The following is a 144179-nucleotide window of genomic DNA, read 5'->3' as shown; positions in this document are numbered from 1 at the left end:
GTATCTGACATACGGTAGCACCTGCTTTTGACAGGCACATTGTCACCAGTGTCAATTTAGTGCCTACACCACGGTGTAGGGCCTGGTGTCAGTGAAAACAGAGAGGCATACTGCCGGAGCAAAGCCATGCAGGCCTTCTGCTGCTCTATCGTCAGATCGGGAGAGATGTACTCCCTCCACTGAGCCATCCTGAGAGTTGCTATGCAGCAAGTCAGGAAGGGTCTCACCCTCATCCTCTTCTTGCTCTGAAGCTAGCAAGAGACATAAGACTTCTGCACGCCTGTGTAAAGGCTTGAGCCTGTTAACATGGAATACCTGAGGGACTACCCCAGGGGCTCCCATGTCAACCAAATAATTGACTGGAGATGATCCTGAAGGGTCCAGTCCATTTATCTGCCAAAGCTCGAGGCTTGGTAGGCTCCATCACGAGGACCTCCTGTCCCGGAGTCCAATCCACTTGCGATGCTTTAAGGTCATGCCAGTACTTATTCAATTCCTGGCTGGCCTTGAGATTCGCTGTTGCCTGACCCATCATCTGTGTCATCCTCTGTCTGAGGCCTAACACATAGGCCCCCACTTGCTTGGCGGGACCTGCAGGGGTGGCTTCCAAACCTTCTCTGATGAAGGTAAGGGCCCCCTCACGGGATGTCCAAAGAGTAACACAAAGGGGCTGAAACCAATACCCTCTTGAGGTACCTCTCTGTAAGCAAACAGCAGGCATGGCAGGAGGAGATCCCATTTCCTCCTTAGCGGGTCTTCCAAAGCGCCTAGCATGCCCTTGAGAGTTTTATTAAAACTCTCAACCAGACCATTGGTCTGGGGATGGTAAGAGGTGGAGAACTTGTAGGTTACCCCGCACTCTTCCACATTTTTTTCATGTAACTAGACATGAAGGTGGATCCTCTGTCAGAGACAACCTCCTTAGGGAATCCAACACGGGTGAAAATGCCCAGGAGAGCCCTGGCAACCACTTTGGCAGTAACAGTCCGAAGGGGTATAGCCTCAGGGTACCTGGTGGCATGATCAACTAAGACCAGGATGAACCGATGTACACCTGAAGTGGGAGGGTCAAGGGGACCGACAATGTCAATGCCCACCCTCTCAAAGGGTGTGCCAACCACTGGCAATGGTTGCAGTGGGGCAATGGCACTGCCTCCAGTCTTGCCAGACAACTGACAAGTTGGGCAGGTCCTGCAGTGGGACTCCACTTCTACTCCCATCCGAGGCCAGTAGAAATGGGCAGAGAGCCTCTGCTTAGTCTTCTTGGTACCAAGATGACCAGCTAAGGGCACCTCATGCGCCAACTGCAGCAGGAAGGGCCTGTAAACCTGGGGTACCACCAACCTCTTGAGGGCCCCAGGTTCAGGCTTAGTGGGGTCACTAACAAGGAGCTCACCCTCCCAATAGATTCGGAATGTCCTAGGCACTTCTCCTTGTGCCTGGTACAGGGCCTGTTTCCTCAGACCCTCGAGAGAGTGGCACTCTCTCTGTCCCTTACAGAAGTCTGCCCGGGAGGGTCCCCCTTCAGCTAACAAGCATTGAAGGTTGGGGTGGTCCTCCGGGTTGAGTACCTCTCCCACAGGAACGTTTTCTGGCTCTTCTCCCACAGGAGTTGAGACGGGTTTCCCACTGGATCCAGCCCGTCCAGAGCCTGGATCCCAATTGGTGCTTTCGGAACAGCAGGAAGAGCAGGGGCTCCCTCTACAGAGGTGGCCTTCTTACTCTTCCGTTTCCTTCATGCCTGGGGTTTCCCCATCTGCGAGGGTACCGGGCTAGCAGCCGGACCCTGTGTGACCTGCGATCGGGTGACCGCCACAGCAGCCATGGGTAGACCATCCGTGATCATCCCCAACTCGACCAAATCGTTTACCAACAAAATGTTCGCAGGCACGTTGTCCTGAACCAGGACCGGATGCTTCGCTGTCTTGTCTCCAATCGTAATGTTGACTAAGGCTACAAGCGATCATTTGGGAGGCCCACCAGCTAACCTGGTGGTTCTCAGAGGAGCACCTACATAGTCCTCTGGCTTGAGCAGGGTCCTGTCCACCACTGTCATGCTTGCCCCAGTGTCTCTCAAACCAGTAGAAGGCTGGCCATTCAAGAGGACACTTCTCAAAAACCTACGAGCGTTCTGTGGGATAGTCGCCTTTACTTCTGCGTACTGGTCCCAGGCCCCAAGGGACACTAAGGAAATCTCTACGGGAGCACCGAAGGTGATTCCAGTAGAGTAGGGGAGGACAGTGGCCTCCACCTCAGGTACGGAGTAGGGAAAGGTCAGGCTGACAGCCTGGACTCCAAGTGCCTTACCCTTAAACTTGGGGTCACCCCTTCGGTGATCCAGAGCCCCAGAATCCCAACAAGTGCCTGGAGTGCGGGCTACAGTACTGGAACCACTGGGACCCTGCTTTGCAGCAGTTGGACCACTACTCTTACTCGCATCCACAACAGATTTATCCCCACTAGGTTTTTGGACCTTAGGAGAGGAAGGTTTTGGTTTACCCGACTGTGATTGCTTCTGGGACTCCTCGGCTTTCTGAGAGGTCCCCCTGCGATCGGGTGACCGCCACAGCAGCCATGGGTAGACCATCCGTGATCATCCCCAACTCGACCAAATCGTTTACCAACAAAATGTTCGCAGGCACGTTGTCCTGAACCAGGACCGGATGCTTCGCTGTCTTGTCTCCAATCGTAATGTTGACTAAGGCTACAAGCGATAATTTGGGAGGCCCACCAGCTAACCTGGTGGTTCTCAGAGAAGCACCTACATAGTCCTCTGGCTTGAGCAGGGTCCTGTCCACCACTGTCATGCTTGCCCCAGTGTCTCTAAAACCAGTAGAAGGCTGGCCATTCAAGAGGACACTTCTCAAAAACCTACGAGCGTTCTGTGGGATAGTCGCCTTTACTTCTGCGTACTGGTCCCAGGCCCCAAGGGACACTAAGGAAATCTCTACGGGAGAACCGAAGGTGATTCCAGTAGAGTAGGGGAGGACAGTGGCCTCCACCTCAGGTACGGAGTAGGGAAAGGTCAGGCTGACAGCCTGGACTCCAAGTGCCTTACCCTTAAACTTGGGGTCACGCCTTCGGTGATCCAGAGCCCCACAATCCCAACAAGTGGTGGGAGTGCGGGCTACAGTACTGGAACCACTGGGACCCTGCTTTGCAGCAGTTGGACCACTACTCTTACTCCCATCTACAACAGATTTATCCCCACTAGGTTTTTGGACCTTAGGAGAGGAAGGTTTTGGTTTACCCGACTGTGATTGCTTCTGGGACTCCTCGGCTTTCTGAGAGGTCCCCTTTTCTTTGTCCTGGTCCTTCCCACTGGAGTCCTTAGGGGACACCTGGTGAGAGCCAACCTAGACACTTTAAAGGGGTCCAAATTTTCTGGTCAGCAACATAATGACGCAGCTCTGGTGAACAGGCTTCCAAAAAATGCTCAAAAAACAAAAGGTGGGACAATTCAACAAACGTTTTCACTTTGTAACCATCAATCCACCCCATCATGTTCATGTGCGCAGCACTCACCCAGTCAATCCAAGACACATTCTCTCGTTTCTTAAAATCCCTGAACCGTTTAAGGTATTGGGTTGGTGTCTTGCCAAATTTGGCAATTAAAGCAGACTTCATGCACTCTTACTGACCCCTTTCTTCCACACCCAGTTTCAGAATACAGTAATATCCAGTTTGAGGCACTCTGCTTAACAAACACTTAGCCCAATCTCTCTTATCAACATCATGAATTGCACAAGCCATTTCAAACGCTTCAATCCATTGGAGGATATCAGAACCCTCTGCATACACACCAACCAAATCTTTCATAAGCTTGGTTGCTGGGGACCCGACACTCTCAACTGGTTTAGCTGAAGTCTCCACTCAAGCTTTCTCTAACTGGATTCGCTGACATTCTGTGTCATTGTCTTTGAGTTCAAGATCCCTATTTTTGAGTTCCACTTGCTGTGCCAAATCCTCTTTCTTAAGCTCAGCATCGATTTCCAACCTGCGATATTCAAAGGCCAAAGTCATCCTTAAAAACTCAAGTTCCAAGGAATTGCTGGGGTTTGGAACAGAGGCAGCAAAAATAGAATCAGATTCAGCGACAACCCTCGGGGTAAAGTCCTCATTGGTTGCATCCCCCCCTTCAAGAGTTTCACAATCAGTCTGGTAGTTCACCAGGGCAGCTATCAGCTCAGCCCTAGACTTATCCACAAAGTCTAACTCCCTGGCTTCACAAGCACTCTGGAGAGCCTCTAGGCTCATCCGAGTCAATTTACCATTCGCAATAAATTCCATTGCTTGTAATGCAGTTATCTTGTACACAACTAAACCACAATTTAACAAAGTGCAGATATCCTTGTAAGTGGCACTGGTTCTTAAAACCATAAGCATCCCACCAGTGTAAAGGACCGGAGGGGGGTGTCTGTACTTCTGCTCTCTATATGGCAGAGGAGAGGCACAGAGGACCCCAGCCAAGATTCTATATTATTGGTAACGTAGTCGAGCAATCAAGGCCTAACTTCTCAGGAGGTGATGCGGACTGGTTCTTAAATATAGTGTAGTCCCAAAGCACCCACAAAGGAATGTCCACACACTGTATCGGTTAAAACACAGTCTTTATATAATTAATATTCAAGGTTACGTACAATATCACGATAACTCACTTTGTACTCAGTTATCTATAGTGGCAAATATACAGTTCTACGTGGTACCACAATTACCATTAGATCTCTTTAAAGTGCATCAACTGGATGGGTAAATGGCACACAAATCAGTTTGTAACGGAAACCAACAGTAGCGGTAAGAGGAAAGCAGTTGGTGAGCAATTGGCAGAATACTGGCCCCGTACCCTAGACACAGTTCTGTGTGGAGATCCCCCCACCTGGGCAACCTGTAGAATAAAGATATATCACAAGCCCAGTCCATATATTGTTCACAAGAGACTTCCCAATAGTTCTGCAACCCCAAAGTACCTGGTGTTGTAGCGTTCGTCGACGGGAAATAGACGGCCCTTCTTGAGTGCCCTTCCTTTAAGGCAGGAGTCAGGGGTCGTCGAACGTCCGACAGAGAACAGGGTGAACTACGGCGGTGAAGCAGCAGCTTCGTTCCTAGCGGTGCTCGTCGACGACGGGGCATTTGTGTCGTGCAAGGAAGAGGCATGCGGGGCACCTCAGTGACAATAGTTCTGGACCGCAAAGAGTTTGAAGAACTGTGGCCCAGCAAGGGCATCAAGTCATCGGCATCTCTGTGGTCTTTGGGTGGCGGGAAACCCACCGGCGGCTACTCCTTGGCGCGTCGACCGTTAGGCCTTCTCCAGCGGGATAAGACGGGCGACGATGCAGACGAGAGCGTCCTTGTATCAAATGAAGTTCCTAGGCAAACGGGAGTTCTGCGGCTCCGGTCGGCGACGGCGATCGACGACAGTGGCGGACAACAGTCCGGGCGCTTCTCCTTGGGATTCCGTGGCAGTCCCCGTCTCGGGTCGACAGCCTGGTCTGTCTACCAGGGAGCTTTGGCAAAGATCAGCTGGTGCACGATGGTCCCTCGGGAAGAGGGCGCCTTACCAGGTCCTCTATGGGTCAGTTCTTGGAGACACAGCAGCAACAGCAATTCTTCTCTTCCGAGGTAGACCAGCTTTCCCTATTGTTAGGTGAACTACGGGCCCAGGTGCATGCAGCCCGCTCTGAGACAAATGTCTTAAGGCGAGAACTGGTAGTCAACAGGGACAAAACAGACGACTTGGCAAGACAGCTCCTCTTACAGACCCAAGCTGGTCTAGCACCCCTAGCAGGTGGAGTTCCTCAGGGGCAGCCTACCGTGGCACCTGTAGCCACATCCATTCAGGTATTGCTTCCAGGCAACATCCCTTTAGCACCCCCAGAACGCTTCTCTGGGGATTCCAAGAAATATGGAGCGTTCATGAATTAGGCGATTGGTCTACCCACGTGCGAGCTGTACTCCGCAAACTGCGTGAAAACCAACTGTATGCAAAGCTAGAAAAATGCTCCTTCCACGTCACTGAAATGGAGTTTCTGGGATATGTACTGACACCGCAGGGGATCAAGATGGACAATAGAAAAGTAGAGGCAATCCTCACTTGGTCCTCACCCACGTCTGTAAAGGGAGTACAGAGTTTCCTAGGGTTTGCAAACTTTTATCGACGCTTCATACCAGGATTCTCACATATTGTACATCCAATTACGTCCTTGCTGCGCAAACACCGAAAGTTCGAATGGACACCAGCGGCGAAAGAAGCACTTCCGAGCCCTCAAAGAAAAAGTCACCTCAGCCCCAATACTGCAACACCCTCAGCCCGATTTACCATACATCGTGGAAACGGATTCTTCAAGCATTGCCATGTGGGCTGTACTGTCTCAACAAAATCCCGAAACCGGATGCCTACCTCCCGTAGCCTTTTGGTCAAGGAAATTCTCCCCAGCAGAATTAAACTATGCGATTTCTGAAAAAGAACTCCTAGCAATCAAAAGCGCACTGTGTAAATGGCAACATTATTTGGTAAGAGCAAAACACTCCATCACAATAATAACAGATCATCGGAACTTGCAATACTTACGCTCAGCAAAAGTTCAGTCTTCTAGGCAGCTCCGTGAGGCCCTATCCTTGATGGAATACGACTTTGTGATCACCTACCGCCCTGGAGTTAAGAACGGGAAAGTGGATGTGTTATCCCGCATTGGCACAGGAGAGGAAGGGCCTCATTACACGGAAGGCGGTGAACCTATTAGCGCCATGGTTCATGCCGGTAAAATACCGGCACCGCCTTGGTGGAAAGGGGAATTACCGGCCCATTCCAAGGTTGGCGGGGCGGTAATTCCCCCTTCCACCATTGCCCTTCCCCATTCCCATTTTTGCCCCATAGGGCTCTATGGGAATGGGGAAGGCGCTAATTACGGTACCGCAAATTGCGGTACCGTAATTAGCTCCACTGGTCCCTTTGCGGGTTGGTTTTAACGCCTGCAAAATGCTCGTAGTAAGGCGGTAAGGATTTACCGGTACCGGTAAAATACTGGTACTGGTAAACCCTTACCGCCTACCGTGTAATGAGGCCCGAAGTCTACAATGCCCTTGACCCGGTGGAGATCATACCCAGCCATAAAAGTCTCGGCTTCTGCACCGGCCCATCTCTGTTAAACACACTGCAGGAAGCCATTAAAGAAAATATGTCTGAATAAGACCTACTGGCTTGGAACACGAAAGGAGATCAGTTCACCATTCAAGACAAACTACCATACTACCAAAAACGCCTCTACGTTTCAACTAAGGACCTGCAACAAGCAATTATATCAGACTACCACGACTCGCTGTTAGAAGCCCATCCGGGTATAGCCAAAACCATGAAGAAAGTAAGCAAATCTTATTGGTGGCCAACTTGGTGAGAGGTTATTGCCACCTACATAGGCACCTGTGGGGTGTGTGCACAATACAAAACATCCAGGCAAAAATCAGCCGGCCTCCTTCAGCAAATCACCATTCCGCCAGCGCCCTGGCACACAGTATCAATAGACTTTGTCACAGACTTACCTCCTAGCTCAGGTTATAATACCATCCTCGTAGTAGTGGACCTTTTCTCCAAAATGGCCCATTTCATAGCTCTAAAAGGTATTCCCTCTGCTCAGACTATGGCGCAGGTTTTTCTAGACCGAATCGTCAAGTTACACGGATTCCCTACCATAATCATTTCTGACAGAGGCAGCCAATTTGTATCTCGTTTTTGGAAAAAATGTTGTGCCCTGGCAAGAGTAGAAGTCCGTCTGTCTTCTAGTCACCATCCTCAAACGGACGGCCAAAATGAGCGCACGAACCAGACCATGGAACAGTATTTGCGATTTGCGCTGTCTATTACACCAAAAAAGCCAAAGCTGGACAGAAATACTATGGATGGCAGAGTATGCCTACAACAACTCAACACATTCATCAGCCCAAGCAACACCCTTCTTTACGATATATGGTCGAAACCCCAGAACGTCGGTCTACGATCCGCCAGAAAACATTGAGATGCCCGAAGTAAAGAATCTGCATGCCAGCATCATAAAAGCAGCCAGAGAGGCCAGCGCGAACCTACAGCAAGCCAAAGAAACACAGAAAAGAAACGCTGATCGCCATCGACGAAAAGTCCCAGATTATCAAGTGGGAGACTCGGTCTGGCAACTAGACACATTGCTTTAAAGGGTCCCAGAAAATGTCAGCCTAGATACATCAGCCCGTATACAATTGAAACAGTCATTAATCTAGCAGCCATGAGACTGGCGTTACCTCAACATATGCGTATACATCCCGTATTTCACGTGTCACTATTAAAACCAGCTCACCCAGGAACCCGAACTTCCACACCTCCCGCACCCATACAAGTGGGTGAAGAAGCACCAGAATATGAGGTAAAGAACATATTAGATTCCAAACTAGTACGAAAGACCCTGTATTACTTGATTGACTGGAAGGGGTACGGACCCCAGGAAAGATCATGGGAACCCAGCACACACGTGCATGCCCCCCAATTGGTGCGAAAATTCCATCTGGACCATCCTGAGAAACCAAAGCCCACACACACACACCATTGGGAGGGGTCTTGAGGGGGAAGATTGTCATGGGTACCAGGCAGGTAGTTGGGGAAAGCTGGGTGGAGGATGGCAGGCCTGGCATAGGCACACAAAAGACCCATAGCAGATACCTCTGTTTAATTCCTTCCTAGTGTTTGTAGGAACTTCCTGGTTATCACTTCATGTTGCCAAACAGGAAGTGCATGACAATTCATGAGCTCTCTAGTGTTTGGGTGTGGCTGGCTATATAAGCCACACCCACGATTCTTCCTGTGCTTCATGTTGCTTCCTGTGAGTTGCATCAGCAACACACTTGCCGTGCTCTGGATCAGCCAGCTACTGCTTACCTGCTCCGGATCATCCTGCTTCTGCTTACCTGCTCCGGATCATCTTACTTCTGCTTACCTGCTCCAGATCCTCCTGCTTCTGCTTACCTGCTCTGGATCCTCCTGCACTGCTTACCTGCACTGGAGGACCTCCGTGCTTTCTCCACGCCACAGCTATCTCACCGGCACCTGTAAGAACAAAGAACTGCATTAGCACGCACACTTCAGTAACGCTGCACATACTCACCGAATCTTCCGGTGACGCTGGATCCAGGTCAGTTGTACAAGCGCAAAAACCCCTCCAAAAGACAGAAGAGACATTATTCATTGCACTCGCCCAAATAACGCAGAGACTTATTTCACTGCGCTCTCTCTCATAACGTGGCGCATACTTACCAAAGCCTCTGAGCATACTTACCAGACCACCAAGTCTCCAGTAGTGCTGAACCCGGACTCGAGGCGCTAATACCACATAATCCACTCCGCAAGGGAAAGGGAGAGACATTACCAGGCGCGCTTGAATTTAAGACGCTGCACATTCCTACCAGCAGCTGACTTCTACACGCAGCACTACACACCCACAAAATACCTTGGCAAACAAAGACAATACGGATAATTCAGGACACTCAACATCATCCGCGCAATGTTCACTTGTGGAAAGGACTTTCTAGCCAAAGAAACTGGCGCCTTGAACACTCGGCCTCGCTGTGAAGGCATATAACGGCGTGTGGCATCTGAACTCAGGCAACAGACATTGGCATCATTCATATGAGTGAATCGTGCCCCTGCGAATGCAGGATGGAGTGCACACCCTACTAAAAATCAAGGGAAGCCCTTAGGGGACTTCACAGTACACAGTAAAGAGAAGGGGAGGGCCCAGGGGAATCAGGTGAATTCAGGTCTGAGTGTACATCTTGTATTTAACAGGTATCCCTCTGGGTGATACAGGGGAAGTGAGAACTCAGGGTCAAGGGAGGCTCATCCAATGCTCCTGCAGAGACACAGGTGAGTGTGACAACATACAACCAGAGATAATCTTGCTGCCATGATTGCAGAAGACTGGTTCTCACCAGATTTGTTGGAACACAATGCTCAGTTCATTGTGAACTGCATTGTTTGCCAGAAGTTCACAGCAGGGCATACCTTGCGACAGTTAGAGGAGCAATAACTAGACCCAATGGTCCTTATCAGCACCTATATATATAGATTATGTGGATATGTTGCAAACATGCAATGGCTACAAATACATGTTAGTGGTAGTATGTCCCTTTTCCAGATGGATTGAGTCAGGTCCATGTACATACCCCGATGCCACATGTGCTGCCAGGTTTCTTGGTCGTGAGTTGTTTCCTAAATGGGGTGTCTGTGAAGTCCTGCGGTCTGATAATCGGCTGCATTTTTTGTAAATGAATTGTTCGAACAGATCGCTCTTCTATTAGGTATAAAACACACGTTTTCGTCTGCTTATCACCCACAGGTTAATGGTATCTCCGAGAGGTTAAAGGGGCTCCTTAAAGACAGGATAGCTAATATCAAAATAACTTTGAAGAAGGGATGCTACATTGTCTACCCATTACTGTTTTCCCTGAGAAACCAGCCTGGCTCAGATCACCACCTAACTCCTCATGACTTGTTGACCAGAGTACCCTTTGCTCCTTCCACTCGAATAAAAACTGATGCCCATAGTGTAGAGAAATCACCAGGGAATGAGATACATGATTATTTGACAAATATGACTGCTAATGTTTCTTTTATTTCTCAACAGATTAAAAACATCGGAGGGAAGGATCGAAAAAGATTGATGAAGACAGCCAAACAGTTCATCCTATAGACTTGCTGAAGCAACCTAGATTATATCCTGGAGACCAGGTGCTTGTAAAACATGTTGTCCGCTCTTGGAATAAGCCCTGCTTTGAGGAACCTTAGCGAGTAGAGGGGGGGTCACTCCTCCTGCTGTAAAACTCTAAGGAACACGAGCTTGGGTGAACTTGAATGAGGTAAAGCTTTACAAAGGAGAGACCCTCACCCCTCCTGCCACCGCTGACAGTAGAGCAAGAGAAGCAGTTCCATGCATGTACATGAAATTGGCTACCAAGAGCCAAAACAAAGAACAGGAAATAAAAACAATTTGAACTAAAGACTATTCCCAAGTTTAAAGGGAAATAACCAAACCTTGTAGAGTTTGCAAAATTACATAAAGACTGCACATGACACTTTATGTTGCCTGAAACATTGCACACATCTCTGCATGCTGTTTTCGTTTACATACTTCGATCTTATCCAAACTTAGTTAGGCGGCACATTGACATTGTCACATTTTTCAAAAATCCTAAAAACAGTCCTATCATTTGCAGGATCATTATTGCAATAATATAACAATTTCTGTTATAAAAGTGTGGTTTATAAAAATAACAGAAACTGAACAATTGAATTAAACAGAATGGGAATCTTCCATTATATAAGATACACATTGCTAGCAAGAAGGCTGCCTATTGTACAGGATATCATTCGACACACAGATTTTCTTGCAATACTTCTTGTAGTTACATTTTGAACAATGTGTTCTCTTTACTTTCTCATACTTATAAACATTTCACCAAATTATATTTTATAATACAGATGGAGTATTTAGCAATGAGACATCTGTTTCAATTTCTATTCACTAACAAAAGCACAAGTGATTTTCCCTGATATTTCCAAACAAGTTATCAGATTTAAGAGAGATGCTGGGGAAGATCATGAGGCTATAAATGCATATCTTTATAATTTGGCCCATTTAAAGAATAACATGTGGTACCAGTATATGAAGGAAGTGGGGAGAACGTCAGCCGAGAGCTGATATGTGTGTTCTCTCATCCCTTATGCCATGAGTGCAGCTAGAACATTCATTTTAAGAGAAATACATATACATGATGCGAAGTGTCTCAGCCATCTAGCAGCATGCAAAACAAGAGGACAATTTGAAGGAAGATGGGCAACCCAATGATGGATGTTGAAAATAATGTTTCCATATGAAGATAGTTACATAGAAATGCAGAACATGGAAAAAGACCTAGATGCGAAAGTCGAATGATCCTATATTCATTCAGTGGTATGACTGGAGAACAGATAAAGACTGTTAAACAAAAGTGACTGAATTGTGCAGACACATGGGAAATATCAGGATTCCCAGGATGCTGGGAGAGAGGCCTCAGCTGTGGGTATAGTGGCGAGTTGCCACCAGTAAAGGATTGGAAGATGCAATATTAGCATGCAGTGCACATTTATTGATTACAGCACCAGTAGAAATAGTGAATGATGAATACCTTTAGGAATGAAGTATTTGAAATTGTTAACATGGGTTGAAAATGAAGCAGGGCCTGTGTCCATACTGCCAATGAAAAACGCAACACTGTGTTTCAGAAACAGGGGACTAACCACAGTTGGAGAAAATAAAGGATGCAAGCAAATAATGGATGTGCCAGGAATGACAGGAGAACTGCCGTCCTGATGGATCACTATTGGGCCTGTGGATCCAAAGCTTATAATGCAGCTACCTAAACATTGGGGAGGAATATGTTCTATAGTGATTATACATGTTCCTGCATTGGTGATTCCCCAAAGTGATCTACACATAGACAGCTTTCCAATAATGGATGCACACCAGAGGAAGAAGAGGTCGCTCAACCTCACCCGACAAAAGAGAGAGAACTATATTTTGGCAAAATCAATAGAAGCTTACCATGACATTCCAGATAAGCACACATTTTTCAGCAGAAAAGCAGTGATATTGACAACCACATTCATGGCAGGAATTAAAATTGCAGTGAACACCAAATGGTTACACATAACCAGATGGGAGCTGCTACAATCAATCAACACAACAATAAAAGGATTTAATGAGATTAGAGAAGAATTGATGGTCATCAGGCTTATGACCCTCCAGAACAGATATGTCCTGGACTTCATTACAGCAATGGAAGGAGGCGTGTGCGCCAAGAAAGGGCCTCCTTGTCGTACTTGCATACCTGCCCACAATAGAGAAAATGGAAGTGTGACAGAAGCAATCTTTGCTGTCGACCCCGCATATGAAAATGGTGGAAGAAGTAGATGAGACCGAAGATGAAGATTGGTTTTCATTTCTATTCTCTTGGGTTCCAACCTGGATGGCAAATGCCTTCAAACTAGTAGGAGCAATCCTAGTGTTGGTATTGCCAGGATTCTTTCTTATGAGAATAATCATAGGACAGTGCATGAAGACGGCGAAAAAAGCTATTGGGATGAAGATGATCGATGTGAATGCTGACAGACTGAAATCACCATTGTAAGTAAGGCATGGTATTAGCAGTAAGACAGACACAAGTGACCACAGTTCAAGGGTGTTTATTGAATTTCAAAAACGGTCTGAAAAACACCTATCTAATCCTAAATCTACAGATGGGAGCAAGCTACAACCATCAAATAATATTAACACTGTCTTAGTGGTGTCTTGTCAAAATAAAAGGGCCTCTACTAATACATGTATTGCCAATCCTTACCTCTAAATACAAATAGTGTGGACAAGGTGGTTCACTCGATCGCAGCACAGTCTCTGGCTTCTTTAGAACGAGGATAAAGTTCAATCATTAGCATCGGGCCCATCTGTGTCCAAGTCTCTTTGCTTATCAAAGTCTCTTCATTCAGAGGGTCTGATGCAACAAAATAAACAATACATTCTTTTCCTCTTTCAGATTTTCACAAGTACTCAATTTAAGGGATCCCCTCAGCTGGGCTCAGATCACTTTTACGCAATTTTTGTCGTCTTGGATACCCCTCATCCGGGTTCAGATCCTCTTACGGCAATGTTCGTAGGATATTCTTTCTCGGGTGACTTACAATTCACCCGGGATCCCCCTTAGCCGGGCTCAGATCCCTTTTAGAACAATTAGTCTCCCACGGCCAGGCTCAGACCAATTTCTGTTAGCATCAACTATTGAAGACCTTCGAATCTGCACAGGGTTTGGCTTGACCCGTTGCAGGACCACTTTGATTTAAAAATTCCCTTACTTTTAACATTTGCCACCTTTCAGTTGGATACCTAACAGAGGGTTTCGAATGAGCACCCACATGGTACCGGTCCACTCTGTTACAGTATTGTATCTTGTCCTCAAAGTTCAGTCATAAACCAAACAAAATGGCCATAGTTAATGGGCACTCCCGTCCCCTGCACACCTATAGGTACTGAAAGAAAGCTTTAAGTCAGGATTTAACAAATATTTTCAGTCTTATAATAAAATGATTTGTATAAATTCACACAATCAATTATACAAATTATTTAACTCATCTTCTACAATTCAAAGTGATTTATTTACAAAAATGTAAGTGTTGCATGTTTCCATCGTACACATCATGACAAATCAACAAATAACAATGTGTTTCACTATTCTAATGTGATGTTTGTTTTCTAAATGTAAATTTGGATTCATTCACATGAAAATCCAAGGTGAATTGATTAAGTCAAAATAAATCAACATAAATTAAGAAATCAAGCTCCGCTCAATGCGTTTCGAGAGGAATCTCTCTTCTTCAGGAGCAAAAAGTAATTCCCAATCTTTGATTAGTATTATATGACTATATAGCAAATACGTGATTGCAGACTGATAACACAAATTTGTTATGTATTATAGGTGAAATTTCCCTTTGTGCCGTCACACCACCTATCAACCTAAGGATAAGTACCCATTATTCCACATCGGTATCAGTAACTGAGAAATCAGACACAGTGAATGTATTAGAATTATGTACCATATTGTATCAAAGATTGGAAATTACTTTTTGCTCCTGAAGAAGAGAGATTCCTCTCGAAACGCGTAGAGGTGAGCTTGATTTCTTAATTTATGTTGATTTATTTTTACTTAATCAATTCACCTTGGATTTTCATGTGAATGAATACAAATTTACATTTAGAAAACAAACATCACATTAGACTAGTGAAACACAATGTTATTTGTTGATTTGTCATGATGTGTACGATGGAAACATGCAACACTTACATTTTTGTAAATAAATCACTTTGAATTGTAGAAGATGAGTTAAATAATTAATATAATTGATTGTGTGAATTTATACAAATCATTTTATGATAAGACTGAAAATATTTGTTAAATCCTGACTGAAAGCTTTCTTTCAGTATCTATAGGTGTGCAGGGGACGGGAGTACCCATTAACTATGGGCATTTTGTTTGGTTTATGCATATATCACTAACTTCTGGTACCACAGTCAGTTTATTCTCCCGGCACTCTTTACACTCTTAATTCAAAATAGAGCCATTGGAGCGCTGAAGGATTGAATAATACAGTACAATTCCCTAAAAACGGTGTGCTTGATCTCTTTGCTATTTTGGATTCAAAGTTCAGTCACTCATGCACCCCCCTCATCCGGGCCCAGATGCCTTTTTAACACAATATTTGCGTTACTTGCCACATATGCTTCACACACTGTTCTCTTCAGTTTTCTCTATACAAAGTTGCTGTTTGCTGCTGCCTGTCCATTAGGGCACCCCATCCTCGCTTTTTTGTTTGTTTCACGAGACAACCCAGGTTGTTCTGTTGGGTTAAGGACACATTTTTTAGGGCATGAGGTAAGGTATACATTAGCTAACTGTATGCTCGTTTTACAAATAATTAGTATTTTTGGCAATTCCCATTCTTTCGGAATTTTTTTTAATTGCTCTTTTTTCCGGCCCTTATTGCTGGGCCGCCTGGTGAATGACTAACTGTGGACAGTGACTGAAAGCGTGACCTTGAGCTATACAAAGGAACAAATCATAGAAATTACCTGAGGACCATCTGTCTTTGACCCTACGGGGCCAAATCAATCCACTCTTTCAACTAACACAAAATAATAATTTATGTTTTACGAATTCACGTATGTGGTCTGTGTGTATGTGTTTTTTGGCATATAACTACTTCACTTTGATTTATTCTTGTTCATCATCTAAACTATTGTTTGGTACTACAAGGTTTTGAAAAAATGTATTACCCCGGTATCAACATGTGGCAGCAGTTTCTCCTCTTTTGATGCACGCCGCTTGCATCCTTGACTTCAACACAGACCAGTATGCTATCAGTCTCCCCAACTCACCCGCTGTGTTGACAACCACTGGTGCTGCTTTGTTGTAGGAGCCAAGGAAAGTACCACAGCGGCACACGATTCACCCCGCCTTGACTATCAACGCGAGAGAGCCCTGGCTACCTCCAACACACAATTCACGATTCTTCAGCCTTGATTGCTGGTCTTAGTTTGCTTACTCTTGAAAGTTCATGAAAGTAACATTCTTTCATTGAAAAGGTCAACGGTACTTCTAGCCTTGTAATCCTCTTTGGTCTTGTCGTGTTTTGCCTTCTACTAAACTGCCCTCTTAGAACTGCTGCTTCCTCGTGTGCTTTGCCTTGCTCAGAGTGTGATTTCATGCTCCGCCTTTTATCCGTGTGGGGAAGTATGATGGAAGCCAGGTGTGTGCAATGCTCAGTAATTGTCTGACCCTTCCTGACCATTGTATTGGGAGACGTCAGGTATACGGCTTGGGTGTTAGTCAGTTTTCTCTCACTGTGTGCTGTCAGTGAGAAAGTGTTTGTGTTGGAAAAGGGTGGGAGGTTCAGTTCCTAAGTATCCTACCTGGTAGGATAGGGTAAAGGTGTTACAGGGAAGAGGATACCGCATCTCGTCATCCGGTGTCCCGCTTCCACTCCCCGAAGACACCTCACTCAGGTGATCCTCCTGCACTGGTCCACCCTCAGAAACTGGATCCAAAAGCGATGGCCGTGTCCTGGCCACCTGGATGACAGATCCCTGCAGACTAGCGGGTAAGATCTCACACCACCCGTGAACACCTGAAAGCAAGTCCCCCCGGCAACCCCAGGAATTAAGTTTTATTATCCCAAGGATCAGAAGAACTATGAGGGACGTTGCTTATTCTGGCAATCAACTGGGGAATGTTGCCACATGACCTGGAGTGTGGATGAACACAAAGAATACAGGTGGCCTGAGGTGGGTGACAAAGATATGGATTATGAAGAAACAACAGTGTTGAGGACTCGACCATAGGAGGGAATGTAGAGAAGCAGATGTTCACATCACTCATGGAGCCCACCCCCTCACCTCCGTCATATTGGAAGAACAGTAAGAAAGCACTGTGCATGACACCTGGTATAGTCCCAATACTGCATTAAAGATACGAAAGACGTTATGCGCTCAGATAAACGTACTGAAGTGGTAGAAGGAAGTCTGCAGCCACCACGGGACATAGAAGAAATATAAGTAAAGTCTGACAGATGTAAAGTGACGTTATGAAGAGAAGACACAATGGTGTACTTAAACTGTACACAAACACTTAAAGAATGAAGATGTGACTGAAGTAACAAAATAAACGAACATATGGATACTAAGAAATCATATATACTGAGAAGATAAGTGAGAAGAGATGCAGTAGATGTTTATATGCAGAAACACAAGGTAGATGAGAAATATAGAAGCTTGCTGCAGTTGAAAATATAACACTGGTAAAGCATCCATGATGAGAAAATGGACGTCAGTTTCATATAATAGTAAGCTAAAATCCTCAAGGAGAGAGACGAAGGCTGCAGAGCGGACAGGCACTGGAATACAAATTCGGGCAAGAACAAAGAATATTTATTTGGTGCTGGGTCAAGGATGGCGCAGCAAGAAGCAGCTGCAGGGTACAAAAGGAGTCGGAGAGGATAAGCTATGTACGAAAGACCTATTTCTCTTAGATTAAGTAAAGGAGTAAAGATGTGCGACTGCCAAGTATTGGACAGTTAAAAATTCAGAAAGCATATACAAGGCAGAGCAACCAAGTCTCCAGAGGCCAAGCAGAGTAATAGCACCCAGTGTAATTGAATCAAATAGCACTAAATAAGAGGAGAAAATTGACAAATCATGGTCTTCCCACACGTGGTGCAAGACCAGAAAACAAGGCTATTCATAATGCTCCAGGTGAAGATAGCAATGTACCTTCACTCCAAAAGTTCCAGAGAAGAGAACAGTCAACAATGTCAACTTCAAAGAAGAGGCATTGACTTAGGGCCAAATTGATTAGAGATGGTAGGCTAATTGGCCAAGTGGGCAGTTGTCGGACGTTGTTCCACGCACCTCGGTTTCGTTTTGCTTACATGCTGCTAATAAGCTGAATATCCAAGGTTGGAAGAGGCTGCCAATCAATCAGGATGGCCTATGTGATGATTGACTATACTTTGGTGCATAAGCCAATCCGCTGCTGTTATTCTACTTGTAACTGTATTATACATAGTTGGAGGTTGTTCCAGGCATGCCTACTAGATAAGGGCAGCCAATAATGTTACTAACAGATAAATAAGATATAGGTGTATATGTTGCCTTATCATATCCCTCTGACCAATAGGTTTTTATTATTTGCCACATAGGATGACATCATAGATGACGTATATTGAAGTATAAAGCCTTTTGTGTAACTTAAATGTATTTGAGAGTGTGAGAGCTGCGATTAGTTATGCTTGCCAGATCTCCTGTTACAACCTGCTATACACGTTGGTCTTTGTGGCATCGCGGCAGGACGTGCCGTTCCGCATTTGTGAATCCCCCCAGCATGGTGGCGTATCTTTCTTGCTATTCTTTGAGTGCCAGTCTAGTTGTTTCACGCACTTCTCAGACGTCGCCAGCGGGTCATGTGACTGGATATAAGGAACCGATTGCTTTGCCTCCGCGCGTCGCTACTCCTTTAGCCCAGACGCTTCGTAAGTGATCGCCTTCTAGGGATCTTTACTCTCAGACTTGTGTTTGATTGCTAACTCTTTCCCTCTTGTGTACTTTAGCATTGAATCTTCCAGAATTCAGGGATTCTTTGATTCCAACCGCCGAGACCCCTCTGCAGTGTATCTCCAGACCTCTATCCGAATTCAGTCCAAGTGCTTTCATTCTATGGTACTTACTTTAAGGTCCTTTCCTCTCCTCTCTTCCTAGCCCCGCCATTCTGCTACTATTCTACTAACCATCCTCCTCTTCCGTACCTTCCAGGAGTTTTCCTTGCATGCCTTCCAAGTTCCTGGAGTGCAATTTGTCTGCATTATAACATCCAAGGCAGATATAGGTAGGCGCAGGGTTCTGGGGGACTCTCCTCTTCCGACCTTTACCTCTCTCATCAGCTCTTTCTCATTTCTACAGAACTCTTCCCATTCAAACTCGTGCTTCAGCATCACAGTTCCCGCAAGATTCCACGACATTGAATCCAGCCCAGAACCAGTGTCTTCAGTGCCGCGCAGGGTTTTATTCCCATAGAGGGTTTCCCTGGGGGCACAGTCCTCCCTTCTCCTGGTTGTTCAATCCGGGTGGGGAGTGATTGGGCTTATAGGGAAGCCTTTCACAGTCATCAGCACCTTTGCCCTTCCTGGTTACTGCTGGATGTGCAGGTTAGTGCGATCTTCTTTATATCTCTGAGTTATTCGCTATTTAGATAACATCTCCCTACTTTATTGAACTGATAATAAAGTGGCACTTTGCCATATTCTTTGAGTCTGTCCAGTTATTTGGGCCTGAAATCTATTGTGGTAATCCTGTCCAGCACGTGATATGCACCAGATGCTACTGCACACTGTGTAGCCTGTAACTCTTGTGTAGCCACTCCTTCACCGATCGTCCTATGGTAAATGTCAAGGATTTCTTCTGAAATAACTTTGCTTCCTCAAGCTTTCTTTTCTCAGCCTGTTAATTATCCTTCTTTTGTAACAGTCGACAATGATGTACTATAGTCAACTGTATTTCTGGCCATGGCTTCGCTTCCATCCTTACCTGTTTTTTCATCTCCTTCTGCACTGGCTCGGCCAGTCCCAGACAAGATATATGATAAAATAATGCTACTGTTTTATCCCACGATTCTCTCATCTTGAGACGCGAATGCTCTTGAATCTCCTGAATATAAGCAACAGGATCTTCGTTCTCTCCCATTTTCCTCGTCATGATTGCTCCCATGTCCAACATATCAGGATATTGTACTCTAAGTGCCCTCCATACATCTGCTCTTCAATTATTAATGGCGCTCCATCATGTGTCTTGTTTGGTGCTGTCACACTCGCATATCCCGCTCGTGTCCAAATGTCGTCAGCTCTCTCCTCTCGGAATAGCTTCTAGTAGGCCTTTTACGTCACCCACTGCGAACGTCATTCCCGTTGTCATTCTTTCTGACTCCTAAATCGATTTACCCGCTCCTGCAGTCTAACTAGGTAACTTATATTTCAAATTATCTTTATCCATCTGTGGCCATGGTATACATTGTGGTCGTCCTCCCCCTTTCTCTAATAAAGGGAATTGTGTGAATCCTGTTCTTAAATCATATCCGCCTATGCTTCTAGTCTCCCAGGTTGGGTTAGTTTTGCTGGTTCATCTAAAGACCTTAATCTACTCAAAAAAGGCGGGGACGTTTCCCCTATGCTATGTGACTGTTCTTGTGGTCGTTCAGGATACGATACAGGTTCTGGTGTTCTTACTCCTGATTCTTCTAAATCTGACCACCTTACCCCTTTTCTCATATTTGGGTCTGTGGAAGAGCCACATGCGCTCTCTCTCGTTTTCTTCCCTTTCTTCATCTGACATCATTATACTCCAATACTCCAACTGGTATGGCTGGTATCCCTTTTCTTGTCATCAAGATCTAGTCTGCTTAGGGACAGCGCTCTATGCTTGTTCATCATTATGTCATCCGATCTACCTTGTTCCTCTCGGTGGAGATCCTTCAATACTTTCTTTAGTCTCAAAGCCATCTTTTTTCCTTACCTGCCTATATAATTCCCCAATTCCTTTCCCTATACCTTCTGCCTCATCAGCCCATTTCTGTGCTCTAGGTATCTCATGCAACTCCCTGCGGGGCTGTTGTGACCTTCTCTCTTCTTCCCATCTTTCTCGTTCTTCAATACACATCTATTAACGATGTGATCTATTTCGTCATCCCTTTGTCCCCTACTTCTCATTTCCTTCTCCTCTTGCTCTTACCGTCTTCTCATCTTCCTCTTCTCATCTTCCACTCGCTTTCTTTGCAACCTTCTTTCTTTCAATCTGTGGTTCTATTTCCTCATATCTTCTTTTTTCTCATCTTTTCCGTCTCTCTCCTTTACCTGCACTTCATACCTTCTTTGTTCTTCCTTTGATTCCTTCTCTTGTCTATGCTTTCTTGTTCTTTATCCTTTCTTTCCCTAACATCATTGATGTCTAATTTGAGTAATGTCTGGCCTCCCATCCACTCATTCTGCAAAATTACTACTTTGCAGTATCTTTCTCGTTTTGTCTCTTGGTCTCTTCTTCTATCTCTGTTAGTTTGTCCCATCTTTCACAACGCTCATCATGTTTACTGCATCCAGACATATATTTGAGTTCTTTAATCTTGCTTTCTTCTGTACTATCTTCACTAATATATGCTGGGGTGGGGGGGTTGTGAAGGCATCATGAAGCACGACACACACAACAGACTTAACATTCAAATGAAAGGTATTTATTAACTTAAATGTCACGCTGGCTGAAGTCCTAACTTTCCCTATGATAAAGTGGGGTTTCCCTACCTGAACTAAACTATGGAAAGTCTGAGTCAAAGAGTTCTAGTTAAAAGACTGTTCATGTTCAAACCCTATCCTTGCCCTCACAATCTACAATAAACCAATGTGTAGGGATATCACAGTTAAAGAAAATGGTGTTCAACTTAACGTTCTGAGCTTCTTCCAACTCACAGCTTACTTTGAGCTCCCCTTCCCCAAGTACAAGAAAGTTCCATGAAAAAGCCTCAATGCTTACCTTCTCCCAATTCAGGGCGGCACAATTCCGAACCAAAACTTGGGGTATCCTTCCCCAAGATTCAAGCAACATAATCCAAAAGAAAACAGGGGTCTGGACACTTTGCTTTCAAGACTACACAGGTGGTTCTTGTATGCCTCAGGGTTCCCTCCCCCAAGACTTCAATTTTGCCACCTACACTTTTTATAATCTTTCCAAAGGAAAATGTCTTAACAAAACACCAGGTCAAGCTAATCTTCTTTCTGGCCCACTTTGCCAGCTTGGATGTAGTGGTTTCCTTTGGCTGTTGTTCAGAGTTCCTATGGTTTACCATGCAGGGTTCTCTGGTCTAGGCACAGTTGTTAGACCACACTGTCTACACATTGCAACTCACGCAACCAGGGCCCCAGGGTTCCTTGGAAAACACTGGTTTACTTGGCACGTGTTCCTGTGCACCAGGTCACCTTCACTTGGCTCCTTTTTGTTGGCCTCTTGCCTTTGGGGTTATTTTGCGCTTCCTTGGCTTCTCCGTATCCATATGTCCCCCCCCCCTCCTGCTAAGCTGTGGCCTTGTTCTGTTTGTTGGCCTCTTGGCTTTGGGGAATAATATTACACTTTCTTGGCTTCTCCTTATTGGCCTCGTGGTCCTGCCAACACGTGTTCCTCACCCCCTTCCAAGCTGTGGCCTTGTGTCACTGCATTCACTCACAAAAGGTTAACTGTCTTCAAAGGTGAACTTTTATTGTTCATGTTTCAGTTCAGGATTCAAGGTGCACCCTTTTTATTTCAAAGTTTAATTGTCCCTTTTCTTCGGGAATCAATGAAACTTTAGTTGTTCAGAGTAAAGGTTTTCTTTAGCTCGATATTCAATGAGCATTTAATGTATCAAGGTAAAGTTTTTCTTTACTCAAAGTAACGTTCCTTGTTAGCACAGTATTCAAGAAACCACATTGTTGTTTCTATACCGTAGACCAGAGTTCCTTCGCGGTTTTGTTGGAGCGCCACAGAGCCTCTCTGCCCTCCTGACACTCACCGGTCTTCTGTACATTACTGGCGCAGGACCCGCTCAGGGTCTTTTGCGCCCCGCCGCACACCAGTGGTTTCAGTACCTCGGTCGAAATGCAGGCAGCATCCTCTCTGCTCCGACTTAACAGCAGCTCCTGCTGCGGTCTCAGGGATCTGGATGCTCCCAGGCTTGGGGAAGTCACACGGCCCACTTGCTTCGGGTTCCCCAAGACTTCTGGGTGTCTTGCCGGCGTCCTGGTTTGCACTGCTCCAGTCCTGCCATGTTTCTCCCTGTCTCACACTCCTTCTCCCTTCTTCCGACTGCTTGATTTCCATTTATACAGCCCCGTGGCAGGCTGCAGGTGTTAATGTTAAAGGACATTTGTACCGCGCACTATCACCACCGGAGTGGTCCCCTGGTGCTCTGGCGGCTCTGAAAAAGGGGAGGAGAGGGGGTGGGTTAGTGGGAATAAGCTGGAAAAGTGCAAGAGAGCAGTGATGTGCTGTTGGCAGCCTCAGCCCGGTGGGTCCGTTGGCTGGGCTTGGGGTGTTTTATGGTCCGTAGTCGTGTGCTGTTGTGCGAGTCTATGTGTGGTTTGTTTTGTTGTTGTATTGTTGTGAAGTTTGTGCGGATTGCTGCGTTTAAGGCTTGTGGTTGTGTTTGGTTATAGTTTGAGAGGTGTATGCAGAGGGATGGAATTGTTGGTTGGTTAGTTGGCATTGCTGTCCTTGCAATTGTGGGATTCCATCTAGGTCCTGTAAAAGCTAACAGTCACATTTCTATCTAGATGCCACGCAAGCTAGGTTCATAATTCTAAGTGTGGTGCATGCTAAGAATCACATATGCTAACAATCACATTTCTGAGATTCCATCCAGGTGTGGCACTCGCCAACAACCACATTTCCATCAAGATGCAACGCGGGCCAAGCCCGAGAATCCGGTCCAAGTGAGGCACATGCCAACAATCGCACCTCTGCCCAGAATCGGCGCAAACTATGCTTGAGAATTCCATCTAAGTGTGGCACATGCTAACAACCACATTTCTGTCTAGATTTGGCGCAGACTAAGCTTGAGAATTCCATCTAAGTGTGGCATATGCTAACAATCACATTTCTGAAAATTTCATCTAAGTGTGGTATATGCTAACATTCACATTTCTGAAATTCCATCTAAGTGTGGTATATGCTTACAATCACATTTCGGTCTGGATTTGGCGCAGACTAAGCTTGAGAATTCCATCTAAGTGTGGCTGACTCATTAGTCCTGCTTGACCATAATCAGATGGACATTCTTGACCCTCCCAATTCTTAGTAGGCATCTTCCTCGTCCCAGTACCAAGTGGTGAAAAGAGGTAATCTTCATTGCTCTTGGTGATCTCTTCTTTGTCCCAGTACTATCAAGTGTTACATGTGGAATATTGAGGGTAACCGCTTAAAATAGCCTATAAAGGTTGGGGGAGGGTAAAGTTGATTGTCATTAGGAAAAGGGGGATACCATGTCTCACCCAAGGGCAACCCACTCCCAATCCTCAAGGAAACCTCCACCCAGTTGATTCTGCCTCGCTTCTCCACCCCCAGAGTCAGGATCCAAAAGCAATGGCCTTTCCCTGGCCACCTGCATAGAGGATCCAAGGGAGAGGGAGTGAGAATACCCTCAGGTTTTTCACAGTGTGCATATATCGGATTAAAATACGCCACTGCTTTAATGGATAGCATCCCTGTTTCTTATTGGTAGTGCTATTGTCTTCAGAAGGAGCAAGAGGAACCGAGGGTGCTGTGCCCTCCCCTTCATGCTGATTAAGCATCCACACCCCTTCTCGGGTGGGTCTTCTCTCTCTCTTCCTGGTACATTTTCGATAACTCTAAAATAGCTAACCTTTTTTGTAACTTCTTCCATCTGTACCCAGTATGTAATTATGTGGTCATGTGTTGCAGTGCTGTCCTTGATAGGGAACCCTCTTAAGGCCAAGGCATGAACATTTTGTCAGCCAAGTCTTACCTCAGTAGTGTTTTTCACAGGTGTAGAAGAGGAGTGCCCTCCATGATGACAAGTTGATTTTGACTGTCAATACTTATCGGACCTTTTGGTCTGTTATACTTTAATCAATTATCACAACAATCAATTTGAGCAAGCACCATCAATTATACCCATTTCCGAAAAACAATTCTCCAAACAATTTTCAAGCCTACAAAATAATATTAGTTTTATTTCTTTGTTTGTAATTATAATTGATTCTCACTGGTCTGCTGTTTTATTATTGACAATCTAAACATCTTATTTTGCTATATTTTTTTCTGAACTGTTGCCCTCCTAACATTTGTTCCCCCTTTTATTCTGTTTCACTTTAATCAATTATATCACAACAATCAATTTGGGCAAGCAACTGTTGCCCTCCTAAGATTTGCCCCAATCACTTGTTTTTAGGCTCTGATAAGCAGTAAAACTATTATTATTGTTCTATAATTTCAGCCTACAACCTAATTAAGCACAACTAAAAGAAAACACGAATCAAATCCTTACACTAACATATATGTAATCCCAAACAAAATGTGCAAAACAAATTCTACAATCCGCTTTCTTTAGTTACTCTAGTAAAAGTATCTCATGTCCATTTACCCCATCTTGGAGTGTAAAACACATCCTTCATATTGGCCTTGCCTCAGGAATTCCCTTAAAAACACTCCACTTGGCGTGTGTTGCTTTTTCTTCCATCTCTTGTGAGAATAGAAATCGAGATATCTCTCCCCTTAAATCAATCCAGTTACGTGTCCATACTATGTTATGTATATCTACACATGCAATACAACCTCTCCCTTATTTGCCACTTTCGATGTTCTGCTTACATCTGTTGGTCTGCTCGAGCCCTTTGGTATCGACTCTTCCTCAGTCGACCAGTTCGCTGTCTGTCCGCGGGGCACCCGTGGGGTACGGACAGGAATTTCTCCAAAGAGGCACCTGCGGACCATCTCGTCTTACACGTGTGTTTTCTCTGCTCTCCACAGGAAATGCCACGATATTCTGGCTAATGGTGGAAGATGTCAAGAATCTGAGAGTCTGGACCTGAAACCATCTGCACCGCTACCAATATGTGCAGTAGCACCTGCAACATTCCAAGTGCCCAAATTGGATTACTACTATAAATAATCTTGTGCCCAAATAACTGGACAGACTCAAAGAATATGGCATAATACCACTTTATTATCAGCTTAATAAAGTAGGAAAATCTGACGAGCAAACAAATTGAAGCTCACACATACTGAACGCATTTCAATTCTGCAAAAGGCTTTATAGCTCGATGTAGGTCAGCTATGACATCACCCTACATGGCAAATAGTTAAAACCTATCGGTTGGAGGGATTGGTTAGGGGAACATACATACCTATAGTGTAAAAAGATGTTAGCATCATCATTGGCTGCCCCTTATTTAGTTGGCACGCCTTGAACAACCTCCAACTATGTAAAATACTGAAAATAGCATAACAGCAGCAGCGGATAGGCTTCCACAACAATGTATGATCCAGTGCTACATAGAGCCTCATGATTGGTTGGCACTCACCAACCTTGGACAGTCGGCTCATTAGCAGCACATAAGCAATGCAACCCAGGTGCAGGGGAACATCAGACAACTGCCTTCCTTAGCTAACTAGCCTACCATCTCCCATCAGTTAGGTAGGTCCTAAGCCAAGGCATCTCTTCTGTAGTTGACCTTGCTGACTGTTCTCTTCCTCAGAACTGTAAAAAGGGAGTGAGGGTACATTACTATCTTCGTCTGGAGCTTTATGAATAGGCCTGGTCTTCTGGTCCTGCACCACGTGTGAGGAGACCATGATTTTGTCCATTCTATCCTTTTATTTAGTTCTATTTGATTCAATTATATTGCGTGCTATTACTTTCCTCGGCTTCTGGAGACTTGGTTGCTCTGTCTTTCATGTCTTTTCTGCATCTTCGATTGTACAATACTTGGCTCTCGCAAATGTTCACTCCTTGACTTAATCTAAGAGAAATATGTCCTACGTACATGGTTAATCCTAATTGACTCCTTGTGTACCTTGCAGTTGCTTCTCACTGCAGCATCCTTGATTCTGAGCCAAGCAAATATCCCTTGTTCTGCACAAATCTGTATTCCACCACCTGTCTGCTCCGCAGCCTTGGTTTTTCTCCTGTCAAGGCTTCTCACTTACTATTATAAGATGCTGACATCCATTTTGTCAACATGGCCGCTTTACCCGCATTATATTTCCTACTGTAGCAAGTTTCTACATCATCTCATCTACCTTGCGTTTCTGCATATAGACATCTAATACATCATCTTATTTTCTCAGTGTATATGGTTTTCTTCATATTCGCATATGCTTACTTTGTTACTTCAGTCACATCATCATTCTTTGGATATCCATACATCAGGTTTAGTGCGCCCACGTACCTTCTCTTCTTTATGACGTCACTTCACACCGGTCAGGCTTCACTTATAGTTCTTCTATGCCCAGCGGTGTCTAACGCTTCAGTTCTGGGGTACATTCGGGAGTTATCTCAGTGCATAATGCGGAATTGGGATGATACCAGGTGTCATGCACAATGTTCTCTTGTTGTTCTTCCAGTATGACAGAGGTGAGGGGGAGGACTCTACAAATGACGTGTACATCTGCTTCTCTACAGTTATATTCTGCATCCTAACCCTCTAGTGTAGATCTGTTATTACTACTTAATATACGGGCAATTCCATCAATTAGATTAGATTCCTACATGTAGATAACCATTCTTACGCCAACATGCAATGGAAGGAATACAAATACAGACATCTACCAACAGAAATCTATCTTCTAGCATAGAATTTTCCTAATGGTTAAAAATAAGCTAAAACGAAAGGAAGGTAAAATAAAAAAAAGCAGCCTGGTCACTAGAGATTCCAAGATCCCATGTGCGATTATTCATTTACCTGCACTGCAAAAAGCGGGCCATAAAATAAACTGAATTGTGATCCCCTGCTAATCGCTTCCCTGTCTTGAACACCACTGCTGTGACAACTGCACGCCCCCATGTATTGCTCTCCTCTGAAAAGTGCACAGAAGTACCATAAATCACCAATGCAATTATAGAGCAAATACTTCAACCCAAAAACAGACAGGCACAATAACTCACAGCCACCCTCCCTTTAGAAGATAATCAGCTCTTTACGGCTATTCATTCAAAGATTACAGGTACATAGAAACAACTCATAAAACTAACGTGGACATAAATTGCAGAAGAAGTAAAGAAGTCAAAGAAAGAATACATCACCGTGAGCGTATTATCATTCCTCATCTCGTCCAGAATCGGCTGGAAGACCCCGGGGACAGCCAGGACGAGAGTGCCACAGCTCACAGGAAGGCCAGACAGAGCGTCCTTCTCTGGCTGAAGTCTCACCTGACCCCTCCAGGTTTCCGCCTATATAGGCACTCCAAAAAAAGGAGTTAATTCTCGAACCTTCTGGAATTGCACCTGCGCAGTTGAGGAACAGCCGTCGGTTGCCAGCTGGGTCAATCGAGAGCTCCCCCCAAGGAATGCAGGGCCTCCCTGCTCTAAAAACATGCTGCACGAAGAACAGTAGCAAATCATAACAACGTTAGCTTTTCCCAGCAGAAATGGCCTTGACTGCATACCAAGTTTGAAAAAGCATGTTTGTCTCAGCACTGTGAATCTAACACTTCAGCAAAATGTGTGCAGCCTTTCACTGCGGAGTGAAGTAAATATCCAACATGGCTCCGAGCACTCCCAGAATGCATTGCGCCCGCACCATTTTGAACCAAGCATAAATTGAGCAGAACACCCCATCCGAACCCGGCCTTTGGGTAAGAACACCATTACTCAGGCATGTAAGCATTGCTTAACAAATCAGTTTGGCGCCGTACTCGTTCTGTCTCACACATACATAGTAGTGTCACGCCTCAGGGAACCTGGCGGCTTTGGAAGAAGTGGAAGCTGCGCCCGCCATAGCGGGTTCCATCACGTGTTTTTTTTGCGTGCTGTGCAGGTCTAGTTGTCGTCGCGGCGTTCCTGACACCGGTATTTAATCCTTTCACTTCCGGGGTCAGGTGCGTTGCAACGTACAGTGTTTTCGTCCTGTTCCTGCGCCGCTGTATTTTTTCGTGTAGTTTCCCTTTTTCCCTCCGTGATCCTTCTTTTCTTTTCCTCCTCCCGCTCTTTTGCTCCGTGCCTTTATCTCGTTTATTCTCCTCGTCTTCTTATCCCTCCTCCCTTGTCTGTTCCGTTCCCATCTAGTATCCTTCCTCCCTTCCGTCTTGAGCTTTTCTCTCTATTCTGTTTTTTCCGTCTATTCTTGTCTTCTTCCTGTAAGGAATCACCACTCTTGGACCTCCTCTTTGCCCTCCTCTGTTCTATCTGTGATATCCCTGTGTACCGACCTCAGCCTGCCTTGTGGATTGCCTCGTCCAGCCTTTAGCTGCTTATCCAGTATCGGAATTACTTCCTGTTGATATCCCTTGTACCGACCTCAGCTTGCCAAGTGGATTGCCTCGCCTAGCCCTCTACGGTCTAATGTTTCGGGAACTTACATTGATCTGGTATCATACCCGATTCTTCTCACCCGTGTTCATCAGATTCCTCTCCTTCTACTGCTGCCTCCGGAGTGTGTAACTACTACCTCACTACGTTTGAAGATCCTAATCTACCGGGTTTTTTTGTGCCATTGGCTTTTTCCTCATTGAACAGCGACCGAGGAGGGTTGCCACAGATCACCCAAAGGGTGTCACTGTGGCGTCCTACCTTGGTCGTCCCTATCTACAAAAAAAAGGAGTGAAGGCTCGAACAAAGGACAATCCTACGCTAACTCAACGCCGGAGACTTCAAGGTGAGGAGGAAGGGGAGGAAGGGGAGTCTGGGGTGTCACAGGAAGAAGAGGAGATTACCGACCTTCCTGACAGTTTGCAACGCCCAATTCGACATGGCCACTCCGCAGCAGGTTCAGGAACTAGTAGCAGCCGTCCAAAACTTGAGCCTGGAAGTCCAGAATCTAAAGGGCGCGAATGCAATGCTACAACAGAGGATAGCAGAGCGGGAACTACCGACTACAGATTTGCCTCCTCTACCGTTAGTTTCTGGGAAGTATGATGGGACGCCCAAAAGGCTAAAGGAGTTCTTGGATGCTTGTCACTTACATTTCTCATTTCGTCCACAGGCCTTTACTACTGGTCATGCCTAGGTTGGGTTTATGATAACCCACATGTCAGGCAATGCCTTGGCTTGGGCCACCCCTTTAGTCAATAGAACTGATCCAGTGCTTCAGGATTATGAGGCCTTCAAGACCTTGATGAAGCAAACCTTCCTTCGAACCGAGAGCACCTTTCTGGCCTCCGAGGATCTGCTGGACATCAGACAAGGAAATTCAGACTTAATGTCCTATATCACCTCATTTAAACAGATCGCCGCGGAAGCCGGTTGGCAAGAACAAGCTCAGTATGCCATCTTTCAGAGGGGTCTGCGAGAAGAGTTAAAAGATGAACTTGCACGTATCGAACGCCCCTTAACCTTTGCTGATCTAATCACTGCAACACTTCGGATTGATTTCCGGCTGTCTGAACGGCGAGCTGAGCGACGTAAGATTAAGAGTGGTCTTCCGATGCCCCCAGTTCCTTCTCCTTCTGCACCACCTCCCTCTACTCGTCTCTCGCGTGAAGAGCCTATGCAGATCGGCATCACCCGTTCCCCTCTCTCGGCTGAAGAACGCAGGAGAAGGCGAGAAGGGAACCTATGCATGTACTGTGGATCTTCAACTCACCTACTTCGAGATTGTCCTGGTGTGCCTCCTAGACGCTCGGGAAACGAGCACCCTCGGTAAAATTAGGGAAATATTACCGAGGGAAGGATTCCAGTCCCTTTGTTACCCTCTCAGTCACCACTTTGGAGTGTTCGGACGATGATCGACTTATGGTGATGACAGTCACTCTTCTGAGCGGCCAGACCTCCATCCAGACTCAGGCCCTTCTGGATTGTGGAGCCGCAGGAAATTTCATTGATACCCACTGGGCAGAGAGTCAAGGACTGACTCGGATAGCTAAGACCGAGGACCAAACGGTGGAGGGAGTAGATGGCGAACCTTTGAGCTCAGGCCTTATTACCCATTCTACTGAAGTCCTCACCATGCGTATCATGCAGCATACTGAACGCCTTTCCTTTGATATTATCAGAGCTGCTCACTTCCCTTTGATTCTAGGCATTGGATGGTTGCGTCGGCATAACCCTACCATTGACTGGTCCAGAAACCTGTTAAGTTTTCAGTCAACCTTCTGCAAAGCAGGCTGTTTGCCGAAACCAACCTTTTCCATGATGCAAACTTCCTGTGGGATAGAATCTAAGTCCATACATTGCTTACCATCCCATTTGACTGGTTACACTGAAGTTGTGACGGAGAAGATCCCGTTAGAGCTCCCTCCTCACAGACCCGAAGATTGCTGCACTGAATTGCACCCAGATGACTTAGTCCCATTTGGTCGTATGTATCCCTTGACTATGCAAGAAAGGCATTATTTGAGAGACTACCTAGACAAGAACTTAGCCAATGAGTTGATCAGACCCTCCAAATCTCCTGCTGGTGCCTCTTTATTCTTCATTCCCAAGAAAGACACGCAAGAGCTACGCCCCTGTATTGATTACAGAGGATTAAACAAGGTAACCATCAAAGACAGATATCCTATGCCTCTCATCTCTGAAATCATTCATGCTGTGCAGTCGGCCACTGTGTTTACAAAACTAGACCTACGCAACGCTTACCATTTGCTTAGGATCCAAACCGGAGATGAGTGGAAGACTGCCTTTAGGACCCCTTTTGGTTTGTATGAGTATCAGGTGATGCCCTTTGGCCTTGTAAATGCTCCATCGATATTCCAACGTTTCATGGACAGACTTTTTTCGGATCTTCTGGGACACTCTGTTATCATTTATCTTGATGACATATTGGTCTTCTCCCACACACAAGTTGAGCATAACACTCATGTCAAGGAGGTATTTCACAGACTCAAAGACAATCATCTCTCTGTCAAATTGGAAAAGTGTGTGTTTTCGGCAACTTCCATATCATATTTGGGATACATTCTTTCCTCTGAGGGAATTGCCATGGACCCTCAGAAGGTCAATGCTATTCTAGATTGGCCGTCTCCCAAGTCTGTTAAAGACATCCAAAGATTCCTTGGTTTATCTAATTTCTACCGGAAATTTATACCCAACTTCTCTCAACAGGTACTCCCGATGACCTCACTCCTTAAGAAATCTTCCTCTCCTTTCCAATGGTCTTCTCAAGCCGAAGAGAGTTTCCAACAACTCAAACAAGCCTTCTGTTCAGCTCCCATATTAAGGCAACCTGACCAGCTCCGTCCCTTTATAGTGGAAGCTGACGCATCTTCTGCTGCTATCGGGGCAGTGTTACTGCAAGATAATGAGGGGAAGGAACATCCAGTGTCCTATTATTCCAAAACACTGAACTCCAGCCAACGTAACTACTCTGTGATAGAGAGGGAATTGCTGGCTATGAAATTAGCCTGCACAGAGTGGCGACACCTCCTCCAAGGTGGAGAACACCCTTTTACCCTCCGAACAGATCATAAAAATTTGCAGGTATTGCGTCAATTTGAATGTTACAACACAAGACAGGCAAGGTGGGCACATTTTTTCGCCCAATTTGATTTTAATATTACTTACATTCCGGGTGAACAAAACTTAGTGGCTGATGCCCTGTCTCGACGTAGTGACTACCTGTCTGAACAAGAAACAACTACAGAACTGATGTTTGCAAGATCTCAGAGGATAGGAGTGGTGTCCTCGTTCCTGCAACAGGTCAAGGATGATTCTGGAGGGAGATTTGAAGCAGAAAGACATAGTGACAAGACCGAATATGTAATCAAGGATGGATTATATATGGTTAAGGACAAGTTATATCTGCCAACTCCTTTGTTAAGGAAAACAGCATTATCCTGGTGCCATGATACCAAGATTGCGGGCCATCGTGGTATTCGGAATACTCAAGAACTCTTATTGAGATTTTTTTTTGGCCTAGGATGAAGGAAGAGACCAGACAATACGTTCAGTCTTGTGTTACCTGTCTTCGTAACAAGTATTCCACACAAAAACCTCTGGGATTGTTGGAATCCGGTGCCATTCCCACAGGTCCATCGACCACTATCTCGACCGACTTCATCGTAGAGTTGCCACAGTCTCAGGGTTGTACCTGTATAATGGTGGTCATCGATTCATTCACTAAAATGGCACATTTTTCACCTCTACCTGGGGTACCTTCTGCATCTCGCATGGCTGCAGTCTTCTTGAGAGACATATTTAAGCTGCATGGTATGCCTACTAAGATCGTCTCAGACTGTGGCAGCCAGTACACCTCTCATTTTCTGGTCTGCCTTATGCAAGAGATTAGGCATTGAAAGGGCCTTGACCTCGGGATTCCATCCACAATCAAATGGACAGACTGAACGTCTTAATGGTACATTGGAGCAGTATCTCCGGTGTTTTGTCAACCAACAACAAGATGATTGGGTCCAGTTACTTCCGACGGCCGAATTCTCATATAACAACACTTGCCACTCAGCCTTAGGTTCCAGCCCTTTTTTTGTACACACGGTTATCATCCCCGTACCTTTCTTCCCTTGGCCAACATTGAGGCCTCGGTGCCTTCTGTGGAAGCTTCGTTAGCAACTATTCGAGAAGCCCAAAACAAGGCAAGACTGGGACTCATAGAGGCTCAAGAAAAGAATAGATCCCAAGCTAATAAACACAGGAGACCAGTGCCCAATTGGGGAGTTGGATCCAAGGTACTTCTGTCCACTAAATATTTACCACGTTGGGTACACCCATCTAAGCTGTCCCCTAGATATATTGGACCATACAAGATAACACATGTAATCAACCCAGTAGCCTTTCGCTTACAGTTACCTGCTCGATTAAGTCGTGTGCATCCGGTGTTTCACACCTCTCAATTGAAGACCTTCATGGAAGATAAGTGGTCCCGAAAAAGAAAAAACACTCCGGTCCCACCAGACCCCACTGAAAACGTCTATGAGGTATCCCAAGTTTGTGACTCTCGATACCATAAGGGACGTTTAGAGTACTTAGTCCACTGGAAAGGATACCCAAGGTCTGAAGACACATGGGAACCCAGAGCACATTTAAATACACCTCTCCTGTTGCGTAGGTTCCATTTCAGACACCCCAATAAACCTGGTGGGGTGGACCTTAGGAGGGGGCATACTGTCACGCCTCAGGGAACCTGGCGGCTTTGGAAGAAGTGGAAGCTGCGCCCGCCATAGCGGGTTCCATCACGTGTTTTTTTTTGCTTGCTGTGCAGGTCTAGTTGTCGTTGCGGCGTTCCTGACACCGGTATTTAATCCTTTCACTTCCGGGGTCAGGTGCGTTGCAACGTACAGTGTTTTCGTCCTGTTCCTGCGCCGCTGTATTTTTTCGTGTAGTTTCCCTTTTTCCCTCCGTGATCCTTCTTTTCTTTTCCTCCTCCCGTTCTTTTGCTCCGTGCCTTTATCTCGTTTATTCTCCTCGTCTTCTTATCCCTCCTCCCTTGTCTGTTCCGTTCCCATCTAGTATCCTTCCTCCCTTCCGTCTTGAGCTTTTCTCTCTATTCTGTTTTTTCCGTCTATTCTTGTCTTCTTCCTGTAAGGAATCACCACTCTTGGACCTCCTCTTTGCCCTCCTCTGTTCTATCTGTGATATCCCTGTGTACCGACCTCAGCCTGCCTTGTGGATTGCCTCGTCCAGCCCTTACCTGCTTATCCAGTATCGGAATTACTTCCTGTTGATATCCCTTGTACCGACCTCAGCTTGCCAAGTGGATTGCCTCGCCTAGCCCTCTACGGTCTAATGTTTCGGGAACTTACATTGATCTGGTATCATACCCGATTCTTCCTGGAGTTTCCTCTATAGCCGGACCGTGTTCATCAGATTCCTCTCCTTCTACTGCTGCCTCCGGAGTGTGTAACTACTACCTCACTACGTTTGAAGATCCTAATCTTCCGGGGTTTTTTGTGCCATTGGCTTTTTCCCCATTGAAGAGCGACCGAGGAGGGTTGCCACAGATCACCCAAAGGGTGTCACTGTGGCGTCCTACCTTGGTCGTCCCTATCTACAAAAAAAAGGAGTGAAGGCTCGAACAAAGGACAATCCTACGCTAACTCAACGCCGGAGACTTCAAGGTGAGGAGGAAGGGGAGGAAGGGGAGTCTGGGGTGTCACAGGAAGAAGAGATTACCGACCTTCCTGACAAGTAGGTTCTTTTGCAGTTCCATACGCCATCTCTCTCTTCTTATGAAAGAGCAAGACAGCTTAAAATTAACAATATTTTTCCCTAGTACCATTTTGCCCCCTTTTAAATCTTATTCACCTCACAACGTAAAACATTAAAAAAAGATATTTTGTTTAGATGCAACATATTTACAATACACAATAATAATCATGAAATCATCCAATCACTACATAACATCACTAATAATGACCAAATAAACAGATATTAGTTATATATGACATAGCACATCAAGATTATGAATTAAACACTCTTTATCTTGCCTAGCAATTTCATGGATTTGTCGTGGTCGGCGAAAGTATGCGTTTCTCCATCAATCATCAGCTTCAAGGAGGCAGAATATAGCATATAATATTGAATATTTAACTGTAAGAAAGGCACAGTATCAAGTAGCAGACACAGACACAATGGATACAAGTTTCGAAAACCTTTATTTAGAATTTTGGTTGGGTTGGTAAAATTCCTAACTGGCCCCAACTCTAGAATGGGAGTAGTCTCGACCATTAAATAAATAACAAACAAGTCCAAGTAGGTCTAGTCAAAATAAAAGGCCTATACTAAAAGAAAACTAACTTTGCCCTCTTTCTCAAAATGACAAATGTGTTAAGGGAATACAAGAGGAAAATAGTGTCTCCAAAGAAATGTCAGAATGGCGTTCAGTTCCAAGTTCAACACCACAGGCTCTAGAGTTTCCTAAAATGTATAGGTGGATGGCACAGTTCTATCAGTCGTGTACACTTTGGCTTACTGGTACAAGTCAAAAGTTCAGGCTTGGGCTTTAAGCTCTGGTAGTTCAATTACTTCCTTAGGCTTTGTCCACCTTGTCATAAATACACAGTTCTACTTTTGGCCTTCGCTTTTCTACAATTCAACACAGGCTTCCCTCCACCGTGCTCAAGCCTGCCTTTCTTTTCACATACACTTTATCAGTTTCTCACAGTTGTGCACAGGCTTCCCTCTGCCGGGCTCGAGCCTGTCTGTTCACTTCATCACACAGTTCTACACAGGCTTCCATCTTCTGGGCTCGAGCCTGTCTTTCACTTGTGGGGGGTTCCCCTCCCCGCACTTTGCCTCAGGTGCCTTTTCGCTGTCAAAGACTTTTGAAACTGCAAGGATTTTACATAGATCTCTGCATGACCACTTCGCCCTCAGTGGGCTAACATTCTACAATCCACAATCTTTCTCATGTTGTAGCACCAATGCCTCTTGGTACTTGTAGTTTCTTATTCCCTTTATGTTGCCCTCTTGGCATCGTTCAAAGTTTATATGCAACACCAATACTTCTATATCTTTCTCTTCACTTTGCCCTCTTGGCTTCTTAGTGTTTCTTTCTCTTAGCTTTGGCCTCTTTCAATTCATATACTTTGCCCTCTTGGCATATTCAGAGTTCACATACTTTGCTTTTCATTCATTCAACTTTCTTTCGGGATCGCAGTTACTTTCTTGCCTTTGATTCCTGTTCAACTCAGAACATTTCACAGAGATTTTTGAATGTGCGATTTTCCTCCCAGGACCACTCTGTTACTTTGTATACATTCCTTTTACATTTGAGCAATTGTCCTTTCCATTCCGCGTTTTATCTGCACACGTGCAACCTTCAACTTTGAAGTTAGTTACTTTTGCTTTAAACACAAACCGGCCTTTTGTTGTCTTCGATAACTCACTGGTCATGTTAAGTTCTCTTTCATCAACGCTCTTCATGTAGCTGTCATGGCAGTTACCAACACCTCCTCTGCTCCTGCCCAACTCTGTTGTTCACCCGTGAGGGTAGCAGGCAACTGTCAAATACCATGAACATTCCTTTCTTACGCTCACTCTGTTTCAGACTTGCAATGCTTAAGTCTTCCCAAAGTGTGGAATTCTCACCTGGCTTTCTCTCAATCTTTGCACTGCTGGTCAGCCTCTGCACCTTCCAACTTCTATTGCCTTGTTCGCACCAACCCTGAAAGAGCTATTCCTTCTCGTACCCAGCCTCGCTCACAGTGTGCCTGTGAACGCCACCTTTTATTTGCCTGACGGAGAGTTTTAACAAGTGGCAGATGTGTATAGTTAGGACTAGGTGCCTGACTCTGCCGGGCCTCATTACAGGGACAGAGCCATTGCAAATTAGTAGAGGTAATCTTTCTGGCCTCATTTCTCATCTTCCTCTGCTCAGAGGTGTTTGAAATGTAACATGGGGAGGTATTATGGGAGCTGTAGTTTCCCATAATATAAGTAGGGATAGGGGCTAGATGGGTTGTGGAAAAATGGGGCTACCATGTCTCACCAAAGGGTGCTTCTTCCCCTCTCCATGAGGACCCCCAACCCAGGTGATCCTCCCTCGCATGTCCACCCCCAGGGTCAGGATCCAAAAACGATGGCCTTTCCCTGGCCAACTCAGTACGGGATCCGGAGGGAGTACGTTGTGAATCACCCTCTGGTTTTTCACAAATCTCTGGACTTTTGTTTAACCTCATTGAATAGTTTTCTATTTTCCACCACAGCCTTTCCCTAGTCAGTAAAAAAATACTCCTACTGTATTTTCCCCACATGATTGTATGTAATTCTCAAGCTCTTTTGGTGATCATTTCTCTACCTGGGAATAATAACAATTAAACTATAAGAGCTCTTGGAGGTTGACCTGGGGCTGGTTCAATGTCTAAAAGACGTGCTAGTGCTTTTTGAAGTTATTCCAATGCTGCATCTTCTAGCATAGTTTTCCTGCTCAGGAATCTTAGCGTTTCCCAATTGTAAAGTTAATGAGGCAACTTTTTCTTCTAATAAAGTTAACTTATCTGTGTTTTGACACCCCGTCGGAAAAAAATGGCTGGTTTTTGTTTCACCAAACTGTAATTTATTTTGTATTTCCTCACTGTTCGTCTAATTTTCACAATCGAGAATACTACTCCATCAATTCACACCATGAAGTAATCTTCATTAGATTGCCCTTAACCTTGGGTCCCATTACTGCATTCTCTGCCTTATCCCTGACTTTTTTTGCTTGGGTATATCTCACCATTTGAAGAGTCTGTTGGTTCCTCTGGTTCTTACTCTGGGTCCCTCTTCTAGTTGAAACAGGATCTCCCATCTCCATGGACGCAGCCACAATCAGTTACTGATAAGGATATTCAAGAGGTGGCTGGAGCAGGGCTCCTAAGCTGCTGTTCTCTAGGTTGCCAGTTCTAGAATCTATTTTGGATCGCTCAGCAGCATTCAACAGTCAATCAGGAGATCCTGACTAACATCTCTGCACAGATGGGTGCAACTGGTCCTCCCCTCAAATGGTTATCTTCATTTGGGCACAACAGTTAGGAGTCTCTGCAGGTAGGCATTGCCCGGTCGGATCTCCTCACCATAAAATGTCCGGTAACTCAAGGTTCGATTGTCACACCTGTTACCCTACATCTTTATAGAATATGAGGGTCACAAAATACAAAAACCATATATCCAAAACCCCCAAAGACCCATCCCACCTTCCACAGCCTCTCTGGATAATACATCCCTGTATTATTGTAATACCCTGACTGTAAACAAGAGGTTGTGCACTGACACGAAGAAGATTGACCAAAACATGAAGATTACCAATCAGTAAGTACTGGTACGAGGTGGCTCACAGGAGTTACGAAGAGTGCTCTGTCATCCTCCCTAATAGGTATCAACGTTATGAGGAGATGGGATCAGCACTAGATAGAAAAAACTGAAGGACTCGATATCTTCCAGCTTGGAACCCAGAAGTTCCAAATCCTGTCAAGCAAAGAAGCAGACAGTGCAGCGGACGACGGCAGGTTGCTGAAGGAAACCGACAGGAGTTTCAAAGGAGCAGATTGCCATGCCGCACCAAAGGAGAAGAGTGGTGGCGTGCCCCTGGCCAGGTGGACCGTACTGACTGTAAACAGCGCTGATGCTTCGAAGGAAGGAAGGCCACAGAACAGAAGTTTTGTGAAGCCAACAGAGTGAAGTGGAAGAGTCGTGAAGCGGCCGAGCAGCGACCCCATTCTAGGAAGAATCAGAGCAGTGCCTAATCACAAAAAAAGGTTAAGGGAGGCACAAGAGGCCCGGTAGGAACATGAGGGGGGCGGCTAAAGGCCAAAGAAGGGTCAGAGAACCTACAAGAAATTAAGAGTGCATCCAAGGACAGTTTGCTCGTCTCAGTGGCGGCAACACCCCCACTGACCACCCTTGAAGTGTCTAGGACCCTACAGAGATCAGAGTGCATCCAAGGAGGACTTCCTCGTCTCAGTGGTAGCAGCAAAACCATTGACCACTGTGAGAATCCGGAAGGTGTCTCCATAGCCAGTCCCCGGGGTTCTGTCATCCAGGTGGTCAAGACACAGCCATCGCTATTGGATCCAGTTCCTGGGGGTGGACCAGTGAAGGAGGATCACCTGGATGGGGGGTCCTTGGGGAGTAGGAATGGGACACAGACAGGTGAGACACAGTATCCCCCTTCTTTCAAACACTTTTTCCCCATTCTACAACGTAGGATATTCCAAAACACTGGCCCCCCTTTTCCAACACGAAATACAACAGACAAACAACAGAGCCATCTACCTGACATGTCCCAATACAAGGGTCAGGCAAAGTCAGGCAATTGACCAGAATCACACACACCTGAAGGCCCTTTCCCTTCCCCCATAGGGATAAAAGGTGGAGCACAAGAGCACAGGACAAGCAAGGCAGAATGCACAACCTGAGAGCTAACTCAGCACGGCAGTTCAAAAGGAGGCAAAAGACGGTTCATACAGAGGGGGTGACAAGGAGAGAAGCGACCTTGCCCTTTCCAATGAAGGCCCGTGAAATCTCTGTAGATGGAAACCTAAGACTGAGAACAATAGCCAGTGTGTATTGCAACAGATGTCTACAGTACATGAGACCCTCCTCAGATGATAACCAAGCCAGGGAGAGACGCTGATCTCCGTGGTACCAACCTTGACTCGAAGGAAAAGAAAGCCAAGTAGTTCATCACAGCCGGTGAGTCGATGGGAGAGCAACAAGAAACCAAACTGTGTTGAACGAAAAGTAGCAAGCAGTTCAATTTGAACTTTGAAAGATTGAAAGGAAATATTGAGAAAAGGGGGGAAACCCGCAACAGGAGTGTCTGGCACCACGTCGTTGCTCACCCGATGATAAGAGACTACCATAACCAGAAGGCCTTGGGAAGAGGCAAAGATATGTCAAAGTGGTCATACAGGGGTCTTGTAAAATCCTCTCTACCATCGAAAGTCTTTAACTAACAGATGATTGTGGAGGAAAGGTAAATGAATCCTGCTTGAACAGAGTGTTGTGTAAAATTGGCGACAGTGAACCCGGCCGAGGGAAGCCAACAATCAGGGGCAAAGCCTTTAGAACTGTTAAAAAGACATTAATACCCGTGAAAGTAAGAAGAATCAGAAGACCAGGGGAAGTGAATGGTCCTCCTTGTCAAGTGGGTCTGAGCCCGGTCGAAGGAGATCCAGGGGTGAAAAGGCCACACCCAAAGTCCATTGAGAAAGAGGAACTTTTGTTTGTTTGTCTGTTGTTGAATGCATCAGGCCCTCAAAGGCAAAAGACTTTTATTTGAAGAGACTTAACCATCGAAGAACCTGATAGCGGGGACAGAACTGTCAGCTCGTGGTGAGACAGCTTGAACGTGTGCTGTGCTCCAAGGTCCCACCTTGTGCCATGCTAATGTGGGAAAGGGAGACCCCCGGCAATCACATCCTGACTTATTATTTGTGAACACCTCTTTCTTTATTGAACCCTTATACCACATTCTTTTTGTAATTAGTTGTAAGGAATTGGCAATAGGTTTTTCTTAGTATAGGCCCTTTTATTTTGACACGATGCTACAAGGACAGCCGTATTTTTCATTTGATGGTCGACGCTTAGATTTAGAATAGGCATTTTTCCCAGCATGCATTTACAGTTTAATAAACACCCTTGAACTGTGATCACTTTTGTCTGTCTTTACTGTTGCCACTGTGAGTTCCTCACATATGGTGACTCAATTGAAACTAATTGGGGAACCCTAGTTTCAAAAGCTTAGTCAGAGAGCCTCTGGCCCTTCCATCGCCACTAAGGAATCAATAGGGTTTGATATCTGTAACAGTAGGGAAGCTGTTATTCCCCCAGTGAAAAGAGGAATGATTCCTACAGATTTGGTTTTGATACGCCCTCCAGGGTGTTCCATTCGACTGGCCCCAAAATCGGACTTAAGGTGGAAGTTCAGGAAAGGCGTAAAGAAAGTGAACCAGATAAAACGGAAAGAAGTAACTTAGGCTTTGGGGAAGTTGATACATTTATTAACATTGAAGAAATGAAGGGAGAAGAGAGAAGAACCCACCAGCTATCCCGACCTAGCCTTCGCCCAGCGAAATGATCCAGCTCTCGCTGAAGCATTTTTACAAGCAATTCCGGAAGGCGGCTGCTTAGAGAAGGGGAGTCCCTTTTTCTTTCTAGAACTAGAATTGCTTTACAGAAGAGAAGCCTCCTCAGAAGGCATGGTAATAACACAATTAGTGATACCCAAAAGCCACTGAAAAGTTGTACTGGAAATTGCACATTCCCATCTTACCGGAGGGCATTTAGGACAATCTAAGACACCAGTGCATATTAGTGGAAAGTTTTACTGGCCAGGTAACCACGCCAATGTAAAACAATTCATCCAGATGTGCAAAATATGTCAAAAGACCAGCACGCATATCCGACCACCGGCCCCTCTGAAGCCATTGCCGATCATAGAAATCCCCTTTGAGAATTGGTAAGGACATAATTGGACCGATTGAAACATCCAGATTAGGAAATTAATATGTCCTGGTGATGGTGGATTAAGTGACCTGATATTCCAAGGCATTCCCAATGCGTAATAATACTATCCAGCAGATCCTTAAACATCTTCTACTGTATTTCTCCAGGGTAGGTTTTACCAAGGAAATACTAACGGACCAGTGCTCGAATTCTATGAGCAAGCTGATGGCCAAAGTCAAGGAGCTACTCCACATTACCACCTTGCGAAGGTCTGTGTACCACCCTCAGATCGATGACTTGGTAGAAAGATGCAATAAAACCCTAAAACTAGATCTAAGAAAACTGGTAGACAAGTACGGGAAAGACTGGGCCCGAATAATCCCATGGGCACTATTTGCAGGGAGGAAAACCCCACAATCTTCCACAGGTTTCTCTCCCTTTGAGTTGCTCTATGGAAGAGAGATGTCTTGGACATGCTCCGGGAAACCTGGTAAGGACGCGAGGAGGCCCCTATTCCCATCTCGTAAACCGCCACCCGAATGCAAGAACATATGAAACTGGTCCAATACTTAGTTTCTGCTCATATGGAAAAGGCCCAGCGCCAACAAAAGACCACTTATAAGAAAGTGAATTTAAGATCAATCTCCATAGGACAGAAAGTACTAGCTCCCTTAGCAACCTCAGAGAACAAGCTTGTCTCCAAATGGTACAGACCTTATGAGATAGTAGAAAGAACGGGAACCTGTGCTTATAGAGTAGCCCAACCGGATAGAAAACAGAAAATCCGATTATATCATGTAAATCTATCGAAAGAGTGGAAAGGGAACCCGTCAGCCACCCATGCCAAAGTACTTGCCTGTCTAGTTCCCTAAATTATAGATAACTTTGATTTAATTCCTGCCAAGTTATCCACTGAACAGCAACAAGATCTAAAAGATGTAGTAATTTCATTCCCCAATGTAGTCTCAGAAAACCCAGGAAGAGTAAAAGGTACATAGCACTATATTTGAACACCTAAAGGTAAAGTGGTGCACTTAAAACTATATTGAATTCCGGAAGCCTGTAAACAGATCGTGATTGAGAAAGTCAACAAAATGTTGAAAGCTAACATCATTGAGCTCTCCTCAAGTCCATGGGCCTCGCCTATCGTTTTGGTCAATAAACCTGACAGTTCCTGGAGATTTTATATAGATTTACGTCAAGTTAATGCCATATCAGATTTCAATGCCTATCTCATGACACGCATCAACAATCTAATTGATAAACCCGGAGCAGTCACAACTTTCTATTACAGAGCAGTCACAACTTTCTATTACCCTAGATTTAACTAAGGGGTACTGGCAAATTCCTGTATATGGACCAGATAAGGAAAAAAGACAGCGTTTTCAATACTGCTAGGATTATTCCAATTTAAAGTCCTTCCTTTTGTTCTATACGATTCGCCAGCCACTTTCCAAAGCCTCAATAATCAAATCCTACAACTCTATTCTGATTTCTGTGGAGATTACATTGACAATATTGTCATTTATAGTAAAATTGGGAGGACGATCTCTTCCATCTTTATACCATCGTGAAAGTTCTCAGAATCACCGGCATAACTGCTAATCCAGCGAAGTACAGATTGGCCCAATCAGCCGTGAAATATCTTCGCTTCTTCGTAGGGAACGGAAATGTACAACCCCAAGATGAGAAGGTAAAAGCCATCTTAGATACACCAACTCCCAAATCCAAAAGAGATCTTAGAGCTTTTCTCCGATTAATAGGATATTACCGAACGTTTATCCCTAACCTTTCAGACAAAACAGCCTGGCTGACAGTTGAACTTAAGAATGCCGAACACTAGAAGCTTCATTGGAATGACAAATACGAGATGTGTTATAACACCTTGAAGCAGACGCTGTGTCAGAACCCAATCCTAAAGGTAGTCGACTTGTCTAAGGAGTTTCAGATGCCTCTCTTACAGGGATAGGAACCGTCCTGTCCCAGGTTTGTGATGGATTGGAACATCCCATACTATTCACCGGCCGCAAGCTGTTCCCACGTGAAATGAATTACTCTGTGTTGGAACTGGTGGCCCTGGCCATCAAGTGGGCCATTATCCATCTTAGGTACTACCTATTGGGGCAAAGGTTCACACTTGTCACGGATCACTCACCCATAGTTTGGATTAGCCAACACAAAGACTCCAACCCTCAGGTCATGCAATGGTTTCTAGCCCTGCAACCCTATTGTTTCACAGTGGAACAACGAAAAGGAAAAGACCAGGGAAATGTAGATTTTCTTTCCCAGTTCCCCAGAGAAACAAATGTGGCTACATCACATTGAGGAAGGGTATGTGATGAGAAACCTGAAGGTGTCTCCTTAGCTAGTCCACAGGGATCGGTCATCCAGGTGGCCAGGATCGCTATTGGATCCAGTTCCTGGGGGTGGACCAGTGATGGAGGATCACCTGGATGGGGGTTCGTCGGGGAGTAGGAATGGGACACCGATGGGTGAGACGCGGTATCCCCCTTCTTTCAACACCTTTTCCCCATCCTACTAAGTAGGATATTCCAAAACACTGCCCCCCCCTTTTCCGACACAAACACTTTCACACAACATGAAAGACCACAGACAAACACCAGAGCTGTTTACCTGACATGGCCCAATACAAGGGTCAGGCAAAGTCTGGCAATTGACCAGCATCACACATGCCCAACGGCCCTGAAGAACCGTTTAAAAGACATTAAGACCAGTGAAAGTGAGAAGCATTAGAAGACCAGTGGAATTGAATGGTCCCCCTTGTCAAGTGGGTCCGAGTCTAATCGAGAGAGATACAGGGGTGGAAGGTCCTCACCCACAGTCCAGTGAGAATAAACTTTGTTTGTTTGTTGTTGAATGCATCAGGCCCTTGAAGGCAACAGACTTATTTGAAAAGAGACTTAACCATTGAAGAACGTGATAGCTGTAACTGAACTGTCAGTTCGTGCTGAGAAAGCTGAGGCGTGTTCTGTGCTCCAAGGTCCCAACTTGTCCCGTGCTGAAAATGTGGGGAAGGGAGACCCCTGGCAATCACATCCTGATTTATTTGTGAACACTTCTTTCTTTATTGAACCCTTATCCCACACTCTTTTTGTAATCAGTTTAAGGAATTGGCAATAGGTTTTTCTTAGTATAGGCCCTTTGACACTACGCCACAAGGACTGCCTTATTTTTCATTTGCTGGTCGACGTTTGCACCCATCTTAGATTTCCGTTTAGAATAGGTGTTTTTCCACACTGCATTTAGAGTTTAATAAACACCCTTAAACTGTGATCTCTGTCTTTTCTGTTGCCACCACTAGTTCCTCACACCGCCAGAGAAGGGTCTAGGACCCTAGGACATGTGAAACAAACATCTAAGCGGGGAACCATCCTCTCCACAGTGACTGGAAGAGGATCACTGAAAGATTTTGGACATTGTTAAAACTGATAACGAGGAACCAGGGGAATGTTCCCATGGTCTAAAGTTTGTGGACATTTTGGACAGATCACAAGTACCAGGAGAAGGGAGTCATTTTCCTGGTAAGGAAGCTGTACGCTTCACCAAGGTATTAAGCCATTGGAAAGCTAGAGTGAAGGAAGCCATTCCACCGGGCTGAAGAAATAACTACAGTCACGAAACCAAAGATCGAAGAAAGGCATTTTCCTGACCCAAACAACTGGGACAGTAAGAAGTATTGTAAACCCATGCACCAGCAGAAGGGAGTCATTCCCCCCTGGCTTGCGTCTTCTTTTCAAGAGAACCTTTACAAGACACCAGGAAAAGGGAGTTATTCTCCTGGTATGAGAACTTTTTGATTATAGCATCCTTAGTTTTAATGTAAGGACACATAGGTTTGGACACAGGACAGTGAACTTTACTTTGATTGGACATTCCGACTTATTCCTTAGTTTTAGGTTGATGCAGGGAAACCCCTCAGATAGGGATAGTGAAGATTCTTTCTTCGGTAATTAAAAGTTTATACCCCAAAAATGTCACCTTGTGGTCAACTGCCTTCTTTGACACCCTTACAAGAACCACTGGGAGATCCAATGAACGTGTCATGTCTTAATGTGTACAAGTATGATAACATCACTCAATTCTACATTAAAGTGTTGTTTCCAACAGATGCAGCCTACCAGACGAGGTGCCCTTGTTTTTTGCACAATGTTGTTATCTGCATTCCTTTAAAAACCCAATCCTTCCAAATCCTCTCTCGATCTCATCTGGCTATTTGTCTGTCACACACTTTCAGGAATAGCGTGCCCTTTCTCACTTCTTTGAGTATTTATCGTTCCCTAGTAACTTCTGTAAAATCTTTGGGTTTCAATCTGGATTCCAATCTTAACTTTAATCACATATAGGCCCTCATTACGACCCAGGCGGTAAGTGAATAACGATGCGGTAAAGGATTACTGGCATCGCTTACCGCTCCACACGATTAGGACACGCCAACCCGCTATTAGCGGCACCGTCAGTAACGGCGTCGCTAATAGCGCCAGGAGCGCGGGCACGCGACCCTTCATGCCGCCAATATCGGCATGGTGCAAACAGGGGAACATCACAAGTCAGGTGGACATGCAAATAACGCCCTACTGAAGCCCGAAGAAAAACCTTACCAGCATGGAGCTAATATCGGGGTCATTACCGGCATGGCGCAAAGCTCGTGCCCGCGTTCTCGTAATAGGCCGCTTTTAGCGGTCTATTGCCAGTATGGACACGGTACTTGCGCCATGCCAGTAATGACCGGTACTTACCGCCCGGGTCGTAATGAGGGCCATACGCTTGCTAGATCCTGTTTTTTTTCAGTAAAGTGTTCTTCGGAAGATCAAGATGGCAGACTGTTTCTGCTTGCTCTTTCTAAACTGGAAGACTGAAATGCCCATCTTCATGTCCATCCAGCGGTTCAGGCTATAGATGAGGCCAGAACTTGCCCTATGACAATAGTAATGGGCAAACATACATTTTGGGACACCCCCATAACTTTGCCTCCCATTTAAAAGAACCTCAAAAGCATTTACAGAGCACTTCAGGGGTATCATTAGTATTATTGTAAGGTTTTGTGCATTTTCGGTGAATGGTACCAATATTATAAGCATCCTAAAAAGTGTAATTTATATGGGAAGTCCAACTGTAACCTCAAAGTCGCTAGCATCAACCCTGTAATAAACCCATTTTATAAAAGGAAGCAGTTGTAGGTCATTCTCTCCCATAGCAAATTAAATAGTTGAAGACCATAAAGAGTTAAGGAGGCTGATGAGCGCAAGAGTTGGTGCTGTAGGACCTGTGTTGTGGTTTGTATTGATAGACTTATCTGAACCAAAGTGTGCAGAGATCGCTCATTGGTAGGCATAACCTCAGAGTCTAATTGATTAACTATAATAATGCAACACTTTATTGGGATGAAGAAAAATGTATGTGTAGCGATGGGTTCCACACATTTAAATGTTGACATATATCTGTGTATTCAAATTGACAAAATAAATCCCATTTTAGTACAAGATATCAAAACTATCAGGTGAGCAGTTGGAAGTAAAAAAAGAAATGTAGAAAACTAATGAGATTTGGAAAGAAATACAGCATAAAGCAGAATGTGGGCCACTGGAGAAATGTCTCTACACTCTCATTGGTATGCCACAAGAGAAAGCCATTTGCACATTTGTCATGCAAGAAATAAGGAGAAAAATATTTCCATTAAAAAAAATAAGGAATGCAAGGAAATCCTTTTCTCTGGAGATACATTCACCAAGATAGAGAATAATTGGTTTGTATCACAAGATAACAATTGACTAAGAAAACACTGTAAAATGGCATTTGTTCCATGAACCCTGATGTTCCGCTGAATTCCAACAAATAAAACTAAATATTGGACGGGGGTCAATATTACTATAAATACCAAATCAAAAAGCAGAAAGCACCACATTGTTGATAAACACAAAAATAATTAGATGTTTGGGTGCCCTCTCAAGCTGATAGTTACACATTACAACCCTGAACAGACAAATAATTATGTTGTTATTAATTGCACGAAGATTGTTACCGCTTAACATCAAACCTTCAAATGACATGTGAATGGCTAGAGAGGATGATTCAACGTTAAAAGGATTTGTACAACTGGGAACGTACTACTAGTTGGGGCTAGGACAAGAGGTCTTTTTGATGAAGAGGGTGTGATATGGTGACAAAGTGGTGGTCAAGCGATGCACAGCAGAACCAGTACCAAAGGGGTTGGGGTGTCAGTTAACTAGTCATTAACAGATATATCCTTCTGAAGCCCAGAGGTGGGTGGGGAGTGGCTAGTAGAGATAGTCTATAAGATATAACAGGAGATATCAGTAGCAGACTGGTGGTAGAATGCCCACAGACAGGCGGGCTGCTATGAACAAGAAATCTACAAAATATTGAGAAGATCTTGCATCACCCTCCACCGTATTAATCAGCACAAACGTGGAGGCCCAAGAGGTACTTTCCTGGACCTGTCGCGGAAGTGCCCGGGACTGTTGGCATAACGGAAGACTGTCATCGAGACTTTTGAAGGTATATTAGGAATGGGAACACACGTGACTACTCAGAAAATGATACTTGGGCTAACCGCAAAGCTAACTGCAACACAAGAGAGGTTTTATAATTTGGTTATGGTATTCCAGAAAGGAATATTGCACTGTGGTAGATGCTGAGATTGTCTAGTCATATACAACAAGGGTACAGGACCTTATAATGTGCAATGATTGGTAAGAGCGGTACAGTGCTATGGCACACCCCAAGCAGACACCAATAGTTATATGGGAGGTACTTAGGAGCCAATTGCCAACCAAAGGTGGTCACGCGGAGTCTGAAGGGATGTCTGCTCAAGGAGCTGAAACACTGGGGGCATGGTATATAACATAGGTAGGTGATGCCAAGGCAGAGGATAGAATTACAACATGTTGATATTACTGTGCAGCGATATGAAGTGTATGTCAAATTTATTGGTGGGGAGGTTACAGTATGTCGAAGTTGGAATACGAGGTAATTAAAAACCTGTTGTGTATACAAGTGGAAAATCTCTCTCTGGTGGATGACTTAATAGCCAATTAAAATTAAAATAAAAAAGTGTTGCAAGAAAATGATCAGCCGATATCTTCTTGCATGAAAACCCACATCAACTTATCAAAAATAAATGTACCTGCACACAGAATTTGAAAAAATCATAGTAAATTCTTTACAGCAAACCTAATTCAAGAACATGGTACTCCAAGAGTAGTTGCCCATGAATAAATCTGCTTAGCCCAAGACAGTGCAAGCCCAGCAACCCACAAAGTTCAGCTTTACACTGTACACATAGAATGGTGTTCACAAGCAACACAGTCATGTATGATTGTTTCTTTTCCAAATGAAAGTTCAGTAACAGAATTACTTGGGGGGCCTTTCAACTTTTCAAAATAGTTTTCGACTGCTCTGTGGAATTGTTCTGCGCTGTATTTAATCATTTTATTTAGCGGAACTAAAGGGAATTGATCTTCTGGTTGTTTATGCGCACTGCCATCTGAAATGTTGAATGAACTACCAACAGAACACATCCCCTCTTGCTTAGCAGGTGTTCGAGCCCCGCAAGATTGATGGACGTTGAACAAGTGGTTATCAGTTGTTGTCCTTTCCTTGCCAGAAACACCTTTGATGTTCAGTGAAGACAAAATGTTGTTCTCCGTCACAACGTTACAGGCAATACTTTCATCCGTAAGTACCTTCGGAGGTGAGAGGGGTAAAGGATCCAACATCGTCTTGCCCGTATTTTCCGCAGGGGAGATGTTTGTGAGCCAGCTAAGCAGGTCATTTTTAGAGTAAGATGAGGACACATTCTTGTCCTGTGGAATCTCTGGTGTGCTGTGGTCAGAAGGGCTGGAGCTATAAACCATGTCATGCGTTAACTGCAGAGGATGCTTCTTGTTATTACAATTCCCTTCCAAACAGGATTTTGCTTTCTGGTCATATGGCATTGGTCTCTTCAAGTAATCTCTTTTAGGACTTGAGGCTCCATCCATGTATACTTTTGGTGCTTGCTCCTGGTTTTCTACAGGGCTGCAAATATCCTCCAGACAAGGTGCACCTTTCTTCGGAGATTCAAACACAACTCCTTTGTGAATTTGACGAGAGGCTGGCAATATCAGTCGGCGTGAAATTTTTCTCCCCTCACTGGAAACACGCCTAGATGGATCCCTCATAAATGCTTGAACTGAAACAGGAACCTTTACTTTCAACAACATTTTTTTGGGGGAGCTTAGGTAGTCTTTGAAATACATCTTGCATGATTGGTTCTTAACCACAGGTTCTAAAGAGCAGGGTTTCAACTCTTCTACAAAAGCTAACAGCTCCTGGAAGGAAGAATGGTCTGAATATGGAACCACATGCATGTTCTTGTGCCATTTTAATGCCGGCCGACTGGTGGGCAAAATGGCAATCGTTGGTTGAGCCTGGTTCCAACGCATCAAGTTAGCATAGTTGATAGCCGATTGCTCAATCACACGGATTCTACCTGCCCCTTCCACACTTGTGAAAACATCTTCCAGTTCCAAGAGATGCAGCAAATCAAGCTTCTCCGGACTTACAACAATCCAGGTTTGAAACTCCTTTGCCAACTCCACCAATAAGCTTTCTTTGCCAATGCTGTAAAGACCTGCAAAAGACAGATTCAACATGAGATCAACTTGCAAAGGCATTGGTGAAAATAAAATGTGCTTAATTCATAATAGTTCAGGACATTTCATGTTTGCTCAGAAGGGTCTACAGACCCTAACCTGGATATGCAAGGCTTAATATGGCCTGTCAGAGCATTTTATTTTATCCAAATACACAATCTGGCTGTAAAGATCTTTAAACTGAGATATCTTTATATCGTGTAAGGCATTTGACAAGTGTCTGACTAAGGGCCAATGTCATTCTGGAGGTTTGAAAAACAAAATGTGGTAAACTGAGAAAGGTGCAATTTTTTTGTGGTATGGGCAAAAAAGAACAGTTACACTGATGGGCCATTATTAAAATGAATATGTAGATCTCAAGGGTGGGAAGCTTTTCACCACCTTCATTAAGCAGTCCACTGGTGAGGGACACTTTCATCCTATGTGGGTTGTAAGAGTCCATTGCAGGTCATCTGGCCTCTATGCAAGAATTATGCCTGTGTGTGCGTGTTACAGATAAATTGGTCAACACTCGACCAACTTTGCAGTTAAAGTGTGAGTAAGGCAGGGCTCTGTCCTAGGTCCAACAGCTTTTTCCTCAGGTTTTGAATGATCACAATGGCCACCTGGTGGATCCTGAGCAGATTTCCTCTGTGTGGCTGGTGTGAGAAACCAGATGGTGTCTTACCTACTAGTCCCTCGGGATCTGTCATCCAGGTCTTCCTGGTGGCCAGGACACGACCATCACTTTTTGATCGAGTTCTTAGGGGTAGAGCAGTGCGGGAGGATCACCTGGGTGAGGGGTCTTCGGGGAGTTGGACACCGGATGCTGAGACGCAGTATCCCTCTCTTCCCTGTTAACACCTTTAGCCCATCCTACCTGATGGCATATTTAGGAACTCAACCCCCTCCCTTTCCTGCACAAACACTTTTACTGGGACAGCCCGCTCTGGGAGAAAACGGACTCACACACGAGCCGTGTACATGAGATGTCCCAATACTATGGTCAGGCAAGATCAGGCAATTATCGACAATCACTCAAACCTGACTTCCATTACACTTCCCCCACACGGATAAAAGGCAGAGCATGAGAGCACACTCTGCGTGAGGCAAAACACACAAAAGGTACAGCAGTTTTGTGTTGGCAGCTGAACAAAGGGAGAAAGACGGCCAGGCACGAGAGGTTCGTGAGAGGGGCAACACCCTTGACCTTTGTGGCAGGAAGTCGTTACTTTCAAGAAACCTTCCAGGCAAAAAACTAAGACCAGGAAACAAGGGTGAAGAATCCTGCATTGTGCGTCAGAGGTAACGAGGGTCCTCCCGCGTAACTGACCGAGGCAGGGGGTAGCAGCAGATGCTGCGGTATCGTCCTTGGCTCCAAGAACAAAGAAGCGACAGAGAACAACACAGGCGGTGAGTTCGGGAGACCGATGCAAGTCCGGTCTGTGTTGAAGTCAAGATTGCCAGCAGCAACATTGTACAACGAGCACTGAAACGAAAATTGTTAAACACGTGTCATGAAAGACACGAGTGAGGCTAAATTGCTGGTGAATATCTGAACATTAGAAGGAAGGATACAATACCATTGACCGAGTGGTCCAGCACTATGAATATGTCGAGTCGAAGGTCTCTGTACGGTATCCTGACAAAAGAAACAAAAGTAGAAGATTGATGTCTCGGGAGGAAAGTGCTCACCTTTAAAGCAAAACGACACGGAGCAACACAGAGTCGATCCCTGGGTCCATGCTTAGAAACCTCTGGGTATTAAGCGAGTTATAAATAACCGATCATATCATATCATGTGAAGTGGAAATTGTGTAAAGTGATCGAAGTGGTCCTGCAGCGGTTTAAGTTAACCCATCGCACATTCGAATGTCTTCGATTCTGGTATCAAGAGGGATCTAAACGTGGACGAGGGGGATCCATGGTCAAGAGCCTGAAATAGGGAGACCAGTCTGGAACTTTTGAAAGTGAAAGCCCTGACAAAGGAGTGTGTTTTGTTTGTTACATCGGGCCCTCTTGTAACGCTCACATGATTCCCGTAGAGGCGCCGGTCTTGACTGGGCGTACACCGTATCTTCAAAGGTGATGTGTAACACACGGCTGGCTCTTTGGGCTGGACCTCTGTGCACTGTATGTCTGACTCGAAGGGTAAGATGTCTGCAGATAGAAAATATGGGATTAAGGAACTGGGTTATTGAATGTCTCTCTCTTCTTCCCTTTCTCTTCTCCTGTAGAACCCCAAAGGTTAACGCTCTCACCTTAGGTAAGTGAACGCCGTGCTCTCCATCTGCCTCGGGGCAGGGTACTGTAACCAGTTTCTTCACTGGATAAGGGGAGCAGGCCTCTTGACTTCAGAGGACTGCTGTCCGTCGTTTACTGCACGAACGGTAAGTTTCGAGTAATTCTAATGTCTTTAAAGTCTTTAGTAATGATGTTTCTTGTTTTGCAGGGTTCCGGCGATGGCGGATGACGGGCTGAAGTGAGTTGAAGATGGAGCCCGTGTGATGAATAGAAGCGCCTGGAAGCACGTAAGTAAGCGCTTGTTGCCTGCTTCACGATGCGCTCTAACTGTCTTTTTATTTTGCAGGTACAAGTTCGGAGCGGCTGCAGGGTGCCGGAATACCCACTGGGTTAGATGTGGAAAGGAGTAATGGCACGTGAGTATTAAAGTTCCCCAATGTCTTTAAACGCACCTTGTTTTGTCTTTCAGATGCGGGATGCAGCGCCGAAGGCCTCCGGAGCGTGCGAAGAGTTGGTAAGCCTTTGTCTTTCAGATGCCGGAATGCAGCGCGAGGCGTTGGTGACAGCCGATGGACCAGGTAAGTGAAGAGCTGTCACTGAAGACCGTAATGCTAACCTGTTCTTTCTTGTCTTTATAGGTGTTGCTGAAGACTGGATTCAGGATGGTAAGCCTTTTTCCTTAGGCCCAGGATCAGATGCAGAAGACACGATGAGCGTTCTTCTGCAGAGGATGCAGAATAACGCAAAGCAAGATTCATCCATCGGGTGTGGTTTAAATAGCCTCCTGTAGTGCTTAGGTGTCTCCTTCCACAGCCACGCCTAGGTAAGAAAAGAGTTCCTGCTTTCCAGAAGAGTTCCAGTGTTCTGAATCTAGGGAGTGGCTCCTGCCCCACCCAACAGGAAAAGTAGTTCCAAACTGAAGAGGATCAGAGGCTCAACTGGCAGGCAAGTAAGCAGCATGGTCTGCTGCAGGTAAATCCACCAAGCATTATGAGCCCGGCGCTTCCAGCGCTGGGACTGGGCATATTTATGAGCCTGGTGCCACTGGCGCCAGGACTGGGTCCAAAAGGTCCCAATTGGGACTGGTTGGCACTCGGAACCTGGGTTATGGATCTGCTTCCAAGTGAGTTGGGAAAACCCTGACCTTTTGGAAGCAGAGATCATGACACCTCTGCAATAAGAGACTGTCATTGCAAGAGACTTTGGCGGAAGGCCCTGATGCCTATGTGTTGAACTGTTACCTTCTGGCCAAAAAGCCAGAGTGTGTGCAAAGCCTGCACGTGCCACCCTGCCCAGTGCTGAAAACGTGGGGAAGGGAAGCCAAATGCTCAACTATCCTGACATATCATTGCTTAAACACTTTTCTTTTGCATACATTGTTATTCCACACCATTTTATATTTAGGATTCGCAATAGGTGTATTAGTATAGGCTCTTTTATTTTGACAGACTCCACTAGGACTGCGTTATGATCGTAGCTTGCTCCCATCTTTAGATTTAGATAGGTGTTCTAGAAAGGCGTTCTACCAACCCATTGAAGTTCAATAAACACCCTTGCACTGTGATCACGTGTGTCCGTCTTCACTGTTTGATACCATGTCTTCCTTAAACTGGGTTATGTTATTTATTAGGGAATTAGCTCTTCTGCATTATCTTTAACATTGGCCTGGACGATTGCAGGCTTAACATTTTTATAGGCGGCAAACGTTTTATAACAAAAATAGTTGTTGCCAAAGATTTCCTGTTTTCTTAAGTTTTTTCGGTTTGTCTACATGTGGTTTTTCGACACGCATGTGGGACCTTGCATGCAATTTATGTCCAATGTGCTGAATTGTCTTCTGTGCATGCTCGTGGGGGCTGATTGTGGGCAGTTTTACTCTGCCATTAAGCACATGATTCATGTTGGCTGTTCTGTATGGTTACTATGCTCAAATACGTAAAGGTCATGGCAATGGTTTATGGTAGAGCATGTTGTCTAAGCGTACTGGTCTTCATGGTTGTCCATTGTGCCTACTCTGGTCAATTGTTTTTGTATATACATCCTTGTGTGTTGTTCAAACAGGCTGCCGTCCTTACCGGCTGCCAGACTATTATGCTGAATTTAAAACTCCTATTTTATTTCAAGAGTGCTCTTTGTCCTGGTGTGCCATGTATGTGCATTTGCATCATACTCAAATGCATCTAACACCCAATACTAATCTCTTGCTGTGCACATACAATTACATACATTTTCGAATTTTGAAAAAATAAATGTCTCAAGATTGACTGGAACTTTTTCGGCACTAGCCATCTCAGATAAGGGCTAGGTGTGTGCTGTGAGAAATCGAGGGTATTCATCCCTTCTCCCTAATGGGGTGCTCTGAGGCTAGGGAGGCGAGGCTGCTCTGCAAGACCCTCCCTAGGGGTCTGATCAAGTGGGACCTAACTGGGAAAGACTCACCCCACGCCCCTTAGGGGACAAGGACTTCCGTTCCAGTAAGGAACTCCTAAAACCATCCACCAAAGTAGCATATGTAGGACTATCAGATGTGCAGAACATTATACAATCTAGAGATTTGGCTGATAACAAAACTAAAACCCAGTTATGTACAAAGAAAAGGATCAACCACAGGAGAGAGGGACGGTCAAATCACAACAATGTAGACCCAATCTAAGAAGTCCTGGATTAAAAGATTCAGAAAGGCATACAAGCCTAGAGAAAAATAAGCAAGAGTGCCAAAAAAGGAGTGGTGAAAAACTGGCTGTGAAGGACTGTGAAAGAGTTACAGAAGCGTATCCATAAGGTGGCAGGAGAATATTTAAAGAAATAATATTAAAGAGAACTTTGGAGTAAAGAAGAGACATTGACATAAGAGACAACCAGGAGAGAGGAGAAATTCTCCTGATTTAATATAAGTTACTTAAGATAGTGGTAGGGTCAGTTAGAACTAGTTCTGGACCGTGGACATATTGATTGGGGCTTATGGACGAGCACCTTTAGTTATTTACATAGACATGGATACCCCTCTAGCATTAGGGAAAGATGGGCATTATCCGTATTACTTTGTCCATCAAGCATCCGCCTCCTTCTTCTGACCCGCCACAGTGCCCAATAGCAAAGTGGACCATTTGGAGATGCCAGTCCAAAAGTGTGTTTTTTTTGGGTATACGGAAAGCCAAATGCAAAAAACGAACACATTTTTCAACATTCTTTTTTCTACACAAAATCCTCCATGAAAATGGCCCAAAGGAGGCATGAATCTCTGATGTGGCCAGATCATTTGCTTGCCAAATCTGGTTAACTTTCATGGACGATATAAAAAGTTAGGGAGTAATAATTCTCATTGTCCCATGTTAAATGTCATGTAACCTTAACTATAGTGTTCCTATTGTGACACAAATATATTTACACACGTGCAAAGTATTGAAAATTGTCATTACTCATCTAGTCACTGAGACATACCAATAACCACATCATGGTCTGGATGGCTTGCAATGATGTCTTTGATCTGCTCAGTTGCATCTTGGCGAGAAGGCAGGATATAGTCAGGATTGCAGTTTGTGTTGTCCAAATAAAGTATATCAATTCTCTTATTGTTACTTAATGGAGGCTGCCGCACCATCTCAGGGCTGTAGCGGAAGTCACCTGTGAATTAGAAAGAAATGTACGAAAAGGAATTTCAAAACTGAAATGAAACACTAGCAAAAAAGATCAGGTGGCAGTGATCTGCCGAGCTCTTTAATGTGGGGCAAAACCACATACCCTTTTGAGAATAACCCGCCCCACGTTTGAGCCCAGTTTTAGAAACATAGGGTTTTTATACTATAAAGTTTGAGGATAAGTGACCTGCCCACGTCAAATCCTGGGCAGCTCACTGAAAGAGGCAATACTGATAATGGGTTTCTTCAATTTAGCCACTGATTATGTACACCCAACCACCCCCCCCCCCAGGCCCCCACCGCAGTATCTCATCATAGGTTTATGGAAAAGGTGCGGTTTGCACTGATCTAGCACCATGTGCTAGAGCAGTGAATCTAGGGCCTGCAGGGAATTCTGGATAGCAGGAACCCTTTTGGAGCCTCGCTCCGGTAGACTTCGATTCTGCCTGGGAAGATCAACTCAAGTCTTTGGCGCAGTCCAACCAGTAGTAGAGGCCAGAGTCTAAAGGTTTGTGGTGTAAAGGGTGGTAAAAAAAGCACACATTCTTGGAAATGGAGGGTATGGATGGGTCTAGGAGGTAGAGGAGCCTACCACAGTAGAATGAGCGATGCAACCTAACTTTCAATACATGTGTACCTGGCAGTAGAGTGATAAAGGTAGGTCAATGCAATTTTAGGTTGCAACCCCTCTTGGCTATACACAGCAAGATGAGGTGTACATCCCAGTCAACCAATGGAATAAGTGGTCATTGCATATCTGGGATGCCCTGTAAAGCAGGCAGAAGAGGAGTGAGGACTGGCACACCCAGAGGTGTGCAGGGTTATTTCCTAACCCCCCCATCAGACATATAGATGACCATTATAAAGAGGGTGAACTGAGGTCAGGTCTTTAAATGCAGAGGCTACCTTACTTGTGGTTAACACATAAATGACCTAATTTCCATTTAACTTGAATTGGAATAGGGTGTTACCAAGATGAGTTTGTGAAAAGGACGAAGAAAGGAAAGAGGAAAGAGCAGGAGGTCGAAGGCTTTACTATGTGCAACATAGACAAACAACATAGTCGGAGCTTATGCAGGTTACAGGGGAGACCAGAAGGTGCAGCAGTGAGAACTACGGAGGATGGAGAGAATTGCCTTACAAATACAAATATGCTTGTGGTTTGTTCAGAGACAATAGGCACCTTGCATTTCTAGGCAAAAAAGGGGCCAGATAGGCCCAGGGTAAATCGCACTCGGTAAGTATGGGGCACACGTACATGCCTTTTCTGTGCAGAGATACATAATCTCATCTTGTCCTTAACCCCTGAGCTGCTGGGCTATTATGCATTCCTAGGCAAAAGGACCCACATACTCACCCCAAGTACTTATGATTAAGGCATGAAAAGAAAAAGTTGTGTCATAGGGATCTCAAGGCTGCATATACCTTAATCTTTACCCCCTTTCTTAAACATCTTTTTTAAAAATGTAAATTGGTTTTGTCCGAAACCTTATACATCACTTAAATACATTTGATAATTCAATTTCAAAACACATTAAAAATACATTAATATTCAATAAGAGAAAAAGAAGAGTAATGAATTATAAACTAAAAATACAATGTTAACTAGTATTCAAGTCGATCACACTCATGATTGAGGAATTCTCCACCTTATTGCACCTTTGATTTTAAAATATCATATACTCATTGCTTTCTTTAAAACATTGCACTACACCCATTCATAAAATCGATGGAGTACCTTGAAGGATATACCTCCAAAAGTATTCACTATTCAGAGAGCCAATGTCATAAACAAATCTACTAAACAGCTCCTCTGGTCTTCTGCAATAAAGGACAAGAAATCAACAAATGTGTTAACGTTTCTAAAGAATACCCACCAAACCTACACATTGCACACACCCTTTGGCCTCCAATTGATAGCCTGTATGCAGTAGGTTAAATCTAAACCTCATTAATGTTTCTATGCAGCGTCTATCGGGACAGTGTTTAAGGTATTTCAAGAAGGTTCACTTTTTTTTGTTTGGAGCTACACTTATTGCTTTGTAAAGGCCATACCTGGTCCTAGCTTCACCTATCCATATCCAGTCTTCAACTAGAATTCTTAGCTTTAACCCTCCAGGGTTAACTAGTAGTAGTTAGGACACCTCATAGTATTGCAGAATAAATTAACAGTTAGCCTTGAAAGAATCTAACCCCCCTCCCATTTTCCATCTGGAGACCCATTACTCCATACAAGCAATTTGTTTCACCGTAACTTCCTATATAGTAGCAATGTCCTCAATTGAACAACTGAGTTCAGGGAATTCAAACCCAATTGAAATTGGATCATATTTAGGGGGGACACAATTAGTAAATAATAGTGCTGTCTTTAAAATCATGCCTTCCAAATTACAGAGTTCCAAATTCTCAACCCAACAACCAAATTCCACGTCATACGATAACACTGGGATAACTTGGGTTTATAAAATTGCAACAGCAGTAACATTGTGAATCTGCAGTACTTTACCCCAAATAACGCATTAGACATGCCAATTGTCGGCCCAATTAGCCTATAGCCTAGGTTTTTCACCGAAGGTAATACCAACACTGGAGTCCCACCCACCATTGAAAATCAACAGATTTGCATTTCTTTCCATTGAAAGACATTATGTTCAAGTTTTTCGGGTTGATACCTGTTCAATTAAGCATAGTCTTCAAGAAATAAGAAGTCTTTGCAGACCTACTGTAGTTCTATCCATAAGCAAGCTATCATCTGCGTATGCCACCCAAAAACATATCTCCTCTTTTATCTTGGGAGCTACAAACGAGGCTTCTCTCAGATGGTCACCCAGATCCGCGATATACAAGTTAAAAAGGATTGGGGCCAAGACACACCCTTTCCTCAGTCCCCTGCTCCTGATTATGGGGTTCAAGACCTCTGCGTTCATATTCAACATTACTTTTATCACTGTGTGTCGATGCAATTCAATCAAAATCTCCAGCATGTAGGCAGGTATCCCCCCACTTTGAAAGCTTTTCCCAGAGTCTTGCTCCGTCAACAGTGTCGAAGGCCATACTCCGATATAGAGGGGAGCCTTTCCTTCCCTACATGCCTTGTCAATTCATGAGTGTATAAGAAGACCACTTGCGCCTGTTCCCGTAGTCCTCCTGAAGCCCGGCTGGAATTTGGACAGTCTCTCCAGGTCTCTACACCACACTTCCAATTCTTTCAAAAGACATCTTGCAAATACTTTGCTTTCAACGTTCATTCGCGCAATAGGCCTTGCAGGCCCAAGGCGACTTCCCTTTTTGTATATCGGGACGATTATGGAGGTAGACCAAGAAAGAGGAATACTCTTGGTAGCTAGAACATTTCAAAACAGTATATTTAACATGTTTGACCACACTTCCGGGTCCTGCTTCATAATTAAATTACGCAAGCCATTTAGGCCTGGTGCTCAATAGTTGGAGGCAACTTTTATTATCGTTTCGAGATGTTGGGCAGAAATAGCCAAATCCCGTCCCTCACTACACATCCCTATGGGCATTACACATTTTTCACATTTGTACAGTTCAGAGAAGTATCTCTTCCATTCAACCTCCTTAATAGGATTTATCATCGCTATATTCTCATTCTCTTATCTTTGATTAATGATATTCCAGAAATTATTTGTATTTTTTTCCAGTACCGTCTGATAGGACAACTCTCCATTCCCCAGTGGCAAGAGTATTTGTGTATGTCAGAGGTCAACGCCCATCGCAAACATGGCTGCTTATCATTTTCGAGCATTTCTTACTCGACCGATTTTGTGCCGAGAATACAGCATGAAAATAGATATACAGCTTTTCCAGGAACGATTAAAAAAAAGAAAACAAGGAAGATGAACCAAAGATTTACGATAGGTCGTCTCTGCATCGAACATGGTCAACGGGATGGTGCTTGCACCCACACATCCATCTTAGATGCTGTGAAAACCAACCCTGAGACAGAAATGAGAAAAATGTATGTCAACTTGCCTTTTGTCTCTTAAGGGAGAGAAGGACAATGTTGCTTTTAGGATCTAGTCCTCATTTTGTTGAAACCTTAATCTAGAATATTTTTCCACCCATCATGTCTATGACGGAGCCAGTGTTTCCATTTCTGCCGGCAGGTGGGTGGCGTTACTCCCGCCAGGTCAGACCTGGCGGGAGTAACACCTCCCGCCTGCAGAACTCGGATCAGCCGGTCCAGAAACAACGGTGGCGGCGGATTTACCGCCACCATTGTTTCCGGACCGGCGGGGCCATAATGAGGCCCTTTGTGTTTTGTTTTGTTGCATCAGGCCCTCTGAATCAAGAGACTTTGAAGTAAAGAGACTTCGTCACAGGAAGCCCTGATGCTGGCATTGGAACTATATCCTTGTGCCGGAGAAGCCAGATTGTGTGCTTTGCTCGAGTGAACCGCCTTGTCCCTTGCTGAAAACATAACGAAATGAGGCCAACGGCTTGAACATCCTGACATATCATTTTGTGAACACTTCTTTCTTTTTCATGAACATTACTCCCACACTATTTGTTTTTAGTGGTAAGGATTGGCAATACGTTTTTAGTATAGGCCTTTTTATTTTGACGGGACTCCACTAGGACTGCATTATTAGGAATAACCTGCTGATCTGTTCTCTCTCAGCACCGTGACCTGGCCGACCCTCTGTCTTCCGGGCCCAGGTACCTGCTCACCCTGCCACCCTCCCGCACTGCCTCCTGGCCACCCCTTACACTGGGGTCTGTATCTGTACCCATACAGTCTCCCCTCTTCTTCCGGCACTTATCAGACATACCCTGTCTGCTGCCTTAAACCCAGAACTTGCCACTTGCTGGCTGCATTACCACTGTCTGTTGCCTTTATTATTTATTTATTTATTATTATTTATTGGTTTCTCCTTTGCTCTGCACTTTCCACTTCTCCCCCCCTTCCATACACTTTTCCCCTCTTCCTCTACCATGCACTTGCGTGTTTTCAATGTCACTGGGCCTCGTAAGATCATTGTTTTGTTCTCCCCTGTTCCCCTCCCTTGCCGTGGCGCGCTCTGAAACACTTCTATACGAGTGCAATAGAAATAAAAAATCATTATCAATTTGATGGTCGTAGCTTGCTCCAATCTGTAGATTTAAGATTAGATAGGTGTTTATCACATCCTTGTGAAGTTCAATGAACACCCTTGAACTGTGGTCACGTCTGTCTTACTGTTGATACCATGCCTTCCTTACACAAAGTACTACTTTATTGTCATTTAATAAAACAGAGAGGTCTCACAGGCATCAGACTGATGCGTGTACACTCGCATAGTAGCTTCATTACATAGAGGTCTTATACCCCAATCTGTGTCATCTATGACGTCATTCTATGTGGCAAAATACAAAACCCATTGACGGAAGAGATTGGTTAAGAGAACATATCTACTGAAAGAACATAAGGATTAGTACATCATTGGCTACCCATTGAACTACCTCTAAATATGTACAGTATGGATTGTAGCAGACAAAACAAGAGTGGATTGCTCTATGCTATATTGAACGTTGGGTTGTCCCTAAACCCCACTGGTTGGATGGCATACTATCCCAACCTTGGACCTTTGGCTCTCTAGCAGCACGCACGAGAAACTAAACTTAGGTGTTTGAATCCTGTCAAACTACTCCTTGTTTTCCCCATTAGTCCATGGCATGGTATTGTTTATTTATAAAGCGCTTATACACAGGCAAGTGTTTCAAGGCGCTCAAGGAGGGTGGGAACACAGGGAGAAAACAACAGTCGCTCAGAGCCCTTGAATTTCTGAAGCGATAACGGTCTGCACAGGCAGATTAAGTGAATATGGTACATTTAACAGTTAAGCTACAACAAAAAGGCCCGACAGCGATTCTGCGTTTCTTTCGAGTGCACATTAAGGGGTAAGACAAGGAAGGACAGAACAATCTACAGGCAGAGCTGTAGTGCAAGTGCAGGCAGGACAAGGAAGGGGCAGGGGACCAAGTGCACCCAGTCGATCGAGACTGGGGAAGTGTGGAGAGAGAAGTTCTAAGGATTTATTGCAAGTGCAGTGAGTGGGTAGGCTGCAGGGCCCTGAGGCAAGTGCAGAAGGACTGGCAGGGGTGCATGGGACCTGTGAGACTCTGGGGTACACCAGGCGGCCAGTCAGTGAGCTGTATGGAAAGGAGGGAGATGGGGAAGAGCAGAGAGCTAGGTTAGCAGGGTGAGAGAGAAGGAAGAGGAGAAGAGAAAGGTCTTGAGGAGTTTCCAGAACTTAAGACTATCAGGCTCAAGATGGAGGGTGGCAGGGAGGCTGTTCCAGAAGGACGTGCCTGATGAGGAAAGGGATCTCCCTCCAAATCTCTGCTTGGAGAACCTGCTCACTCGCAGAAGGTTGGAGGTCGATGAGCGGAGGGCTTGGGAGGGACAGTATTTAGGAAGGCAACGTTGAAGGCAAGTAGGTCCCAGGCCCCAGAGAGCCTTGTGGACAATGCAGAGGGTCTTGAATTTGATTCTTGCTGCCACAGAGAGCCAGTGGAGGGATTTCAGTTCCGCAGAGATGCGGTCCCTGGGCTTGAGGCCAAGGATAAGTCTCTCATCATCTCTCATCAGTAGGCCATTCTTAAGATGGATTTATGAACTCTGACCTGGAGGGGCAGAGGTTCAGAAGGCCAACCTAGTTTCTTGGAACAGGGTAACCTCTCGACAAGCCAGACCAATCAGGGTAGCTATGGCAGGCGGTCAAGACTAAGTCTCAAGAGGGGTGAGGGTGACTGAAAAGACCTCAATGAGCACACAAAGCAAGGACACTTACAAATTACTCCAGACAGGTGTTATATTAAAAATATAGACACATTTATTACAAGGCCTTTGTAATATAGACCATAGCAAAGAATCACAATAACACTAAAGTAGATCAACTCATCACAATCAACACAATATATATACAAGACCAGAGGGGTCTAACGGATCAAGTAGCACGAAATATGTAGACCACCTAGATGGGGAGGAAAACAGGCAGTGCAAGTAATCTTTAGACCCAGTTCCACATCAAGAATACACCTAAGAGGCAGTCCAAGCCCTACGAAGAGAGGAGCCTTATGCTCAATAGTACATGCACACGCTTGTGCCAATGGACAAAAATAGGGTCTCTTCAAGGATCACTTAGCAGCTAAGGAAGGTGGATAAGGTCGATGAAGAACGAGACCCCACTCTTCAAGCAGGACCTCCACTTGTGGGCAGAAGCAGGTTGAGAGTGTGGGATCGAGTCGCTATTTCGCAATAGCTGTGGAAAGGCAAGGGGCCCTCAGGGGCCACTTCGTGCATAGAAATGGGCTCCTGCGCTAGGGGCCACCGGTTGGGGCATGGACTACTCACCGGTCCCCGACGCAGTCAGACCCAGACTTCGCCAGTACAGTCCACTTCGCTGGCAGGTTCGAATGCGACAATCGGGACGTCTCGACACCGTGTAGTTTCCGCGGTACAGGGTTCAGGGTCAAGGGGGTCACAAGTGCAGCTAACTTGCACAGGTCGTTGCCACAGCAGGGCAACACGGTAACCGCGTTTACTCCGGCCGGGTGCACTCGTCTCACTTCAGACCTGGGAATGCCAAGTGTACGAAATTCAATGTGAGGGTGCCATGGACACAGAGCAAGCAGTATACCAAGTTTCGACGGCTTCCTCGAAACCGTGGCAGTGACAGAGCAAACGTCCTGCGTAAGCTGGTCAGCCCACTGGTTGGCCCAGGGACACTTCCGAAGAGGCTTACTTGCAGGGTTTGATGAAGGTCCCGATAATAGTTGGTCCCACTATTCCAATGGGTCGAAGCGCCTTCTCAGACCTTCTAGGACCATCAGATGCAGAGGGGTCTCACAGGATGACAGCGGGCTCAAGGTGCCAAACCTTCCAGCGGGTCAACTGCGGTTCCTCGACTCGGCTTCTTGTTGCAGGTTACTTGGCTCCTTATCCTTTGTTCGTGTGAACTAAGGACATCGACATGGTAGTGGTATTCTCAGCCTCCTCTTATCCAAAGTTCCCTTCGCGCCAAAACGGAGAGGACCCAATGGGAGATCTGCTCACAAACCCTCACTCCATACGTGGACCAATCACGGACCACGGTGGTCCCAGGCATTCAGGACACTCCAGACTCTCTGCACCCAGGATGTGTATTGGGAACAGACATCCCAGCCCACATCCTGGAGGCACACACAGATAGGCCCGGGGTATACAAGGCATGCAGAAGCCCGCAAAAGTTTTGGGTTTCGCGGGAAAGTGCATGTCCAAATAAGGACTGACCCGGGTCGGCTCGACCTGGTGAGGGTGAAGGGGCGAGATGGCCAAAGGACAGGACAAAGAACCTCGTGGCATGGCCATTTTGGAGCCAGGCCACCTAGTCGTGCCAAACGAGGTAAGCGCGGAAAACATGGCAAGAAAGGGTTCAAAACATAAAATAAACGATAGCTGCCACCAGTCCTGTCCCTGACACATCTGCACAGTTCATAAAAAGTCCAGCAAGAGTTTCTAGGGCCTTTGGAATGACTAGAGACCCAAGGGTGCAGTAAATTAAGTTACATTGCACTCTTGTTACAAGTTGCACAAAAGCTGCAACATGAGGAAAGGACTAAGGGAAACAAAGTCTCCCAGTACTGACTGTCTTAAGGGCATGTCAGTTTCCCCATTAGAAATTAGCGAAAGCCCAGAGGAGTGCGGCTGAGGGCTGCGCTTCTCTGGCAAAGGTTAGATCAGGGTGTAGAACAGCAGCAAAAAGTTTGGGGGTTGACACATGGATGGAAAATTACATTCAAATATGAAATCTTTCCTAACACTCGCCCCTCCCAGTCTAAGGACAGGGGGAACTAATCCACCCCTGGATGAGTTTCTTGTTCAGGTCGGATAAACATTCTGGACAACCCATCAGCATTGCTATGTTGGACACCTGGTCTATGCTCAATACTGAAGTCAAAGCCTTGCAGACCTATGGACCACCGAAGCAACTTTGGATTCTCTCCCTTCATGTTCATTAGCCACTTTAAGGGCTTATCGTCAGTTTGCACAGTGAAGTGGGTCCCATAGAGGTGGGGACTCAGCTTCCGTAGGGCCCACACAAAAGAGAAACATTCTCTCTCTACTGTGGACCATCTGAGCTCTCTGTCCTTAAGCTGGCGACTAATGAAGCCAATAGGGTGTTCCTTACACTTCTCATCTACTTGTGATAGTACAGCTCCTATCCCAGTGTCAGAGGCATCTGTCTGTACAATAAAAGGTTGTTGGTAATCAGGGGCCCTGAGCGCAGGGGCCTGGCACAAGGAGTCTTTTAAGCCATTGAAGGCCTTTTCACACTCTTCAGTCCAAGTTACCTTCTTGGGTTTCTTTGGAGTAGTGAGCGCAGTCAGAGGGGCAGCTATGGTGCCACAGTCTGCCATGAAATTTCTGTAATACCCAGTGAGTTCTAAGAAGGCTCTCACTTGGGTCTGTGTAGTGGGGGTAGGCCAGTCTTGTACTGCTTGTACTTTACTGGGTAGAGGCTGTATCCTCCCTCCACCTACTTCATGTCCAAGGTAAACCACTGAGCCTTGTCCAATCTGGCACTTACTGGCCTTATGGTCAAGTGGGCCTTCTGAAGAGCCTGTAACACAAACCCAAGGTGTTTCACATGGCTTCCCAGGTGGCACTGAAAACTGCTATATCATCCAGATATGCAAGACAGAATTCGTACAGCCCATTCAACACATGATTCACAAGCCTCTGGAAGGTGGCAGGTGCATTCTTCAACCCAAAAGGCATTACCCTGAACTGGTAAAGGCCCTCTGGAGTTGAGAAAGCTGGCTTCTCCTTGGCATGTTCTGCGAGGGCTATTTGCCAATAGCCTGCAGTGAGGTCAAACGTGCTGAGGAACTTGGAGGCGGCCAAGGTATCCACCAGCTCATCTGTTCTAGGCAAGGGGTGTGAATCTGTCTTGGTGACAGCATTCAGAGCCCTGTAATCCACACAGAACCTCAATTCAGAAGTACCTGCTTTTGGAACCAGAACCGCCGGGCTGGACCAAGGACTACTAGAGGGTTCAAGCACCCCAAGATCCAACATATTGTTGACCTCTGTCTTAATGTAAGACCGTACTTTGTCTGACATTCTGTATCCCCTACTTTTGATAGGTACACTGTCTCCTGTGTCTATGTTATGTTTGCACCAAGGTGTCAAACCAGGGGACTGTGAAAACAGGGGGGAAAATTGCCTAAGCAAACTTTTCACCTCAGCCTGCTGATCAGAAGTCAGGTGAGGGGCCACTCGGACACCTTCAATGGAGTTATCTGAAGGACTGCTTTGGAATAGGTCAGGAAGAGGTTCAGACTCCTCTTCCTCAACATCTGAAGCCAATAGCAGTGATGCGATTTCAACTCTTGGGATGAAAGCCTTCAGCCTATTTACATAGAACACTTTTGGAGCCTGTCCAGGCCTTCCAAAGTCCACTAAATAGTTGACCTCACCCAGTGACTCCACCACTGTGTAAAGGCCTGACCATTTATCCTGTAAAGCCCTAGGCCTTATGGGATTCATGATCAGGACTTTCTGACCAGGTGTAAAGTTGATGAGGGAAGCTTTCTGGTCATACCAATGTTTCACCAGAGCTTGTCCTGCCTTCAACTTGTCACTAGCCAGACCAATCAGGAGTACCATCCTTTTTCTGAGCCCCAACACAGTCTACTACGTTGGTAGTAATGGGGGGAGGGGGCATCTCCCATCCCTCCTTGACTATGACTAAGGGTCACCGTACTGGGTGACCAAACAGAGGTTCAAAGGGGCTGAAGCCAACACCCTCTTGTGGTACCTCTCTATAGGCAAACAGTAAGCATGGTAAAAGAAGATCCCATTTTCTTCTTTGATGTTCTTCCAGAGCCCCAATCATACTTTTCAAGGTCCTGTTAAACAGTTCCACCAGACCATTGGTCTGGGGGTGGTATGCGGAAGAAAACTTATACGTGACCCCACATTCCTTCCACATAGCCTGCATATAGTTTGACATAAAGTTGCTGCCTCTGTTAGACACAACTTCTTTAGGGAAGCCTTAAAGATGCCAAGTAACGCTTTTGCAACTGACTTGGCAGTCACAGTTTTCAATGGGATGGCCTCAGGATACCTGGTGGCATGGTCGGCAAGCACCAGGATCTTCCTATTGCCCGAGGATGTTTGGGGGTCAAGGGGATCAACAATGTCAATCCCCACCCTCTCAAATGGTACCCCCACAACTGGGAGTGGTACCAATGGAGCTTGGATTGTTGAACCACTCTTACCAGATAACTGGCAGGAGGCACAACTCCTGCAGTGACTTTCTACTTGCACCCCCATCTTGGGCCAATAGAAGTGCATGGATAACCTTTGCTTGGTCCTCTTAATACCAAGGTGACCTGCAAGGGGCACTTCATGCGCCAGCTGCAGGAGGAAGGGTCTTACAGCAAGGGGAACCACCAACCTCTTATGGTCTCCTTCTGTAGACTCACTATACAGGAGCCCACCTAAATAAATCCGATGCTTCCCAGGTAGTTCACCCTCAAGCTAGGAGCAGGCCTGTCTCCTTAGGCCTTCCAGAGATGGGCACTCACGTTGGCCTTTACTGAATTCTTCCCTGTCAGGACCACCTTCTACTAACAAATCATTTAGTTCAGGATGGTAATTTGGGTCAAATACTTCAGGCATCACCACCTCCTCGTCAGGACCGGGTGATTGACCAACAACCTCCACCTCAGTGGTAGGTGAGTTAGGGGGAATATTTTCTTTCCCTCTTTTTACTTTGTTGACTCCTTTATCCTTGGGTTTCCCCTTTGGCTGGGGCAGGGCATTGGTCTTGGCCAGTGCTGCCCTTGTTTGAAACCTTGTGCAGGTTCTGTCAGCAGTGTCTCCCACAAGCCCTAAAGCTTGGAGATCATTGCCCAACAAGACCTTTCCTGGGACACTCCTCTGAATGCTCACTGGAATCCTGACTGCTGTACCATTGATAGTAAGATTTACAGGTATTACTGGGAACATGAGAGGTGGGCCATCAGCCAACTTAGTGGGCATCAGAGTAGCTCTGGCAACTTCCTCTGGGTCTATGTAACGCTCACCTGGCTCCCACGGAGGCGCTGGTCTGGGTTGCTGTGGCCTCTTCAAGCGTAATGCGCAGAATTCGGACCACCGATTGAACAGGACCCCCAAATCTTGCTTGTCTGGCCCGTAGGAATATCCTTCTGCAGATGAGAAGGGGGATTAACTGTCTGCTGAATAGTGTGCTTGCTCTCCCCTTTCCCCCCTTCGTTCTTCTCCGACTTCCTCCAAAACCCCCGGTTTAAGCTCACCTTATGGTTTGGAAGGATGAACTCTCCATCCTGCTTCTATTGCAGGGGCGCGCGTTCGTCCAGTTACTTCACTGGTTTTCAGAATGGCGCTGGCAAATCCACTTGACTTTTCTGAGCGATACACCGTAAGTATGAAGATGCAAAAGTTCAAGTGTGAGCCTCCTTTTATGTTGTTTTTCCTAACCTGTGATCTGTCCTTTATTTCAGGTGCAGAACAAAGGCGATGCGTTGAGGGGTTAAATTGGCGGTGGTAAAATCAGGTGAGTTAGTGCAGAGGGCGACCCCTCTAAATGTCTTTATAATTCCCCAGTAATGTCTTTTGTCCTTTCCCCATAGGGGCCGGGGTGCGGTACCTGCCAAAGATGCGGCGCCGACCCGAGATGTGGAATGGTTCACCAAGAAAAGCCGGCAAGTAAAATGGCTGAAAATTCGGCTTTCCTCTTGTGTTCCCTTGCTCTCCTTTTGTCTCTTCTTCTCTCCCCTAGGTGCAGAGATGTGGCGACCGGTGCTGAGAGCCGCGATGGGGCCAGGCGGCGTCTCGGGAACTGGTGAGTGAAGCGCGGCACTGCGGCGAGCAACGCAGTGCTTTTAAATGGAAGTCTTCCTTCAGGAATGCTGGCGTGAAGATTCCGGATGCAGGTAAGAAGGTTGAATAAGTTCTTGGTTTTCACCTTTCTCTTCTCTTCTTTCCTTACAGGTGTTCCAGGTTCGAGGCGGGCGTGGCTGGAGTCCAGGTGCAGGAGCAGACACGGTGAGCGTTCAGCTGCTGGGATGCAGAACAACGCGAAGCACGTGTGGCTGTCCGGGCGTGGCTTAAATAGCCTTGGAAGAAGTTCCAGGTGAGTGTTCTTCCACAGCCCCACCCAAGTAACAAAATAGTTCCTTGAGAAAAATAGTCCCTCCTAAGCCTCATTGGGCTTGGTTCTTCATGCAGCATGGTCTGCATCAGGTGAGTGTGCAGCATGGTCTGCATCAGGTGAGTGTGCAGCATGGTCTGCATCAGGTAAGTGCACCAAACACTTCCCCTTATGAGCCTGGCGCCTATGGCGCCAGGACTGATGTCCAACATGAGCCTGGCGCCAACGGCGCCAGGACAGAGTCCAAAGAGCCCCTATAATGGGCCGCTGGGCTTGTACCCGGGGGCGTGATGCCTGCTCCCGGGGGTGCTGGGCCTGGCCTGGTGCTCCGGGGGTAGGCATCATGACAGTCTACCAAGGTAGAATCCACTAAAGCTTGACTGCACCCACTATCCCTAAGAGCTGGAGTATCTACTCCATTGATCAGCACACTGTCTTCAAAGTAGTGCTTGTGTTATCTGGAATCCTAGCATAAGCCTCTGAGACTTTAGGCTCCTAAGAAGCCAGGGAAACTAAAACTACCTCTGTTTCTATCCCACTGGGGAAGGAGTCAGAGGAGAAGGATGCTCCTGTAATCTCCTCTTCCTCGCAGGAGGAGAAGGCCAGATTAGTAGAGTGGACCCCCAAGGTTTTGACCTTACATCTGGGATCCCCCTTCACGTGGTCAGTTGCTCCACAAGCAAAACAAGATCCATTGGGTCTGTTCACATAGGAAGGTTTACTATAACCAGAGTTCTGTTTCGGAGGCTGACCTCCAATACCCTGTGAGTTCTCTTGTGTCTTACCCCTGTTTTTCTTTTTGTCGCCCTTTTGGGAAGAAGATTTATCAGTTTCCCCACCCTCTTTATCTTTGGACTTTAACCCTTCCTCCTGCTTACCAGGATGAGTCTTGTCCTTATGGGACACTCGATGTGACACCCACAAATCTGCTGCCATGGCTAGCTTCTTAGGATCTATCTCCTTTGAATCTGCCAAATTCTGCTTAAGCTAAGGGGAAGAAGATGCAAAAATATGTTCCAGCATGACGAGACTTATCATACCTTCAAAGGTAGAAACCATATAACCTTCAACCCAGCCAGTCATGTTTTTTAAGGATCAGTTACATAAAATACCCAAGTACCACCTTCTTTTTTCTTATACTCTCTGAATCTTTGGCAACTTGAAGCTTGGCCAGTTCCAACTGGTGATCCCTGTCTTTTTGTTTTTCTGCCTGCTCTATCTTTAGTTTGGCCATGTTGAACTCAAGCTCCTTCTGCCTAAACAGCAGTTCTTGCTTCTTGAATTAAAGTATGGCCTCCCCATCAGCACTGGCAGAGGAAAGATTCGACATTACATCCTCCATGTCCTCATGGTCGCTGTGGATCAGTGCAGCGGTAGAACCATCAGTTCTACCAGTGAGAGGAGCACCACCTCCTACTGCACTGTCCTTGGAAGCTATAGCTCTAAGCTGAGCTTCTTGCCAGTCCATGATTCTCTGGATCATTTCTACTTTTGTGCCTTGAGAGGAAACACCTCTCTCAGCACACATCTTTCTTAATACGTCGGATTTCGAAGCATTTAAAGTTAACAAGGTACTTGTTTCCATACTGTTAGATAGGACTATGGCCTTTTAAAAGTTATACTACGACAATTCATTATGTGTCCTGGTAGGAATAACTCGAAATGGCTTCACTCGTGCGCAACACTGGATTCCTTCAGTGCCATGAACCGTGCCTGCGTCCCTTTTGGACCTTGTGGTCCCTGACCCATAGAGCACTGAATGCAGTAACCCTCCCAACATGGCCGTCGAATACGAAATGCAGCTTGCTAGCCTTTACGTTCTACGCTTGGCGCACTACTAAAGAGACACCCCCCGCGGCTCTGCGCATCTCAATGCTACTGCTCGCCGTAGCTGGACGTGTGCTGTCGGAGTTCGCTCGGGGCTAATTTCCTGAATTCTATTTCCCAGTTCCTTGATTCCTCCTCCTTTCCTTTCATCCTTCAAACTTTACCGAACTTTTCTGGATTTTCACCCGCGCTCGAGTCACGGCTTCCGTGCCTCTGCACGCGGACATTGTTCCTTCCTGGTTCCGTCCTGGACAATCTCAACGAAGCACGCTGGAATCCGAAGACCCGCGCACAGACTTATACAAATCCCGGACCGTGCGAAAGAAGTCACAAAAGAAGGTTGCAAGCAAACAGGAAAAACAGGTGAGAGGGGAGAGACTTGTGACATTCAGTCCTATCCCACCGCTGTACACCAATTTGTTAAGATGGATTTCTGAACTCTGACCTGGAGGGGCAGAGGTTCAGAAGGCCAACGTAGTTTCTTGGAACAGGGTAACCTCTGGACAAGCCAGACCAATCAGGGTAGCTACGGCAGGCAGTCAAGAATAAGTCTCAAGAGGGGTGAGGGTGACTGAAAAGACCTCAATGAGCACACAAAGCAAGGACACTTACAAATTACTCCAGACCAGTGTTATATTAAAAATATAGACACATTTATTACAAGGCCTTTGTAATATAGACCATAGCAAAGAATCCCAATAACACTAAAGTAGATCAACACATCACAATCAACACAATATATATACAAGACCAGAGGGGTCGAACGGATAAAGAAGCACGAAATATGTAGACCACCTAGATGGGGAGGAAAACAGGCAGTGCATGTAATCTTTAGACCCAGTTCCACATCAAGAATACACCTAACTAAGAGGCAGTCCAAGCCCTACGAAGAGAGGAGCCTTATGCTCAATAGTACATGCACGCGCTTGTGCCAATGGACAAAAATAGGGTCTCTTCAAGGGTCACTTAGCAGCTCAGGAAGGTGGATAAGGTCGCACCTCGGCAAGTACCAGAAAGTAGCGCTTGGCCGTGTTCCCTGCTCTTCAAGGATTGTTTTTCTGTGACTTTTATAACAGCATTGCTAACTTGGGACTCATCTTGGACTGCATATCCCACAAGGTGAAAACCAGTTGAACGCTTTAGTATTAGTAATTTCATTAAACTAACAACATATTAGTAACTGCCTGTATCCTTTACCTTAGGCTTTGCTTCATTCCTGGAGGCGGGACTATAAAATCCAGTTCGCACGCGCACCTCGGAAAGTACCGCTTGGCCGCTTTGCCGCGCTTGGCGGTGCTTCCCGGTACTGACATTGTGGGTTTATAACCTGCCTCAGTTTATTGTAAGTTAGCAATCATAATGAAAAGGACTTTACCAACTTTAAAAACAGGCATGCCACTGGTGCCGGGAGCTCAAGGCACTAACGGCGTCAACCCCGGGCTGAATTCATCGCCATGCGCAAACAAGAAACTGCGTTTGAGCTCCACCCCTCACCCGGGAGCAACAAACTCCAAACCAAATATGAAGTTGCAAAAAAACTGTATGTATGGACATTTGCCCATTTTGTAAAGAACAAATTCACGGGAAAACTCACCTGGATAAAAAAGGCGAAACCTCCCCCTTAACGCCGCCTCTAGCATTAAAAACGGACTCTAATTGGCACCCGACAAACGGAAGGTTCCATGGAGAAAACTGCGAATGGAAACTCTGCAGCTTTGAAACCTCCAACAAGTGCGGTAAATGAAAATGCTGTTGCTGAACCATCTGTTATCTTTGCCAAAGAGAATGTTTCTCTCACGGATAGCATACTATTGTGCAATGATTTAACAGGTGCAGCGGTTCAGGAACCTAAAACACTAAGCCTGAATGCCACCTCTAATTTGGCTGTTATTGATATTGATGTTCGAAATCTCCGAATTTATTCATTGACGTTAGTGATACAAACTTGAATTAAATTGACAAACTCTCATTCATAGCTCCAACTCCACGCAGACCCATGGTACATAATTCCTCCAGCGACTCCAATGTACAAGTAGGTAATGCAAACTGTTTGACTGAGATAGTTCTAAAGTCAATGAACGCCGTCATTTTACTCGCTAGCCAGACTATTTGAAACCTTGAATGCCAAATCGGACAAACACTCACACCAGCTAGACCAAATTGTAGCTTGGCAGCAAGCAATGTTTAAAAAAGTGGACCCAAAGGGTGTTCCCTCTAATCCTTCTGTTTGTTTGTTTGTTTATTTATTTATTTATAGCAGGCGCCAGACCCGAAGGTAACCGGGCGCATGTGCAAGAATACTTTAAGCTTACGAGTTACAGTTACACATTTCAAGTAGTTCAGTGCTCGATGAGTACGCAAACTGATATATATCTAAATGTAAGTTCTGATTCCAAATCTCTTGAACATTGGATTCCATTTATTCTGGAACCCATTATTGATTTAGTCCGCAGTGGTGCTAAAGAATCTAATCATCGCAATGAAGGGGGAAACATGAGTGGAACTACAAAAATAATAAACTATGCTCTTTCCAAAAGTAAGCAAAACAAAGCTAACCCAGTCAAAAAGTCTAAAAATAAAACAAATGATAAACCAATATCTTCATTACAAACAAAATTCTTTGTCAAAAAGTTGGTTGACGCATCCCAGGACAGCTGCTATCACAGTGTCCAAAGCAATCGCTAAAAATGATATGCTACAAACTCAGTAAGAAAAACCAGACGCTTCTAGACAAAAATAAGCAAATAGAATCGTACAGTCCTCTTAATGAGCTGGTAGAAGCCGCAACAAACCATTCGGAGAAACAAATTAATAATATTGGTATATCCGCTCACCAGCCAGTAAGTTGCAGTTAGGAAATTAAAATCTAACTGCTCGTCGTAAAGAAATTCGACATGCAATAGATGAATATATGTCTACTATTCCTCCGCAGAAAAACTTACAAACGGCAGCAATTCAGGAGAGGGTGCAAAAGGTAGATGTCAAGCTCCTCACTGCTAACACTCAATTGAACGCTGTAAAGCCTGTAGAAGCACACTCTAGGGAGGTATGTGCCAATGTACATCCTGAAACTGAAGAAGCTGCTTCAAATCATCACTGTCAAACATCCTCAGATAGTGAAATAAAGAACTTAATACAATCAGTATTACTGCAAATTCTAAAAGAAAAAAGTACTTACAATTGACACAGACGCCAGAACTATTCCAACTGGCAAGTCGATGTATGTCCCACTTGATCAAACTAAACAAGCTAAAATTGTGACTCGTCCAACAAAACGTCCTGCTCTTCACTTATTAACTTTAATTTGGCGTCCTCCCCCAGTCATTCAATACAATCTGAATCGAGCATCAGTATTATAAATATTCAGCAAGATACCTGCGTTAGACGACATAGGTACCATCGACATATAACAAGCAGTGGTCGAAGTGTAAGAAAAGAAGTAGTGGAACTATGTTCCCTGCTAGCCTGCCCCGCTCCTCACAAACCCCATTGCCCGCCCCCTCCCACACACACAATACAAACATCCACATTTGCCTGCAGTTTAAGGGAGTGTTCAGTGCAGTGCACTGAAAATGCAAATTTCAACCTCTTCCTACACTGTTATTTAAAAACGAAACAGTTCCAGATCGGTTTCTTTTTAAAAGAAAAGTATAGGAGCTGTAAAACTTAATTTTAAAAAGTATAGGAGCACCGCTCACATCTGCTCCCGCTCACTTCGACCACTGATAAGTCGAATTTACTGATGCCTCAAACAGATCGTCAGTAACCTTATGGCTAAATTCCAGAGTAGTTGTCAATACTATCTGGGCGGTTAAATCAGAACTTTTTTGACTTAGGTTTTGTACTTTTATCCAGGCCCAGCTCACCTGATCCGATTGATAATAACATGCCGACTAAACCGCCCATTAAAATGGCAACATCAAAACAAATATCCTGTAATCAAGCATGCAACTGTAACCAACAAACTGCCCAATGTTAGCTATGCTTAGACGATCCCCAAAGGCTGTCGTTAATTAGCTGGAACTCAAGAGGATTTAAGCATCTAATGAATAACAAGAGTTCTAACCTGCAATTCTACGATATTATCATGTTGCAAGAAACTTGGTTAACGACCCTTCCATCCTGGGATAAATATGACATCTTCTTGAATCCAGCTATTAAGGGAAGTGCTGGGAGACCTGTCTCTGGGCTATTAATTGCCATTAAGCAAAGTTCCTTTGCAAACTCACAATTATGGTACTCACCATATCCTTTTGTTCAAATGCTCAAACTTTTCAGGGACAATGTACTGTACGTGCTTATTAATGTATACTGGAATCCATAAGGGATATCCGACGATGAGTTTCTAGAAAGCATGAACAAGACACTGGATTTCATTCTCTATGAAAAACAAACCACCAGTTTAGTAATAGCTGGCGATTTAAATTTACATTGCTTACAACCAGTTAGACAAAAAAAAAACAGAATAGATTATTGAAGTGGACACATTTTGTAAAATCCAGAAATCTCTTCATGATGAACGGATCCTGTTCGACAGATGTCCCACCAAATCCAACCTGGCATAGAGGATTTAGCACTGGAATTATAGATTATATTTATGTGAAGAAAGTAATTCCTTTCAAGTACATCATTCTGATTCAATTGATTGTGATCACTCGCGTGCTGCCTGGGCAACCAAATCTGATAAGATAAGAAAGAATGAACGTACTAATTGTCTTGTCATCATCAATACCGCCCGAAACAGACTAATTTGGACAGAAGGGTCCCTCAGAGCATTCAGAGATTGCTATGGCTCACAGATGAATCATAAAGGAAAATGTTTTCAGAATTCCTCAATACTATATCCTGAATTAATGCAATTGTTTCAACCAGATTCCATCAGGCATAGAACAAAAACAAGTGCCACATTTACATACCTACAATCATGATATCAGAACCATGAAAACAAATTTGATTTGAAAAAAAGAGAAACTCTCAAATTGCCTAAAGCTAAACAAATTATAGTTCTTACTCATATATATCAAAACTAGATATAAGAACTGGTTGAGGGGAATGAAAGCCAAACTACCAAAATGACGGGAGTCATATGCTAAAAATATTGTCCTCCAAAAAGTCTGCTGAATCCTGGAGAATAATCAATCAGGCAACTGCTGGACACCAAGCAGTTCAATCAAATGCTGTAAAAGAGGAGGTGTAGATTAAATATTATTCCACCATATACTCTGAACCTACCTCCACCATGACCCCTCCCACTATTGAGAGAGTCGATGAGATTCATCTAGATTTTGATAGAGATGATATCTTGCATTTCATTCACAAAGCCAGTAGATCAAGGGCTCCTGGGCCGGACGGATTATCAAATTTGACAATGAAGCAATTTCCCGAGTTATGGGCTGATATATTTAATATCATGTTCAGAAATATACTTTTTAGAAAAGAAATTCCAAATCTCCTAGAAACATTCGATCACCATTCCAGTTTATAAAAAAGGTGATCGAGCAAATCCTGCGAGCTACAGACCAATTTCCTTGCTAGATGCTCCTAGCAAGATATTCTGTCGCATCATTCTAAGAGAACCGAAGAGTGGTCTAAATTAAATCTTAAGAGAGACCCCTTTCAGTCAGGCTTTGTACAGGGGCTCGGGACCCTACCGAAAATGATTGCCATAAATTTGTTAAAATCACAATTTGCCTCCCAGAAACAACCTCTTTATTTTGCCTTCATTGATTTCCGTATGGCTTTCGATTCTATGCATCGAACCTTATTATTTGATAAGTTAAAATCGTTTGGCTGTCCATCGTCCATATTGACACTGATAATACGATTACACTCAGACACAACAATGCAAGTACGTCTGTCAATGCAAGGTCTTCTAGCAGCAACATTTAACACCTACTCCGGACTCAAACAGGGTTGTATTATGGCGTCCATTCTGTTCAACCTTTTTATTTTAGATATGGGAGCTTCCTTTTCAGATATTGTTTCTGATGCCCCAAAGCTCGGCAACCAGCGTTTGGCTTGGTTGCTTTACGCTGATGACCTGGTGTTGATGTCTCAGATTCCACGGGGACTTAAAAACCTATTATCAGCGTTAGCGACCTATGTCACTAAGAATAACTTGGTTGTGAATCTGGAAAAATCTCAGATCATGGTTTGTAAGAACTCAAGGAAAATTGAGAAATTTGAGTTGAAAAATTGGACTCTCCATGATAAAACTTTGAAAATTGTAAAAGAATATAAATATCTGGGAATTACAATCCAGAATACAATTACAAACTCTATATTCTTTGTTAATTTACAATCCAAATTGACATCTCTAATCTCCCAGGCAAAAATCTTGATCTATAAATTTGGGAAATTTACATATAAACATGTACTTCTGTTTTATGAACAGAAAGTAATTCCCATATTAACATATGGCATTGAAACAATGACATACTCCACAGATAGTGTATGGAATAAATTGGAAGCACGATTCTGGAGAAAGGTGCTACACCTCCCTGATAGCACCCCGATGCCAATTTAAAAATTTGAACTGGCTCTAGTTTCTTTGGCTGGTAGAGTCGTGTGGAGATCGTGTACCTTCTTTATAAAATGTCTTTTGGGTCTTCAAACTAATAACATGCTTAGTGTGGTGGCTTGGCAATTAACTTCATTCAAACTTAACTTTCCTACTAAATGGCGCAATACTGTTTTGAATGCGCTGACTGAGGCAGACATCTCAATTACGCTTCTGCTAGAAAATCAAACACGCGCTAAGGTCAAATTTTACTATTGGGATTGGATGAAAAACAGAGAAACCTGCCTAAAGTACAAAACTTTAAGACACATAGCTTTGCACACAAAAGGCTTTGTCACATGTCCATCTATTTAGTGAAGTGCCCCTCATCAATAATAAGGAGGAAATATCTACGCTTTAGACTAAACTTGTGGCCCACTAGAGACATTCTTGTGAGGAGGAAAACTATATCTTCCAACATGAACTTGTGTCGGTTTGTATGAATCGTTCAGAAAAAGAAACATTACAACATGTCATAGTCTCATGCCCTCAATTGGATGTACAACGAAGGAAACATCTATCCAATAAGTTAAATCTGCATTAACCCGCAGAAGAAAGAGATATATGGGCCCAACTTTTTCAAAGTACCTGTTACGCTCACCTGGCTCCCACAGGGGCGTCGGTCGGACCCAGACTGCTGCGGCCTCCACCCACGTGATGCGTAGTGCAGCGATAACTGACTGGATCTGCCCTCCTAATCTTGTCTGCTTGACCCGTAGAAATATTCTCCTGCAAGTGGAGAGATGGATTTAGCCAATTGTGAATTCAAGTGATAGCCCCCCACTGTCCTCCCCACTAATCACCTCTGAAGCGCCCTCTCAGCAACCTCACCTTATATTCTTGAAGGATGAGCCCTCCAGCCTGCGAAGCACACAGGGGCGCGTTGATGACCAGTTCCTTCACTGGCCTGAAGATATTGGAAGAGTTGTAGACGAATCCGGACTCCAAAAGGTCCTGGCGAAAAGCCGTAAGTATATAGTTCATAAGAGTTCAAAATGTCTGGAATTCACTCCTGTCCAATTCCTCTTTTATCTTGCAGCTTTGACCCAATAAGAAGATTACAGCTGAAAGCGCTCCGGTAAAAGTCTGTGTTACCCAACACTGTCCGGTAAATAATGCCAAGGGTTAAACTTGCTGCTTTATCCTTATCTTACAGGTGCAGCAAAAGAAGATGTGGCGTGCTGATGAATTATACCTCCGGCGGTAAAATCAGGTAACCATATGGCGGCTAAAGAAATTGTCTCTGTTCTCTCTGCTCACCTTGTTGTTTCTTGTCCCCCTTAGGTGCCGGGATTCGGCGATGTAAAGATGGAGACAGCGCCGGATCGAAGAGATGCTGCGTGGAACGGTGAGTATGGCGCGGCGCTGCTGCTGGCAATGCGACGCGTTTAAAACAAAGACTTTCCTCTGGTTTGAAGATGCGATGAATCCGGAATCAGGTAAGAAATCAGGTAATACTCTTGTTCTAACCTTTGCTTCTTTCCTTCTTTCTAGGTGCTCCAGGTTTGAGGCGGGCATGGCAGAAGGCTGGATGCTGCTGCTGGCACGGTGAACGTTACGCTGCTGGATGCAGAATAACGCGAAGCGTGTGCTGCTCTTCGAGCGTGGTTTAAATAGCCTCCAAAGTAGTCCCAGGTAGGTATTCCTCCCCGACCACACCCGAGTAACAAAATAGTCCCTAAGGTAAAGTAGTCCCTTCCAGGCCTCACATGGGCTTGGATCTTCTTGCAGCATGGTCTGCATCAGGTAAGTGTGCACCTATGAGCCTGGCACCTATGGCGCCAGGACTGATGTCCCATATGAGCCTGGCGCCATAGGTGCCAGGACTGTACCCAGACAGCCCCTAGCAGGGATTGCTGGGTTTTCTCAAGGCAACATGATGCCTGCTCCCGGGGCTGATGGACGTGGTCTGGATGCCCGGGGGTATGCATCATGACAGTACCACATTTACTGTAATGAAGTCAATAGTACAATTCCTTGATGAAATATTTCCTGAAGAAAATGGAGTAATTATCTAAACCAGAATTTGTTTTTATAACATAATGTAAAGTTTTGTTTTTACTAATGAGAGTTATGAAATCCCATGCTACAATATGTAACGTAATAGCTATGTAAGTTTTAATGTAAACTGAATGCAGAAAATGTTAATATGTTTTGTATTTGAAAAGTTGATTTATCAGCTAAACCAAAAAAAAAAAGGAAAAAAAAAAAAAGGATAAGGTTGATGAAGAACGAGTCGCCACTCTTCAAGCAGGGCAGAGGCAGGTTGAGAGTGTGCGATGGAGTTGCTATTTCGCAATAGCTGTGGAAAGGCAAGGGGCCCTCGGGGGCCACTTTGTGCGTAAAAATGGGCTCCTGCACTAGGGGCCACCGGTTGAGGTATGGACTACTCACTGGTCCCCGACGCAGGCAGACCCAGACTTCGCCAGTACAGTCCACTTCGCTGGTAGGTTCGAATGCGACAATCAGGACGTCTCGACACCGTGTAGTTTCCGCGGTAGCAGGCTTCAGGGTCAAGGGGGTCACAAGTGCAGCGAACTTGCACAGGTCGTTGCCACAGCAGGGCAACACGGTAACTGCGTTTACTCCGGCCCGGGCGCACTCGTCTAACTTCACAGCTGGGAATGCCAAGTGTACGAAATTCGATGTGAGGGTGCCGTGGACACAGCACGCAGTATACCAAGTTTCAAGGGCTTCCTCGAAACCGCGGCGGTGACAGAGCAAACGTCCTGCGTAAACTGGTCAGCCCACTGGTTGGCCCGAAGAGGCTTACTTGCAGGGTTTGATGAAGGTGCCGAGAATAACTGGTCCCACTATTCCAATGGGTCGGAGCGCCTTCGCAGACCTTCTAGGATGATCAGATGCAGAGGGGTCTCTCAGGACGACAGCGGGCTCAGGGTGCCAAACCTTCCAGCGGGTCACCAGCGGTTCTTCGACTCGGCTTCTTGTTGCAGGATACTTGGCTCCTTATCCTTTGTTTGTGTGAACTTAGGAGATCAACATGGTAGTGGTGTTCTCGGCCTCCTCTTATCCAAAGTTCCCTTCGTGCCAAAACAGAGAGGACCCAATGGGAGATTTGCTCACAAAGACTCACTCCATACGTGGATCAATCACTGACCACGGTGGTCCCAGGCACTCAGGACACTCCAGACTCTCTGGCACCCAGGATGTGTATTGTGAACAGACATCCCAGCCCACATCCTGGAGGCACACATATAAGGCATGCAGAAGCCCGGAAAAGTTTTGGTCTTCGCGGGAAAGTGTCGGGTCGGCTCGAACTGGGGAGGGTGAAGGGGCAAGATGGCCAAAGGACAGGACAAAGAACCTAGTGGCATGGCCGTTTTGGAGCCATGCCACCTAGTCGTGCCAAACGCGTTAAGCGTGGATAACATGGCAAGAAAGGGTTCAAAACATAAGAAACAATAGCTGCGGGGCGTGGCTAACTGGCATGTGGAGCGGACGTGTCTCCTGTGTGCTCCGCGCCGATGTGCCATCATAAGCTGTTTTTCATGTATTTTCGCCAGTTTTTAAACGTTGCAACTTGCACCATTCGCCACCGGATCCCATCCGCAATCATTTGATCCGCCTCTCAGACGGCTGGGAACAACTAACGCCGTCATACGCCGAGTGGGCAGTGCCGGAGCAGAGAACGAAAATGGCGGCTCCCGCGTCCTGAGTCTCGAGGGGCCGGAGCACGCCTGCACCGCAGAGGACATCGCCCACCGGAGCGCATTGGGGAGCCGGAGCAGCCTGCCTGCGCCGGGGTCGAGGGAGAGAAGCGGAGCAACTGTGCTCGCAGACGGAGCGGGCCGGCCCCTGGGCCTCCATCCAGCAGCGTCCTGCCCGTGGAGCGCGGCGGAGCCCAGCGGAGCCCTGACAAGACCAGCGCCGGCCGGTGCCGCGAAGGTAAGCGGGGCGGGGGGTAACCAGCCCGGACTCGTGCTTCGGGAGCGGAGCGATAGAGGACCCGCGGTCGCATAGTGCTCCATCCCCCTGCTGTGGGGCTGGCCTCCCAGAGTTGCTGGGACCTCAGCCCCCTACCCCCGCCAATGCAAATCTACATCAGGGAGAGTCGTAGGAGTGGATCCCAGTAGTCCCCCGTCGCCCGGAACCGCCTTGCGCCCTGCAGTCGACACCGAGGGCGGCCCAAGCCCGGCGCATTGTGCTCCCACAAGAACTGGTGAGCCCACGGGCAGCCATAGTTGAACCGCCGCCCAACATTGACTACACCCACAGGATGGGGTGTGGGCACTGCGCAACTCCCTGACCCCGCCACCTACCACCTCGTAAGTGCGGAGCCCCACCTTGGTGCCCAGAAATCACCGCCTAAAGGCCCTCTGCTCTCTCACCACAGAAAAGGTGTGCCACACAATTGTAATACGGTGAGGGATCAGAGCATGACCACCTTCGAGCAGCCTGCGTATTACCCCTTCCTTGACATATGAAACGGGCGCCGTCTCCCGCCTCACTGGGCCGAAGCTTCTCCCCCCTCTACAGCGACACCTGGGTCCCCCTGGGACGCCCGAGCAGCCTCACACCTTCACCTCGGCCCCGGGCAGTACCGCCTTGTGGGCCCTGCAGCAACAGTGAGAAACACCCCTCCGTGACTGTGTCTAGCGGCCCACCACCTGCGCCCTCGGCGTGAGTGGACTGTGTGCCTACAAGATGGCTGGTAAAAACGGCAGACCTAAGCAGCGACAGACCGCCATGGACACTTACGCAGCCAGAGAATTTCTGAACCTTGAGAGCTCGAATAGAATGACCACAGACGTCCAATCAGACCCTACAGCAACAGCGATACCCGAACCCAGTAACACCCAGCTTCTCGAAGCCACCAGACTACTCCAAACAACGATGGAACATAAAATCGATGCCGCTGCCATAGGCCTGGGCCTCCTGCGCCAGGATGTCCGCTCCTTAGCCGGCAGGACTGAGGTGCTCGAAACACAAGTTAAAGAAAATACCGAATCCAAAATGCACCTCCTCCGAGATGTCGACGAGCTCCAACAAAGGGTCAAGGACTTGGAAGATAGGGCAGAGGAGGCGGAGGGAAGAGCCCGTCGTAATAATATTCGTCTCCTCGGGCTGCCGGAGGGTTCCGAGGGCTCCGACCCCACTAACTATGTAGAGAACCTCCTGCTACAGGAGATGGGAGCTGGCAAACTCTCCCAAGGCTTCACCATTGAAAGGGCCCACAGATCCCTCGCCAAGAAACCTCCACCGGGCGCCCCACCCAGGCCGGTGATAGCTAAAGTTCTTAACTACAAGGACCGAGAGGTAATCCTGGCCTTTTCCCGAGCAGGTGGTCAAATCAAACGGGACTCCGCCACAATCGCTATCTACCCTGATTATACCTTCCAGGTTCAAATGAACAGAGCCCAGTTTATACACAGGAAGGCCCGATTGAAGGCAGCTGGGTTGCGTTATATGCTCCTGTACCCTTCAAGACCTAAAGTGCTGCACAACAATAGGGCACACCTGTTCGACACTCCGGGACGGGCCAGAGACTGGATGGACGGAACGGCAAATACCCGATGTTGAGGATAGAAAGCGGAAACCGAGATAACGTTTCTCCCGCCATCTCGATAGGAATCATGCAGCCTCTACCCACCGCCGGCGGGCGAATTGAGCTTCCACACAGCTGATCAGATCCTTACATGGAGACACTGGAGTCAAGGTTCACTCCACCCCCTGGAAAATTTCTTCCCTTTTTTTGGGTGTACATACCCACCCGTAGGGCACCTGGAGACCTATGCACGGTCCTACGGAGCAGAAACGGGATTGTCATAACGAGGGTGACCTCGCTGGGCTAGTACTATGTTTGGGTTGTTTGCAGTTAAAGGGGGGGGTGGGAAACGGAGTTATTATTACAGTTGGGAACTACAAACGGAAATTACCGAGACCACAGAAGCCCTCGATATGCACTGCTGCACTAACTAGATCCCGAGTCCTGCTGGCCCCACACGTCCGTCTACGTAACACCTATGGCTGACACAGTGAAGATCGCTACTTGGAACGTTAGAGGTCTGAACAGCTTTGTCAAACAACGACGCGTCCAATCCTACTTGAAGAGATGCAGGGTCGGAATCACCATGCTCCAAGAGACTCACCTAACTGCCAAAAAGCTAGATGCCCTGGCCAAAACCTGGCGTGGCACCCTAGTGGGTTCCGCTTACTCCTCCTATGCCAGAGGGGTCTTTATCTGGATTGCCCCCACGGTCCCCTTCAGGCTTACTAGTACTAAATCGGACAACGAGGGGAGTATGGTTGTGGTTTGTGGCTCTATCGAGGGCAAAGAGCTATGCCTAGATAGTACTTACGCACCCAACCACGACGCAACTGTCTTCTTCCACTCCCTCTATACACGGCTCACCCCATATATGGACAGAATTATGATATGGGGAGGCGACCATAACTGCACCCTTGACCCTCTACTGGATAGATCCGACAAAAACGATCGTCCCTCCCCCCCGGCCAAAATACTTTCCAAACTAGTCCAACAATTGCAACTCAGTGATATTTGGAGGGACCAGCACCTGGAGCAACGCGAGTACTCCTCCTCCCCACCACATGCCGTGCATACCAGGCTAGATTATATTTTTCTCAGCCAGATACAACAGTCTGCGTTTGTTGACGCGCACTATTTGCTGAGGGTACTGTCCGATCACTTTCCCCTGTTGGACACCTGGGAGGTGTTCCCGCCAAGTCCCCCCATTCCCACGTGGAAATTGAGAGCCGAAGACCTACTTGATACAGCATTTAGAGAGCGCATTAGAGACGGTACTGAAGAATATTGGCATAACAACCTACATAGCGTTAAATACATGAGCACTGCCTGGGAGGCATATAAGGTGGTCATGAGGGGTGAGATGATCACAGCAGTTGGGGGTGCCCAGAGATCCATCACAACCCAGTTGGAACGAGCCGAGAGAGACCTGTGTGCCCTTGAGGGCAGGGCTGACCCATCCCCTGATCATTTACTTAAAATTACCGAACTTAGACAAACCTGCCTAAAGCACTGGGAAGCCCTAGGTAAACTAAGCTACGCCAAACACACGGAAAGAGTCCATGCCCTGGGGGACAAACCCGGGAAACTCTTTGCCTGGCTCTATAAAAGGGAAGTGCCCAGGCCACCCATTTGCCACATACTCACACCAGACGGCACTGCCGTGCATACCCAACAGAAAATTAATTTGGTTTTCTCTAACTACTATCACAACTTGTACTCCGAGACCCCCCCCCCCTGACACAGGGATCGCGGACGCCCTCGACGTCATCGACTTGCCTAAACTAGACTCGCATATGGCCGAGACCCTTGACGAGCCCATCACTCCCGACGAGGTCAGGGTGGTAATTAGATCGCTACCAGCTGGGAAACCCCGGGCTGGGATGGCCTCCCCGGGAGTTCTATAAAACCTATGAGGAAACACTCGCCCCTATATTAGCTCAAGTCTATAATGAGGCCTTCCAGGGTGGTGCCCTCCCAGATTCCCTGAGCGAGGCCGTGATAATACCCCTACTCAAACCGGGGAAGGACGGGGCAGATTGTGCCTCATACAGGCCCCTCTCGATGCTAAACGTAGACTGCAAGATCCTCACAGCACTGCTTGCTAACAGACTACGCAGAGTGATCCCACTGTTGATTCACCAAGACCAAACCGGATATGTCCCCGGACGATCCATCACTGAGAACCTGCGTAGGTTACATCACGTCATTTATAGTACCGAGGGAAGACTACAGAAACTTGCAGTGGCGTCACTGGATACCACCAAAGCTTTTGATTCCGTGAGGTGGGAATGGCTATATGCTACCATGGCAAAGATGGGAATAGGCCCCGTATTTCTGAAATGGACCCAGCTGGTCTATGCCAACCCCACTACAAGGGTACGAACCAATAGAACTTTTTCCGCGAAATGGTCCCTACATAGAGGCACCCGTCAGGGTTGCACTCTCTCCCCCCACGCTGCTGAGCCTGTAGCAGCCTACCTGAGACAGGAATATGGAGATGGGGGCATTAAAATAGATGGAACGACTCACCTCGTCTCTATGTACGCTGATGACACCCTCTTGTACTTACAGGACCCTGAACACCTCCTACCCTACATTCTTGAAACCCTGGACAGCTTTCACAAGCACACTAGGATCCAGATTAATAAGAGTAAATCTTGCCTCTACCCCCTAGCTGCACTACACAGTGAATATTATGGATCTCTCCCACCCCTAGACCTCGAATGGCAGGCGACATCGTTCAAATATTTGGGGATAACTATACATCGAAACCCCGGCACGGAACATATTCTTAACACCGTTAGGGCCAAAGACTCTCTCTTAAAATCCATGGAGTTTTGGGGGCGGCTCCCGCTTTCGGTGGCCGGGAGGGCGGGCCTCCTTAAGATGGTCGCCCTACCCCGCCTATTGCACAACTTCACTAACATTCCCTTCTTTATCCCCCCGCATTCTTTAAAGACCTCAACAAACTCTGTAGGGGCTTCCTCTGGCAGGGAGGCAGGCACAGGGTGGCATTGGAGACTCTCCAGAGACCATACGAGAGGGGTGGGCTGAAGATCCCCAATTTCAAACTCTATTTCCTTGCTACCCAATTAAGACACATTGTGCGGTGGATGGCTGACGAAAGCACAACAGACACTCGCCTCCTCCAGCCGGCCCTCCCCCAGCTATTACTTAGGGATTTGCTGTGGACCAGGAAGAGTGCCCTCGAACATTGCCCTTACCTCGTTAAGCTGGGGATCCGACTCTGGAAAAGGGCCTGCAAACTAGTTGTGTCTGAGGATCCGTACTCCCCACAGATCCCCATTGCAGCACTCATGTCCAATCATTCCTGGGGGCAACTTGAGACCCGTACACAATGGGAGGCCTTCGGGGTGGCCACACTAGGAGACCTAATCCAAGAACAGGTGGTTTTGACCTTCCCGGATCTCTGCGATACCACGGGCCTCCCGGCCGGGCAATTTCTGTTGCACAGAGCGGTCATACAGGCCTTGAATAGCAGATAGCCTGTCGCTATCGACCAGACTGATAAAAACGAATGTATCGAAACGATACTGAGCGCTGCTGAGGGGGGCCACGAAACCTCACGTATCTACAAGGCCCTACTATGGGGCTCCACCAAAGATGACCTCAAATGCCGTGACAAATGGGAGACCGAATTAAACCTTGTTTTTGAAGACAAAGCCTGGGGTGATATAACCCACTACCACAAAAGAATCTCCTGAAACGCCCGCTTACAGCTCATCCAACTGTATGTTATGAACAGAGCGTACCTCACCCCGGAAGCTATATCAAGATTTACCGGTGCGGGCACCCAATCATGTCCCAAATGCAGTGAGCCCAAGGTTGGTATGGCCCACATGTTCTGGGTTCCCAGTGATCAGAGAATTCTGGACACAAGTGAAGGAAAGAGTGGCTGGTGCAGACATTGACATTGAAGTAGACGAACCCTCAGCATGTATCCTAGGCGGGTATAGGCGCAGCAGGAAGAATAAACCCCTCAATAAGCTTAGAGACTTTATATATATATAACGGCCAAAAGGCGTATAGCCATGAGGTGGAAAAGCCCCAGAGGCCCGCTTATGCCCCTATGGTGGGGAGACCTTGCGAAGTGGATCACAGCCGAAACCGCGGCATGGGAGATGGCGATCCAAGTGCAGAGACTTGATTCTAGCGAGGAGGTACACCGTTGGGTGGCCTTAACAGTACCCCTGCTCCATCCAGAGTCGCAGGAGGGTGAGACAATCGGGGAAGGCGACCCAGGCCCGGGCATGGACTCATGATGAACAAAGAACTAACCGTGGTCTTGGAAGGGGAGGGATGGGTGGAGGGGAGTTGGGGACTTTATTTTTTGATATGCTTGGCCTATTACCACTGATGCCAGTTTTGTTATCTTATCTTATGAAACTAATAAAATATATTTTAAAAAAAAAAGGAAACAATAGCTGCCACCAGTCCTGTCCGTGACACATCTGCACAGTTCATAAAAAGTCCAGCGAGAGTTTCTAGGGCCTTTGGAATGACTAGAGACCCAAGGGTGCGGTAAAGTAAGTTACATTGCACTCTTGTTACATGTTGCACAAAAGCTGCAACATGAGGAAAGGACTAAGGGAAACGAAGTCTCCCAGTACTGACTGTCTTAAGGGCATGTCAGTTTCCCCATAAGAAGTGAGCGAAAGCCCAGAGGAGTGCGGCTGAGGGCTGCGCTTCTCTGGCAAAGGTTAGATCAGGGTGGTGTAGAACAGCAGCAAAAAAGTTTGGGGGTTGACACATGGAGGGAAAATTACATTCAATTATGAAATCTTTCCTAACCGTCATAAGCCAAAGTCTTCCGTTTGTAGTTGACCTTGTTGCCTGTTCATAGTCCTGGAACATTCAAGGGAGTGCGAGCACACCACTATCTTGAGTTGAGGCTGTAATGGATAGCCTTTGTTTTCGACTTCTGAGTCATGTGTCAAGAGACCACAGATTTGTCCATTTCAGCCTTCTATTTACTATTTGATTTAATTATGCAGGGTGCTGTTGCTCCTCATGGCCTCTAAAGTCTTGCTCACTATCTCAAATGAACTTTGTATACCTTTAATGAACCCGCAGTGTGGCTCTCACAGATGTTTTCTTCTTCAATCTATGAGGAATGTCCCACATTCAGCGTTATCCATGTACTCCCTTTGTGCTCTGTGCTTATCCTTTAAATTAGCATCCTTAATTCTGGGCCAACCTTGACTGATCGTCAGCTCTGTACACTGAGCTGTTCTTCCGAGTCTCCTGATTCTACAGCCTGGGTCTGTCTCTGAGGTAGCTTGGTTAAGTTCAACGTGAGCCAGTGTCCATTACACACACACACACCACTATGGCAAGCTTCTATATCTTTTCTTCCTACCATGCATTACTGCGTATTTACAGTTTTTGATCAGTAAATTAGTCCATCTTCTTTGTTCCCATGATTACTTTAGCTTTAGGTACATGTTTCTCTTGTTACTTCATTTACATTGTCACTCTTAAGTGTTTTCATATCTTGGCAACATAGGTTCTTATATCTTCTTTATGACATTGCTCTGTTCTTGTCAGATTTCACTATGTCCATAAGTGCGCTCTGACACCCCTTCAAGTGTCATTCTTCCACACGGCATCCTTCCACACTTTCAGTGCGAGGGTACATTTTATATTGCTGTCCGAGTGCATAACGTCTCTCATAGACTCAATGCGTTTTTGGAACAATACAGGGGGTCCCATGTACTGCTCTTCTCCTGCTGTTCCAGTACGACAGCAGTGAGGGGCGGGAACTAGTGAGAAAGCATCTACCTGCTACTCTACATTCCCCCCGCTGGTCGACTTTTCAACCAAATTCTCTTCTTCCATTCATTTCCTCTTCAGCCTGTGTCTCTTTGGGATCCAAATCTTTGTCACTCCCCTCAGGTGACCTGCATTCTTTATATGCTCATCCACACTCCAGGTCATGTGACAGCACTCTCCAGATGGTGAACAGAATATCCAACATCCTACATATTTTCAATGATCCTTAGGGTAGTAGTACCTGGTTCCTAGAGGTGCAAAGGTACTTTTCTTTATTTTTTTCACAGGTACTGACTTAATTTTGCATCTGCTCGCCCGGGCCAGCGTCTATGTCAGCCATGATCTTCATCCCAATAGCTATTTTGGCGGTTTTGCATTGTCCCACGATGGCCCTTATGAGACAGAATCCTAGCAATACGAACATTAGTGTTGCTCCAAGCATTTTAAGAGCATTTGCCAGCAAGGTTTGAATCCATGAAAACAGCGATGTAAACCAGTCTTCATCCTCAATTCCGTCTACTTCCTCCACCATCAACCATCTGCGTGCGCAAAGTTGACTTAATTATGGCTACAGTCAGGGTCCCATTTTCTTCATCATGGGCTGGTATAATGTATAGCAAGAAGGCCCGATCTTGGCTCGCACGCCTCCTTTCATTGCTCTAATTTATTCCATGACATACCTGTTCTGGACGGCCATAAGCCTGAAAGCTCTCATTGCTTCTCAAATTGCTTTAAATCCTTTTATTGTCACGTTTATCATTTACAGCAGCTCCAATCTGGGGATTTGTACCCATATGGCATTAACTGCAGTCTGAATTCCTGGCATGAAGATGGCTGTAAATATCACTGATGTTATACTAAACAGTTTTTGTTCATCTGGAATGTCATAGTATGCATCTACTGATTTTGCTGAAAAGTAATTCTCTCTCTTTTGTCAGTGTTTGCTAAATGACCAGTTCTCTGCCTCAGGTGTGCATCCATTTTCTGAAAATGTATTATCTGTATGTCACTTTGTGGTACTACCAAGGCTGGTATACTTAGCAGTACCAATGAACGCACTCCTCCCCATTTTGGTGGTAATTTCACAAATGCTCTTGATCCGCAGGCCCAATAGTCATCCGAACTGCTATTCCTTCCTTCATGCCTGGGACGTCAAAAACCTGACTACACTTGAGGTTTTCTCCAACTTTGATTGTGCCATTGTTCCTGAAACATAAATGTGCATTCTTAAGGGGTAGTATTAGCAAGTCCCCCCTCATCATCGACCCATGTTCACAATCTTGCAGTCTTAGGCCATTGGTCCTTGCATTCTTTCTCTGCGTTTGTCCAAACTGCTACCCATTGTCAGGTTAATGCTAGTGTTTTACACACAACCAATCCATCAGCCCATCCTTCAGGAGTGAGCAATGTTCCTTTAATTCGTAGCTGGCCTCTTTCGCAGCATTCTTGTCTTTCCTCACCAACCTTGTCTTCACATTGGAGCATCTTATTTTCTTCTGTCTTTATTCCTGCTCCATTTATTCCAGGCTGTTCATAGTTTATTATTCAGTGTTTTGTCTCTCGATTTCCTCTAGACTTTATATCTTGAACATAATTATATTCTCTTTGGGATGTCTTCTTATTTACCCATACTATGGATGCTGTTCTGCCTTGGAACTGTCCTCTTGTCAGGCAAAGTGCAAGGTGTGTCAGGCAATGTGCTTTTTTTCAGATATTTGTCATGATTCGCCGCTTCCGCCCCTTTTGGACTTCATGGTCCATTATGCACCACAACGTCATACCTGCTATCCTACCAACATGGCCGAAACCAGAGAAACGCAGCTGTCTAGTGTCTACGCAAGACTTGTTGCTTCCTAGAAAACAGGCACGCCCCCGCGGCTCTGCGCATTTCAATGCTACCCTTCTGAGTACTCAGCAAGTGCGTTCCTAATTTCCTTTCTTCTTCCGTGACACCCCTCCTATAGTGATCGACTCCAAATTCCTTCCTGGTGAGCTATTGTGTTGCCCCTTCCGCTTCCGCCTGAGGGTCCGCTCATTCCTCTCACTCCCCGGACCTTCGGTCCTGTCCTTCTGTGCTCGCACACTCCTTCTGCGAGCATCGCGACTTCTCCATAGATCGATCCCGGACATTGACCTTTACTTAACTTACCTTCCTGGAATACTGAACGCTTACCTTATCCCCGAGGCTGGTGTCCGGTCTACACACTGGAGGCAGAGGATACCCGTCCATACCTGTATAAGTCCCGAATGTCCAGGAACAAAGAAAGACCTCCAAGAAAGAAGACAACAAAGGACAAACAGGTGAGACAAGGGGCAGTGTGTGACAATATTTCTGTGGCTATGAATATTTTAGATGTTCCCAGAGCATAAGGTATAAGGGGACACATGTAACAGCTTTCGTCTGACCTTCTTCGCACCTTGATCATGTGTTGGTACCTTAGGTTATTTTTCAAATGAATCGAATTATCAAGATAAGTATGTATATCTTCATGGTTTCCTCAACATCCCTTTTAAATCAAAATAAACTCTTATTTATATTGTAAAACAGGCTGTCTGTACCTTTAGTGGGGACAATAATAAATAGTTCATTAACACCCTCCATATCTGTGCCACTTTTTGCAACATGTCGAAATTCCATAAAAATAAGGAGAAAAACACAAATCCTAATACCACACGATATCATCAATATTCCATGAAACCCTATCGACTTTCTGAATGACGGTAAATCTCTAACATGTTTAAGCCTCTCCATTTTGTGTTTACTTTAATATACAAATGTGTCACCTTGTTTTAAATCACTTTCATATCAGAAACTGGAGTTTAATTGCGATTATCACTCTCCAGACAAGTTATTTTTGGGATCTCCAAGCAACGTAATAATGTTCACTCCTCTTCATGTTAGGGCTGGATAAGTTTGTAATATGTACAAAAAATAACATACTGTGCGTGTGTGTGTGTACTAGTGCAAAAATAGGTAGCATAAACGATGGGTGACAGTATTTCTTTCTCCTTTAAACTCCAGATCTTCTCTCATTGTTCCTTTAATCCTAACTAAAAAAAGTTCCAGGGTAGCTGCAAATCTATCTTTTCCTTGTCGAATTTTGAAAAACGCTGGTCCCTATTCTATGGTGCTTGTGTGCACTTAAATTTTCCTTATTCTCGTTTCTAGCCATTAGAGGAGTCTGCATTCGTGGAACTTCTTCTCTTGCTTTGCTTGGATGGATCAACACACGCAGAACTACTTCTCTGGCTTCACTGCAGATTGTTGCGGGAGTGGTCAATGTTTCATCTTTATAGGGTTTGATGTTGTGTAGATGTAGCCACGTTCTCAGTCCCTTTAATTTTTACGGCAGGGGAGCCAACTTCTGCCACTTCATGTGGCCTCTCAAAGTGAGGCGTAGTCCAGGTACGTATTAATTTACACACTAGCACCTGGTCGCCTGGATATAGACTTCGGGGCTTAGCAAATCTTCTGTTTCACAAGATTGGTTGTCTTTATCACTTCTTTTTGACCCCCCCCTTCTGTTCTTGATCTGTTGAGACACAAAAGAAACACTTGCAATCATTGTTTTAGGTAATCGTGCATCTCGTCACCTGATGCCTTCGCTACGCTGTGGGCATCAGTTCTTACCCCAGTTAAAGGAGCAAGTGGGGTTCTCATACAGTGTCCAGTCACCAACTCGTGAGGAGTTACATGGTGATCTGACCCAGGCTGATTTCTTAGGGCATATAAGGCAAGAGACAGCCATCCCTTCTTCAGTTATTTTCAACTTGGCTATGCACTCCTTTAATAATCTGTTTAATCTCTCATAGACGCCATTCGCCTGTGGGTAATAAGTGGAAGAAAATGTAGGTTTTATACGTAATAAGAGAACTATCTGTTCAAATAACTTGTTTGCAAAGTACGGTACATTGTCAGACCGCAAAACCTTGCACGCACCCAGCATGGGGAACAACTCGCGTACAAGAAACTTGGCAGCGCACGGGCATCAGGGTGTGTGCATGGACCTGCCTCAATCCATCTAGAAAAGAGACATGCTACTACCAGCATATATCTGTAGCCGTTGCATATCTGCAGCATATCTACATAATCTATATGTACATTCTGAAAGGGGCCATTGGGTCTAGGGATTGCTCCTCTTACTGTTTGCAAAGTGTGCCCTGCAGTACATTTGTGGCATACAATGCAATTCACAATGAACTGTGCCACATGCTCTAATAGATTGGGTGAGAATCATTCTTCTGCAATTGTTGCAGCTAGACTCTCTAGAGTTGTGTGTGCTGGGTAGTGCAGCTGCTCCAGTGCTATTCTCAATATTGCTAGAGGCATAACTGGCTTTCCAGTGCTATCCAGTCTCCAAATTGCCTCAGTGGGGGATAAGGAACACCCTCACTTTCTCCATAAATCCTGATCTTCTTGTGGAGCTCAAACTTGTATTTCAATAAACTGGACAACCAACAGCATTTTAAAACCCTCCTTTGGGAAATTCAACGTCCTGTCATCAGCTTAACATGTTATATTTCCAAACTAGATGTGGGTGGATAATAGGCTGCTTTTTTGGCCTCTATATCTGCGGCTTCATTTCCGCAGGAGATTAAATCTGTTCTTTGAGAATGCGCTGAGCGTTTTACGACTGCTAGGGTGAATGGAAGACTTAATGCTTCTTCAATCCTATGCCATAGGGCTGCATGTTGCACAGGAGTGCTGTCTACATGGAGGAAGCCCCTCCTTTCCAAGCGCGACAAACCTGCGTGTACAGTTGACGTCACATAGGTGGAGTCAGAGTACACCGTCACTAACTCATCCTCAAATGTCTACAGCACTTCTATAAGCGCCATTAATTCTGCAGCCTGTGCTGAATAATTCGAGGACAATCTCATGCTTGTTACTACCTCAAATTCATCTTCTATATTCAGTTTCACTACCACTGCTCCAGTATGCCTCTCCCCTATGGTCTGGTCAATTTGTGAAGAACCATCAATAAAAACAACTTTCTCCACCCTCCCGAGGGCATTTTCTCTAGCCTGGGGAATATCACAACATTCAGTATATGTTGTGCAATCGTGCACATAATCATCCTCTCCTACTAGTTCTGCTATAAATGTTGCTGGTTTTTATGGTCTTACATCTAACAATTTTAATCGGGGGGGCGGGTTGGAAATAATCACCTCATTCCTTGATGCTCTTTGTGTGGTCAATGTACTTTTGGGCTACTCTAAAACTGCAAATGCATGCTCTACAAATAATTTTATTGGACAGCCCATTGTTTTACTTGAAGCCTTTTTAATTGTGAATGCAGCAGCAGCTAAAGATTGCTCACAGGGATAATGTCCTTTCATAACTGGATCTAAAAATCCCACTGTAGTAAGCCAATGGTTTGTATCCATGTCCTAATGCTGTCTTCTGTGTAAGGACTGTGATGATGATTTCTCCATTTGAATAGGAGAATAAATGAAATTCATCATTATAATCAGGGATCCCCAACACAGGAGCTGTATGGATTGCCTTTTCTAATTCTTCAAACCCTTCAGTCATCGCATCTGTCCATGTTATTATGCTCTTGTCTACTTGTGCTTCTTTAAATCCTTTTAAAAGTGATCAAATGTATGTAGAATGTATGTACTGTAGTCAAAATCCCAGTCCCTGAAATAGTTGCATAAGTCTAGAAACTGTTGCATTTCCCTCACTGTTTTAGGTGGCAATGTTTTCCTACTTGCTTCTGCTCGTTCAGGTGTCACTTTTCTCCCTTCATGAGATATAAACTGTCCTGTAACCCAAATCTACCTAATATCCTTTCTCTGAGAGTATAGTCATAAGTTTAACTGAGTCTCTCTTTTGTCTCACTACACACCAAAATGTCGTCCACGTACTGAATTATTACACTTTCGAGTTGGACATTACCCAGGTCCGTCTGGAGGACTCTATTAAAGATTGAAGGGGACTCACAGTACCCTTGGGGCAATTGAGCATGTTAAAGATGTGTATTTCTATACGAAAAGGACGTCAAATCTTGTGAGTCTTCATGAAGGGGAAATGGAGAAAAATGCATTCTTCAAATAGACAACTGTGAAATATTTAGCCGTAGATGGGATGTTACACAGTATTGTCGCAGGATTTGCAACTAAAAGGAAACTCAACTTCGACTATGTTGTTTAGGAAGTGAAGGTCCTGTATAAATCTCCATGACCCCCCCCATTTGATTTCCTTCTGGGATAGAATGTTATTACATGATGAATCTGATGGCACCAATATGCCTTGCTTCATTAAAGCGAAATGGTCTCAAATATACCTTCATCTGCCTCTGTAAGGTAAGGCATGGTATCAACAGTAAGACAGACACAAGTGACCACACTTCAAGGGTGTTTAATTGAACTTTCACAAGGGTGAGATAAACACATATCTAAACCTAAGTCTACAGATGGGAGCAAGCTACGACCATCAAAATAATAATAATGCAGTCCTAGTGAGTCCTGTCAAAATAAAAAGGGCCTATACTAAAAAATAAATATTGTCAACCCTTACTTCTAATTTACAAATAATGTGGGTTGATGTTCACAAAAAAAGAAAGTCTTCACAAAATGACGAGTCAGGATGTTTGTGAGGTTGGCCTCGCTTCCCCACGTTTTCAGCATGGGACAAGGCGGGGTCACTTGAGCAAAGCACACACTCTGGCTTCTGCGTCATGAGGATACAGTTCCGACGAGGATACAGTTTGGTTTTCAGAGTTCAGGACCTTCTGTGTTCAAGTCTCTTGACTCAGAGGGTCTGGCGTACAAAAGAGTAATAACACGCAAACATTCCAAACCTTTTTCTGTGTTCAATTTGGGTTTTCGTGCTGGGCCCCCCTCAGTCAGGGTCAGATCCCTTTCACTCAGTCAATTAGTCATCCACAGCCGGGCTTTGACCAATTGTGATGTACATTAAACTATAAAAGACCTTTGAATGTGCACGGGGTTTGTCTTGACCCACTGCATGACCACTTCGATCTTAATATTCCTTTTTCTCACACTCCGCATCAGTTGGATACCCAACACACTTTTAAATGAGCACTCACGCGGCACCGGACCACTATGTGTATGGCATCTCTTCTTGGCCTCCCAAAGTTCAATTACAAAGTTCAGCTACTCCTTTCGGTTTCTAATTATTCGTGTTGCTCTTTACAAACGACTCACACAGTGTTTACTTTATACAATGTTGCCGCTTGCAACCTTAGTTCAATAGACAAGCTGGTTTGATATCAGTCTCTCCGACTCACTGGCTGTGCTGTCCGTTCTGACGCTGCTTTGTTGTATGAGCGAACGACGGTACCACAGCGGCAATCGCTCCTCCTTGCCTTGGTTATCGACGTTGGAGAACCCCGGGTACCTCCAACACACTGTACAGGTTTGATCAGCCTTAATTCCTGGTCTTAGGTTTCTCACTTTCCAAGGCTCCCTTAAGTAATGGTCCTAAAAAGGTCAACAATACTTCCCACTTGGAACCCTCTCCGGTCTCACCGTCTTTCTCCTAGTATTAAACTGCCATCTTGGAGCTGCTGTTTCCTCGTGTGTCTCGCCTCACTCAGAGTGTGCTTTCGTGCTCTGCCTTTTATCCGTGTGGGGGAAGTGCGATGAAGTTAGGTGTGTGGAATGATCCGCAATTGCCTGACTTTGCCTGATCGCGGTGTTTGGACACGTCAGGTGGCTCTGGTATTATTCCGTTGTGGCTCACAGTGAACTGGCCATGGGAAGGTGTTTGTGTCGGGAAAGGGTGGCGGGTTGAGTTCCTAGGTATCCTACCTGGTAGGCTGGGGAAAAGGTGTTATAGGAAAAGGAATACTGCGTCCCACTTCCACTCCCTGAAGATCCCTCATCCAGGTGATCCTCCCGTACTGATCCACTCCCAGGAACTGGATCCAAAAGCGATGGCCGTGTCCTGGTAACCTGGATAAGAGATCCCCAGGGACTAGCGGGTGAGACACCTTCAGGTTTCTCACACCTCTCTGGACATGGGATATTGCTTTGCCTATGGTAAAATAGCTGCTGGTCTTAATTTCATTTTAACTGCACCCACCTCTCTTTTAATAGACCCACAACATGAGGCTGTATAGTCCATAAAATCTCTGACACCTTCTCCAAGTCTTCCTGAAAGGATGGCAATCTTCTTTTTACCAACGCCATTCTCTGCGGTATTTCTATATTCTTCAATTTGATCCAATAAGTCATACTTATAAAAAAACAGTAGTTCATCATCAGAGTAGTCATCGCTAAACAGTTCTTAGTTTATCAAATCTGTCAACCGGTATCCTTCACTTAGGGCCATCACTGTCCTCCATCCTCTTCCTTCATCTGACCCATGAAGCATCACCCTTTCTTCTCCGGCCACTGCTGCTTCCAACTCCAAGGGAATGATCTGTCCTTCCTCATCGTCCATGGGAATCTCTGGTTTGAATAAAAATTCATCAGGTATTCTCAATATTTTATCTACTAATCTGCATAACCACGATAATAAGATAGTCAATCCATACAAAAATACCTCTGGGTCTAAAGGAACTCCTCATAATGCTTTCTGGCCTGTAAAGGCTGATATAAACTCTCCCACATTCAAATAGTGTATCCATGGAGTAGAGCACACTATTCCTTCTTCGGTGAAGGAGATCATCATGTTAAGCTTTGTCATTAAGTCACGTCCCAATATGTTAACTGGCGTCTGCCTAGAATATAATAATGGCATTGACATGTCGTGTTCTCCTATGTGGCAATTCATCTGTAAAAGGAACTTAAGTCATCACCCCAGAGATTCCTCGAGCATTCATGGCAATACCTGACATTGGGTATTTTCCCTCGTGGAAACAAGAACGAGTGGCTCTGTGTCTACTAGAAATGAGAATATCTTGTCTCCTATCCTTACCCTCACCCCTCTTGGGGGTCTGGTATAACTGATAGTACTGAACACATCAGGTCACTCTGTGGGCTGTCCTATTGTGGATGTACATTCATCCCCGTACCTGTGAAAGTATTTCCTCCTCTTCCAGTCACACTCCCCAAATTAGGTGCAGGTGCATGTTGGGCTCCTGTTCCATTGTGGTAAAATAGCCTGTTGTATCTGCACTTGCTGTTGTGCCTGTTGCGCTTGTATGGGTACTTTCTGTGGGTGCCCTTCCATTGATTGAATTTGCAGCGATGCTAGCTGCATTTGTTGGGGTTGCGGCGCATATGTCTGAGCTTGCCTGTGATGTTGGGCATAATATCCCTGTGGTTCTGTATTATATTGTGGAGCATAACGCATCCCCCCACTTGGAACTTGCCAATTCTGTTGCATGCCTCCTCTGCTTCTGCATGTCCTAGGTATGTGTCCTATTCTTCCTTTCAACATTGTTGCGGCTGTCCGCCATTAAATCATCCCCTTCCCTGAGGGATTTGAAATCCACCTGGTCCTACTCCTTTACGCCCATTCCCTCTTGCTCTTATCCAAACATTGTACCCACTCTGGCCTGTGGGATATCATGTGTTATTTTACTGTTCTGGCTGCATCTCCTACGTCAGCCCTCCATTACTTGTCCACACTGCTCCCTTAATGGCTATTCTTTTTTCAATTGCCACTGTACTGGCTTGGGCAGCCCCCCCCCCACGACACAAAATATGGTAAAATAATGCTACCGTTTTATCCCACGGTTCACAAGTCTCCTGCTGCCATTATCCTGAATATCTTGAATGTAAACAACATGGTCTTCATCCTCCCCAATTTTCCTAGCTATTAATCGCACCCATGTCTGATGTATCGGGGTATTGTATCTGAGCGCCCGCCATACACCTGCTCTGCAATTATTAAATGTAAGTCCTTCGTGTGTTGTGTTTTGCGCAGTCACACCTGAGTATCCTTGAATAAACAAAACCAAAACTTCAGGGTGAGAGGTCACACAGTTCCAACATTATAACAAATATAATACCTGCGTATCCTACTCGTTCCCAAATGTCAACAGCTCTCTCCCTTAGGATAGCTACTAGCAGCCCTTTTACGTCACCTATAGCTAGCGTCATTCCTGATGTCATTCTCTCCAACTCACTCATAAATCAATTTTCCCCCACTAGAAGTCAAACTCGGCAATTTACACCGTAAATTATCTTTGCCCATCTATGGCCACGGTATAGATTGTGGTCACCTCCCCTTCTCCAATAATGGGAATTGTGAAAATCCCAGTCTGTAATCATACTTGCCTACACTCCTCGTCCTCAAGGTGGAGCTAGTCTCAACCTTTTGTCTCGTCCATGTAATAATCTTAATCTATTTACATATGGCGGGGATATATCCCCTGTACTGCGTGATCGTGGTCGCTCAATATAGGGTGTTGGTTCTGGTGTCCTTTCTTTAGGGTCCTCTAATCCCGACCATTAAACTCCATTCTCTATACTTGATTCCTCTGTAAACCTGCATGCGCCCTCTCTTCGCACCTTCTCATTCGCCTCCCTTTCTTCATCTGACAATTTTTGACTTCATTATGCCCCAACTCGTATGGCTGTTGCCTTTTCCGTATTATTGAGATCTAGTCTATTAAAAGACACCGCTCCACAATTGTCTGTCATAACGTCATCTAATCTATCTTCATTTTCCCTTCTATAGAGACCCATCTACGTTTTCTTGAGTTCTATGCCCAACGTTTTCCCTTAATTGCCTGTGTAAATGACCAACCCTTTTGCGCTAGGTCTTCTGTGTCCTGCCCATCAGCCCATGCAAATCTTGCCATTCCTTGCAGCTCCCTACAGGGCTTTGTGACCCTCTCTTCCTCCAATCGTTCTCGTGCTTCACTGGGCACTACGCTCATATGCATAAATATTCTATTCCATCATCTTTTAATTCCCTACTCCTGTCCATTTCTTCCTCTTCTCTTCTCGCTCAATTCATCTTCCTCTCGCCTTATTTGCAACCTATTTACTTTCATTCTTTGCGCTTCCGTTTCTTCTCTTCTAATCTCTTTTTCTTTCCTCGCCTCACGTCTTCTTCATTCTTCCCTTCGCTTGCATTCTTTATCCCTGTCTACTTTGTATGCACGTTGCTCTATCTTTTCCCGCTCTTCTCAAACCCCATCAATGCCCTGATCGTCGAGCTTAAGGAATATTTGTCCTCCCATCCATTCATTCTGTACTATCGTTATTCCCCTAGTTTTAGCCTTTATTTCTTTCTGTTGTCCATGCTTCTTCCTCTATCTCCATTTGTCTGTTGTGTATGTCCTTTCTCTCATCACACCGTTTACTTTCATTGCGTGCCAATATATCTGTGCGTTCTCTCTCTCTTCTGCATTATCCTTGCTGCTATAAGCGAGGGCACAGAAGTTGAATTATTATACCCCAACGCTGCTTTTAATTCCTATAAAGGATAAAATCCCTTCTCCTCTGTATTTACGCTCTTCCCTTCAGGAGGTGAAAGGGGAGCCAAAAGGTGTTTCTTTCCTCCCCTTTATGCCGATTAAGCATCCACTCCCTATAGGCTGGATCTTCTTTCTCACGCTGATACATTTTCCATAGCTCTAAAATGGCCAGCCTTTTCTGCAATTTTTTCCCCTTATATGTGGCATGAAAGTATGTTATATGCCGTAATACCGTTTTTGCGAGCGAACCGCATTGTGTCACACTGGACGTTTTTTCATATGATCCTTGCAACAGTATTACCACACTTATACTAACACATTCAGTTTTATAATGGTAACTCTCCCTGGAACCTTATACTTACTATTAGACGGGTCGACAACACCGTTACTCCCCGTTTACGCTGAAGTTCTACTCCATAGTATGGCACGCACAATCACTCGTTCAGTAAAGCAAATGACAACACCAAGCTTTGGCCTATAACATTGACTTCATTACGCTGCGTGCTCACGCGCCATGCACTTTAACAGATCCCCCAAGGCTTCTGTTTATAGTTACCAGGATTACCGAGATGACGTATCGTCTGCTGCAGCATGCTGTGATTTTTGTTAAATCTTCAGCATTTTCACAAACGCTACAGCCATTTTCAAATGCAGAGAAAGCCTACCGACTTACCTCCACTCATATTTGCTACTATCATGAATCTCACAGCACCAGGGCATAAGAGGACCGGAGTGATTTAAGTCCCAAATTGGATTACCGGCCGCATGCAGGTCACAGCTCCCCACACTCTTAAGCAAAGTAAGATCTACGCAGCAGAGCAGCAACAGTGCTTCTGTCTCTCACTAATTATCCGTTAACGCAGCTTTTAAACTAAAAAGGTATAATTTGACTCTACATGTTTTCCATAGTCGATACAAAGAGCGTGAGGCAAGCAACGCTATGACTTAGCCCCATAGTGCACACAGTCATATGTCACAAGCAGTCAACTTGTGGTAAGAAACCCCTTCTTTTATCACTTTTTTTAAACACGTTTTTGTTTGTGTACTTTAAGAATATCAGTTTAGAATTGTTGAGTGCTGGATTACCTTAGTTTAAATTTAGGCGGATTAGCTTTCTTTGATAGCAACCAGTGCACTAGGCTCACAGAGACACCTTTTCCTTGTAGGTTACATACCACAAGTTCAACTCACAGAGAAGCCAAAGGATCAGAGGTTTCTCCAAATCTTCCAATAGAGACCAGGTATTATGGCGGCATCTCGCCTATCACTATTAAGATTAAATATTATTTTTGAGAATTCACAATATTAAATTGAACAAGCGCTAAAATTAATGCATCACATTGCTCTTGCAGAGCTCCACACTGAATATGTACTAAACAAGAGATCTTATAAGTTACCAATAGTAGTGTTTTCTACCACCCCTGGCATCAACAGGTCTGTTGAGAGGTTCACAAGACAACTCTTGTCTGTCCTTTCTCTTATCACACCGTTTACTTTCATTGCGTGGTACTATATCTGTGTGTTCTCTGCTCTTGCTCTTTGCCGCATTATCCTCGCTGCTATACGCGGGGGGGGCGCATATGTTGGATTAACATACCCCAACACTACTTTTAATTCCTTTAAAGGATAAAATCCCTTCTCCTCTGTATCTACACTATTCTCTTCAGGAGGGGAAAGGGGAGGCGAAGGCGTTTTATCCTCCCCTTTATGCCAATTGAGCATCCACTCCCTGAATGCTGGATCTTCTTCTCACTCGGATACATTTTCCATAGCTCTAAAATGGCCAGCCTTTTCTGCAACTTTTTCCCCCTTATTTGTGGCATGAAAGTATGTCGTCATATGCTGTAATACAGTTTGACAGCAAACCCTCCTGAGGCCACAGCATGAGTGTCTTATTGGTCGTGCCTCGAACCCATTCCAAATATTACCTTATCTCCACTGTATATCTCTGGAATGTCCTACACAAATGTAAAAAAAGGGGTGTGTCCCATGATGACTGATTGGTTTCAGTCGTCAATAGTTTACCCATTTTTTTTATTAGATTCATTATGTTATAAAATATACCATGCCGGTCAATTGGCGCAGGCACCATCAATCGCCGTTTATAATCCCAATCAGAAAATATTTTAACTGCTCACTTTTTTATTTTAAAAATCCATATGATATTCTGTTTGCTCCTTTGTTTGCACTTTCTGTCAAGTATTATGGTCTCATTCTTTTATTATTAGTATTTTAAGTCTCTTCTTTATTTATATATTTGTTTCCTTTGATTTTTCCCTTCCTGATTGACGTCAATCTCTTGGTCCAAATTTTCACCACTCTCTTTACATTTTTTACTATCGTTCTGTATTTATTAGTCTTAAGACAACTTAACACCCTTTACTTTAGTGCATACCCTTCTGTCCCCCTGCAACTAGGAATGGAGGTATATCTCCTCCCCTAAAAAAATCCAGTTACTTTTTACCCATATTATTTAGAACACAATCCCTCTCCATATTTTTGCCACCTTCGTTAGTTCAAGTCCTCCTGCATCGACTCTCCCTCAATCGACCAGTTCGCCTTCCGTCCACTGGGCACCTGCGGGGACCACACAGGTATTTCGTCAAAGGGGACCTGCAGACCAAATCTTCTTGCGTGTGAATCTGCGTGCCGATCTCCACAGGAAGCTCTGCAGTCTTCTGGCTAATGGCGGGAGCAGCCAAGCGTCTGGGCACCTGGATCTGGCTTAGGTCGACTAGACCATAACCATCAACATCGCTATCAAATGTGCTCTAGCACCTTGAAGCGACTTTTTTGTGCTAGATGGAATTACAAATAATGATCTCAAAACAAATAATCGGACAGACTCAAGGAATATGGCAAAGTACTACTTTATTGTCATTTAATAAAGCAGGGAGAACTCACAGGCATCGGACTGATGCTTGTATATTCGCATAGTAGCATGATTACATAGAGGTTTTATACCCCAATATGCGTCATCTATGATGTCATTCTACGTGGCAAAATACAAAACATATCGAGGGAAGAGATTGGTTAAGGGAAATATCTACTTATAGAACATAGAAGGATTAGTACATCATTGGCAACCCCGTATCTGTAGATAACACCTTGAACTACCTCTAAATACATATAGCTGTCATGGTCATGAAGTCAGGGGCACAGGCATGCAGGTGTCGCATGCACAGGAGACCTGGGTGGACACTGTCCTGGCGCCAGGCTCATGAACAAAAGTAAACAAGAACATCCATTTAACACCAAAAAGCTTTTATTATGGACATAGCACTTCAGATGCATTAACCTTGAACATTCCATCCATTAAGCACTTCAAATACATTAACCTTGAACATTCCATCCATTAAGCAGCCCAAAGGATATTCTTGGGTATGGCTGCTAATGGATTCACAGCTATATAAAGCTGCCCTGATCCTCAAGACAGATGCTTCGCGTTATTCTGCACTTACCAGCAGCGTAACGCTCACCGTCGCCGGAGGTCAGACCCGCTTATCTTTGAAGACCCTGCTTCCTGGACATCCTGCTTCCTGCCAGCATACTTACCAACTGTGGGAAGCTGTTCTTACCTGTACATCACTTCAGCGAACCGAGCATTCATCTTTGCACCGGAACGCCGAAATCTTCATCTTGGCACCGCAGCACGACATGCTCCATCGTCGACAGCAGCACCTGCAAGGAAAAACAGAAGACAAGGTTAGACATCGAAAAAACAGTCAGTTCACCATACTTCGTGCTTTTCCTTAAACCATCACTTATCTGCTGTCGAACATTGATCAATCTTCCATCCGGCCGCGTCTCGAGCCTCACAGCTCCATTAAGGCTGCATTTCAATCTAAGGGAAGAAAACAGAAGATAGACATTATTGCGGGCATAAGGAGTAACATATAAAGACATTAAACAGAACAAACAGAATCACAAGAGCTCAAGAAACACTTACCAATCATAAGGAGAAGCATAGTCACAGCTGGACTGGACTAATCCTCATCAGGGATCAGTGAAGGAACTAGATCCCATTCAACATGCCCCAGCCTGAAGTAGCAGGACGGAGAGCTTACCTTCCATAATTCACAGGAGCAGTATCACCACGTATCACGGCACACAGCTTTTCTACCGAGTTAGAGGCCTGAAGGGGGTGATTCCAGTTCAGGGGGGGCTACAACCGTGCCCCAACGCCTCTGGAGAAACCAGGTGAGCATAACAATAGTACTGATTATAGCGGACAAACAACGGTGGTGCTATATTGCATGTTAGGTTGTCCCTCAACCCCACCAATTGGTTGGCATACTATCCCAACATTGGACTTTTGGCACTTTAGCAGCACGTACGTGAAACGAAACTTAGGTGTTTGAATCCTGTCAAACTACTCCCAGTTTTCCCAATTAGTTCATCATCTCTCATCAGTAGGCCATAAGCCAAAGTCTTCCATTTATAGTTGACCTTGTTGCCTGTTCACTTTCCTGGAGCATTCAAGGGAGTGTTGGGACACCACTACCTTAACTTGAGGATCTAATGAATAGCCTTTGGTTTCGACTTCCGAGTCACATGTGACGAGACCACAAATTTGTCAATTTCGGGCGTTCCATTTACTGCTATTTGATTTAATTATGCAGGGTGCTGTTGCTCCCCTTAGCCTCTAGAGACTTGCTCACTATCCCACATGAACGTTGTATACCTTTCATTAACCAGCAGTGTGGCTCTTGTGGCTCTCAGAGATGTGGTTTTCTTCAATCTATGAGGAATGTCCCACATTCAGAGCTTATCCATCTACTCCCTTTGTGCTCTGTGCTTATCCTTTAAAATAGCATCCTTAATTCTGGGCCAACCTTAACTCATCATCGGCACTGCACACACATAGCTGTTCTTCAGAGTCTCCTGATTCTACAGTCTCGGACTAACTCTGAGGTAGCTTGGCTAAGTTCAACGTTAGCCAGCGGCCATTTTCTTATTATGGCCATCCATATATATGTATATATATATTTTCCAAAAGAAAGGCAATGAAGCCTCCATTCTTTGGAGCTGCACTCCCATCAAGGTGGATTGCACCAGTTAGCTGCACCAATTGCCGAAAAATAAGAAGGTTGCGAAACACCAAAAGAACTGCCCAACAAAATTGTAGAAAGTAAAAAAGCTTTATTAAGATATGCAGTTTAAAAAGCTTCCCAATTTCAACCATGCCAGAGAGGCTGACTGACGCGTTTCGCCACACTGCTGTGGCTTGCTCACAGTAATTCCTCCCTGTGTTGGGAGCCCATTTAAACACATACATGCATTGACAAACAGTGAAAAGGTGACTTAGGCTGTCTGCCGTGGTTTCTGTCGCCCATTTTTGAAAGGACTCATGGATCTCACCAAGTATATGAGCATTATATTTTCTACATGGTTATAGTTAATCCAGCATATACAATCGCTAATACATTTGTCCAGTATCATTTTTGAGCAACCATGCGTAAGGTTTCACCACTAATTAGTGAAAATACCCATGTTTCCATCCACAGTTAGTTTTGATCATAGTTGAAAAACAATACAATCAGTAATGTAAATTGTATATCTGCCGTCAAGTAAACATATGCGCCCTTATTTGCACTCTGATGTATTTACATCACACCTAGGCTGTACTATTGCCAGTGTTGTGGCCATGATCGTATACGGTCACATCTAGATATATAGTGCGGTAAACTAGTACATGTCAGTGATACTCTTTAGATCGCCGATCATACCCATGTGTACAAGTAGTAGCCCAATGCTCTCAGATGGTTATTATGGCAGCATGTCATGTTAAACTTGCAGCAGGAAAAACTATGTCCAACTATTCATAGCTGAAAACATATAAGTTAAATGCACAGAATTAAAGAGTTAGAGTGCAAATACATAGTGCAAGACTAGACCAAGTTCTCATAAGATTAAATGAATGTGCCTCCATCATGCAATCGGATGAGAATATATTATACTAAAATATTGGAAATTCATGAGTATCTACTCTGTAGACACATTCAATAATAATGACGTGACAGTGCATAGTGCAAGAATGGGCAGCATTGTCATTTGACTGTATATATATATATATGCATCCATCATGTAATAAACTGCAAGTGCATTACAGAACGATGATAGGAATTCATTGAATATCTGCAAGATATACACAACCGATGGTAAAGTGCAAATGCAATCTATAAAACAGGTCACCACAATAATGGTAACTATTCAATAAATATAGTTCTAGTTGCACAATCTGCAAGGAAATTACAGAATGCTCACTCACTACAAGATTACAAGGCCCTACAGACAAACATTATGTATTCACACGTAATATTTAGCCGACATCATATTATGTGGCGATATCAATGTGGGTATGTGTCACCAAATTATATTAAAAGCGAAAAAGAACCACGATTCATGCCCCTGGTCATGGCCAAACCAGCCTTTCGGTTGGGGCCAGGTTACAGGCTTCGATTGTAGCCTCAAGGGCCACAAAACACCATCAGGGACACTCTTTGCGCCAGGCTCATACTGTTATGTGAAGGACAACATTTGGATTGGGACTTCAATTAACATGGAGGCACTCACATAGCTCAGTTCCAAAGAACTGAGCTATGCGGTCTAGTGTTTCGGGCGTGGCTGGGCCTGGGACTACTTTACTTGGGCTATATAAACCACACCCAAACAGCAGCACATGCTTCGCATTATTCTGCAGTTAGCAGCGTATTGCTCAGCGTCATGTCCAGTTCTGATCTCCAGTGTTTCTTGCATCCTGCCACGTGCTGAATCCTGTATCTGGAAGAAGAAGACCATTATTCAGCGCTTACCTGTAGGTAGCAGCTTGGCTTTGGTCTTGAATCTTCCACCTTCAAACTACCACCAGCTGCTCACCTGAATGTACGCGATCCGGGGATTCTTCATCACGATGCCGCATCCATCTTCGGAACACTGGAGCAACCTGAAAAAGACAAAAAGAGACATTAGTGAGCGCTCGCTCACGGCCACGCAAGGACAAAGAAAACCACTTACCAGGTGTAGTCTCTCCTTGATCTCGGAACATCACAGCAGCCCGGAACATCAAACATCATAACGACTTGCAAAGGAAGCAGCGCAGGAACAGCTCAGCAAAAAGAAACAGCAAGTAAGCGCTGCGCACCGCGCATTCACTTACTTTGCTGGGATTCTCATCCTATACAGCACGTCAACGCCAAAACTTTCCAACTCATCTGAGGGAAAGAAACTAGAGACATTAATAACAACAAAAAGGCAAAAGAGGAAAAGGGCAAGATAAAAGACCGTAAAACAGTAGTACCTACCTCATCGAGCAAATTGGAGTCACAGCAGGCCTGGACCCAAACACGGGGCAACGCACCAGTGAAGCAACTAGGTCGCAGAACGCCCACACCTCCAACGCGCCCCTGCACAGAGACGCAGGGCGGAGAGCACACCATGCCTAATATTAAGGTGAGGAGAGAGATTAGATTTAAGGGAATAATTCGAGGCTGAGGGAGGTGGGAATCAATCCAAGAGAGACATTTAAGCCTTATATCCAGTTCTCCTGTATTACAGGCGCTATCCACGTCCAACACACTATCAAGGGAGAGGGTTCGAGAGTGCTAATCTTCCAGCCAGGGCTGAGTGGCGTCCCCGTGGATATCAGGTGAGCGCAACACAAAGACACTCAGCAAGAGATAGCCAGAACAGAAGGAGAAGAAAAGGAAAGAGAAATCAAAGATAGAGAAGAGAAGGACGGGAAAAAGTATAAACATAAACCCCTAATAAAAGTATACAGTTCTTCATCAATGTTGTGGTCTGTTGGGTTTTTGCTTTCAAAATCAATTATATATTTTATTTCTTTTTGTTGCAACAGTTTTTCACTGTTGGCTCCTCTTGGGCCAGTTACAACTTTGTAGATGCCAAAAAAAAAAGAGTCTTGGGGTCACCATCGTGAAACTCTGAAAAATGTTTGGCTATGGGATACGTGTGGTCCTCGTTGACAATAGCTTTGATGTGCTGCAGGATGCGCACTTTTAATTTACATTTGGTACTGCCCACATACCACTTGAGGCAAGGGCACGACAGGACAAGACTAACTCAGACCCACAGGAGATTTTGCCCTTGATTTGCATGGGTGTCTTTAGGATAGGACGAGTATAACTGCTACAATTAAAAGCATATTTACACATTTTGCATTTACTGCACTTAAAAAAATCAAATCTTGTCCCCCTAAGAGCCAGTTACTGCCTTTTTAGATGTTATCTGAGACCATGTAAATTTGTACTACTAGATCTTTGAAGGCCATACTTTTTCAAAAAGTTATATTGGGGAGTTCTTGTAATAGGTTGCGTAAATCTTTGTACACCTGCAAAACTTTCCAGTATTTGTTGATAATATTCTTTATGATAGGTGAATGACTTCCAAAAGTCAAAATCAATCTAGTAGTATTCTCTTCTATTGTGTCCCTGGAGTCAGATTTTGGTATTGTCAACAGGTCCTGTCTATTCATGTCACAAACTTTGAGATAAGATCTTAGTTTTTTCGGGTACCGTTGTTGTAAGAAGAAGTTTTGGGCTGTAGTTTGGCTCGCTAAGTTGAAGTCATTGATATTGATACAATTCCGTCTGATGCGAATGCATTCGCCTTATGGGATATCCACAGGAAACTTTTTGGGTGTGCGCTATTTGCATGAAGAGGAACATTTGCACCTGTAATTTTCCCATGAAGCTCATACCCAATTTTCTGTCCCATAATTTTAAGCTTCACATCTAGAAATACAATGGAATGTGTGCCGTGTTGTTCTGTGAATTGCAGATTTAAGTTGTTGACATGAATAAGTTTCACAAATTCACGCCAATATTGTGCTGTACCATTCCAAATGATAAATCGATATAGCGTAGCCAGAATATATTTTTTCTGTGAGGATCTAATTTTCTTCTGCCCACACCACTGATTTTTCCCATTTACCCATCATTAGGTTTGCTTACGAGGGCGCAAACGTGGCACCCATTGTGGTGCCCTGGATTAGACTAAATAACTCATCATTGAAAAGAAAAACATTGTTCTCTAAACAGTCTCACCTTTTCAAGGATCATGGTCGAATGTTCAAGGTAATTCAGAGATCGGGTGTTCAAAAAGGTTTCAGAAGCTTTTATAACATCCTCATGTTGGATTGATGTATACAGTGATACCACATCCATGACGGCCAATAAGTATGTCGGTTCCCATGGCAAGTAATCAATTTTACACAGAAAGTCTGTGGTGTCTCTTACATATGATGGCAGGGTAGAGACAAAGGTACAGAGCACTTTGTCCACGAATGTAGACATATTTTCGAGGAGTGAACCACACAGTGTCACAATGGGTCTTCCTGGAGGTCTAGTGGGGTTCTTGTGAAATTCTGGGGCGGGGGGTGGGGTGGGAGGGAGTATATTATGGGGTCACTGACTGCTTTGTGAATAAGAATTTCACCATTACTTCCTCCAGAATGCCTGCATTCTGCCATTTTGTTAGGAAATCCCAGATTTTACTTTCCATTTGTTGAATGGTATTTTTTGTAAGTCTTACGTAGCATTTTACGTCATTGAGCTCTGTATGCTTCTTTTACATAGTCCTGGACTATGTTGCAATATATAAATACACACACACCGCTCTCTAGCAAGCTTCTATATGCCTTATCTCTATCTTGCGTTACTGCATATTTAGAGCTATTGGTCAGTAAGTTACTTCATCTTCTTTGTTCCCCATGATTACTTTAGCTTTAGGTACATGTTTCTCTTGGTGCTTCAGTTACATCGTCACTCTCAGTATTTTCATATCGTTTGAACGTAGGTTCATATACCTTCTTCATGACATCACTCAGGTCCTCAGATTTCGCAACGTACGTCCATGATGTCCATAGGTGCCTTCCGACACCCTTTCATGTGGCATACTTCCACCCGCCATCTTTACACACCTTCAGTGCGAGGGTACTTTCTGTATGGCTGTCTGAGGGCATAACGTCTCTCAAACACTCGATGCAGTATTGGAACAATACAGGGGGTCCCATTTACTGCTCTTCTCCTGCTCTGCTGTCCCAGTATGACAGCAGTGAGGGGGTGGGAACTAGTAAGAAAGCATCTACCTGCTCCTCTACAAAAGCACTAAATCTTCCACAGGCGGTTTAGATTACAATCCTAAAGCATGAATTGGGGCTATTGTCGTTTTGTGTGCAAGTAAACTGGAAAATCTTGCAACTATTGAGAAAAATGTTAATTCCTCCTGAAAATAAACGGTTTATAAACTTGAATTTGATAGCTGGTGATTGTTTATATTTGTACGAACTGAATCGTATTTCGGCGCAGATGACAACATCAAAGGTAGAAGGTTTAACTCAAGACAAAAATAACAGGGCTATCTACCTAAAGAGAAAGGTTTTCAATGCTCGGCGAAATTGCAGAAGAGAGCTCATGGTCCTAAGTTGCAAAGTTTTATCTATATGGAAGCAACAAGCTATTGATTTTATCCAACATTGACCTGTCGATTGCAGATCTGGTGTTGAATCAAGATAAGGTCAAGAAGAAAATGTATGACTGGGACTGGATCGCAAATCGGGCAGGGGCTATGAACTGTTCTTTATTTTATCATCTGAAGTGGGAGATTAGGTCTTTTAATATTTTGCCAGAATATTTCTTTTAAAATCCCTCAACAGCACAAAGAAATAAAATGATGAGTTAAATTAAATTCAATCTTTTACCTACTAGAGGGGTAATGTGAGCACAGGAGAAAACACCTAGAAATCAGAGGCTATGTAGATATTGTGAGTATTTAGTGGAAACGCTCAGACATGTGATTGTTGAATACAATGAACTTTAGATGACACACACATTTCCCAAACATTTCCACGCGTATCATGAACCTTTTTTAAATACTGATATTTTGTCATGAGACTATTTTAAACTTGGTAACAATGACATTTATGTGTAATGTTTGATGTGAATTTTAATATGAAATGCAATGTTTTTAGCTGCTGATATAAAATGTTTATGAAATAAAATGCTTTAATTTGTAATCTAAAATTAAATAGAATGATTGTTTTGAGAAGTGTCAAAGGTTGAATACTTAAAAATAATAAATGTAAAATGAGGTGTAAGTTTATGTTAACATGGTTTGCATGGTCCGCACCACCATCCCATGTCACATATCATATTACAGTCATAAAATAATATTTAGCACAATGGAGACACTCAATTTGCTGATCCTCAACAACAATGTTAAAGCAGAAAACAATATAAAATTGAATTGTGGGTAGCAACGTTATTCAAGTGAATGTCTATAGCAGAACGTTTCAAAATCTATGCAGGGTAACAAAAGTCAAAAAGTTTGTGGCAAGAAACCCTCCTTGAATATAAACTTCTTTTGGGCTGGGGAACATGCATCATCAAATGAAATATTCTCAGTCATGGCGAGACGTATGCCAGTAATGACAGAGCTTTAGGTGACAACTGCATGTGCCTCTGAGACTTCCTCAAGCTTGCTGTTCGAGCACAAATGGAGGCTACCAACACAGTGGTGTTTGGGTACACTAGCCTATGGTGCCAAGCCGGCTGAGATAAGGCAGCATTTCTTGTGTTGCTTGTGCCTCTGGCCAATTGTGTCTTCTCACTAATGGGAAGCCACTGTGGACGTGGGAGGCAGGCCAGATGCGGAAGGCCATGTGGGAGACCCCAGGCAGAGTCACAGTTTTGAGCCAGAGAATAAACAGACCTGATGAGGGTGCGTTGTGTGTGCAGACAGACTCAATCTCCTCTATGGCTATAACAGGCAGGCTACACCAAAAGTGGGAACTGTGAGGGTGTGGAGGTAGGAGACGGACTCTGTGGTGACATGTTTGTTGATATAAAGTTTTATTTAAATAGTAAGAGGTTGAAATGCCTATCTGCACATATGACTAAGAGGAAATCCCTACCTCTAAACAATATACTAAGGGGTCAGTCAGTATGTCAAATAAATATAAGTCAGGAGCAAGGAATGGGTGTCCCCTACAACGCAGACACAGGGGAAACTGAAAAGGTGAAGGACAAGAAGGTGTGTCACGCGGACATCACGACCGTGGTAATGGAGTGATGTAAAAAAGATTTACAATGAATTGTTGAGAAGAGAGCGGAATCAGAGCATAACTATGCAATACATCTTATTAACATAAAGATAATTTAAGAACATATTGATCTAAAAATTCTAGCCGTATTTCATATCAGGCTTTCACATTGTAGAAAAGAAAAAGAAATATATATATATATATATATATATGCAAAGGTAAAAAGTAGATAACATACAAGGCGACATATAAATCCAGCATATAATCAATGACGAAAGGGCAAATGTCCTGAAGACAGAACTCTCTCCAAGTGAAGGGAATAACGTGGAAAGAGGCTGTGAAATGCTGGATTGAGACAACCTACACATAATAACAATTGCAGTCAATATTAAAATACATTGAAGGAACAAAAGTTTTTTGCTTGCATAAATATACTACACAACCTTTCAGAAAATTGAAAGACTTCATAAGAGACTTGAAACTAGCAAGGCTAAGAGCAATGTAAGAAAAAAGAAAGAAAAAATACCTAAAAGTATCAAAATAAATCTGAAAATAATAAAATGAAATAGGTTTAGACAAAAATCACAAAAATCACCAAAATATACAACAATTCATCACACAAAGTAACTTTAAGGCCAAAATCCAGGTGCAAAGAATAGGGTGCATTGAGTTAACTACAACTTCAGTGAACACTGAGGCAATCAGGCCAAGATGTTCTCCTGGTAGATCTTTATATCGGTAGTTCCGATGGTAGATGGATCTAGTCAAATATGACTGGTCCACGTGTTCTTCAGGACAAGGCACTCAACCCAACAAAAAAAACGTTTTGGGGAATTTTTAATTGAGAGAACTAATACTCAAAATGTGTCACCATCAACTTCATGAAACTAATGTTGCACATCCCAGTTCCAATATTATGGTTGTTCTTGTTCTTCATTTTGCCAATTCAGGTTTGGGATGATGAACCCATATTCTGGTCTTAGTAGTATGGGACGTTCCGATATTTCAAAAGTCAATTAGTGGAATGTTTAGTTGTAAAATGTGCACGAAAAAAGGAAATACAATTGGGCTTCAGATTCCAAATTCGTCAAACAGAATGTTCTCCGTAAAGAAAGATGGAGTTTGGTCCTGTGCTTGCCTGCAAACGTCCGTCGGCACACATACTGGATGCTCTAAATATAAGTCCACAGTCGTGGACAACCAACCTAACATTATGAACTTAAAGTAAGGTGAGGGGTGAAAGTCTCTTGCAGTTCTTTAACAAAGCAAAGTTCCAAAGGCGCACAAATTAAACTTCCGAATGTTCACCAGCCTTGATGTTCACTAGTCCAAAGTGCGAACAGGGACAATCCTCTTCCCCATGTCATTCCTGCTTCCACTGTGGCCAAGAGGATGCTGCCTTATGTTAGGAAAGATTTCGTAATTGTAGGTAATTTTCCTTCCATGTGGCAACCCCTAAACTTTTTGCTGTTGTTTTTCACCTTGTTCTTGACTTTTCCAGAGAAGTGCAGGCTTCTGCCGCACTCCTCTGGGCTTTCGCTCCTTTTCTTACGGGGAAACTGACATGCCCTTAAGACAGTCAGTACCGGGGAACGCTGTTTCCCGTAGTTTCTTTTATCATGTTGCGGCTTTAGTGCAACATGACACAAGAGGGCACTGTAAGCTAAGTTACAGCTCTCTTGGGTCTCTAGCCTTCTACAGGCCCTAGATACTCTTTTAGGATGGTATTTTGATCGGTGCAAGTCATTCAGGGACTGGAATGGTGGCAGCGATCGATTTGTGTATTTTGAGCTCCTTTTGGCGTTCTGAGCGCGTTTTTCGCACTGAACCCAAAATGGTGGCCTGGCTCCCAAAATGGCCAGACCACGAGGCTCCTTTGTCCTGTCCACTGACCGTCTTGCTCCCTTCACCTTCCCCAGGTCGAGCGACCCGGGGCCTTCCTTATTTGGGCATGTACTTTCCCGCGAAACGTGGTTGCTTTCGCGGGCTTCTACATGTCGTTTGTGTGCCTCCAGGGTGTGGGCTGGGATGTCTGGTCCCAATACACATCCTGGGTGCCAGAAAGTCTAGGGTGGTGTGAATGCCTGGGACCACCGTGGTCCGTGATTGGTCCACGTATGGTGTGTGTGCTGATGAGCGGATCTCCCATTAGCTCCCCTCCGTTTTGGCGCGAAGGGAACCGTGGATAAGAGGGAGCTGGAAACACCACTACCAGGTCGATCTCCTGAGTTCTCACGAACGAAGGAATACAGGAGCCAAGTATCCTGCAACCAAGAGGCTGGACCGAGGAATCGCTGGTGACCCGCTGAAGGACTCCTCCTTTGCACTGCTGTCGTCCTGTGAAACCCCTTCCTCCTTTGATCAAACCAGAAGGCCTGTGCTGGTGCTTCGACCTTTGGAATAGCAGGAACAGCTATTCTCGGCGACTTCATCATCTCCTGCCAGTAAGCCTTCGGAAGCGTCTCTGGGCCATCCAGTTGACTGACCAGCTTACACGGGAGTCCTGCTCTGTAACCGCCGCCAGGTTGTGTTGTATTTCGAGTCCTGGTCACTCTCACACGCTTCGTACACTTGGCGTTCCCAAGTCTGAAGTGAGTAGTGTACATTTGGCTCGGATACACACGGCCGCCCCGTTGCCCTGCGGTGGTGACAAAACTGTGCAGGTTTCTTCGATTGGGACGTCTTTTTGCTCTACACGACGACGAGGCATTTCCCGACTCTTCTGAACCTGCCAGCTGCTGAAACTAACGTGGAGAAGCCTGGGTCTGCTTGCATCGGGGACCGGTGAGTAGTATAGCTAGGATCTGGTCGCCCTCCTGCAGTAGCCCATTGCTTTTCCCCGCTGTGTAAAAACAGCACCCGTTTGTCCGTACTCGCGCTCTGCTTCTGCTCGCTGTGGAGGCTGCGCTTGAGTCGCGGAACCTGTTCTTCTTCTGTGTGCACTAACCCGAACTGCCTGACTTCCTCCGAAGAGCTTCTCCTTTTGCCTGTTGGCACCGGCGTGTGCAGGTACTTTGAGCACAAGGCTCCACTCTTCTCAGGGCTCGGACTTCCATCTAGTTAGGTGCCTCTGAAGGCGAACTGAGTCTAAAGCATTATCGCACTGCCTGTTTTCCTTCCCTTGCAGGTGGACTACACATTTCGTGCCTCTAATGCTTGAGACTGTCGTATTTGTATATATATTGTGTTGATATGGTATGTGTTGGTTTAGTATTGTGATATTGTGATTTTCTCGCTACGGTCATTATTTTAAAGGCCTTAAAATAAATGTGTATCTATTTTTGATATAACAACTAGTTTGTAAGCGCTCTTGCTTTGTGTGCTCATTGCGGGCTTTCAGTCACCCTCACCCCTCTTGAGACCTAGTCTTGACCGCCGCGATCGCTACCTTGATTGGTCTGGCTCGTCCAGAGGTTACCCTGTTCCAAGTAATTAGGTTGGCCTTCTGAACTTCTGCGCCACCAGGACAGAGTTCAGAAATCCGTCTTAACAAATTGGTGTACAGCGGTGGGATACGACTGAAGGTATCCAGTGTTGCGCTCGAACTAAGGCATTTCAGGTTATTCCAACCAGTACACGTAGTGAATTGTTGTAGTATAACTTTAAAAAGGCCATAGTCCTATCAAACAGTATGGAAACAAATACCTTGTTAACTTTAAATGCTTCCAAATCAGAAACATTGAAGAAGATGTGTGCGGAGAGAGGTGTTTCCTCTCAAGGCACTAAATTGGAAATGATCCAAAAAATCGTGGCGTGGCAAGAAGCGCAGCTTGACGCTATAACTTCTGAGGACAGTGCGGAAGGTGGTGGGGCTGCTCTCACTGGTAGAAACGACGGTTCTGCCGCCGCACTGATCCATCGCGACCACGAGGACAGGGAGGATGTGATGTCTAATGTTTCCTCTGCCAGTGCTGATGGGGAGGCTATGCTTGAATTCAAGAAGCAAGAGCTGCGGTTTAGGCAGCAGGAGCTTGAATTCAGCATAGCCAAACTAAAAATCGAACAGGCAGAAAAACAAAAAGACAGGGATCACCAGTTGGAACTGGCCAAGCTTCAGGTTGCAAATGGGTCCAAGGGTCCTGGACATGGGTCTGGGGCTTCCTCTCATCCACGGTTTCCGAAAGATCTGCTCAGTGTGTATGAAGAAAGGAATGACATTATGGACTGGCTGAATGCGTTTGAGTATGCATGCGAGGTTCAAGAAGTTGACAATGCTGATAAGATTGCGTGGTTGCTCAGTAGACTGCCCCATTCTGGCTGTAGTGCCATTATGGAAATGTCGAAGTCTGAGCGAGCTGATTTCGCAATGTTAAAGCAAACTCTCATTTTAAAGTTTGGGAAGACTCCGGCCCAATATTTAAAGCGTTTTCGAGAGTATAAGAAAAAGGAAGGTGGTACTTGGGTATCTTATGTCGATGAATCTTTGAAAAACTTAACTGGCTGGGTCGAAGGTTATAAGGTTTCTACCTTCGAAGGCATGATAAATCTTGTCATGCTGGAACACATTTTTGCTTCTTCTTCCCCGGAGCTTAAGCAGCATTTGGCCGATTCGAAGGAGATAGATCCTAAGAAGCTGGCCATTGCAGCAGACTTATGGGTATCACATCGAGTGTCCCATAAGGACAAAACTCATCCTGGTAAGCAGGAGGAAGGGAAAAAGTCCAAAGATATGGAGGGTGGGGAATCTGCTAAATCTTCTTCCCATAAGGGCCACAAAAAGAAAAACAAGGGTAAGACACAAGAGAACTCACAGGGTAGTGGAGGTCAGCCTCCGAAACAGAACTCTGGTTACAATAAGCCTCCCTATGTAAACAGACCCACTGGGGCTTGTTTTTCTTGTGGAGCAACTGACCATGTGAAGGGGGATCCCCGGTGTAAGGTTAGACCTTTGGGGGTCCACTCCGCTAATCTGGCCTTCTCCTCCTACGAGGAAGAAGAGATTACAGGAGCATCCTTCTCCTCAGACTCATTTCCCAGCGGAATAGAGGCTGAGGTAGTTTTAGTGTCCCTGGGTTCCTGGGAGCCTAAAGTCGCAGAGGCGTATGCTAGGATTCCGGATAATACCAAGCACTACTTTAAAGACAGTGTGCTGATCAATGGAGTGGATACTCCAGCTCTTAGGGATAGTGGGTGCAGTCGCACTGTAGTGGATTCTACCTTGGTAGACTCAGAGGAAGTTGCCAGAGCTACTCTGATGCCCACTAAGTTGGCTGACGGCCCCCTCCGTATGTTTCCCGTAATACCTGTAAATCTTACTTTAAATGGTACAGCAGTCAGGATTCCAGTGAGCATTCAGAGAAACGTCCCGGGAAAGGTCTTGTTAGGTAATGATCTCAGAGCTTTAGGGCTCGTAGGAGACACTGCCGAAAGACCCTACACACGGTCTCAAGCACGGGCAGCTTTGGCCAAGTCCAATACGCCGCCCCAGCCAAAGGGGAAACCCAAGGCGAAAGGAGTCAACAAGTCACGACGAGGGAAAGAGAATATTCCTCCGAGCTAGCCTACCACTGCGGTGGAGGAAGTTGGTCAATCACCCGGGCCTGACGAGGAGGTGGCGATGCCTGAAGTATTCGACCCCAACGATCATCCTGAACTAAAAGACTTGTTAGTTGAAGGAGGTCCTGATAGGGACGAATTCAGTAAAGGCCAACGTGAGTGCCCATCTCTGGAAGGCCTAAGGAGACAGGCCTGCTCCCAGCTTGAGGGTGAACCTCCTGGGAAGCATAGGATTTATTGGGAAGGTGGACTCCTGTATAGTGAGCCCACAGATTCTACAGAAGGAGACCATAGGAGGTTGGTGGTTCCCCTTGCTGTTAGGCCCTTCCTCCTGCAGTTGGCGCATGAAGTTCCCCTTGCTGGTCACCTTGGTATGAAGAGGACCAAGCAAAGGTTATCCATGCACTTCTACTGGCCCAAGATGGGGGTGCAAGTAGAAAGTCACTGCAGGAGTTGTGCCTCCTGCCAGTTGTCTGGTAAGGTTGGCGCGACAATCCAAGCTCTGTTGGTACCGCTCCCAGTTGTGGGGGTACCATTTGAAAGGGTAGGGATCGACATCGTTGGTCCCCTTGAACCGCAAACATCCTCGGGCAATAGGTTTATCCTGGTGCTGGTCGACCATGCAACCAGGTATCCTGAGGCCATCCCATTGAAAACTGTAACTGCCAAGTCAGTTGCAAAAACTTTACTCGGCATATTTACTAGGGTTGGCTTCCCTAAAGAAGTTGTGTCAGATCGTGGCAGCAACTTTATGTCGAAGTATATGCAGGCTATGTGGAAAGAATGTGGGGTCACCTACAAGTTCTCTTCTGCATACCACCCCCAGACCAATGGTCTGGTGGAACGTTTCAACAGAACGTTAGAGAGCATGATTGGGGCTCTGGAGGAACCTCAGAGAAGAAAATGGGATCTTCTTTTACCATGCTTACTGTTTGCCTACCAAGAGGTACCACAGGAGGGTGTTGGCTTCAGCGCCTTCGAACTTCTGTTCGGTCATCCCGTACGGGGACCCTTAGCCATCGTCAAAGAGGGATGGGAGATGCCCACTCCCCCTGTTACTACCAACGTAGTTGATTATGTGCTAGGGCTCAGAAAACGGATGGTACTTCTGATGGGCTTGGCTAGTGATAAATTGAAGGCAGGACAAGCGCTGGTGAAACATTGGTACGACCAGAAAGCTTCCCTCATCAACTTTACACCTGGTCAGCAAGTCCTGATCATGAATCCCATAAGGACTCGAGCTTTACAGGACAAATGGTCAGGCCCTTACACAGTGGTGGAGCCCCTGGGTGAGGTTAACTATTTAGTGGACCTTGGAAGGCCTGGACAGGCTCCAAAAGTGTTTCACGTGAATAGGCTGAAGGCTTTCGTCCCAAGAGTCGAAATCGCAGCACTGATACTGGCTTCAGATGTTGAGGAAGAGGAGTCTGAACCTCTCCCCGACCTGTTCCAAAGCGGTCCTTCAGAAAGCTCCTTTGAGGGTGTCCGAGTGGCCCCTCACCTGACTTCTGATCAGCAGGCTGAGGTGAAAAGTTTGCTTAGGCAGTTTTCCCCCCTGTTTTCACAGTCGCCTGGTTTGACACCTTGGTGCAAACATAACATTGACACAGGAGACAGTGTACCTACCAAAAGTAGGGGATACAGGATGTCAGACAAAGTACGGTCTTATATTAAGACCGAGGTCAACAAGATGTTAGACCTTGGGGTGATTGAACCCTCTAGTAGTCCTTGGTCCAGCCCTGTGGTGTTGGTTCCAAAGGCAGGCACTTCTGAATTGAGGTTCTGCGTGGATTACAGGGCTCTGAATGCTGTCACCAAGACAGATGCACACCCCTTGCCTCGAACAGATGAGCTGGTGGATACCTTGGCCGCCTCCAAGTACCTCAGCACATTTGACCTCACTGCTGGCTATTGGCAAATAGCTTTAGCAGAACATGCCAAGGAGAAGACAGCATTTTCTACTCCAGACGGCCTTTACCAATTCCGGGTAATGCCGTTCGGGTTGAAGAATGCAACTGCCACTTTCCAGAGGCTTGTGAATCATGTGTTGAATGGGTTGGACGAATTCTGTCTTGCATATCTGGACGATATAGCAGTTTTCAGTGCCACCTGGGAAGACCATGTGAAACACCTCGGGATTGTGCTCCAGGCTCTTCAGAAAGCCCACTTGACCATAAAGGCTAGTAAATGCCAGATTGGACAAGGCTCAGTGGTTTACCTTGGACATGAAGTAGGTGGAGGGAGGATACAGCCTCTACCCAGTAAAGTACAAGCAGTACAAGACTGGCCTACCCCCACTACGCAAACCCAAGTGAGAGCCTTCTTAGGACTCACGGGGTATTACCGCAATTTTGTGGCAGACTATGGCACCATAGCTGCTCCTCTGACTGCCCTCACAACTCCGAAGAAACCCAAGAAGGTAACTTGGACCGACGAGTGTGAGAAGGCCTTCAATGGCTTAAAAGACTCCTTGTGCCAGGCCCCTGTCCTCAGGGCCCCTGATTATCAAAGACCTTTTATCGTGCAGACGGACGCCTCTGACACTGGGATAGGAGCTGTACTATCACAAGTAGATGAGAAGGGTAAGGAACACCCTATCGGTTTTATTAGTCGCCAGCTTAAGGACAGAGAGCTCAGATGGTCCACGGTAGAGAAAGAATGTTTCTCTGTTGTGTGGGCCCTAAGGAAGCTGAGGCCCTACCTCTATGGGACCCACTTCACTGTGCAAACTGACCATAAGCCGTTACAGTGGCTAATGAACATGAAGGGGGAGAATCCAAAGTTGCTTAGGTGGTCCATAAGTCTACAAGGCTTCGACTTCACTATTGAGCATAGGCCAGGTGTCCAACATAGCAATGCTGATGGGTTGTCCAGAATGTTTAACCGACCTGAACAAGAGACTCATCCAGGGGTGGATTAGTTCCCCCTGTCCATAGTCTGGGAGGGGCGAGTGTTAGGAAAGATTTCGTAATTGTAGGTAATTTTCCTTCCATGTGGCAACCCCTAAACTTTTTGCTGTTGTTTTTCACCTTGTTCTTGACTTTTCCAGAGAAGTGCAGCCTTCTGCCGCACTCCTCTGGGCTTTCGCTCCTTTTCTTACGGGGAAACTGACATGCCCTTAAGACAGTCAGTACCGGGGAACGCTGTTTCCCGTAGTTTCTTTTATCATGTTGCGGCTTTAGTGCAACATGACACAAGAGGGCACTGTAAGCTAAGTTACAGCTCTCTTGGGTCTCTAGCCTTCTACAGGCCCTAGATACTCTTTTAGGATGGTATTTTGATCGGTGCAAGTCATTCAGGGACTGGAATGGTGGCAGCGATCGATTTGTGTATTTTGAGCTCCTTTTGGCGTTCTGAGCGCGTTTTTCGCACTGAACCCAAAATGGTGGCCTGGCTCCCAAAATGGCCAGACCACGAGGCTCCTTTGTCCTGTCCACTGACCGTCTTGCTCCCTTCACCTTCCCCAGGTCGAGCGACCCGGGGCCTTCCTTATTTGGGCATGTACTTTCCCGCGAAACGTGGTTGCTTTCGCGGGCTTCTACATGTCGTTTGTGTGCCTCCAGGGTGTGGGCTGGGATGTCTGGTCCCAATACACATCCTGGGTGCCAGAGAGTCTAGGGTGGTGTGAATGCCTGGGACCACCGTGGTCCGTGATTGGTCCACGTATGGTGTGTGTGTTGATGAGCGGATCTCCCATTGGCTCCTCTCCGTTTTGGCGCGAAGGGAACCGTGGATAAGAGGGAGCTGGAAACACCACTACCAGGTCGATCTCCCGAGTTCTCACGAACGAAGGAATACAGGAGCCAAGTATCCTGCAACCAAGAGGCTGGACCAAGGAATCGCTGGTGACCCGCTGAAGGACTCCTCCTTTGCACTGCTGTCGTCCTGTGAAACCCCTTCCTCCTTTGATCGAACCAGAAGGCCTGTGCTGGTGCTTCGACCTTTGGAATAGCAGGAACAGCTATTCTCGGCGACTTCATCATCTCCTGCCAGTAAGCCTTCGGAAGCGTCTCTGGGCCATCCAGTTGACTGACCAGCTTACACGGGAGTCCTGCTCTGTAACCGCCGCCAGGTTGTGTTGTATTTCGAGTCCTGGTCACTCTCACACGCTTCGTACACTTGGCGTTCCCAAGTCTGAAGTGAGTAGTGTACATTTGGCTCGGATACACACGGCCGCCCCGTTGCCCTGGGGTGGTGACAAAACTGTGCAGGTTTCTTCGATTGGGACGTCTTTTTCCTCTACACGACGACGAGGCATTTCCCGACTCTTCTGAACCTGCCAGCTGCTGAAACTAACGTGGAGAAGCCTGGGTCTGCTTGCATCGGGGACCGGTGAGTAGTATAGCTAGGATCTGGTCGCCCTCCTGCAGTAGCCCATTGCTTTTCCCCGCTGTGTAAAAACAGCACCCGTTTGTCCGTACTCGCGCTCTGCTTCTGCTCGCTGTGGAGGCTGCGCTTGAGTCGCGGAACCTGTTCTTCTGTGTGCACTAACCCGAACTGCCTGACTTCCTCCGAAGAGCTTCTCCTTTTGCCCGTTGGCACCGGCGTGTGCAGGTACTTTGAGCACAAGGCTCCACTCTTCTCAGGGCTCGGACTTCCATCTAGTTAGGTGCCTCTGAAGGCGAACTGAGTCTAAAGCATTATCGCACTGCCTGTTTTCCTTCCCTTGCAGGTGGACTACACATTTCGTGCCTCTAATGCTTGAGACTGTCGTATTTGTATATATATTGTGTTGATATGGTATGTGTTGGTTTAGTATTGTGATATTGTGATTTTCTCGCTACGGTCATTATTTTAAAGGCCTTAAAATAAATGTGTATCTATTTTTGATATAACAACTGTTTGGAGTAGTTTGTAAGCGCTCTTGCTTTGTGTGCTCATTGCGGGCTTTCAGTCACCCTCACCCCTCTTGAGACCTAGTCTTGACCGCCGCAATCGCTACCTTGATTGGTCTGGCTCGTCCAGAGGTTACCCTGTTCCAAGTAATTAGGTTGGCCTTCTGAACTTCTGCGCCACCAGGACAGAGTTCAGAAATCCGTCTTAACACCTTACTCACACAACCTTTCTCTGGTACAAAGTGCTCAGGGGGACAATCCTCTTTCCCTGGTCTTTCCTGCGTCCATAATGGCCAAGAGGATGCCTCCCTCCTCTGACCCTTTCTCGCAACGTTCCCAACAACCAGCCCCGGGTATACTCTTCTGCCAGGGACTGCGTCTTAAACATGGGCCTCAGACCCGTCTCTCTGTTTATTCATTTTTCTTCTTCTAGCAGACCGTCTACTTTACTTGCCTGCCAAGAACTGCTAGTATGTCGTCCAAGTTTACGGCATCTTCATCCACTGCTACTACTGCGACTTCAGCTGCGTTACCATATACTTCAAGAGGATTGTATCCCTTTGGGTATTATGGTGTGGCTTCCCCCATTTTCAAACGGGTACCTGACTCATCTCAAGTCTGTAGCCCAACCCCTAGCTTGGGTGCTACTGTAGACTTCAATGGGGTTCTGGTGTCTCCCTTTGCTTTTCTAGTCCTCCCGCTGCGTACCTTGACTTGGTCCACAAGAGTCCCCATCCTCAGTTGCTCTGGTAAGCCTCTGCAGCTTCTCCCGAGGTCTTGAGTGTTCCTTCGGCAGCCTCCCTACTGCTCTCTTCCAATGAGAAAGTCTCCAAGTTCCCTCAGTCCCTACTGGGAGACGTTTGGCTCCTCCTGGGTGTACCCAGAGAGTGAGAGAGAGTGAGAGAGAGTGAGAGAGAGTGAGAGAGTGAGATTTCAGACTCCCCTAGTTCCCAACAGACTGCAGGGGACCAAGGGTTCCACCTCTCTCTGGATATGGTATTGGTCCACAGCCCCTTCTGCTCCTGCACAGCATTCCAGTTTCCTGCTCCTCCAGGGATGGCTTGAACATACTACTTGGTTCTCCTCCTCGATTTCTAATGGGAGTGAACCAATAGTAAACATGTAACCACTAGCATGTTTCAAGTAGTTTCTGGAGGTAACCCTTGTTCCGCTGTTCTTCTCCCTTGTGACAGTAAGATTGGAATCTTCAGGAATACAGATCGCCTTCTTCCTTGTCCCAGTACTTTTTAGGGTAACGGTAGAATGACCCCCCCCCCCCCACTCACAAATTTATTAGGAAGGGTTTTATAGGACCAAGGGAAGGCCAGGAGCATTGCTTCCTTTTTGGGATTCCCTGTAGTGACGATGCCTTTCGTTTCGTCACAGGACACAAATGAGGGGGAGAGAGACACACAGGGCCAGAGCCAGTTGGGGGGAAAGAGGTACAAGGGGAGGGAAAGGGAGGAAGGAAGCCATACTGGTGGAAGTGTACCTGCGAAGGGCCTCTGCACGTTCAATGCCCCCACCCACGCGCCCTGCACACCACTGCAACCAAAAAGAGACTCAGGTACTCCTTTCACTCGCATATAAGGCTGTGGCTCCCCACTCCAGAGTTGGCCGCATCCCCCTCATGAACACAATAGCTCCCATGGTCCAAGTAACAGGGATTCACAGGGTGTAGAATGACACATGCAGGGACAGCTACCCCCTCCACAGCTGTTGCTGCCCCCCGCCTCCTCCAGAGCCTTCTATGCTGTTCCCAGGCCTCAAGGAAGCTTGGTACAGGAAGGGGGTGGGACCAGCTCCCAGTCTGCAGATTTTACACTGCCTGTAAAGTAGAAGGGGAGGCATGTGGGCAAATATAGACAGGTCCTCTCTCCACAACTGTTTCTTTTCCACTCTTTAGCTCACCCACTCCCATGGTGAACACAGCTCTTCCCAGAGTCCAATGAGGAAGGAGCAGTATTCACAGGGAGTAGGACGACACATGCATGGACAGGCGCCCCCTCCACAGCTGTCGCTTCCCCCCTTCAGGGTGGAGGGGGAAGAGTTTCTCAAGAAGAGATACCATGATGAACACAGCTGTCCAAGTGCAGAAAGGGGGAAGGGGGTCACAGGGTGGGGACAGGTGGGTAAACACATGCAGGGACTGGGGAGGATGTTCTCAGCAAGAGATGATTACACTGGCCATAATAACTGGCAGATGCGAGTTGTCACCTGGAGTGGGACAAGGTTTACAAGATGAAAAATACATTTGGGAAAATGAATTCATGCAATACAATGAAAATGAGAAAAATAAAAACAGGAAACCAACAGTAAACAGCAAGGGACATATATGTGAAAACAGGTAAAGGCTGTCAGGGTTCGACACTTGGAGACTGCCATTTCAACACCGCCAGAAACTGGCAGAGACCAAGCAAAAAATCAAAGGCCTCATGAATTTCTAAATGTCACCAAAGGCCTTCATGGCCTTGGTCAAACTCATCATGTAACAAGAGATAAACCACTAACAACCTTGGGAAATAGGCAGATTTGGGAAATAGGCAGATTCCGAAAGCCCCATTGCTAATGAGAATTGTGGAAAGCGCTTTAGCAATCTGAAGGCAGAAGAACTATAAAAATACACCCATCGCCACAAGGGGGAACTTAGGACTTGGATGAATGACTGCACCATTTGGGGACGCTATAGACTTAGCAAGAACAAACTCGTGGAACCAGCGGGAGCGCTGCAATCCTCCATGCTGTGGCAGTGAAGCACTTCAGAGTTCCGATATGGGCAAGAGGCAAGTGAAGCCTCTTAATTGCTTGTGAATCCTGATAAAATCAAGTCAAGAGATGCCTCTGGCCCACTCAAGAACTCTACAAAGGAGTGCAGAGGTTGCTGACAAACCCTAGTGAGAACGGGAAGGGATATAGAGCAGGGATGAAATCTCTGAGAAACTGAATCATATAGATTGCCCTTAGAGAAAATCAAAACATCCGATATATTTTGATTAGTGATTGCAATTTTCTGCAATGGTAAAGACACAATAATACATGAACACTTGTAATAGTATACCTGTGTACAGGATGGTACCGAAATATCCTTCGAAGAGGAACATGACGGATCCGGGGCAGTGGTTGGCATCGATTAGGGTTACGGTCATCGTCTCCACACCAAGCTCATCCAGGTTTATTTTGTGACTCATGCCCAGTTCGAGTGGACGAATCAAATTTTGATTGACCTAGGAGAGGAAAACAGCAAATGCACCAAACATACACAAGCACATTAATGTCACAGCTTATTTTTTATAGGCACATTTGCCTGAATTACTACATATTTTCATAAAGACATGTTTAAGTTGCTAAGTCAAAGGGACATCTTCCTTGCTCTGAAAAAAGGTGCTTTGCTCTTCAGAGCCAATGGCAACGGCCCTAGTGCTTGTTCCATTCCCAATCCCCGGGCATGCCTATTCTCAACAGTCTACCTCTATTATACGAAGCATCAGATGGTTTTTGGATGACATCCTTGTCATGAACAACAATGGCTGGACGCTATGCTCTTCCATCTCATTATTTTTGATCTATCCACTTAGTTCCACTCTCAGTTAAAGTGCTTCATCTTTCCCTCCTTGGCAACAATGTATTCATTGGCCATCAGTTGGAGATTCATTTTTGTTTCTGGGTTTTGGGTATACCATGGCTCATCCACCAACGATGTTCTAGGAAGGCACCATATTTCACCAGTCCACTAATGTTCACCTCAATTTCCTGCTCTCATCCCAACACGGCTGACCTCTGGCCACCAGGTGTGTGCCATCACAACTCTCCTAACTCATGGGAGCCGCACACCATTGAGGAATTCCCACTTGCTTTGCTACCTCAGAACAAAACAGGCTATTGCTCAGTACGAGAACTAAGACAATAGTTATAGTAGGTGCACATAATTTGATTGGTCCAGCAGTTCCCTCAGCTCTGGTAGGGATCACCAACTTTTTACAGTGTTCTGTGATGAGTCGCAGGACTCGGTCACTTCTCCCTAAGGTGAGCCTTGCCCTGTGAGGCTAGGGAAGTGAGCCCGCTATGTAATACCCTGCCTAGGGGTAGAGGCAAGCGGGGCTTCACCGGGAGCAACTCCCCCACTAGGGGACAAGGACTTCCGTTCCGATGAGGAACTCCCTAACCAATCCACCTATAGCCCATTGTTGATAAAACCTGCTGGAAAAAAAACATGAAGGTCAAATAGGTGTTATTGTCATATAGAATCCTTGAGACAACCTGAAAAGAACTACTTATATGATACTGAGATGAAGAAAACCACTGGAGTGATACCAAGCGCAAGTAGAACAAATAAGGACTTTACCGGTACGTCAGGAATGTTCCTGCACAGTGTTGTAAATCTGGGAGGAGAAGACATCCGATATGTCCGAGCGTAGCTGAAGGAAACAAGGAAGCGCGGCTTCCGATGCTGGATGGAAGCTAGCGTATAAAACATGTTCCACTCCAGGAGACCCAAGCTGCAAGAACTGGAGCAGGGTCCCAGGGGTTCCATGTAATAATGTCCCTGCAAAAATGTCTGACAAAAATGTCGCCGTCTTTTGCGGAGACATGCGGGGGAACACCCCTGCAACCCCTGAATTCTTTTTACAAGAGGAGCAGGGGGCAACCCATCCCCATACATAATGTCACTATATATAATGTCGCCAATGGCTTTTCCTGGTGATTTTATGTTTGGGTATATTATTACCCGATACTGTCCCAGGAACTCTCTCCCCCCCCGACCCCGAGTAAGAAGTGGTGGCGTGACCGAGGCACCACAGAGCATGCCGAATAAAGAGAAAGCGGCAAGCAGACATGCCATCCTGACAATAGAAGAAAGTCCTGTTCGAACTGCAGGCCCTGTGACACGATCCCCAAGTCAGAAAGTTAACAGGGAGAGCGGGAGACCCGGGGTGGGCACCGAAAATAACAAATGGGTTACTCGTACTCATCCCAGTAAAGAACAAGTCTTAGAGAAGAGTGAGAATCACTACTGAAGTACTCGTACAACAAGAACAAAAGAGCTCCAAGAGAGAGGAGACAACAAGAGATTGGGAGAGAGGAGGGGGAGCAAAAGGAGAGAGGAGAGGGGGATGAAGGAGAAGGGGGGGGAGAAACAGAGAAAAAAACAAATAAAAGCCCAATATCTGAACTTTACGACATGGTAAAAGGTAGTTACAAAATAGTTACAAAAAAACATAGTTTTAATGGTGGTAGGGTCAGCATAGATTAGTTTTCAGACAGTGGACAGATCTTTCTTTTGGAGTCACTGACGAGCACCCTAGTTAGTTTGGTTAGGTAGGGAAACCCCACAGTTTAGGGAAAGTCAGGCGTTTTCATTTTTCTTTTAACAAAGAAAAATGAAAATGGAAAATGGGACCCGAAAAAAAAGTGTGTACCAGAGTGTTTCATGTCAACTGTTTATGGCCCAATTTATGCAATGCTGATCATATCACTTTGAAACAGACAGTAGAAAGCGAGTGCTTCAAAAAGTAAAAAACGATTTCATCTTCCTATAACAAACGCCAATTGTATTCAAGTGTTTGCAAGTATTTTAGAGGAACATCGAATAATATACAATCCATACCTGTAGTTTGTGATGAAGTAGTTTGCCAGTAATTGGGGAGCAATAAATTGGATGCTTCCAAGTTGATGTTAATCCCACTGTGTGGTCCGAGTGCATATGGGTGAGGAAAAACAAGCGCACATGGCTTTTCTGCCTGGTTTTCCAACAATCCACTGCGATGGGGGTGTTTGCGATCACTACCCCGTTCATTTCCAAACCTTGCTATTGGACACAGGCTGCAAAAAACATTTGTTTTTTAAAATTGTTTTCCATTGCTTTAATACAGTAAACAAAAACAATAACATCCGATTAATACACTGCTTAGTTAAACCAAAACTGCCTCTAACTTAAGGCCAATCTTTCGGTTTTGAGCTTTCTTTTACAAATCCATGTAATCAGGCCCTCAAAAGCAATTTCATAAATCAGAGTTATACAAGACTACAACTCCCAGAAGAAGGACATTTTTTAACAGCTTAGCTTAAGACATTAAGAAGTGCTTGTTAAAGAATGAGGAAGCATGGTTAATCCAGTTTTGAAACTTACAGAGCTGGCCTGTGACCAGCTCTTGGCTGGGCCTCTACTTGAGGAGGCTAACCTACTGCTCCCCCTGCAGAAGGTCTTTCCACAGGACGAACCAGGATAGGAGAAACATTCCGGTTTCCTTGAATTTCACTGTTCATCTCCAAGCACATTTTTTTCATTCATCTATGCACATTTTCATATGCAACAGCATCTTAAGTAGAAACTTTTCAATTTGAAACCCGACTTTTATTTCAAATGCTAGATTAATGAGTGGCCATAAACATCAGACAGGTCAAGGCACCAACAGATTCGGAGGTATCAGTTACTACAAATTGGGAGCCTCGATTGATCCACCTAGACCACTCATGGAAACTTCCATAAACCTACCAGACCAAGGAGAAGACTCACACTCAGAGAACAGTTTTAAGTCAAAGTAGCGTGACTGAATTTCAAAAATGTTGGCTGTCCAAAAATAGGTTTAGTGCCCTCAGTCTCTCTGCCTATTAGCAGAGAGACTTCAAATAATAGGTCTTTGTTCTCCAGAAGCAGTATCATGGCTAAACTCTTTTTTGGGCCTTAGAACTGCCTGTGTTGCTAAGGCAACCTCGCAGTCTCAAAAGGTTCCTCTTACTTGTGGTGTTGCCAGGGATCATGTTTATCCCCGTTACCGTTAAATATATATCAAGTTTCTATGTGACCTTCTTAAATCCATAGGTGTGCAATTTGCCAACTATCCTGACGATACCCAGATAGTTGTTAACTGTCTGGGATCTAGGATGAGGACCTGGCAACCGTCAATGAAATATTTGTGGCAATCCAGAAAGTTCTTAATGACAATAAAACAGAGCTGCTTATCATTAGCACACCGTTTAGAACGAAGAACAAGGATACTCGTTACAAAACCTTTGAAATAAATTGTAACATTATCCCAGTGTCCGACCATGTTCTCTAGGAGTATTTTTTCTTGCCCACCTATCTTTCCAAAAGCATGTATCCTATCTTAAATCATCATGTGCCTATGTCATACATCTTCTGTGGCAAATTCGTGCCGATTTGTCAGAAAATAACAGCGTCAATTGCAGCAGCCATAGTTAACACCAAACTTGACTATTGTAATAGTCTCCTTATGGGAACAACCAAGGGCAATATTGAGACTACAGATCATACAGAACAGCGCAGTCCGTGTTGTCTGTGGGCTGAGCCGCCAAACACATTACAGAATATCGGAAGAAACTTAATTGGCTCTCTATAGAACAACAACAACTTTAAAGGGTTAGTTATTGTCTTCAAATGCCTTTCAGGTGATGCTCCGGACTACCTTAAAACAGACTAAAAAAATGTTACATCAAAACGGACCTTGCGATCAAATGACCAGATGTTATTGATCCAACCCTGAAGAGACTGGGTGAAGCAAGCTTTACTGCATGGGCTCCAAAAAACTGAAATTTGATTCCAATACAAATTTAAAAAAAAGTACGACATTGCAGCAGTTTAGGAAACGTCTTAAGACCTTTCTCTTTGAAGTCTAGGCTCAACAATAAATAACAATTGACACTTGAAAGACTCTCCTAGTCACTAGGTTTAGTGACTTCTTCTGTGCCTACACCATCTCGGCCTATTTTTGTTTCATGTTGTTTCCATCTACGTGAGCACCCCGAGACCTTTGGGCTAGTGTTGAGCTATATAAGAAATGTGTTAGTTAGTACACTTGCATTGCCATATTTATGAAAGGTAAAGTTGTTACTGTTAATGTACGTTAGAGAGATCTCAAAAGTGTATTGTCACTGTTAGCCACAAAGCAGTTAAACTTCACCCTCACCAATATTTATTTTATTGGTATTTATTTTGTACATTTATAAGAATACAAAGCCTGTGGGCATCTAGGCGCTGGACCACAGTGAGAATAACTATGTGCCAGCGATTAACTTGACCCGATCCAAAGTGGAAACTGGTAATGCCTGGTTTATGTTCCAGGTATGGTGGAGTTCGCTTTAGCAGGGCTGCTGCTTTTCAAAATAAGGTTACTATTTTTAATGTGTGCCTCCTACTGCCATTCCAACTAAATTACAGACATATATAATCAAAATAATCTACTTCCTCCATCACCCTTGAAACAGTGGGGACCGTATTATCAAAGAAGCAGCAAGTGCCGATGCAGAGAAGGGGGTTTTGGGAGGTTAGCATCTGACTGTTAAATATAGGGGGGGGTCTGTAAAGTGCAACTCGTAAGGGTCATGTCTGATAAGGACTACGAAAATGCACATTTGCATGACATCACAACATACAATGAGATAAAAGGATGTTCTTAGTCAGTAAAGATGCGTGTAATCATTCTGAAGGGGACGTGGAAAACAGTAAGTCATGAGAAGCACATAGGTAAATCAGGAACTAAAAGTAGTCCGCTCCCGATGAGCCAGCAGGGCTGGACATCATAGCTGTGGGAATGGGCGTGTATGAAGTTGTCCAGGTCTAGTAATAGCTTGCCTTTCAGCTGCTGTGAGGATTGTGGATAGTCAGGAGGAGACAGACCAGGGTTTGTCATTTCACATAGTATTTTAGTAGATACAATAAGTAAAAAGGCCTCACTTTCCCTTTCCTTACCTAACAACTAAACTAGTGTGCTCGGCGTCCATGCAAAAGTCCAAATCAAAAGTCTGCCCTCAGACCAAAACGAATCTATGCTGCCCCACCACGAATAATAAACTAAAGACCAGGAGAATGACTCACTTCTCCTGGGTTGCTTTCCAGCAAGTTCTTGATAAAATTGGATCAGATACCGCCTTCGCAATCTCTTTTATCAGGTCATTTAGTTCTTGAAAGGGGCTTCTCCACACCCCGTTCTTTGATTTCTCTGGGGGTCTTAAATTCCTTTCTCCAAGTAGTCCTTTATTCGATTCTTCACACTTTTAGTGATTAGTCATTAGTCTCTCTTTCTCCAATAAATTGTACCTCTTCTCTTTTCACTTGCAATATTTCCTTTACTGGGATCTGTATTCAGTTAGTATTTCCACTCTTGTGATCTTTCCACTCACAGGGATAATTAGCCTGTGCCTCTGAATGATTTGCACTTCTTAATATTGGGCCATTCACTCCGACAAGTAGGCCGAGTCACTGAATGATTCTCACTCTTTATTGGTCCATTCACTGGGACAAGTAGGTTGAGTCCCTGAATAACTTGCACTCTTCTTAATATTGGGCCATTCACTGGGACGAGTAGACTTACTACATTTGCAGTATTCGTTCATCCCATCCAACGAGGACTAACACGATTATCCTAATCTATATTCACGCCCCCGTTTCTCTTGCTCTCCCAATTACTTTCAATGCAAAAGGGCTGCGTCACCGGGTTAGCTTTCGCTCTCTGTAGTGCTTCGTATCTTGTCAGCACAGCTCAGTTGTACACTTCTTCCTCTTCACATACACTTATCAGCGCTGAAAGGTCTTTTCTCACCCTCTCCCCTTTTGGGCCACTGCTCGTTTCTCATCATTCTCTTTGGAGGAACTTTTTTGAGCTGCACACTTCTGGGGTAGACCCTCATGCTAGGCAGCTCAGACACTTCCTTGTTCTAGCTTCTCTCTGTCCACCTTCTATCCACATCCTTCCTGGGATTACGTGGTCGTAGTCTTTCCTTCGGATTACTTCGTAGTCTGTCCTTCTGCGAGTGCAACTAAGGCAGTTGTCTCTCACAGTTGCTCACCGGCGTGGAAAGCAGGGTTCTGTCTGGGCTACCAGCCTCCTCAATTCAGCTGCTTCAAATTTCCTAGGTCACTCTCTGGCTCCTCTTTTTACGACGCTGTTCTTGGGCTTCCGCAGCTTCTCGTGATAGTGCTTTTTCTGTCTCCGAGTCATCATTGTTATGGACTCCTTTCGGCTTCTTTGTGCCAGCATCTTGCAAGTACTTATTCTTCATTCCTTCTGTAGTTTTACTCGTCTCGGAAGTAGGCAAGTATGTATCTCTTGTTGACACATCAAAAGTTGTAAATACAAGAGGCTTCTTTTGGTTTTCTGTTAACAGGTTTGCTATTAAGAGATTACTGAGTGAGATGGAAAGGGAGTTCCTCATGGTAGTACCTGTCCCCATGCAGGGAGTCTCTCCCGGTGTGATCCTGCTTGCTGCCACCCTTAGGGGGGATACCAGGCTCACCTTCTTAGTCTCAGAAGGAAGCCCCCCCACCCCTGATTAATGTTAGGATGTGCTGGGTGTTGAAGATTCAGACAAACGACCGACAGGAGTCTATGCGGATTCCAGGGCCCAGACTGCCACGGCAGGATGCTTGCCTCAGGACCTCACAATAGGAGATCTCCTGGGACCCTAGCTTCAAAAAGGTTAATTCCATAAAGGCCTGCCTCGCAATAGGGGGTTGCACACCAAAGGGCCGTTGATGTGTAGGTCTAGAGAAGGGGGTATGTTTAGAAAGGCAGAGCAGTACCAATGAGAGGATGCACTCCTCCATCCTGTCTTTCTGTGGGCTTTTCTTTCCTTCCTGTCCCCTACTCTTCCTGCACAGCAAAGCACTTTGTGTGATCTTAAAGAAAGCAGGTTTGCATTTAAACAATATCCTGTCGCTATCTGCGTTGTTAGGGAGGGGTCTTCCCCCTCTTTCTTAGATGCAATAATGTTGCCCAAACAATTAGTGATAGTAAAATGTCCTGCCCATCAACTTCTTAATGGTTTTAAATTTTTTTGCATTTGTAAAGTGCACAAAAACCCACAGGCATTGCGGCGTTGTTTAGTGGGGGGGAATAAGGTGGTAGTGGGAGGGCGGAAGGGCCAGCACAATAGGTCATATACCTAAATGGTTACATAGCTTCATTGTCAGTCATTGCAAATGTCTGATGTATATTTGCTTCAGCTACATTGTCATGGTCACTGAAAGAGTCTGGTTTGTAGTTTCTTTCTGAAAGGCCAATAGGCACATGTGGCTCTTAATTGGGGAGGGAGGTTGTTCCAGAGGAGGGCGGCGACGACTGGAAACCTGGAGCCCCCAGCTCTTTTGCGTTTGAAGCGCAGCAATTCTATGGCTCTTGTAGGTTTTGATGAGGTTTGCTTGTTAAATCTTTGTGAGAGATAAGGAGGCGCAGAGTTTGAGAGACAGCGTTGAGTGATCGAGAGTATTTTAAAGTATATGCGCTCTTTAACTGGGAGCCAGTGAGCTGCTCTTCTGAATGCTGCAACATGATCACGTTTGGAGAGGGTCATAGCTGCACGGATAGCATTGTTCTGGATGGTCTGCAGCTTGCAAAGATTCTGTTCAGTGGTGCGAGCTAGGAGGGAATTTCAGTAGTCGAGTCGGGAGCCAATGTTGGCTCTTGCAATGGTCAGGCGGTCATGTGAGGAGACTAGGTGTTTAGTAGCAATTAGGAGTTTGGTGGTGTTGGCTGCTGATGGTATTGGCATGCCAGGTCATGCTCAGTGTCTAGTTAGACGCCAAGACTTTTCACGCTAGAAGAAACAAGGATGGTAAAGGAGTGGAAGGCTGGGTCCAGTTTGGCAAGACGGGATGGGGGGCGGGGGAGGCAACAATTAAGATTTCTGTTTTATCATTTAGACAGAGTTGGTGAGAAGCCATCCAGGCTTGGGTGATATTGTAGATAATGTTAATACTGATAGAATTTTGATTGTGTTTGCCTGAAAGGGGGCTGAGGATCTGAGTATCATCGGCATAGTTCGCGAATGATATACCGAGGGTGATCAAAGAGGTTTCGTGTAGACGTTGTATAAAGTTGGGAGACACAAGAACCTTGTGGGACCCCACAAGGGACATGAGTCAGGTGGGCCACTGCTTTGCCTGCATATACACAGGATGATCTGTCTACAAAGGAGGAGGAAATGCATTTGACAGCTGGCAGGTGAAGCTGGCAGCTGTAATGAGGTGGTGACAAAGTCTGGTGGTCGACCAAGTCGAAAGCAGCAGGGAGGTTTAGTAGGAGATGGGGGGGCTAGGCCACCTGCGTCACAGATATCTAGCTTTTTTTTAGGTCGAGTAGGGCTGACTCAGTGCCACGACCAGGGCCGAAGCAGGTTTGTCTGGGACTGAAGAGGTTAGAGTTCAAGGTAAGATTATATTTGGGAGTAAGCAGCAGAGTATAAGATTTTTAGAAGAAAAGGTACAGTGGCGATAGGTTGGTAATTGGTAGGATCTAGAGGTTTTTCAAGGAAGGGGGAGATCCACGCTTCCTTAAGGGCTGCCAAGACAAAGCTGTTGAATGAAGAATTGCCAAAAGTGCGCAATCCTTGAGAGGGGCAGGGAAAATGTCCCCTTGGCAGCAAGACTGTTTCAGGCTTGCAATGAGGTTTGCAATTTCCAGCTCTGTGAGGGTTGGCGAAAGAGGCAAGGATAGGGGTCGATCTTGTTGGTTTTGGTGATGATGGTTGATTGCTCTGTCTTCGTTTTTTCTTGAAGGGAGGCAATTTTGTTGATAACAGCGTCTTGGATAGGAGGTAGGGACATAAGGGTTTTCGAGTACCCGCAGGATAGATAATAGTTCGCAGGAGTGGGACTGCATTACTCATTCTGTTAAAAGTGCATCAAGGATGGCTTTTTTATATTCCTTTGAGAGGGCAAGAAGGTTGGCTTTGTTGGTTGCAGGTGGAGATTTGCAAATATTTTTGAGGGTGCGTTTTCTGGCTCATGTTCTGGAGGTCCGGGGTAAACCAAGAATGCATATCAGTGGTGGGTTTAACTTTGCAAACTTTAAGCGCGGCAATGGCATCAATCGATGAGAAGATAGAGGAGTTGTAGGTGTTTACCAAGTTGGTTGAGTCAGTGGGTAAGGAGGCTTGGGCAAGGGTGTGGTCAAGCGTGAGGCATTCTTTAGTAAGGTTGCTTGAGCATCTGGTGAGTGCAGGTGGTAGGGTGGGTGCGATGGAGGGGTGGTGGGCACTCTGAAGGAAAATGGTATGGTGATCTGACCAAATATTGAAGGAAATGACTATGTTATCCACATTGCAATTCAGGTCAGCAATCCAATCTAAGGTCATCCAAGTTGGTGGGTTGGGCTGGAGATACATTGCGAGAACCCCAGGGAGGTTAGGAAGTTAGCCAATGACAGGGCATCCTTGTCTGCCGGGTCCATCAATCCCAGGTTTAGGTCACCGAGGACTAGAACTTGGGAAGCGGATCTGGTGCAAGTGCTGCGAAGAAAGACGTCATCCTTGAAGGATTTGGTTGGGCCTGGAGGGCGATAGATGACATGAATAGTTAAGGTGGACGTGGGCGAAATAGTAAGATTAGTGCTGATTAAGTCACAAGTGGAACGAGCGTTAGAAGGGAGGGTATTGAAGGATAAGTTGTCTTTGTGGACAAGAGCAACTCTCCTGCTATTGTATAGGAGACGATCACAGCAGAGGATCGTGCATTGATATGAGCACAAGAGAGCGCTTGGTCAGGAGGTTAGCAAGGTCAGATCTAGGGCTCGAGAGGGGTGGTCCTACCGGATCCAAGTGAGGGGAGGTGGTACTTGTTTGAAGGTGCATTATGCGGTGTATACCGCTAGGTGAGTGGGTCAGAGGAATTGAAAGTGCAACAGTGCAAGAGGCGAGTCTTAGAATTGTTGTTTTGCCTATGCAGGGGAGGGAGGAAGAGACAGTGCTGAAGAGGTGGAGTTGTACGTGTGTGAGGTTGTGGAGAGGGTGTGTGGCGTGGGAGGTGGTGGACCTATGCGTTTGGGAAGTTTCAGCTTGTGCAAGAAAGGCTGATGCACTTGGTATTTCTGTGGCTGGTGGTAGGGAGGGGAGAAATGGTGTGGGAAGGGACACCTGATAAGTGTTTGAGGAGGTCAGCAGCCTGTAAGGGGGTGTGCCTAGCCTTCACCAGGACTATATTGCCAACAGCAGTCAAGGAGGCGAGTAGCGCAGCAAGGTGGTCTACAGCACTTGGTGCGGGATGGAGACCAGGGGTCCGGAATCGGGCATCTGAGTTCAAAAGGGCAGGAGACAGCCTTGGCATGCGAGATGGCACATGGACTGAGTTTGGGCTAGGAAGAGCAATTTCTGTGCAAGTGGCTGGATCAGATAGTGAATGAGAGCTTGTCTGCAGTACTTTTATGAGACCAGGTTGGGATATTGGACTAAGATCAGTGGAAGTGGGCTGCTGGAAGGGAGCTTGCACTGCATTAAGCAGTGGTGGCAGTGCGTGCAGCTGGAAGGTGGGCTCTGGGCAAGGCTGATTGAAGGCAAAGGCAGAGACAGGTGTGCAGGGTGAAGGACTCTGCATGGCCACAACAGGGACAGGCTGTAGGCTTGAGGGCAAGGGCAGATTACGGTGAGCAGTGCTGATAACTGCATTTAAGAAGATGCTGATGGTTTCATGGTCACGGTTAGGAGAAGCCTTACCTTGTGTAATAGTGGAATTTCTGAATGAATGCTGTCAGTGAAACTTCGGTCATTTTGATCGGGTGGCGTAAGAGGATGCCGAACGGAGAAGCATCTAGGAACGGACATGTGGTAGGGGTAGGCTGGCTGCATGCCGGCTATGGCCAGTCAGGGGAGATGCTGCAGGCTGTCTTTTTCTTGCGGATAGATTTTATCCATCATGGGCGATATTTGGATACCAAAGCTTGAACCTCATTACTCCATCTTCTCAGGTTGAGCATGTAGTTGTTGTTTAGGATTCTTCTTGGTCTGTGTGGACTTGTCACAGTAGGGCTGGTTTCACAGGGTCTTCGCCGTGATGGGCCGTGGGTAGCAGTCTAAAGGGTTTGCAGTGGTGGCAGGGGGGGGTCTTGTGATCAGATGGTTTGGGTTCTGATCCAGTCCTTGGCAGATGTTCTTACTCAGCTTCGCTAGATGTTCGTCCCACATCTCAATGTCCAGTTCTCTGTGATGCTGCAGGGCCTTAGTCATGGGCCTTTGGGAGCCGGCAGGCGACACCAGCCCCACTTTCAAACCACATATGGTCCTGGGACATCCAACCGGATGTATTGGAGGCATGGGGGGGGGCGTACCAACGGCAATGCAGGCAAGGCAGCCATCTGGTTAATGGTGGCCATTTTTAAGTGGCTTGTCTGTGAATTCGGAAGTCAAAGCTGGTTCCCATTTCAGGATGGCACTTCAGAGAACCAGGAATATGTGGAAGCATTCAGCACACCCTCATTAACAGCCACAAACTTTTACATTTTCCCATCTGGACAACAGAGAATAATTTTCAATGCTGCGCACACCCACAAAATACTTACCCAGTGCCTGCGCTTTGCCAACATATCACCCCTCATAACAGTAATCCCCGGAATCTGCGATCCACCTCTGGCCTGCCCAGACATAGGCCGTCACCAAAGAGACTACCACAAAAATTCCTCCAATACAGCAGCTTATGACACCGAATCACCCGTTGCACCAGTGCCCTAGCCTTTTTATACAATGTCTGCCACCGCTTTAGAACACATGGCTTTTGTGCTGCTTCCTCGTCCTATCCTGCTTCCTCGTCCTATCCTGAACAGCGACTGTACAATCTGATGACCACCACGGGACCTCAGGTTTCTGGAAGAGCTTAATTCGAGCCGGGGCCAGATCCGCAGCAAGACTCCGAAAGATACTTACCCCCCCAAATCCGACTCATCCACAGTAGTCAGCACCCCCACCGCCTGGGCACCACCCATCCCCATCACACCCATCAACCTGCTACACCCCTCCCCAAACTTCACCCAATACAAATTACAGAAGTTACAACCCCTCGGGCAGCACTTGTCAACTTCACCACCCTGACATCTTCCTCTACAGATATAGACCCAGGATAACTCCCCATCCGTCCACAGTTTCCACACACACAAAGACCAAAGAAGCTGATACCCGTATGAACATCAGTCCTAGTATGCCCTGGCGAGTTCAATAAAACAAGCTCACAATCATCAGCGAGCACCTCAAGACTAGCCCCATTAACGTCTGTCACAGGACTATTACACAGCGTATTGTGACAATTAAAGTCACCCCAAAAAACATATCTGCCGCTCTGCCCAAGGCATGCTGCAATTCCCCCACATCAAGAGGCCTACACGGATTATAAAAATTCAAGACAACCAGCACAAACAACTTCACACCAATCGTCTCCAACTCCCCTCCAAACTCAAGTACAGAACATCGAATACCATTCATCACCAAAATGCAAACCCCTCCCCCACAACCAGCCACTCTATCCTTCCTAAACAACACATACCCCGGAAAGCGGAAATACCCACGTCTCCTGAACACACACATCAACATCACCCACCCTAACAATCCTATAGTTTACAAAAACGTTGTCAATACTTTCTAAGTAATTCGAGAAGCTAGTTCATGCCTGATGACAACCATCAGACAGATTTCGTCAATCTAAAGACTCTCTTACAGTAAGTTCCTTCAAGTTTTCCGAAGTTTCCCACAGAAGGCCCAAACCCGCTTCACTAGCATATGTCATAATTTGCCCAGGAGGGTGTACCATCGTTTTGCCGAAAGTAAAGTACTCTGGTAATTTACTTCGACAAACTCTTCTTTGGGGCACGAGTACTTTTTTAATGTGTTTTTAGGGGGTAGGTTCCATAAGGGGGTTGGGGTAGAGGAGAAAAGGGACCACTCTATTTTTGTCAACTTGAAAAAATTACGTAGTCTACACTTATGTAAAATGTAAAAGCCAGTTTTGAGACCACTCTGGAACTCAGGCGTGTGTACGTACAAGTGTGTGTACACACACACACTTTTCCACAAGACCTTCTGCAACTTTGGTGTAAAAAACCCATCTGACTTTGGAATGCACTACAACAAATTGTGATTGCGTTCTGCTAACTGAAATAAACCCTTGCTGTTATAGCAGTTTCTCAATTGCTTTCTGTCTGTGCTGTACATATTTTCCCATATTGTCCAAAGTAGCTGTATGCTTTTCATTCAGAACTACACATGAGGATTATTTTGAATGAACCTGCAAGCAATGCTTTTATTATTTTAAGCTACATGCCTACAGAATATCTCCTGCTGTGACCACAGGTTTCAAGGATGTCAGGACACGGATTAGGTATGCAGCGGACAGGGCAAAATATAGTGCGATGCAGAACCTATTTACTGGAACTCTGTTAGGCAGTCAGAGTAAGCAGTTTCAAATGTCTTTATGGGTTACCAAAATCAGCAGGACTCGAGACATAAAAATCATGGTGTGGCTCATTGATATACATACAGGAAGTGAACACATCTTAAATTGAAATCTGCAAATGTAATTCAGCTGGCTTTTCTTAATAGAAAAAAGGGCACAGAACAAATGTGCATTGGCCTTTCAAAAAATGTAATAACCACCTGAATAACTCGAGAGATTTTCCTATCACAAAAAGTGTAAAAGGTGCACACCTTTACAACCCAACAATCTATTTTGAAATATTCCCTGCAAAGCAAAATCCCAAATGCAAGACATGCTTTGATGACGCTTTCATGTGGTATTTTGGGTGTCTGCCCCGTGAACTTGACGGCCTGCACCGAACACACAAGCAAACACATTTTTTATAATCCCAACCTCAAAATAACTCTAGGGGGGGTGGCATCTGCCCTCTGAAAAAAGTTGGCACACACCGTCCACCCACTTGTACAGCAATCTTTCTCTTCCCACATCCCTAGCTAATGATCATGACTGACCGCTCCATGTCATTTCAATGAACTAAATTACTTTGTTGAAATTACTTTGAAAAAACACTTGGAATGCTCCCCCAATCCCTCTTTCCCCTCCACTTTCAGCCCACCCCACCTTTACTCATTACGCAACAAACATATGTACATTTCGAAGTGTTTTCGATGTAATTTCCACAAAGTAAATTGCGGAGAAGTAATTTGCTTTGTGGAAACCACGGGATACCCGACTGACATGCCCTCTCCTCCTTTTGCCTCCTGAGCCTCATGTTTGGCTTTCAAAAATGCTCTCTTTTATTAAGGCGACTTGAAAAGTACAGAAATTACAATACATTACTCAGGCAAATATACAAATATTTCAAGAAATATGTTAGTTTCCACCATCATGAACAGACGACTGATACCAGAAAGCAATTCAGCAGAAGGCTAAAAAAAAAAAAAATGCTTGTGGGTTTTGTAAATGTACTTTCAAGATTCCTAGTCTGAACAAAAAAATTGTGAAACGGTAACCTGGCTGTTTGACAAAGACCAGCTTCATAAAAGATGAGAGGACAGTGTGACTTTAAAAAAAAAATGTGTTTGGTGTGTCAAATAAGAACATGAATATTAGGGAAATATTTTAAAAAATACATGGCATACTTTAATTGCCATAGACGGGGGCATTGATTTAGGTGACTAGCTGGTGCTTTGTGTGCGTTTTCTATGGGACTCTATGGGAATGGGGACTTACAAAATCCAGCGCCCGACCTCCCGCGCCGGTGGGACATGTAACGTCCCGGTGGCACCGGGAAGTCAGGCGCTGGATTCGGTGTTATGGGGTTGGCAGGAACCCACTGGTGCGCAACCTCGTAATGAGGCCCATTGTGACTGGATACAGCGTAGCCCACCTGCCACTCTGCAAACTGAATTGGGCATATACACAGCATGGCGCTACCGCCTGCTGCTTTCTTCACCCCCCCGCCCCCCCGATGGGTCTGCAGCCCTGGCTCCTTTTGAGCCCACAGGTCGAGCTGTAAATCTCTGATACCTGGCTTCAATCAAATGCTAATGGTTTGTTCCTGGGGTCGTGATGGTCATGTTTGCAGTTAAAAAACGTGATCATCACCTCCCAAGGACAAACCATTTGCATTTCAATTAAGCTAGGAATTGAGAGCCATTAAAAAAATGACATTAAAACAGAGGCGGGCCAAATGTGATTGACGTGACGTCATCAACACCTTGTGGGCAAGTGTCCCGCGAAAGACATCAAAGAGTTGGCCACCCTAGCCAATAGCCATACCATATGCAAAGGCCAGCCCTATGCAAAGGGGTCGATTTTTGTTTATTACCTTGTGCATATAAGACAGAGGTGGGGCTTGCAATCCTGGGTAGCAGTGCAGAATACTTGTGGTCCTGTGCAGACTAGTAATTCGTCATGTGGAGCAAAGAGCATAGATGTATATTATAGCCTGCACGTCTCGGTAATGGTTGGACTGGCGACACCCGCCTGCCTGTAGCAGGTTCAGGAGTGGGACCTGCTTGGAGGATCGGGGGCGAGCAACCGCCCAATACCATCCCGAAGGTATGTGAACGCATGCAGGCGTCTAGAGGCTACGACAGAAAGGGGATCCCGCGCCCAAGACTATGCACGTTCGCCTTCACTGGAGCTGGGCAATGATGGCCACAAGAGATCAAAGCACCTGCTGCGGAGGTCCGCATGAATCTGCAGTGCCCAGAAACAGTTCAATGCACACGTGCTGTGCGCTCTAAAGGGACAGCAGTGTTAGGAGAGGCGTAGGCAGGTCTCTTCCGGTCCTTCTTTCTCCTGCCCCAGCGACGCCCCTTCGGTCCGACAGACCGTTTAGTAACTTGCACGCCGCACGTCACGTGGGAAGCCCACACTTGCACGCCGCACGTCACGTGAGATGGACGTAGCACTGCGTGCGTGCCATTCGCTCAGTAGCCAGGCTGGCTGAATCTTAGAGGTGCACGCAGTACTACTGCAGCTTTATGCATACACAACGCTGAGCTGGACATGAAGCAGCAGCAGCGGCGTGCGGTGTATGCATGGAGCAGGAGACTTTCCTAAGAGGGCCAGTCACCTCGCAGTCCCGGGGGACGGCGTCCACCCTCTGAAAAAAAAAGGTGGGTGAATGCCGTCCACCCGTGTGTACCCTCGACTTCAGCCCTTGATGTATTGTTTTCACAGGGGCAGACTTAGGTATTCATCCTATGGCAAATCATCAGGGCACCGTGGGGGTGGGTTGTCCTGCATAGATGTGCTATTTTGGGATTTGTCTAGTGCAGCAGGATGTTGGCACGTGATGTGTCCTATGCAGAGGTACAGGGTTGCTCATTTACACGATTTAGGGGGGGTGTGGTGTATCCATGGCTCTCACCTCCCACGCTTTTGGCGGGTGTCACCCGCCTTGTAAACAGCTGACTCACCCGCCAAGCCTCCAGCACGCCCATTCGTTTTAATGAGCCTCTCACTCACCAAAAATAAAATTGGGTGTTTTCACCCGCCTTCGTGTCACAAATGGTTGAGAGCTATGTGTATCCCTAATGGGCCCAGTCACGTGGATGATGGGAGACCCGAGTCAGGTGATGTGGGCAGGCAATAAAGTTAGTCCGAGGCTGGAACCCATACGAGTTGGTCGCTGTCCTTTAATGGTGCGTGCTGTATGTCTGAGGCCTCTTCCATCCGACTCCAAAACACGCCGGTAAGCTCTGTTGTCTACGCAGCATTCCACATCGTGATAATTCACTGGCCAATTCCAACAGCGACGCTGCAAAGACTCAAATCATTGACAATATGCCCAGCCCACCCAGCCTCTCCGACCACGCCGGAATATGCTGTTTTCTCTGCAGTGTTTCACATCCTAATAATCGGGTGCCCAGATTCCAACAGCAATGTCGCAAAGATCTGAACTGTTAAATATATGCTCAACCCAACAAAAAAAAGCTCTCAACACTGGGATCGCCATTAGACAAGGATACAACCCATCACAGCAATTCAAAGCCACCCGAAGGACACGCGCGCGCACGTGCCATTGCACATGGGAAGAGAATATCCCAGGCATTTCACGTTACCCGCTAGCCCAGTACAGACAACAAGCATGTCAGGCCAGGATGCTAGCCCAAAGCAGGGGGGAGCACTACAGATAGGAGGAGCAACTTTTTTAATCCAGACAGCCAAAAGACTTCACATACCACCTTCATGCAGCCATTCGACCTCTACAACACAGGTGCAGCACTCCAGTGGGGCGTATGGTTGCAGCAATTTGAACTACATTTAGAAGCATGAGACGTTACTGAGGAGAAGCGGAAACGCACGCTCCTATTGCTAAACATATATTCCATACACTCCCCAACAATGGAACAGCCGATGACTACAATGGAGCCAAAGTGTCACTAACCAACAAATTTAAGCCGGAACTCAACCCCGATTACGAAAGGTTCCACTTCTATAATCTGCCAAAGGGAAAAAGAGACAGTAAACGATTTCCACGCCAGGCTGAGGGAGCTAGCCGTGGGGTGTGAATTTCCCATCGAGGAGTCCACAATCCGTTTGCAAATCATAAATGGCCTATCGTCTGAAAAAGCTGCAGAGGGCCATTTTATCAGAGAAAAACGTCCCACTGACTCGCATTCTGGAAATGGGAAGGCTCCGAGAACGAATGGATGACCAGATTGCACTGATGGAAGCCGCCATTCAACG

General features: G+C 45.5%; 1 protein-coding gene across 2 annotated transcripts; it reads right to left on the bottom strand.

The window, feature by feature from the left end:
• Positions 1-47033: 47033 nt before the first annotated feature.
• Positions 47034-142333, bottom strand: LOC138520941 (5' exonuclease Apollo-like). Of its 2 annotated transcripts, none has more exons than XM_069633371.1 (5): positions 141808-142333; positions 128397-128611; positions 125850-126015; positions 56001-56183; positions 47034-50314 (listed from the first exon to the last, which is right to left on the bottom strand). In XM_069633371.1, the coding sequence occupies exons 2-5, from the start codon at positions 128583-128585 to the stop codon at positions 48969-48971; spliced, it is 1884 nt and encodes a 627-aa protein (XP_069489472.1). In that variant the 5' UTR covers positions 128586-128611; positions 141808-142333; the 3' UTR covers positions 47034-48968. The 2 variants fall into 2 exon arrangements, with proteins under 2 accessions (XP_069489472.1, XP_069489473.1); XM_069633372.1 differs by having other exon boundaries at positions 48839-50314; positions 142159-142324.
• Between the last annotated feature and the right edge of the window lie 1846 nt (positions 142334-144179).

The sequence above is a fragment of the Ambystoma mexicanum genome, chromosome 13 (assembly GCF_040938575.1).
Source record: "Ambystoma mexicanum isolate Mex_15411 chromosome 13, UKY_AmexF1_1, whole genome shotgun sequence".
Taxonomy (NCBI): Eukaryota; Metazoa; Chordata; class Amphibia; order Caudata; family Ambystomatidae; genus Ambystoma; species Ambystoma mexicanum.
Note: the sequence above shows the minus strand (reverse complement) of the source record. Positions and strands in the feature narration are given on the sequence as shown.

Excerpts from the sequence above, each read along its gene's own strand:
- LOC138520941 (XM_069633371.1), bottom strand. The coding sequence starts at position 128,585 with ATGAACGGGGTAGTGATCGCAAACACCCCCATCGCAGTGGATTGTTGG. Across the intron at positions 56,184-125,849 it reads CGGTACCATCCTGTACACAG|GTGACTTCCGCTACAGCCCT; the intron begins GTATACTATTAC and ends TCTAATTCACAG. Across the intron at positions 50,315-56,000 it reads AGACCATGATGTGGTTATTG|GTCTTTACAGCATTGGCAAA; the intron begins GTATGTCTCAGT and ends TGTCTTTTGCAG.